Below are 144,179 nucleotides of genomic sequence, written 5' to 3'. Positions count from 1 at the left end.
AGCCCGGCCGATACGAGGAGCTGGGATGTACCGCACCGGGCTATGCACACGTACAGGAGACACCGTGCTCTCTTCCGCATAACACGGTGTCTGCCCGTACTCTCGCTCTCCACGGTAAGCACGGGGAGTTGGCGCAGGTCTCCTACCTGACTTCACCACACTCCCCGAGGGCCCCCCCCCCAAGACATTTTTGGGGCTGCCTCTCTGGCTTCCAGCCGCGCTTCCGTGCTGCCTCCTCATACCACCGCCTCTCGGCTTTAGCTGCCTCCAGCTCTTCACGAGGACGGCGATATTCTCCAGCTTGAACCCAGTGTCCCTTATCGTCCAGAATTTCTTCCCATGTCCAGGATTCCTGTGTATTTTGCCGCTGCTGCTGCTGTCCTTTACCACGCTGCTTGGTCCTTGTTTGGTGGGTGATTCTGTAACGGCAGATTTCCTCCTCTTCGTCTGAAGAGGAGGTTTAGCAGGGATCGGACCAAGACGCAGCGTAGTAAGTGTCCATGGTTTTAATATAATAAACTTAACAAGACACAATACAAAATAACAAAAGTAAATCTAACCAAAACAGTCCCGTGTGGCACAAACACTGACACAGGAAACAATCACCCACAAACCAACAGTGAAAAACAGGCTACCTAAATATGGTTCCCATTCAGAGACAACGCAAAACACCTGCCTCTGATTGAGAACCATATCAGGCCAATATGACAAACCTAAACATAGAAACACAGAACATAGACTATACCCACCCAGCTCACGTCCTGACCAACTAAATAAAGACTAAACAAAGGAAAATAAGGTCAGGAACGTGACAATAGACATACCTGTCAGATTTTCTTCATAGGAATTGTCTTCCTCTGATGACCCTGATGGCCCTGGGACATAATCATCTGCACTGTTGTCAATGCTGGTTATTGAGTCATCAGTCTTGTATCCAAGCAGAGCTTTGGTCAACTGTATTGAAGAAAACAAGTATCTTGGATAACTAGACAGATGACACAGAAAGTATTTGGACACCGGCACATTTTGATTAGTTATGGCTCTGTGCTCCTCTACTTTACATTTTGTTATAGTACAATCAATATGGGATGAAAGTGTAGACTTGCCTGTCTTTGATTTACAAAGCTGATTCACAAGAACTTACAGTATGTGCTGGTGTTGAATGACACTAACTTATGTATATACTGTCTGTTGTGATCAACGGAGGTGCATCATCCAACACATGGACTATCGACCCAGAGGTACTGGCAGCCTCAGAGGTACTGGCAGCCTCATAGGTACTGGCAGCCTCAGAGGTACTGGCAGCCTCAGAGGGACTGGCAGCCTCAGAGGGACTGGCAGCCTCAGAGGGACTGGGAGCCTCAGAGGGACTGGCAGCCTCAGAGGGACTGGGAGCCTCAGAGGGACTGGGAGCCTCAGAGGGACTGGGAGCCTCAGAGGGACTGGGAGCCTCGGTGTCTGACATCTAAGGATACAATAAAATTATATTAGTTATGTGCAAATTAGGCAATAGGATATGATAACGATTCAACCTTCCCCAGTATACTCATTCAAAACAGTCCTACCAAATTTTACACTTTCCACAATCCTTATTCCTGTTGTGGTGTTTCACTCTTGTACGTGCACAACGGAGCAAAACCTAGCCAAAATAACTACAAACCGCAACCCCACAAACAAAACAAACGTCCGTGGTTTTCAAAAAAAAGAAATAGTCTAATTTATTTCACATTTTTCTTATTTTTCGCCCGGAAAATGGTATTTGGGTAAGAAAGGGCGATAAAAAACTGCGCAACTTAAATACATTCATTTAATGAGGGGATTTAATTAAATATTTCAGCACATATGCATGCTTATGACTTGAAAAAACAGCTGAAAACAAACAGACTTTTCTAGCTAGCTTGTAAACCATTTATAGTTACACTTAAGAAAGTCAATCATGTGAGAACCCCTGACAACATCCCCCTGAAAGATAAACTCTCCCTTGTCATTCCAAGTAGAGGCCCCCATTGAGTCTTTAATGTTGTTCATAACGTATCTAACATATCATGCAGAACATTATCTTCAACATGCATTTGATCTTCAACCGTTAAGATCTCCGGTCCAGGCATTACCGAGGCAAGGCTCTCTCTCTCTGATCTTCAACCGTTAAGATCTCCAGTTCAGGCATTACCAAGGCAGGGCTCTGTCTCTCTATGATCTTCAACCTGTAAGGTCTCTGGTCCAGGTATTACAGGGTCAGGGCTCTCTCTCTGATCTTCAACCTGTAAGGTCTCTGGCCCAGACATTACCGGGGCAGGGCTCTCTCTCTGATTTTCAACCTGTAAGGTCTCTGGTCCAGGCATTACAGGGGGCAGGGCTCTCTCTCTGATCTTCAACCTGTAAGGTCTCTGGTCCAGGCATTACAGGGGCAGGGCTCTCTCTCTATGATCTTCAACCTGTAAGGTCTCTGGTCCAGACATTACAGGGGCAGGTCTCTCTCTCTTTGATCTTCAACCTGTAAGACATTACAGGGGCAGGCCTCTCCATATGCTCTTCATCCTTTAAGGGTTCCAGTAAGGAAAGCGATAAATGGTTGGTCTCTCTCTCTGATCTTCATCCTTTAAGGGTTCCGGTAAGGAAAGCGATAAATGTTTGGTCTCCCTCTCTGATCTTCATCCTTTAAGGGTTCCAGTAAGGAAAACGATAAATGGTTGGTCTCTCTCTCTGATCTTCATCCTTTAAGGGTTCCAGTAAGGAAAACGATAAATGGTTGGTCTCTCTCTCTCTGATCTTCATCCTTTAAGGGTTCCAGTAAGGAAAACGATAAATGGTTGGTCTCTCTCTCGGCTCTTCATCCTTTAAGGGTTCCAGTAAGGAAAGCGATAAATGGTTGGTCTCTCTCTCTGATCTTCATCCTTTAAGGGTTCCAGTAAGGAAAGTGATACATGGTTGGTCTCTCTCTCTGATCTTCATCCTTTAAGGGTTCCAGTAAGGAAAGCGAAAAATGGTTGGTCTCTCTCTCTGATCTTCATCCTTTAAGGGTCCCGGTAAGGAAAGCGATAAATGGTTGGTCTCTCTCTTACCTTGTTTTTACCAATGTGAAATACCTTTGGAAGAGGTTTGTGTATTTTTGGATTCAAACCTTTTTTGTTCAAAATATCCTTCATGGACATAAATAAAACATTTTCCACTTTGTCTGGTATTTGTTTAAGTCTATCCAACTCTTGTTGAGGCACTAAGTACATGTTATTGGCCATCACACTCTGTGTTCAACCCCCACGTCTGGCAGCAATAAGGCTGGTGATGAAGGGCAATATACTGAGTAAAGGTAGAAGAAAACCCCCACGCCTGACAGCAATAAGGCTGGTGATGAAGGGCACTATACTGAGTAAAGGTAGAAGGTAACCCCCACGTCTTGCAGCAATAAGGCTGGTGATGAAGGACACTATACTGAATTAAGATAGAAGATAACCCCCACGTCTGGCAGCAATAAGGCTGGTGAAGAAGGACACGGCTATACTGAGTAAAGGTAGAAGATAACCCCCACGCCTGGCAGCAATAAGGCTGGTGATGAAGGACACTATACTGAGTAAAGGTGGAAGATAACCCCCACGTCTGGCAGCAATAAGGCTGGTGATGAAGGGCACTATACAGAGTAAAGGTAGAAGATAACCCCCACGTCTGGCAGCAATAAGGCTGGTGATGAAGGACACGGCTATACTGAGTAAAGGTAGAAGATAACCCCCACGTCTGGCAGCAATAAGGCTGGTGATGAAGGACACTATACTGAGTAAAGGTAGAAGATAACCCCCACGTCTGGCAGCAATAAGGCTGGTGATGAAGGACACTATACTGAGTCAAGGTAGAAGATAACCCCCACGTCTGGCAGCAATAAGGCTGGTGATGAAGAACCCTATACTGAGTAAAGGTAGAAAATAACCCCCACGTCTGGCAGCAATAAGGCTGGTGATGAAGAACACTATACTGAGTAAAGGTAGAAGATAACCCCCACGTCTGGCAGCAATAAGGCTGGTGATGAAGGACACTATACTGAGTAAAGGTAGAAGATAACCCCCACGTCTGGCAGCAATAAGGCTGGTGATGAAGGACACTATACTGAGTCAAGGTAGAAGATAACCCCCACGTCTGGCAGCAATAAGGCTGGTGATGAAGAACCCTATACTGAGTAAAGGTAGAAGATAACCCCCACGTCTGGCAGCAATAAGGCTGGTGATGAAGAACACTATACTGAGTAAAGGTAGAAAATAACCCTCACGTCTGGCAGCAATAAGGCTGGTGATGAAGGACACTATACTGAGTAAAGGTAGAAGATAACCCCCCACGTCTGGCAGCAATAAGGCTGGTGATGAAGGACACTATACTGAGTAAAGGTAGAAGATAACCCCCACGTCTGGCAACAATAAGGCTGGTGATGAAGGACACTATACTGAGTAAAGGTAGAAGATAACCCCCACGTCTGGCAGCAATAAGGCTGGTGATGAAGGACACTATACTGAGTAAAGGTAGAAGATAACCCCCACGTCTGGCAGCAATAAGCCTGGTGATGAAGGACACGGCTATACTGAGTAAAGGTAGAAGATAACCCCCACGTCTGGCAGCAATAAGGCTGGTGATGAAAGACACTATACTGAGTAAAGGTAGAAGATAACCCCCACGTCTGGCAGCAATAAGCCTGGTGATGAAGGACACGGCTATACTGAGTAAAGGTAGAAGATAACCCCCACATCTGGCAGCAATAAGGCTGGTGATGAAGGACACTATACTGAGTAAAGGTAGAAGATAACCCCCACGTCTGGCAGCAATAAGGCTGGTGATGAAGGACACTATACTGAGTAAAGGTAGAAGATAAGCCCCACATCTGGCAGCAATAAGGCTGGTGATGAAGGACACTATACTGAGTAAAGGTAGAAGATAACCCCCACGTCTGGCAGCAATAAGGCTGGTGATGAAGGACACTATACTGAGTAAAGGTAGAAGATAACCCCCACGTCTGGCAGCAATAAGGCTGGTGATGAAGACACTGCTATACTGAGTAAAGGTAGAAGATAACCCCTACGTCTGGCAGCAATAAGGCTGGTGATGAAGAACACTATACTGAGTAAAGGTAGAAGAAAACCCCCAGACTGTTGTATGGTATGTCTTTTCTTTTGAAGACTTGCCCTTTTATTCGCAAAGAGTGATCACTGTCTTTTGCATCTTTATTTTTTTTTAAGTGGGTCGGGGTGAATGGAATGTGTCCTTTGAGAAGTTTCAAATCAATCTCGTATAGTGATAATATGAGATCTGAAGAATATTTACCCAAGATGGCCTTACGTTCTTTATGGTTATCCACAACTAATGTCACGTTCCTGACCTTATTTCCTTTGTTCAGTCTTGTTTAGTTGGTCAGGACGTGAGCTGGGTGGGCATTCTATGTTATGTGTTTCTAGGTTGGGTTTATTGTTTGGCCTAATATGGTTCTCAATCAGAGGCAGGTGTTTGTCATTGTCTCTGATTGGGAACCATATTAAGGTTGACTGTTTTAACTGTTTGTTTGTGGGTGATTGTTGCCGTGTCTGTGTTTGTTCGCCACACGGTACTGTTTTCGTTCGTTTGTTCCTGTTCGTGCGTTCATGTTTTTATGTTCTCAAGTTCAGGACTGTAGCGTCGTTGGTTTCGTTCTGTTTATTGTTTTGTAGTTTGTCAAGTGTTGTTCGTGTTCGTTTATATATATTAAAGTATGTATTCAAAACACGCTGCGCTTTGGTCCTCCTCTCCTTCAACCAACGACGAGAGTCGTTACAACTAATGATCTCAAGAGCGGTAGGTTTCTTTTTAAACACAGAGACATTTTTACTTTTTCAGAATGTAAACTGTCGGCCACTCCCACGGAAACAATCCTGTTCTGAACCTCAGGTGTTCTGGAGTATTCCATTTTAAATCCACGATTAACTTCTTGTCAATAGGGGGAGCTGTTAGCACTATGTAATCTTGACGTTCCCAAATTAAACTGCCTCGTACTCAATTCTTGCTTGTACAATATGCATATTATTATTACTATTGGATAGGAAACACTCTAGTTTCTAAAACCGTTTGAATTATGTCTGTGTGAAACAGAACTGGACTTAGAGCAATTTCCCTATGTGGAGTTGAGAATGCAGAATTTTCCAACCTGTTCTCAGACCTGTGTTTAACTCTGCCTGTCTTCTATTGGTTGAGATGCACTGCATACGCCTTCCCCTGGGTGTCAGCGAATAGAGGGCCTTGAAATGGAGTCTAGGCAGATCCGAAAGTCTATAAATTGATTGGAATCGAAGTGTCCCCTCTTTTGATTCTTCGCTCTGACGCAGGGAGGATCTTGGCATGTCGTTTTAGAAGCTCCTGTTTAAGCTCCTAGATATATCCGGCTCTGTTTTTATTCGATATAGGCTTTAAAGACATCATAATCTTGTTATTTTAAACCGAGTTATATCAGTTTATGTCAGTATATTGCGATTTTCGGGTATTTCATTTTCTGGCGTTGTAGGAAGTTGGGTATCTCTCTCTCGCATGCTATTGTTTACTGCTAATTGCAACGTGGAAGATGACTTTCTCCAACCCAGCAATGATTCTTTTGGACAAAGGACACCTATCCCAAGATTCTGATGAGAGGTCATCAAAAAGTAAGAACTATTTATGCTGATAATTCATTGTTCTGTTGAAAAAAGTCAAATGCATAAGACGCCATTACTTGCAGTGTAGCCTTGCTTTATCGCACGCTGTATTGCGCAGTAACGTTAATTTTAAAAATGTAACCCAGCGATTGCATTAAGAACTAATTTGTCTTTCAATTGCTGTCCAACCTGTATTTTTTTATTCAAGTTTATGAATAGTTTTCGATAAAAATAGGTGCCTTTCCAAGATGGCGCCGGACAGATTGCTTGAGGTTTTGGACACTATTCTCATTGTATAAGCACGATTTGTGCCGCTAAATATGCACATTTTCGAACAAACTCTATATGCATTGTGTAATATGATGTTACAGGACTGTCATCTGAAGAATTCTGAGAAGGTTAGTGAAAAAATTAATATATTTTGGTGGTTTATACGTTATCGCTATTTTTGCCTTGAATCAATGCTGGTGTGATTGCTATTGTGGTAAGCTAATATAACGCTATATTGTGTTTTCGCTGTAAAACACTTAGAAAATCTGAAATATTGGCTGGATTCACACGATCTGTGTCTTTCATCTGCTGTACGCTGTGTATTTTTAAGAAATGTTTTATGATGAGTAATTAGCTAATACACAATGGTCTCTGTAGTTATTCTAGTCGCTTTGGTGAGAGTTGTGATGGTGGCTGCAATGGTAAACTCTGATTTATACCTGAAATATGCACATTTTTCTAACAAAACATATGCTATACAATAAATATGTTATCAGACTGTCATCTGAGGTTGTTTCTTGGTTAGTGGCTATTTATATCTTTATTTGGTCGAATTTGTGATAGCTACTGATGGAGTAAAAAAAATGGTGGAGTAAAGAAGTGGTGTCTTTTGCTAACGTGGTTAGCTAATAGATTTACATATTGTGTCTTCCCTGTAAAACATTTTAAAAATCTGAAATGATGGCTTGATTCACAAGATGTGTATCTTTCATCTGGTGTCTTGGACTTGTGATTTAATGATATTTAGATGCTACTATTTACTTGTGACGCTATGCTAGCCTATGCTAGTCAGCTTTTTTACTGATGGGGGTGCTCCCGGATCCGGGTTTGGGAGGAGTTAGAGGTTAAAGAAGAAAATGGTGCTTGGTAGCGTCCTCATAGCTTTCCATAAAGTAGGATTTCCGGCCAGGGAACATCTGCTGTGCTAGAATGTTTGTTTGTAATTTATCTGTAGGGTTTTTAAACAAAACAATTGGTGTTCATGCTAAAAGTACGGCTATTTTTACCTTGGTGAAACACATTTTGTACCAAGTTAAGCACGGATAGATTTCGATGATGAGTACATTGAGTAAAAACTCAAACTTTTTCAGGATGTTCACTACCGGCAAAAAGCATATCATCCAAAACCAGCAGATTGTTTTCATGAGGAGGTGAGAGTTCATCATCAGACAGGCATGCTGGTATTCCTTCAACAAACTTGATTTTTTTATTTTCCACAACTCATCATACAAAGGTTGATATCATGAATAACACCACACGATATTGTCAGGTTTCTGAAATAATCCATGTTCAGAATTCTCTAAAATACTTTTTACAAAACAAGTTTTAGTGCTATTGGATGGTCCTGCGATCTAGGCTTAATATGGAGGTTGCAACCTGGGATCAAAACCAAACCTTCTACCGCATCCATTATATCTTAATTTCCAGCCAGGTTACATCTGCTGAGCTAGAATGTGTATTTGTAGTTTTTTCTCTAGGGTTTATGAACAAAACAAAGTAATTGGCGTTAAAGCTAATGGTACGGCTATGTTTACCTCGGTGAAACACATTTTGTACCAAGTAAAGCAATGACAAATTTCAGTGGTGAGTATATTGAGTAAAAGCTTGAGCTATTTCAGGATGTTTACTACTGACAAAAAGCACATCATCCAAAACCAGCAGATTGTTTTGTCCTAAAAGCATAGCTTTTGGGTCCACAGGATGACCACTCTATGATATGGTCACCATCTTCGAGTTCACTTTTTAAACCACACAGATATTTGCTAAGCGGAGGGTTCCAATCACCAGGTTTGCTTACACAGACCACAGAGTCTGTGTAATGGTAAAGATCCCTCCTCTGCAGCTGCTCCATGAGGGTGTATAGTCCAAGACACCCATAGGCTGTGGTAAAAGCTACAAGAAACACGTTTACATTACCAGGGGGTAGAACCCACTTCTTGTTACGTCTACATTGCACCAGAGCTGTCTTGACTCAAGAATAAAAAATGTGAAATTTCATATTGGTCTGAAAAAACAAATTCCATAAATTCTTCGGGGTCTTTATAGATCGATGTTGTTAACATATTGCTTCTTTCGGCCATTTTGCCCCAAAGTGAATTCAGAAATAATTTTGATACATTTATTTTGGTTTTGTTGACCTCTATTCTTTCAGGGTCAAGACGTATGCCTTCTTTATCATGAGAGTCCTGAATGTATCTGTCTTTGCTCTCTTGATCTGTGACTGATGCAGGATACCCTGAAGCCATTTGCTTGCATCTCAAGAAGGTATTGATGTACTCGTTAAAAAGAGTGTCTGATTTCCTGGGAAAGTTCCACATAATTGGGTGGATAGCAGCGGGATCCAAGACTTCTGCTTGGCGCAGCCTCCCTCCGACTCTGATCACTCCGAGGATTTGGTCATATTCTGGAGCAAGAGAGAGAAGATGGCTGTCCTTAGCCACTACCCTACCGGCTTTCAGAGCTTTTAGCTCCTCAGGGAAGCTAACTGCTTGTGCATGCTGGAGGAGTAGTGTCTCTGCTGCGAGGGAGGTGGGTATGGAAGCCACCCCACCTTAGGTCGCTTGTTCAAATCCATCTCGAAGGACCACTGAAAGATTAGTGGAATCTGTGTGAGTAGCTGGACAGGTAGGATGACTGACAGTGAAGGTGAACAGGTGGTCACGGGTCAGGTGACAGAGGAATGGATGAGACTGAGGCAGGAATTCCTTTAACCATAAAGTGTTATATCTACTGGGTAGTCTGTGCTGCATAACAAAGGAAACAGAATAACATGTATCCAATCAAATTCATAATCACAAAGATCAAATCATAACAATCATTCATTAATAACATAATTAGGTAATTCAGCAATTCAGTTCAATAAGAAGTCAATAGGAATCATCCTTGTGTCATTTAGGCTCGTAACTATTCATCATAATCATGAGAAAAATTATACAAATAATTCAATCAGTGATCGGTTATTCAATCTATAATCCCCATTAGTTTGATATCAGAAATTATCCGTTTATCAAACAATTATGTTTCATATTTCAGCCTTTCAAGTTTGTCTTCATATGTAATTTCATTACATATTAACCATATATCAATGGCATAATTGGCCTGTGATGATCTGTAGGGCCGTGATCATTGACCTTTTACATTACACAATAGGTTTGAACAGTGCACTCCAAGCCGCGCTCCGCGGTAATAACTATAAACAATAACTGATGTCCCGCTCTCCCAATCGCAACAGATAGTTCAGATGAAAAGGTAACAGATTCGGTGGACTTACGTGGATTTATGGATGCACAGAACCTCTGGATTAGACGGAGTTAAGGAAGAAAAAGCAGCGAGATCGGGCGATGGCGATTTCTTCCTTTTAATGAGTTGAAATCTGTCGGACATTTCCGCCTGACCTAATTAAAGCACCCCTGGCCCAGCTGAGCAAGTGGCCATGAGTTAAAGGATTCTTCCACGAACTCCATGGGCCTTTTCTACAGCCACATTATTATCACAATATAATTCCATCTCTTTATGGAAATCAAAGGCATTATGGCTTTCTGTCTCATACCAAGTCATGAATCTCTCTCTCGCTCTTTGGGAGATATTTGATCACACCCGTACATTTCGGGACTGGGAAAAGATCCAATATAATGTAGATTCTCCTCAAATGTGAAGAAATTAGGAAACCATTCTTTCACAGAGTTTTCAAAACCTAATGCCTCTGGCATTTGAGCCAATCTCATGGGTAAGAAACCTAAACTGTCAAAGTATCTCTGGTTGAAGACTGAGTCTACAAAACACAAGATTTTACTACCTTGGGCTATGACACTGGGTGCAACACCTTGTTGTATCAAGGGGTTCAACAGAAGATAGGAATCATAGGCTCTAGGAATGTGAGCTACAAAAGTGAAGTTTTAGTACTGGGGTTTTATGAATGTTTTAGAAAGAGTAGTGCACAGTGTTTTAGTACCAGGGTTTTATAAATGTTTTAGAAAGAGTAGGGCACAGTGTTTTAGTACCGGGGTTTTAAAAAATGTTTTAGAAAGAGCAGGGCACAGTGTTTTAGTACCGGGGTTTTATAAATGTTTTAGAAAGAGTAGGGCACAGTGTTTTAGTACCGGGGTTTAATAAATGTTCTAGAAAGAGTAGAGCACAGTGTTTTTGTACTGGGGTTTTATAAATGTTTTAGAAAGAGTAGTGCACAGTTGAGGCCGTCTGTCGACCACTTTTCACCCTTGAAAGTCACGGTAGATACAACAATAGGCAGATGAACCCCTGATTGCTGATTACTCTCAAAGTCATAACACACATATTTCTCTGAATGTTCCTCTCCATCCAATGGCTGAAGGTAGCACTCATGTTCCACTTCTTGAGCCACTTCGGGGTCTCTGCTTTTCAAAGGCCCTTTACAGACAGGGCAGTGTAGGATACCACATACCTTTACAGACAGGACAGTGTAGGATACCACATACCTTTACAGACAGGGCAGTGTAGGATACCACATACCTTTACAGACAGGACAGTGTAGGATACCACATACCTTTACAGACAGGGCAGTGTAGAGTGCCCCCCCCCCCCTGTCTGGTGTAGCCTGACACACTGAACAGTTATACTGACAAGAGTGCCCCCCCCCCCCCGTGTCTGGTGTAGCCTGACACACTGAACAGTTATACTGACAAGAGTGTCCCCCCCCCTGTCTGGTGTAGCCTGACACACTGAACAGTTATACTGACAAGAGTGCCCTGTCTGGTGTAGCCTGACACACTGAACAGTTATACTGACAAGTGTCCCCCCCTGTCTGGTGTAGCCTGAATAACATGATGGACAAACATAGGGAGCTCCTTAGAAAGCTTTGATGTTGGTAATAACATACAAATGGTTGTTTTGCACATAAAAGTACAGAATATGAGGATGAGGTCGAGGGTTGTTCTGGAATTTCAAGAGAGCTGAATTATCCCTACTATGGTATAAAACCACAATCTTAATGTTCATCAAATGTTCTAATGTGACTCTGTCAGAGAAAGCCACAGGCTTCTGTTTACATAGACCTACAGCATTTTGGAGGTCACTAGCCTTTTGTAAAGCTACTAGATCAGTACATCCAGGAAGGAGTAAATGTGACAGACCTACAGCCTTTTGGAGGTCACTAGCCTTTTGTAAAGCTACTAGATCAGTACATCCAGGAAGGAGTAAATGTGACAGACCTACAGCCTTTTGGAGATCACTAGCCTTTTGTAAAGCTACTAGATCAGTACATCCAGGAAGGAGTAAATGTGATAGAACTGCAGCCTTTTGGAGATCACTAGGCTATTGTAAAGCTTCTAGGTCAGTACATCCAGGAAGGAGTAAATGTGATAGAACTACAGCCTTTTGGAGATCACTAGGCTTTTGTAAAGCTTCTAGGTCAGTACATCCAGGAAGGAGTAAATGTGATAGAACTACAGCCTTTTGGAGATCACTAGGCTTTTGTAAAGCTTCTAGGTCAGTACATCCAGGAAGGAGTAAATGTGATAGACATATTGCAAAACATAACTGATTACCAGGATTGTTAACATTTATGAGATATGCCTTCCTATTTGTTATGATCTCTGACTGCATGAGACTATCAAGTTTCCTTCTTTGACCCCCTCCACCTAGGGGTTGGAGGATTATTTGTACAACAAGTTCTAAGGTCCTATCAGCTATGATGGATAAATTAGATCTAACAAGACGTTCCAGCAGGGCTAGAAATTGTTCAAGATCTGCTTCGTAGATCACAAGATATACTGTGTTTTGCATACTGTCTCCACATATTTCAAGCTGTAAGACATCACGACGTTCGGCAAAATCTGTAGCCCTTTCTAAAAGTTATCCTAGAGTATACAAAATCATCACATAAAAAACTGCATAATCATGGCTCTGATTCATACATGTGAAATAAAAAAACGGACGAATCTCTGTATTGTTAAATTTATTGCGATACAAAACATGGACACATCTATCAAGACCGTCCCCCATCTGATTTATTATACAATTTTCCAATTCATCAAAATCAACGTGTGGTTGGTCATTGTCTTCATGTATAGGAGTTATAGGAGGTGTGTGTGGTTGGTCATTGTCTTCATGTATAGGAGTTATAGGAGGTGTGTGTGGTTGGTCATTGTCTTCATGTATAGGAGTTATAGGAGGTGTGTGTGGTTGGTCATTGTCTTCATGTATAGGAGCCCTGTATAAGGCTGTGAGAAACCTATCTAGTAGCTGTACCTCTCTGTCTTTTAGAGTCCTGTAAAAGGCTGTGAGAAACCCATCTAGTAACTGGACCTCTGTCTTTTAGAGCTCTGTAAAAGGCTGTGAGAAACCTATCTAGTAACTGGACCTCTCTGTCGTTTAGAGTCATGTAAAAGGCTGTGAGAAACCTATCTAGTAACTAGACCTCTCTGTCTTTTAGGTTTCTCACAGCCTTTTACATGACTCTAAAAGACAGAGGTCCAGTTACTAGATAGGTTTCTCACAGCCTTTTACAAGACTCTAAAAGACAGAGGTACAGCTACTAAGATAGGTTTCTCACAGCCTTTTACAGAGCTCTATCTAGTAACTAGACCTCTCTGTCTTTTAGAGCTCTGTAAAAGGCTGTGAGAAACCCATCTCGTAACTGTACCTACCTCTCTTTCTTTTAGAGCTCTGTAAAAGATTGTGAGAAACCTATCTAGTAACTGGACCTCTCTGTCTTTTAGAGTCCTGTAAAAGGCTGTGAGAAACCCATCTACTAACTGGACCTCTCTGTCTTTTAGAGCTCTGTAAAAGGCTGTGAGAAACCTATCTAGCCCTTTCACACGTACCATCACACGGGTGTGATCGTTCTACAGTGGTCCCTGAAGCGTACGATCACACCCGTGTGATTAGAACACTCATTTAGAACGCTCGTTTAGAACGGCCAGTTTCGAATGACGCAACAATCAGCGTTTGAGCTGGCCACACTTTTTTTCAGAAACTATTTACACAAACACAGTCCTTACAAAGTTATGTCCAGAATGTGAGCAGTTTATTTTTGGATTCAATGTTCAGATATTCACAGAAGAATATATAGCATAACACAATCATCCTAACCGGAAAAATGTAGGCTACATTTGTCCTAGCGCTAACTGAGGAAAGATTGACCCAACACACGCAGTCATATTTTCTAACTCTCGGCTGACAAACTACAATATGAATTAGCTAATAGCAATTACTATGTATAATTAATCACATCACGGGTGAGCTCACCATTGATCGAAATAATTAGGTAAAGCACTTTTTAGAAATCGAAAGTAATCCGACGATTAGTTTCAGCGCGCACCCATGCATTTTTTCCTCACAGAAACCGAAGACAATAAGAGAAGACGAGATGAGTTTGGTCTGTTTATAGTATGCATGTTGAAGGGGTGTGTCATCTACCGTCGTTCACATCCCACCATTCATTTCCGGAAGTCCTCAAAAAATTAGTGAACTCTTACTCACCTCATTTTGTTATAACATCTTTGGTCAAACAGACGATTACGTGAACCCAGAATGCATTGAATGTCAACAAACATGGCTACACAGCTGGAATTAGCTTAGCTCATCATAATCAGTACAACCTTCAAAAAAGTATTTTACACACATAACATTACAATCTGTGCAAGAATCGGAATGCATGATTTGTCACCTAGATTTGAAAACATGTGAATAAAACCGTAAATACACAAATAATTGCCACACAACATTTTCTGATAGTGATTTATTGATACAAGTGGCGCGTGCCGGCAGTCAACCACGTACCCTCTCACTGTAAACCATTCAGTGTTGTTGTTTATGTATGTAGCTAGTGAGCTAAGCTGAAGCATTAGCAATGTCTTTCAAAAGGAGACAACAAACAAATGTGGAAATTCTGGAGATTTTTTTAAAATTCTGACAATGAGTCAGAGTATGAAAGTCAGGAATCAGATTCTGACTGAGTGAGGAGCTGCCCCCCAACCTTGTAGCCATTGAGAACCCTGAATCTGAATTTCCCTTGTCCACTGACGAAGTCCCAGGTCCCTTTGAAGATGCTGGTGGTGATGGAGGCATACCAACAGTGGATGAAGTACAGGAGTTCTGTGGTAGCTGGAAGGCCACCAGTCATTTCACCCCTCCTGGCCCTGCTGATTGTGTTGAGTCCCAGTCTGGAGTGCAACGCCCCTTGCCATTTCCAACTGAGGCAGAGTGCTTCAAGTTGTTTCTGACAGAGGAGCTGGTGGGAGACATAGTAGAGACCAATCGCTATGCCTTGGAGCTACAGGATAAGAGAGAGCCAGGAGTGGGGGACAACCACAATTAGTGAAATGTATACATTCCTGGTGACAGTAAAGACTGCTTTCTAGTTCTGCTGCTATGACTGCATTTCATCAACGCTACTACCATCCTAAATGACCCGTTATACAAAATAAGAAATGTTAACAGCTGGTAGTAAAGTGGCATGACAAACGAGACGTCCATGTCCTCTCCACTGTCCATACAGCAACCATGTCGGCCACAGGGAAGGTGGACCACCTGACGGGAGAGAGAAACAAACGTCCATGTCCTCTCCACTGTCCATACAGCAACCATGTCGGCCACAGGGAAGGTGGACCACCTGACGGGAGAGAGAAACAAACCAGACAGAGAACCATCAAACCAGACTGCGTGCTTGACTATTACCTCAAAATGGGGGCAGTGGATAAGGCTGACATGATAAACAGCTTTGTGGAATGCACTCAGAAAACGACCAAGTGGTATAAGATATTTTTCCAGGGTAGCGTCAAAATACAACATGCCAATACTTCTGACGCATTTAGCATTGTTTTACAGAACTAATAGAATAGTGTAACTAGCTACATAAGCACGATTGAATATAACACCATAAAAGGTGAGTAACATGAGTAACGTTACCTAGCGTGTCCGCGGTTATAAGGAATATACACAAATATATTATGCTCCATTCACACAGTGAGCTACAGTAGAAACGGTATAACACGACACAATAACGTAATTAGGCACTTACTTTGATAGAAACGCAGTCTTGATTTGAAGATGGGTCTCTGTAGTGACGCTTCTAGCACTGAGACGCTGTGCCACTTGGGAGTCATAAGGCCAGGGTAGCTTCGAAATACAACACATGCTAATACTTCCCTGACGCAATTAGCATTGTTTTCCAGAGCTAATAGGAGAATGTAGCTAGATACCTAAGCATTGAGTATAACACCATAAATGTTATGAAATGAGTAACGTTACATCGCGTGTCCGCGGTTATAAGGAATATACACAAAAACATGACGTTACAGTAGAAACGACATAACACGACATGCAGAAACTATTATAACGTATTAAGGCACTTTGATAGAAACGCACACATTTCCAAAGGTATTATTGGTAACGAAAACAACTTTGATTTCGATGCAGGCGACAGGTGGAAAATATGAACACGTGTATGCAGGACGGCAGATGAGTAAATGTCCTGCACAAACAATTGAGAAGTGTTTGGGGAATTTTGTCCGGGTCAGAAATGTCAAAAAAATTAATTGGTCCGCAAAAGTAAAAATGACTACTTTTATGTGAATGAATGAGGCGGAACACACCTCATTTCAAACTGTTATTAGAAAATAAAAAACTTGTTAGAAAATAATTTAAAATTGACAAATAAAACAGGCTGCGTGCTTTGGTTTGAGGGCAGCGCAGATTAAATGTACTGTTACATAACAATCACATTCTTGAATGGAGAGAACGTTCTAACATCACGTGCATAAAAAAACTCACGCTGGGGCGACCGTTAGAAATATTTGGAACTCACGCATGAAAGGGCTAGTAACTGGACCTCTCTGTCTTTTAGAGCTCTGTAAAAGATTGTGAGAAACCTATCTAGTAACTGGACCTCTCTGTCTTTTAGAGTCATGTAAAAGGCTGTGAGAAACCTATCTAGTAACTGGACCTCTCTGTCTTTTAGAGCTCTGTAAAAGGCTGTGAGAAACCTATCTAGTAACTGGACCTCTCTGTCTTTTAGAGTCCTGTAAAAGGCTGTGAGAAACCCATCTAGTAACTGGACCTATGTCTTTTAGAGTCCTGTAAAAGGCTGTGAGAAACCCATCTAGTAACTGGACCTATGTCTTTTAGAACTCTGTAAAAGGCTGTGAGAAACCTATCTAGTAACTGGACCTCTCTGTCTTTTAGAGTCCTGTAAAAGGCTGTGAGAAACCCATCTAGTAACTGGACCTCTGTCTTTTAGAGTCCTGTAAAAGGCTGTGAGAAACCCATCTAGTAACTGGACCTCTGTCTTTTAGAGTCCTGTAAAAGGCTGTGAGAGACCTATCTCGTAACTGTACCTACCTCTCTTTCTTTTAGAGCTCTGTAAAAGATTATGAGAAACCTATCTAGTAACTAGACCTCTCTGTCTTTTAGAGCTCTGTAAAAGATTGTGAGAAACCTATCTAGTAACTGGACCTCTCTGTCTTTTAGAGTCCTGTAAAAGGCTGTGAGAAACCTATCTAGAAACTGGACCTCTCTGTCTTTTAGAGCTCTGTAAAAGATTGTGAGAAACCTATCTAGTAACTGTACCTACCTCTCTTTCTTTTAGAGCTCTGTAAAAGATTGTGAGAAACCTATCTAGTAACTGGACCTCTCTGTCTTTTAGAGTCCTGTTAAAGGCTTTGAGAAACCTATCTAGTAACTGGACCTCTCTGTCTTTTAGAGTCCTGTAAAAGGCTGTGAGAAACCTATCTCGTAACTGTACCTACCTCTCTTTCTTTTAGAGCTCTGTAAAAGATTGTGAGAAACCTATCTAGTAACTGTACCTACCTCTCTGTCTTTTAGAGCTCTGTAAAAGGCTGTGAGAAACCTATCTACTAACTGGACCTCTCTGTCTTTTAGAGCTCTGTAAAAGGCTGTGAGAAACCTATCTAGTAACTGGACCTCTCTGTCTTTTAGGTTTCTCACAGCCTTTTACAGAGCTCTAAAAGACAGAGAGGTCCAGTTACTAGATAGAGCTCTGTAAAAGGCTGTGAGAAACCTATCTAGTAACTGGACCTCTCTGTCTTTTAGAGTCCTGTAAAAGGCTGTGAGAAACCTAAAAGACAGAGAGGTCCAGTTACTAGATAGGTTTCTCACAGCCTTTTACAGAGCTCTAAAAGACAGAGAGGTCCAGTTACTAGATAGGTTTCTCACAGCCTTTTACAGAGCTCTATCTAGTAACTGGACCTATGTCTTTTAGAACTCTGTAAAAGGCTGTGAGAAACCTATCTAGTAACTGGACCTCTCTGTCTTTTAGAGTCCTGTAAAAGGCTGTGAGAAACCCATCTAGTAACTAGACCTCTGTCTTTTAGAGTCCTGTAAAAGGCTGTGAGAAACCTATCTCGTAACTGTACCTACCTCTCTTTCTTTTAGAGTCATGTAAAAGGCTGTGAAACCTATCTAGTAACTGGACCTCTCTGTCTTTTAGAGCTCTGTAAAAGGCTGTGAGAAACCTATCTAGTAACTGGACCTCTCTGTCTTTTAGAGCTCTGTAAAAGGCTGTGAGAAACCTATCTCGTAACTGTACCTACCTCTCTTTCTTTTAGAGCTCTGTAAAAGATTGTGAGAAACCTATCTAGTAACTGGACCTCTGTCTTTTAGAGTCCTGTAAAAGGCTGTGAGAAACCTATATCATAACTGTACCTACCTCTCTTTCTTTTAGAGCTCTGTAAAAGATTATGAGAAACCTATATAGTAACTGGACCTCTCTGTCTTTTAGAGTCCTGTAAAAGGCTGTGAGAAACCTATCTAGTAACTGGACCTCTCTGTCTTTTAGAGTCCTGTAAAAGGCTGTGAGAAACCTATATCATAACTGTACCTACCTCTCTTTCTTTTAGAGCTCTGTAAAAGATTATGAGAAACCTATATAGTAACTGGACCTCTCTGTCTTTTAGAGTCGTGTAAAAGGCTGTGAGAAACCCATCTAGTAACTGGACCTCTGTCTTTTAGAACTCTGTAAAAGGCTGTGAGAAACCTATCTAGTAACTGGACCTCTCTGTCTTTTAGAGCTCTGTAAAAGATTGTGAGAAACCTATCTAGTAACTGGACCTCTCTGTCTTTTAGAGTCCTGTAAAAGGCTGTGAGAAACCTATCTACTAACTGGACCTCTCTGTCTTTTAGAGTCCTGTAAAAGACTGTGAGAAACCTATCTAGTAACTGTCAGGACCCGGTGTGAGAAACAGTCACTAATAGTCGGCAGAACCCAGAAGATGAGGCAGACACAGCAGTACTAGAGATGGTGGATTTAATAAAGGAAAAATAAAAAGATCTTCAGGCAAAAAATATAAATCCACAACGTCAAAAGTAATGCCAAGAGAAAAAAATGAATATCCTCCAAGATACAATGAAAATCCACAAAGTGGTAAGAACAGCAGGGAAAAAACAAACCTCAAAAGAAAAATCAAAAAAATAAACAAGAACAAAACCAGAGTACCTCAATAAACTCCAACTAGAGAAACAAATGTTCACAGCATGGCTGGGGCTGGGTGCTAACATACAAACACAGAGCAAAGAACTGAGGCACACTAAGGGTTTAAATACATACAAGGAAATGAGGCACAGGTGCAAATAATAATAATAATAGAACAAGGGAAAAACAAAAGGTTCAAAAAGGCGCAATGGGTGCATCTAGTGACCAAAACCTGAACAATCCTGGCCAAATCCTGACAGAATCCCCCTCCTAGGAACGGCTCCTGACGTTCCTACCAGCCTTCTCAGGGTGGAGGACCCTGAACCGACAAATGAGGTCAGGGTCCAGTATGTCTTTGGCAGGAACCCAGGAGCGCTCCTCGGGACCGTAGCCTTCCCAGTCCACCAGATACTGCCAGGACCGCTGCACCCGGCGGGAATCCAGTATCCGATGGACGGTATAAGCCGACTGGCCTCCGATGACAGGGGGCGGAGGGGGAGGTCTGCCTGCCGGGATAAGGGGAGAAAAAACAACAGGTTTTAATAAAGAAATGTGAAACGTGGGATTAATCTTAAGGGATCTGGGTAAGTGCATGCGATAAGTAACGGGATTCACTCTCCTGGCAACCTTAAAGGGACCGATGTATTTCTGGGACAGCTTGCGAGACTCCACCCGTAGCGGTAAGTTCTTTGTTGCGAGCCATACTCTCTGGCCGAGGCGCAGGGTAGGCCCGGGACGGCGACGTCTGTTGGCTTGTCGTTGGTACCGCTGTGAGGAACGCAGAAGATTAAGACGGGCCTTCTTCCATGTAAGCCGACAGCGTCTGATGAACCTCAAGGCTGAAGGCACTCTGACTTCTGCCTCCTGGTCCGGGAACAATGGAGGAGCATAGCCAAACTGACACTCGTGCGGGGACATACCAGTGGAGGAGGAGCGCAAGGTGTTGTGCGCGTACTCGGCCCAAACAATGAAGGACGACCATGTGGACGGGTTGTTGGAGACCATACATCTGAGGGTGGTTTCCAGCTCTTGATTCATCCTCTCGGTTTGGCCGTTGGACTCCGGATGGTACCCTGAAGATAGACTGGCAGTGGCCCCTATGAGTTGGCAGAAGGCCTTCCAAAACCTTGAGGCGAACTGGGGACCTCTGTCGAAAACCATATCTTGCGGAATAACGAAGACTCGGAACACATGGTTAATCACCAACTCAGCCGTTTCCTTGGCAGAAGGTAATTTAGTCAAGGGGACGAACCTGGCCGCCTTAGAAAACCTGTCGATGATGACTAGGATAGTAGTATTACCATGGGACGGAGGAAGGCCAGTAATAAAGTCCAACGAGATATGGGACCAGGGTCGGTGGGGAATAGATAAAGGGTGAAGGAGTCCTTGAGGGCGGAGGTGAGAAGATTTGCCCTGGCAGCACATGGGACAGGCCTTGACGAAAGTGGCAACGTCTTCTTTTATGGTGGGCCACCAGAACTTTCGCTGGATGAACTCCAAGGTGCGACCTACGCCCGGGTGACAGGTGAGGCGAGAGGAGTGCCCCCACAGAAGGACCTGGGTCCTCGCTGCCTTGGGAACAAACAACCGATTGGCAGGACCTCCTTTAGGACCCGGTTCGATGGCTTGAGTTCGTTTCACGGTATCCTCAACTTGCCACGAGATCGGAGCCACGATCTTAGCGGCAGGAAGGACAGGCATGTCAGTATCTTCTCGAATGGCAGGAGCGTAGACTCGTGACAAGGCGTCCGGTTTGAGATTCTTCGACCCGGGTCTATAGGTGTGGATAAACTGGAATCGATTGAAGAAAAGAGACCATCGAGCTTGTCTGGAGTTCAACCACTTCGCCTGCTGGATATACTCCAGATTTTTGTGGTCCGTAAGCACTTGAAACGGTTGAGAAGCCCCCTCGAGCCAGTGTCTCCATTCCTTCAAAGACATCTTAACCGCTAGGAGTTCACGATCCCCCACATCGTAGTTCCTCTCGGCCGGGGTAAGCCGGTGAGAGAAGAAGGCGCAAGGGTGAAGCCTCTTGTCTTCACCCCTCTGAGACAGGACAGCTCCAACACCAACCTCTGATGCGTCTACCTCCACCACAAAAGGTTCATCCACCGTCGGTAGTGTCAGGATGGGAGCAGAGAGGATGCGCTGCTTGAGTCCTTGGAAGGCCGTCTCAGCTTCTTTTCCCCACAGAAACCTTGCGTTGCCACCCTTGGTTAAAGCTGAGAGAGGGGCTGCGACCAAGCTGAAGTTCTTGATGAACTTGCGGTAAAAGTTAGTGAAGCCCAGGAAACGCTGAACTTCCTTAACGGACTTGGGGATGGGCCAATCCGCTACCGCCCCTACCTTCCTGGGGTCCATCTGGACTCGAGTCCATCTGGACTCCCAGGAATTGTACTCAGGAGGAATGGAATTCACATTTTTCCGGCTTAACTTCTTTGGGCTGCAAGCCTGAAGCCAGGCACAATATGACAACAGCCACTTCAAGTGCAGGGCGCGAAATTCAAAATATATTTTTTAGAAATATTTAACTTTCACACATTAACAAGTCCAATACAGCATATGAAAGATAAACATCTTGTGAATCCAGCCAACATGTCCGATTTTTAAAATGTTTTACAGCGAAAACACCACGTATATTTATGTTAGCTCACCACCAAATACAAAAAAGGACAGACATTTTTCACAGCACAGGTAGCATGCACAAAACCAACCTAACTAACCAAGAACCAACCAAACTAACCAAGAAACAACTTCATCAGATGACAGTCTTATAACATGTTATTCAATAAATCTATGTTTTGTTCGAAAAATGTGCATATTTGAGCTATAAATCAGTTTTACATTGCAGCTACCATCACAGCTACCGTCAGAAATAGCACCGAAGCAGCCAGAGTAATTACAGACACCAACGTCAAATACCTAAATACTCATCATAAAACATTTCTGAAAAATACATGGTGTACAGCAAATGAAAGACAGGCATCTTGTGATTCCAGCCAATATTTCCGATTTCTTAAGTGTTTTACAGCGAAAACACAATATAGCATTATATTAGCTTACCACAATAGCCAGAAACACAAGCCATTCCCCAGCAGCAAAAGTTAGCGATCGTAACAAACCAGCAAAGGATATATAATTTTTGACTAACCTTGATAAGCTTCATCAGATGACAGTCCTATAACATCAGGTTATACATACACTTATGTTTTGTTCGAAAATGTGCATATTTAGAGCTGAAATCAGTGGTTATACATTGTGCTAACGTAGCATCTTTTTCCCACAACGTCCGGATATTTTTCTGACACTCACATATTCTGACCAAATAACTATTCATAAACATAACAAAAAAATACATGTTGTATAGGAAATGATAGATACACTAGTTCTTAATGCAATTGCCGTGTTAGAATTCTAAAAATAACTTCATTACGATATGCAGTTTACGTTATGGCGAGAGCGTGCCCAAAACCTGGCCGCAAACTACTAGTACACATGTACGACAGATATATGAAATAACATCATAAAATGGGTCCTACTTTTGATGATCTTCCATCAGAATGTTGTACAAGGGGTCCTTTGTCCAGAACAATCGTTGTTTGGATTTAGAATGTCCTCTTCTCCAGTCAATTAGCACGGAAAGCTAGCAAAGTGGCGCGAAGCTCTCCTTCATGAACAAACGCAGACAAAGCAACACGCCTAACGTCCCGAAAAAATTTCAATAATCTAATAAAACTATATTGAAAAAACATACTTTACGATGATATTGTCACATGTATCAAATAAAATCAAAGCCGGAGATATTAGTCGTCTATAACGACAGCTTATCAGAAGGCAATACCAGGTCCCTTCTCGCACTCTCCAGAAAACAGGAAACTGGTGACACGTCATACAAAGAGCTTTTATTCGACCCCAGATCAAGTTATACACTCCATTTCTTCTCTCACTGCCTGTCGACATCTAGTGGAAGACGTATGAAGTGCATGTATTCTCATAAATATCAAGGACATTTATAGGCAGGCCCTAGAACAGAGCATCGATTTCAGATTTTCCACTTCCTGTCAGGAAGTTTGCTGCAAAAGGAGTTCTGTTTTACTCACAGATATAATTCAAACGGTTTTAGAAACTAGAGTGTTTTCTATCCAATAGTAATAATAATATGCATATTGTACGAGCAAGAATTGAGTACGAGGCCGTTTGAAATGGGCACCTTTTATCCGGCTACTCAATACTACCCCTGCAGCCATAAGAAGTTAACGTACAAATGGCTGTCTAGGAGGCATTTGAGTACTTGTCTGACATGCTTAGTGTGTTCTTGAAGGGAGCTCGAAAAGATGAGGATGTCATCCAAGTAAACAAACACGAAGATGTTAAGCATATCCCTAAGCACATCGTTTATGAGCGCTTGGAACACAGCCGGGGCGTTGGTCAGGCCGAAGGGCATCACCAAGTATTCGTAGTGACCAGTAGGCGTGTTGAAAGCGGTCTTCCACTCGTCACCGGGTCTGATCCGCACAAGATGGTATGCGTTCCGCAGGTCAAGCTTAGTGAAGACAACTGCTTCCTGGAGCAGCTCAAAGGCTGTGGCCATAAGGGGTAGCGGGTAGCGGTTACGAACGGTTATGGCATTGAGTCCCCGGTAGTCGATGCAAGGACGTAATCCACCGTCTTTTTTGGCCACAAAGAAAAACCCTGCTCCCGCCGGCGAGGTGGATGGACACATGAGGCCTGCTGCCAGAGCGTCCTTGATGTAGGTATCCATAGCAGCTCGTTCAGGAGGAGATAGGGAAAAGATCCGACCCCTGGGGGGGCAGGTGCCCGGAAACAGGTCAATGGGGCAATCGTAAGGTCTATGGGGTGGTAGTCTGGTGGCCCTCTGTTTGCTAAATACCGGTTTGAGGTCATGGTAACACTCGGGAACTCGGGACAGGTCGATGGATTCTAGAGACTCGGGAGGAGAACTCGGGGAACTCGGGAAGATACAAGTGGCTTGGCACGTAGGACCCCACTGTTTGATAGTGCCCACAGACCAGTCGATGTGAGGGTTATGGCTGTGAAGCCAGGGGTATCCAAGGACGTGAGGGAACTCGGAACAGGAGATCAGATGAAAGTTCATCACTTCCTGGTGTTGGGAAACTGAAAGTCGCAAGGGGGTAGTGACACGAGTGACAAGTCCAGATCCCAAAGGGCTTCCATCCAACGTAGTAACCCTCATGGGGTCACTTAGAGGTTCAGAGGGAACGCCATTCTCCTTCGCCCAGACACCATCCATGAAGTTACCTGCGGCTCCAGAGTCTACCAAGGCTTGAAGGGGAAGCTCGTGGTTGTCCCAGGAAAGGGTGACTGGAATGAGCAGGCGGGAGTTGGATGGATGGGAGGAGGTTATGTTTCCCGTTACAGTCCTCCCAGGCCTGCACGGGAGAGTGCGTTTCCCTGGAGCCCGGGACACGTGGAGCGGAAATGGCCCGGTTTGCCGCAATATAGACAGCATCGCTCCCTCATCCGGCGGTCTCTCTCAGCCTGGGAGATGCGTCCAACCTGCATGGGTTCCGGTGGAGCCAGCGAGGATAAAGGTGGAGACTCAGAGCTGGGACTAGGGTGAGAGGTCTACGGTTGAGTTCTCTCTCTCTCAGACGCTGGTCTATGCGCGAGGCCAACTTGATCAGGGACTCGAGGTTGTCCGGTGGTTCCCGAGTGGCCAGTTCATCTTGGATGGTGTCGGAAAGACCCTTCAAAAAGCACACTGCGAGCGCCTCGTCGTTCCAACCACTCGCTGATGCCACCGTGCGGAACTGGATGGCATAGTCCGTCACGCTGCGCCGACCTTGGCGGAGAGTCAGGAGCTGTTTGGCTGAGTCAGGGCCGCTGGTAGGACCTTGAAACACTCGCTTGAATTCTTCAGCAAAGGTAGAGTAGCTGGCACAGCAGGGACTTTGGGCATCCCACACAGCAGTAGCCCAGGCTAGGGCTTTTTCCGACAGCAGGGTGATGATATATGCTATCTTGGACCGGTCGGTGGGAAACGACGAGGGTTGCAGCTCGAAGGAGAGAGAACATTGGGTGAAAAACCCCTTACAAACACTCGGATCACCTGAGAACCGTTGGGGAGGCGGCAGACGAGGTTCAGCTAGGGGTTAACTGCCACGGGCACTTGAATCTGATGTACTGGGGCAGAAGCGGTTGCCGGGGAAAGTCGATCAGAAATCTGCTTTATGGAAGTCAGCATCTCCGACAGAAGTTGAGAATGTCTAGCCATTAACCTCTAATTCCTCCCAATCCCGGATCCGGGAGCACCCCCATCAGTAAAAAAGCTGACTAACATAGCCTAGCATAGCGTCACAAGTAAATACTAGCATCTAAATATCATTAAATCACAAGTCCAAGACACCAGATGAAAGATATACATCTTGTGAATCCAGCCATCATTTCGGATTTTTAAAATGTTTTACAGGGAAGACACAATATGTAAATCTATTAGCTAACCACGTTAGCAAAAGACACCACTTTTTTTACTCGACCATTTTTTTCCTGCATAGGTAGCTATCACAAATTCGACCAAATAAAGATATAAATAGCCACTAACCAAGAAACAACTTCATCAGATGACAGTCTGATAACATATTTATTGTATAGCATATGTTTTGTTAGAAAAATGTGCATATTTCAGGTATAAATCATAGTTTACCATTGCAGCCACCATCACAACTCTCACCAAAGCAACTAGAATAACTACAGAGACCATCGTGTATTACCTAAATACTCATCATAAAACATTTCTGAAAAATACACAGCGTACAGCAAATGAAAGACACAGATCTTGTGAATCCAGCCAATATTTCAGATTTTCTAAGTGTTTTACAGCGAAAACACAATATAGCGTTATATTAGCTTACCACAATAGCAAATCACACAACAGCATTGATTCAAGCCAAAAATAGCGATAACGTATAAACCACCAAAATATATTCATTTTTTCACTGACCTGCTCAGAATTCTTCAGATGACAGTCCTATAACATCATATTACACAATACATATAGAGTTTGTTCGAAAATGTGCATATTTAGCGGCACAAATCGTGGTTATACAATGAGAAAAGTAGCCAAGCTCATTTTTTCACTGACCTGCTCAGAATTCTTCAGATGACAGTCCTATAACATCATATTACACAATACATATAGAGTTTGTTCGAAAATGTGCATATTTAGCGGCACAAATCGTGGTTATACAATGAGAAAAGTAGCCAAGCTGCCAACAAAATGTTGGGAGAAATCTTGGGAGAGGCACCTATTCTAATCGATAACTAATCATAAACTTGACAAAAAAATACAGGTTGGACAGCAAATGAAAGATACATTAGTTCTTAATGCAATCGCTGTGTTACATTTTTAAAATTAACGTTACTACAACATACAGCGTGCGTTAAAGCGAGACCGCACTGAAATTAATGGCGGCTTATGCATTTTGAATTTTTTTACACATCAAAATTGTGTATACATTGAAACTGAAATAGGATACTTTTTATTTGGCCATTGGCCCAGGTTTAGTGCAAGGAATTCTAATTGGTCAACCACAGAGCTGAGTTGTAAAACTACATCCTTCCTTCCTCACCATCTTAAATAAGCATGCTCCTTTCAAAAAATGTTGAACTAAGAACAGATATAGCCCTTGGTTCACTCCAGACTTGACTGCCCTTGACCAGCACAAAAACATCCTGTGGCGCGTTGCACTAGATTTGAATAGACCCACCGATATGCACATTTTCAGGGAAGTCAGGAACCAATATACACAGTCAGTTAGGAAAGCAAAAGCTAGCTTTTTCAAACAGAAATGTGCATCCTGCAGCACTAATTCCAAAAAGTTTTGGGACACTGTAAAGTCCATGGAGAAAAAGAGCACCGCCTCTCAGCTGCCCACTGCACTGGGGCTAGGAAACACTGTCACCACTGATAAATCCACCATAATTGAGAATTTCAATAAGCATTTCTCTACGGCTGGCCACGCTTTCCACCTGGCTACCCCAACCCCGGCCAACAGCTCTAGACCACCCGCAGCAACTGGCCCAAGCCCCCCCGCTTCTCCTTCACCAAAATCCAGACAGCTGATGTTCTGAAAGAGCTGCAGTATCTGGATCCTTACAAATCAGCTGGGCTAGACAATCTGGACCCTCTCTTCCTAAAATTATAAGCCGCCATTGTCGCAACCCCTATTACTAGTCTGTTCAACCTCTCTTTTGTATCATCTAAGATTCCTAAAGATTGGGGGGAGACACTATAGGTTAAAACTGTTACAGACCTATATCCATCCTGCCCTAACTTTCTAAAGCCAAGTGAACAAACAGATCATCGACCATCTCAAATCCCACCGTACCTTCTCCGCTATGCAATCCAGTTTCCGAGCTGGTCACGGGTGCACCTCAGCCACGCCAAGGTCCTAAACGATATCATAACCACCATCGGTAAAATACAGTACTGTGCAACCGTCTTCATTGACCTGGCCAAGGCTTTCGACTGTCAATCACCATATTCTTATCGGCAGACTCACCAGCCTTGGTTTCTCTAATGACTGCCTTGCCTGGTTCACTAACTACTTCTCAGATAGAGTTCAGTGTGTCAAATCGGAGGGCCTGTTGTCCGGACCTCTGTCAGTCTCTGTGGGGGTGCCACAGGGTTCAATTCTCAGGCCGACTCTTTTCGCTGTAGACATCAATGATGTCGCTCTTGCTGCTGGTGATTCTTTGATCCACCTCTACGCAGATGACACAATTCTGTATACATCTGGCCCTTGTTTGGACACTGAGTTAACAAACCTTCAAACGAGCTTCAATGCCATACAACACTACATCCGTGGCCTCCAACTGCTCTTAAATGCTAGTAAAACTAATTGCATGCTCTTCTAAATGCATGCTCTTCTTCCGATTGCTGCCCACACCCGCCCGCCCGTCTAGCATCACAACTCTTGACGGTTCTGACTTAGAATATGTGGACAACTACAAATACCTAGGTGTCTGGCTAGACTGTAAACTCTCCTTCCAGTCTCATTTTAAGCATCTCCAATCCAAAATTAAATCTCGAATCGTCTTCCTAATTCGCAACAAAGCATCCTTCACTCATGCTGCCAAACATACCCTCGTAAAACTTACTATCCTGCCGATCCTTGACTTCAGCATGTAATTTACAAAATAGCCTTCAGCACTCAGACTGCATCCAATTTGCTGAGTAATCACAGTGCCATCCGTTTTGTCACCAAAGCCCCATACACTACCCACCATTGAGACGTGTATGCTCTTGATGGCTGGTCCTCACTACATATTCGTCGCTAAACCCACTGGCTCCAGGTCATCTAAGTTTTTGCCAGGTAAAGCTGCGCCTTATCTCAGCTCACTGGTCACGCGCTCCAGCAGGTATATTTCACTGGTCATCCCCAAAGCCAACACTTCCTTTGGCCGCCTTTCTCCAGTTCTCTGCTGCCAATGACTGGAACTAATTGCAAAAATCACTAAGGTTGGAGACTTACAGTTGAAGTCGGGAGTTTACATACACCTTAGCCAAGTACATTTAAACTCAGTTTTTCACAATTCCTGACATTTAATCCTAGTAAAAATTCCCTTTCTTAGGTCAGTTAGGATCACCACTTTATTTTAAGAATGTGAAATGTCAGAATAATAGTAGAGATAATTATTTATTTAAGCTTTTATTTCTTTCATCGCATTCCCAGTGGGTAAGAAGTTTACATACACTCAATTAGTATTTGGTAGCATTGCCTTTAAATTGTTTAACTTGGGTCAAACGTTTTGGGTAGCCTTCCACAAGCTTCCCACAATAAGTTGGGTGAATTTTGGCCCATTCCTCCTGACAGAGCTGGTGTAACTGAGTCAGGTTTGTAGGCCTCCTTGCTCGCACACGCTTTTTTAGTACTGCCCACAAATTTTCTATGGGATTGAGGTAAGGGATTTGTGATGGCCACTCCAATACCTTGACTTTGCTATCCTTAAACCATTTTACCACAACTTTGGAAGTATGCTTGGGGTCATTGTCCATTTGGAAGACCCATTTGCGACCAAGCTTTAACTTCCTGACGGATGTCTTGAGATGTTGCTTCAATATATCCATATCATTTTCCCTCCTCATGATGCCATCTATTTTGTGAAGCGCACCAGTTCCTCCTGCAGCAAAGCACCCCCACAACATGATGCTGCCACCCCCATGCTTCACGGTTGGGATGGTGTTCTTCGGCTTGCAATCTTTGTCCCCAGTTGCACATGCAAAATATTTTCTTTTGCGGTTTTGGAGCAGTGGCTTCTTCCTTGCTGAGCGGCCTTTCAGGTTATGTCGATATAGGACTCATTTTACTGTGGATATAGATACTTTTGTACCTGTTTCCTCCAGCATCTTCACAAGTTCCTTTGCTGTTCTGGGATTGATTTGCACTTTTCGCACCAAAGTACGTTCATCTCTGGGAGACAGAACACGTCTTCTTCCTGAGCGGTATGACGGCTGCATGGTCTCGTGCTCTTTATATTTGCATACTATTGTTTGTACAGATGAACGTGGTACCTTCAGGCATTTGGAAATTGCTCCCAAGGATGAACCAGACTAATGGAGGTCCAAAAAAAAATCTGAGGTTTTGGCTGATTTCTTTTGATTTTCCCATGATGTCAAGCCTTTGAGGCACTGAGTTTGAAGGAATGACATTTTCATACATCCACAGGTACACCTCCAATTGACTCAAATGATGTCAATTAGCCTATCAGAATCTTCTAAAACCATGACATCATTTTCTGGAATTTTTCAAGCTGTTTAAAGGCACAGTCAACTTAGTGTATTTCTGACCCACTAAAATTGTGATACAGTGAATCATTAGTGAAGTAATCTGTCTGTAAACAATTGTTGGAAAAATTACTTGTGTCATGCACAAAGTAGATGTCCTAACCGGCTTGCCAAAACTACAGTTTGTTTCCAAGAAATTTGATTGCGTGGTTGAAAAACGAGTTTTAATGACTCCAACCTAAGTGTATGTAAACTTCCGACTTCAACTGTATATCTCCCTCACTTTTTTCAAGCATGGGCTTTCAGAGCAGCTTACTGAACGCTGCAGCTGTACACAGCCCATTTTTAAATAGCCAGTCCAACCAACTACCTACCTCATCCCCATATTTGTTTTTTGTTTTTTTCTGCTCTTTTGCACACCAGTATTTCTACTTGCACATCCTCATCTGCACATCTATCACTCCAGTGGTAATTGCTAAATTGTAATTGCTTCGCCACTATGGCCTATTTATTGCGTTACCTCCTTACTTCATTTGCACACACTATATTCAGATTTTCTATAGTGTTATTGACTATACGTTTGTTTATCCCGTGTGTAACTCTGTTTTGTTGTTTTCGACGCACTGCTTTGCTTTATCTTGGCCAGGTCGCAGTTGTAAACGAGAACTTGTTCTCAACTGGCCAGCTGGTTAAATAAAGATGGAATTAAAAATAAATAAAAATTGTTCTGTTGAGAGAATCACTGAGAACAGGGAAGAAATGACCATCTACCCTCTACTTCCAAGTATGATTTGTTCTCTTTGAATTAACCTATTTTCCTCCCCTTGATTTGCTTTGGGGTCTGTGTTATTGAAGAATAACATCAACTGCTAACACAAGTAACCATTTGGCTGTACCATTTACACCTTCTGTAGAGACCCATCCACTTTGCAAGATGTGGCCAGTGGTGTAATGTACTTAGGTAAAAATACTTTCAAGTACTAAATTATTTTTTAGGTATCTGTACTTTACTTTACTATTTATATTCCTGGAAACTTTTACTTCACTACATTCTAAAATAAAAGAATGTACATTTTCCCTGACAACCAAAAGTACTCGTTACATTTTGAAAGGAAAATTGTCCAATTCACACACTTATCATGAGAACATCCCTGGTCATCCCTACTGCATCTGATCTGGCAGACTCACTAACCACAAATGCTTCTTTGTAAATTATGTCTGAGTGTTAGTATGCCCCTAGCTATCTGTCAATTAAAAATGTTTTTAACAATTGTGCCGTCTGGTTTGCTTAATACATGGAATTTGAAAATATTGAATCTTTTACTTTTACTTATGATTCTTAAGTATTTTTAAAACCAAATACTTTTAGAGTTTTACTCAAGTAGTATTTTACTGAGTGACTTACTTTTACTTGAGTCATTTTATACTAAGGTATCCTTACTTTTACTCAAGTATGACAATTTGGTGCTTTTTCCACCACTGGATGTGGCTGGGACTTATTGCACTTCTTTCACATGACCCATCAATTTAGACAAGTGTGTCTTGGTAAGCGTCATCTAATATTTATAAAATATTTTTATCTGGAAATGTTCTGTTCGCCTGGATTTTTTCCTTATTGTAGGCTACTACTTTTACCACTTTTAGTCTTAATCTTTACTACACTACTCAATGTTTAGCACATGACCTCACATGTGAATCCTTAAAGAGAAACTTCTTAGGGCTAGACATGTGTGATGTGAATCCTCCCTGCAAAGTAACTGAGTACCAAACCATATTGAGCTGTTTGTGTTTGTGTGTGTGCGTGTGTATGTGTGTGCGTGAGAGAGAAAGAGTGAGGGCTGAGAGTAAAACGAGAGGGCTGATGTTATTTACACAGGAAAACCAGGGGCTCATGTCTGGCCTGGGGCGGGAGTGAGGGATCCATGCTCTCTGTAGAATGAGAGAAATGTAGACGTGTGTGTGTGTGTGTGTGTGTGTGTGTGTGTGTGTGTGTGTCTTCACTCATTGCAGCCTGGGCATGCTTCTCTAATTAAGGCTAATGCAAGGGAAAAACAGAAGAGAGGTGGCAGAACAGACACAGAGTTATACATAAGATAATACTGGCAAACAAATGAGGGGTGAGGCTTCCACAAGATTGAGCTTTTATTTTATTTATTTATTTTACCCCTTTTTCTCCCCAATTAGTAGTTAAAGTCCTGTCCCATCGCTGCAACTCCCGTACAGACTCGGGAGAGGTGAAGGTCGAGAGCCGTGCGTCCTCAAACACAACACAGCCAAGCCGCACTGCTTCTTGACACAACGCCCGCTTAAAATTTTAAGAGGGTGTGAAGAATGCTGAATGGGTGTAGACAAAGGAGAGCTCTACAGTAGGTACCAAAACATTCAAAGGCCATTTTCTCAAAGGTGAGTTTACAGGTTTATCAACTTTTACAGCGGAATTACTTTCTCATGTTTCTCAGAAACGCAGTATATGATATACAATCCGAAGTAAAAAACACAATTTCAGATTTTGCTACATAAGACTGTTTTGAGTCGGTTTCCACAAGTGGAAAAAGTCAAGGGGTCTGAATACTTTCCGAATGCAGTGTGTGTGTGTGTATTAGTTTGTATGTACAATGCCTTGCAAAAGTATTCATCCCCCTTGGCGTTGTTCCTATTTTATTGCATTACAACCTGTAATTTAAATGGATGTTCATTTGGATTTCATGTAATAGACATACACAAAATAGTCCAAATTGGTGAAGTGAAAGGCAAAAAATTACTTGTTTCAAAAAAAAAAAAAAAAAATTAAAACGTAAAAGTGGTGCATTCATATGCATTCACCGCCTTTGCTATGAAACCCCTAAATAAGATCTGGTGCAACCATTTACCTTCGGAAGTCACATAATTAGTTAAATAAAGTCCACCTGTGTGCAATCTAAGTGTCACATGATCTCAGTATATATACACCTGTTCTGAAAGGCCCCATAGTCTGCAATACCACTAAGCAAGGGGCACCACCAAGCAAGCTGCACCATTAAGTCCAATCCAAACAGGTCAGGGACAAAGTTGTGGAGAAGTACAGATCAGGGTTGGGTTATAAAAAATATATAAAAAACTTTGAACATCCTATGGGGCACCATTAAATCTGTTATAAAAAAATGGAAAGAATATGGCAGCACAACAAACCTGCCAAGAGAGGGCCGCCCACCAAAACTCACGGACCAGGCATGGAGGACATTAATTAATCAGAGAGGCAACAAAGAGACCAAAGATAACCCAGAAGGAGCTGCAAAGCTCCACAGCGGAGATTGGAGTATATGTCCACAGGACTGCTTTAAGCCGTACACTCCACAGAGCTGGGCTTTACGGAAGAGTGGTCAGAAAAAAGCCATTGCCTCAAGAAAAAAATAGGCAAACACGTTTGGTGTTCGCTAAAAGGCATGTGGGAGACTCCCCAAATATATGGAAGAAGGTAGTCTGGTCAGATGAGACTAAAAATGAGCTTTTTGGCCATCAAGGAAAACGCTATGTCTGCTGCGAACCCAACACTTCTCATCTTCCCGAGAACACCACCCCACAGTGAAGCATGGTGGTGACAGCATCATCTGTGGGTATGTTTTTCATCGGCAGGGACTGGGAAACTAGTCAGAATTGAAGGAATGATGGATGGCGCTAAATACAGGGAAATTCTTGAGAGAAAACTGTTTCAGTCTTCCAGAGATTTGAGACTGGGACGGAAGTTCACCTTCCAGCAAGACAATGACCCTAAGCTTACTGCTAAAGCAACACTTGAGTGGTTTAAGGGGAAACATTTAAATGTCTTGGAATGGCCTAGTCAAAGCCCAGACCTCAGTCCAATTGAGAATCTGTGGTATGACTTAAATATTACTGTTCACCAGCAGAACCCATCCAACTTGAAGGAGCTGGAGCAGTTTTGCCTTGAAGAATGTGCAAAAATCCGTGGCTAGATGTGCCAAGCTTATAGAGACATACCCCAAGAGACTTACAGCTGTAATTGCTGCAAAAGGTGACTCTACAAAGTATTGACTTTTGGGGGGGGTGAATAGTTATGCACACTCAAGTTCAAGCTCTGTTTTTTTGTCTTATTTCTTGTTTGTTTCACAATAAAATATATTTTGCATCTTCAAAGTGGTAGGCATGTTGGGTAAATCAAATGATACAAACCCCCCCAAAATCCATTTTAATTCCATGTTGTAAGGCAACAAAATAGGAAAAATTCCAAGGGGGGTGAATACCTTCGCAAGTCACTGTATGTGTTGGGCTTTATGGATTGATTATTTGTATGTGTTGGGCTTTAGCTGAGATTATTCTTTATAGAGTCTAACACCATTCATTCTCACTGTCAATAATTCTAATGTTATAACTTTTAATAGTAACTATCCACTGGCGAATTTCCAGAGAGTGAGGTGATAGCCTTTCAAGAGTGGCAGTGCTTCCTGCCAGCAGTAATCATCTCTTATTGATTGAGAGATTCAAGAAACTATCATTGTTAAATAACATAATAGATGCAAAGTGTTGAATATTTACATTCATTCACTTCGAAATAAATGTAACTTTGCCCCAGAAGCATTTAACTGCAGGGCACTCCCACATCATATGGAGGAATGTGCCTACCTGATTTGGGGGAAATTTAGGGGAGTTGGGGCTTATTTCATTGTAAAACATTTCCTTGCTGTTCAATACAGTCTGAACAAACTTCAAATGTATAAATTGTTGGTTTGGATTACGGGATGCCAAGGTCAAATTTTTCCATATTGTTACACGTGGTCTGCCACTGCGAGGACGATCAGCTGTCCGTCCTGTCTCCCTGTAGCGCTGTCTTAGGCGTCTCACAGTACGGACATTGCAATTTGTTGTCCTGGCCACATCTTCAGTCCTCGTGCCTCCTTGCAGCATGCCTAAGGCACATTCACGCAGATGAGCAGGGACCCTGGGCATCTTTCTTTTGGTGCTTTTCAAAGCCGGTAGAAAGATCTCTTTAGTGTCCTGTTTTCATAACTGTGATCTTAATTACCTACCGTCTGTAAGCTGTTATTGTCTTTACGACCGTTCCACGGGTGCATGTTCATTAATTGTTTATGGTTCATTGAGCAAGTATGGGAAACAGTGTTTAAACCCTTTACAATGAAGATCTGTGAAATTATTTGGATTTTTACGAATTATCTTTGAAAGACAGGGTCCTGAAATAGGTACGTTTCTTTTTTTGCTGAGTTTACGTGTTTGTTTTGGGCTTTGTCCCTGTCGTTTTCATGACGTACTTTATTTTGGGTGGAGAAATAAAAAAAACTATTACGTATTCCTGCGCCATTATGCAGCGTGACCAACGTTAATTCTCTTGAGAGGAATTATGGTGCGTTATTTCATTGTCAATTGGGTGTAGAGATTGTTGACATTACTGTTTAATGTAATATTGTATATTGGATTTAAATTGTAGTAATTTTCTATTTATTTTATCCTGTTTCCCTCTGTACACAGACCACATGTATACTCTGTTTCATCATTAAACTCCTAGACTGGGTTTCTGTGTCTGTCATCACTCTTTGACCAGAGTGCAGTCCGGTATCTGTTTACTCCCAGTGGCCTTTCCACACATTAGAGAGCACAAGACTCCGTTTTAATAATATAACCTATTTTGAATTGAAGTCAGGAATGAGTGAGTCAGTCAGCCCATTGCTGTTCCTGCTTATGTTGCCTATTTGAGTGTTAGTTTAATATCCTACTGATTCTGTGATCACCAAGCCTCATGCAACTGCAAAATGTTGGACAAAGCAACTTCACACAAAAAAAAGACACTTTTTTTCCTACTTTCTCAGAAGAAGCTGTAACTGGACCATGTATCACACATATAGATGCATATACAGTATTTGTTCATCAACGTCTTTATATTTTCGTTAATAAAATACTATTTCAAAATGCAGATGTTTATTTCAACTACATCTCAACTACATTGTACAGTGCCATATTTTCCTAACGGAAACCCTGAGGCTGCTGTAAAATGCATTTTCATTTTTCTTGGAATAGAAACACCATAACATTAATCAATTTAATTAAGCAAAATTTCTAACAGTATAAACAGCACAACAAATACTGTAAATGTTGACCAAACAAATACTATATACATTTTAAAACAAATTATAATCAATCCAATTGTCTGTTCTAACAAAAAAAAGTTTTAAAGTCTCTAGTACAGCCAATAAAAAAACTGTCATTCAATCGCTTTTGCCAACACGTTGCGGTTTATTCATTGTTTAATTATTTAAGGCTCCCTTTTATCTAATTTTATAACTAAAATGCTTGACTGTATCTAAAAACATGGATGAGTTGTATGATTTATGTAGACCTATAAATTAAGCCTTTATGCCAATAAGTACAGTAAGTTACGCTAAAACAGCTACAGCAAACAGGACTCTTCGGCTTACAACTCCATGTCATTTCAATAACTTGTCAAAGATGCCCTCTGGTGGTCAAACTAGTATTAATGGCAACAATGGCTGACAGTAAAATAATATGTCATTCATTCTAATATGCCATAGAATTCTGCAGCACCCCGCAAGCTGTGCTGCAGTATGATGCAACTTTTAAAGGAAGAACCATCGGAAGGGAAAAGAGTTAGGGAGTGAACTGGGACCGGCTGAATCACTATGAGTAAAGCCTTTTTTATACGTGCGTAAATGAGCATGTCTATGCTTGAAATAGAATGCATGGGAGTCAATAAGAGAAAACCGACCTGCTGTGAGCGTCAACGGCATCACAAATATATAGAACGCCAAATTGGAATACAAATGTTCTCACGGCTCAATGCTGATAAATTCTCTGGAAATAGACTATATGTGCATTGTTACCAAGTCTGGAATTGTGAAGTGCAATGTTTTTCATCATGAATCTTGTTCTGCAGGCAGTTCTGCAGAGTAGTCACTAGCTGGCACAGCCACAAAGTTATAAAATCTGATTTTAAACCTAACCTTAACCCTAACCTTAAAATAAGGCCAATACATTTTTACAATATAGCCAGCAGGCCTGTCTAAGGGGAAATCACTCAGTTCTGCCTCCAGGACAAGACTGATGACAATAAATGTCAACATGCTTGTGAAGTTCAGTTAAAAAGTGTCAATTTAGTGTAAATACATGTAACTGCAAGCCAATATATATAGACTAGATCTTATGAAAACAATTTAGCAATGTATGAATGCAATGTTATTCTACATTTATAAACTGGATTGTGTTTTGAATGATATATCACATTGCCAATGTCATTTTCTTGACCTCATCACCGTTGTTGCTTATAGCCGAGTTGATTGCACAGTTCAAACAAAGTGGTTCAAATTAATCACATCTGGTTTAGAGACTGAGTGGGTTGTTTGTGGAAAGAGAATTCAAGGAATTGTTATGATTTTCCCTACATTGCTAAGTAAAGGTTAACAAATACATTTGAGCTCTGGGCAATGGTTTATCAGACATAGGCTACCTATTTCTGAAAAAACCTACACTCGATCCCTCTGATGTCAATAACTACAGACCAGTATCCCTTCTTTCTTTTCTCTCAAACTCTTGAACGTGCCGTCCTTGGCCAGCTCTCCTGCTATCTCTCTCAGAATGACCTTCTTGATCCAAATCAGTCAGGTTTCAAGACTAGTCATTCAACTGAGACTGCTCTTCTCTGTGTCACGGAGGCGCTCCGCACTGCTAAAGCTAACTCTCTCTCCTCTGCTCTCATCCTTCTAGACCTATCGGCTGCCTTTGATACTGTGAACCATCAGATCCTCCTCTCCACCCTCTCCGAGCTGGGCATCTCCGGCAAGGTCCACGCTTGGATTGCGTCCTACCTGACAGGTCGCTCCTACCAGGTGGCGTGGCGAGAATCTGTCTCCGCACCACGTGCTCTCACCACTGGTGTCCCCCAGGGCTCTGTTCTAGGCCCTCTCCTATTCTCGCTATACACCAAGTCACTTGGCTCTGTCATATCCTCACATGGTCTCTCCTATCATTGCTATGCAGACGACACACAATTAATCTTCTCCTTTCCCCCCTCTGATAACCAGGTGGTGAATCGCATCTCTGCATGTCTGGCAGACATATCAGTGTGGATGACGGATCACCACCTCAAGCTGAACCTCGGCAAGACGGAGCTGCTCTTCCTCCCGGGGAAGGACTGCCCGTTCCATGATCTCGCCATCACGGTTGACAACTCCATTGTGTCCTCCTCCCAGAGTGCTAAGAACCTTGGCGTGATCCTGGACAACACCCTGTCGTTCTCAACTAACATCAAGGCGGTGACCCGTTCCTGTAGGTTCATGCTCTACAACATTCGCAGAGTACGACCCTGCCTCACGCAGGAAGCGGCGCAGGTCCTAATCCAGGCACTTGTCATCTCCCGTCTGGATTACTGCAACTCGCTGTTGGCTGGGCTCCCTGCCTGTGCCATTAAACCCCTACAACTCATCCAGAACGCCGCAGCCCGTCTGGTGTTCAACTTTCCCAAGTTCTCTCACGTCACCCCGCTCCTCCGCTCTCTCCACTGGCTTCCAGTTGAAGCTCGCATTCGCTACAAGACCATGGTGCTTGCCTACGGAGCTGTGAGGGGAACGGCACCTCCGTACCTTCAGGCTCTGATCAGGCCCTACACCCAAACAAGGGCACTGCGTTCATCCACCTCTGGCCTGCTCGCCTCCCTACCTCTGAGGAAGTACAGTTCCCGCTCAGCCCAGTCAAAACTGTTCGCTGCTCTGGCACCCCAATGGTGGAACAAACTCCCTCACGACGCCAGGTCAGCGGAGTCAATCACCACCTTCCGGAGACACCTGAAACCCCACCTCTTTAAGGAATACCTAGGATAGGATAAAGTAATCCTTCTAACCCCCCCCTCCCCCCCTTAAAAGAGTTAGATGCACTATTGTAAAGTGGTTGTTCCACTGGATATCATAAGGTGAATGCACCAATTTGTAAGTCGCTCTGGATAAGAGCGTCTGCTAAATGACTTAAATGTTAAATGTATTTGAAAAAAATCCACCAGTTACTACTGATATTTAGATCATGGGCATGTAGCCTAGGTTACGGCTGGAAAACTTAAGGAATGAGGTAACTCAGATTTCAAAAGAGAATACAACTCCTTATAATAGCTTTTCCTGACAATTACACCGGCATACACTACGCTGTCTATGTGAATGAACGCTTACTGCTGTCACACGTGGATCACAGAGTCCCCTGTGTTATTTCTGCTTAATACTCAGCTTTCTGGCTTACCTGCCCTGATTGGGATCAGTTCCCTCCTCCATGGTGACTACGGGCCCCTCCTCAACTGCCTCCTCCATGGTGACCACGGCCACCTGCTCCGCCTCCTCCATTACCACGGGCCCCTCAACTGCCTCCTCCATGGTGACCACGATCACCTGCTCTGCCTCCTCCATTACCACGGGCCCCTCAACTGCCTCCTCCATGGTGACCACGGTCACCTGCTCCGCCTCCTCCATTACCACGGGCCCCTCCTTAACTGCCTCCTCCAAGGTGACCACGGCCACCTGCTCCGCCTCCTCCATTACCACGGGCCCCTCAACTGCCTCCTCCATGGTGACCACGGCCACCTGCTCCGCCTCATCCATTACCACGGGCCCCTCCTCAACTGCCTCCTCCATGGTGACCACGGTCACCTGCTCCGCCTCCTCCATTACCACGGGGCCCTCCTCAACTGCCTCCTCCATGGTGACCACATTCACCTGGTTGGCTGGCTCACAAGCCGATACTGAAAAGCATGCATTTAATACACTTTGTGGTGGAAACAAGTGTCATATTTAATTTACCAAAAGAATTGAAATGACATGTACAACTGTATTATGAATGGTTCAAATGATTTGGTTCCAAATGTGACTGGGGACATGGAGAGACTTATTAGGCTACAAATTTTCATTAACCACGTATGACCACAAAAGTCTGTGTACAACCAGTTACAGTAAAATAATGTGGTTGTAAATGTGATTGGCTACATGCCTACATCATAGAAAATATACATACATCGTAAGAATTATAATTACTAGTCATGCCACTGTGGGAATCTGGGAAAAATAAAAAGCCGAAAATGACAAACACAGGTCGATAAATGTAGATGGAGATTCCGGCACTCTCCTGGTGCTTACAGTATTATTATTCATTTTTTCATATATATTGCAGATAGATTGTAGCTTCCATTAAAGTACTTGTCTGCATAATTTCCAATCCCCCATATATATTTTTGTGAATATATATTTATATACAGTACCAGTCAAAAGTTTGGACTCACCTACTCATTCAAGGTTTTTTCTTTATTTTTACTATTTTCTAAGACATCAAAGAATACATCAAAACTATGAAATAGCACATAAGATAATCATGTAGTAACCAAAAAAGTGTTAAACAAATCAAAATATATTTTAGATTTTAGATTCTTCAAAGTACTCACCCTTTGCCTTGGTGACAGATTTGCACACTCTTGGCATTCTCTCAACCAGCTTCACCTGGAATGCTTTTCCAACATCTTCAAGGAGTTCCCACATATGCTGAGCACTTGTTGGCTGTTTATCCTTCACTCTGCGGTCCAACTCATCCCAAACCATCTCAATTGGATTGAGGTCGGGTGATTATGGAGGCCAGGTCATCTGATGAAGCATTCCATCCCTCTCCTTCTTGGTCAAATAGCCCTTACACAGCCTGGATGTGTGTTGGGTCATTGTCCTTTTGAAAAACAAACGATAGTCCCACTACGCGGGAACCAGATGGGATGGCGTACTGCTGCAGAATGCTGTGGTAGCCATGCAAGTTAAGTGTGCCTTGAATTCTAAATAAATCACTGACAGTGTCACCAACAAAGCACCCCCACATCATCACACCTCCTCCTCCATGCTTCACAGTGGGTAACACATATGTGGAGATCATCTGTCCACTTACTCTGCGTCTCACAAAGACACAGTGATTGGAAATAAAAATCTAAAATTTGGACTCGACAGACCAAAGGACAGATTTCCACCGGTCTAATGTCCATTACTCATGTTTCTTGGACCAATCAATGGTGTCCTTTAGTAGTGGTTTCTTTGCAGCAATTCGACCATGAAGGCCTGATTCACACAGTCTCCTCTGAACAGTTGATGTTGAGATGTGTCTGTTACTTGAACCCTGTGAAAAAATGTTGGGGGCTGCAATTTCTGAGGCTAGTAACTCTAAAGAACTCATCCTCTGCAGCAGAGGTAACTCTGGGTCTTCCATTCCTGTGGCAGTCCTCATGAGAGCCAGTTTCATCACAGCGCTTGATGGTTTTTGTGACTGCACTTGAAGAAACTTTCAAAGTTCTTGAAATTTTCCGTATTGACTGGCCTTCATGTCTTAAAGTAATGATGGACTGTTGTTACTCTTTGCTTATTTGAGCTGTTCTTGCCATAATATGGACTTGGTCTTACCAAATAGGGCTATCTTCTGTATACCCCCCTACCTTGTCACAACACAACTTATTGACTCAAATGCATTAAGAAGGAAAGAAATTCCACAAATTAACTTTTAAGAAGGCACACACCCCCACACTCGGGACTCTGACTCTCTATTGGTTACACTGACTTTTGGCCTCCCATCCTATTCTAACCACCTTTGTATTCATGTTACATGATGAAGTTGCTGTACAATATGATCTTGTTGCATCTGATGCACATTCAGATGTCATAAATCAGCACTGCAGAGCTCTCTCTGTCCTATCCCGTGCCTTGATTGTATTACTGTTGATGATATCTGGAAATGTACATGTACACCCTGGCCCATCTGTCCCCAAACAACTTGATTTGCTGGTTTTAAGCATTAAACTTTCAAATAGCTCTTTGTTGACTGTTGCTGGGTGCTATCGTCCTCCATCAGCACCGGCCTGTACCCTACCTGCCTTAAGCTCTCTCCTGGCCCCTTACACTAAGTCTGAAGTTGTCCTGCTAGGTGACCTAAACTGGGACATGCTTAAACCACCTGACCAAGTCCTAAAGCAATGGGACTCCCTAAATCTTTCTCAGATTATTACCAATTACACAAGGTATGACCCCAAACATCCAGAAAAGGCTACTCTCCTCAATGTTATCCTCATAAATAATCCTGATAGGTATCAGTTTGGTGCTTTCTGTTATGACCTTAGTGATCACTGTTTTACAGCCTGTGTTCGTAATGGCTGCTCAATGAAACAACCTGTCCTGATTTGTCATAGACGCTTGCTAAAAAACTTTAATGAGCAAGCCTTCCTTCATGAACTGGCCTATGTAAAACAGTACATAGGCCAGATCCCCTCTGTCAAAGATGCTTGTACCTTCTTTTTTTATATTTTCAGTGGTATTGTTAACAAACACTCCCCCATAAAGAAAATGAGAATTAAAAACAGGTTCAGCCCCTGGTTCGACTGATCTTGCAGAATTACTCCACCTCAAGAATTGCATTTGAGGATCGTGGCAGCTAGAGCCTCTCGGTGGATGCTGCAGTGTACCCAAGTGGCTTCGGGAGCAACTGCTTGCATGCGCGTTATCACTCCACTATGTCTCCCTGTCATGGCTTTTGACCATCAGTACAGATACCAACACATCTTGACCACCAAAGTCCATTTGATGTCACAAAGCTGTCCAGTACTTAAAAAATATCCTCTCCTCTCCTCTCCTGGTTTCCAGCGGTTTGCAGAAGAGCATGTATTCCTTAATTGACCCCCCCATAGACGTAACGGACATATACCAGGAGCTGTGCCAGGCCCGCCACGTCTGACTCATCCAGCTGTAACGCATAGAATTCACGGGCTTGTATGCGAAGCAGTAATTGTTTCAGAACATCTCCTGCCATGTCACTGATGCGTTGTCAAACAGTGTTGTTTGATGAAGGCATTGTCTGTATAGTTTTTTGGGCCTTTTCCCCCAGCACTGTCCCAGCCTTATCCGCGGCAGCAGGAAGAAATAAGTCCCCCACAGCTCATCATATAAGAAGCTTCTAGCCCCTCAAATCTTCTGCGGCTTATTTTTCAAATTGGCATGTTTCGTTTCTAAATGTCTGAGCAAGAGTGAAGGTTTTATCGAGTTGTGAGATAGTACTTTTGCACATTTAAAATGTATACGTGAATCACATTTTTATTTGGCGTGACGGCTTTGCGCGTACCCCAGTTTGGGAATGTGTTAGTGTTATTGGTTGCACTATTGTCTGGTCACATCCCTGTTGCCCCTGTAGACTTGGACAGTAAGCCTTCACAGTCTAGTCCACTGATGCTGCCGTCGATGCTGTCCCAGTGCACATACTTAGGCTACAACAGTCGTTCTGCGTTTTACCTGACCATCAATAAAGACAGTGAGCTGTGGGACAGTGAACAACCAACACTCTCAGAAAGAGTTTTATCTGATCTTAACCGGTTCAATCTGGAACCTATTTTTAGAGGGTTCCACTACAGGCACAAATGGTGCTCCAAAGCACTCTTTTTTTCTGAGTCTACTGTGACTAACATCGCAATATACTGTCAGCAAGGTTTCCTTGAGCAACTACTAAGGCTAAAATATTCTCATTTTTTCTCTCTAAACACTTTAATGGTTATGCAGACAGGACATACCAGTAATATTTCAGGACATACCAGTAAACTAGCTACACTATCACAGATCTAAATAAAATGCTAAATACAATTGTTACTTCTATTATTATACATTATATGCAGAGTAATTATATTACAAATGACAACACGGTCAATTCCGGTACTACGGAATCAAGGGAGATTGAGATTCACAGTCCATCAATCACAGCCTGCCACTTAAGTCATGAGTCTGAAATAAATAAATAAATTGCTAAAAAGTATTTCCATGTGCTTACACGATTGATATTATTGATTGTCTTTTTACATAAATGATAACAACAGCGAGTAGATTTTTAAACAGCTAGCTAAAAGGCCTACACTCTCACAGGAACCAACAAGCTAAGGTTAATGTTAGTATACAACAACAACAACGTTGGCCAGAGCGAATAAAAATCACTTCCAGCATACAATATGATAAAGCAATACACAAAACTGATTAAGATAAAATAATAGTCTAGAATTATGCGGGTCGAAATACATCAAATACTAGATTATTGTTAATTTCTTATCCAATAATTTACCTCACTTTTACAGTAAAATAGCTAGCTATGTCCAAATAAGCAGTTATGTTTATTTGTACTAATAGCACAAACTCCGAGAGCATTGAGTTAAGGGATTCAGAAAGGGCTGAATGTGGAATGTGGAAGTGCAACATAGGCGGATGCAGCGGATTGAGACTCATCCAATGCAAAAAAACATATCTCTAGCTCAAACTGACACATTCTTATTGGTATTTTTGTATTATGCTTATTCGATTTCGATTTCTACATACTACATAATAACATAATTACATAATAATAGTATGTAGTCTATGCGATACGTTATTAACCTGCCTTGGGCAATCTGATTTTTAGCCTTGACAAGTTTTAGGAAATACATCTGTTAATTCATAGTAATTTGCAAAAGAAAGCAACGAAAAGGCCACGCAATGCATGTGTAACGGATGTGAAATGGCTAGCTAGTTAGCGGGGACGCGCTACTAGCGTTTCAATCAGTTACGTCACTTGCTCTGAAACCAACAAGTAGTGTTGCCCCTTGCTCTGCAAGGGCCGTGGCTTTTGTGGAGCGATGGGTAACGATGCTTCGTGGGTGACCGTTGTTGATGTGTGCAGAGGGTCCCTGGTTCGCGCCCGAGGTCGGGACGAGGGGACGTACTAAAGTTATGCTGTTACACATGCCACCAAAACCGGTGGCATGTGTAACAGTATGGATTGTTTCAGCATGAAAGAGCATGAAAGAGGGATGAAAGAGGGAACGTTTGAAGAGGTTGGGGGGGTTGGAATGGTTTTGGGGATAAGGGACAGTTTGTTAGACGTTAGTAGGGATTTATATGTTTATTATTATTAAACGTTTTCTTTATAGTACAGAATTAGGCAAATCATGATTGATCACAAACTCCAGCACAGTAGGTGGCTGCATGCACCTTAAACGTTTGTTGGTGGACCACCATTATAACGTAGAAGAAGAAGAACCTCCAAATGTTGTCTATTATATTGATAAGATATTCGACTGGCCATTCTAACAATGGAAATGCACGTCCTCAAAGATGGAAGGCAGGCGGGAGGAGGCGAGATCAAGTGTAACCATTCTGGTCAATGAAAGGGCAGATACATGTGCGAACAACCGGCCATAGAGATAGATAGAGGACTCATTTTTGTATCTGTGCCTTTATAGCGTCTGTGACAGCCTCAGTGGTGCTGCCCATGCTATCTTAAATGTAAATTAGTCAATTTTCTTCTTCATTGGCTGATTGCTTCCAACTCATAGGACTCACCACCCAGTTAACTAATTTCAAATGGTGGAAGCCCTCAATGGCAATGTCGATACTAAAAGGCGTTATATCCATGAGAAGTCCTCTATCTATTTTTATGACAACAGGCACTCCGATATAAAGTCGTTTTTCGGTAAGTTGCCGAAATGCCAGTACGTCCACTTCTATCAGTGCATTCAGAACTAACAATCTAACCATTACGAAATTTTAATTCTATCAAATAAGCCTAATGTGCAAATGATCAATTACATGTTTTGCTGACCAAATTCGACACTTTCTCTTTCGTGGACCGATTTTGGTCGGAGTGAAACTTCTCGCTTCACCTCTTCCTCTTGGTAGCTCTGCTTTTACGGCCGCGTAGTGCTTGAGTGACGTTGTACGCATGTCTTCTGCAGTGCGCGCACAGCCTGGCAATGCAGAGAGCGTAGTGCATTCGGTGAGGTCATGTTTGTAGCTGGACAACATAATAGCGAAATTTGTATTATCCTTATAAATAAACTGAATTAATCGTCAAGAACGCGGACTATTGTGGAGAATCGAGGAGTGATCATTCTGTATTTTGTTGACTGAGGTAAGTGCTTACGTTTTTGCGCCGCTGTCCATGGTATTGTTTAGCTGTGGGGGAGGGTCGTTAGCGGCGAATTGCACGCAACTACAGATGCGGTTTGTTGTCAATATATTATAATGGGTCAATGTATTCTATCATATTCACCTAATAGCCTACTTGTCCATGATTCAATGTAACAGGGAAGGCTACCACAATATATTCGATTGTTGGATTGGCATAGGATAGTGCTCAAAATAGGCTATCCCGCTATGTGTAGGTTAATAACGTATCGCATAGACTACATACAGGCTGTAAAAAGCAGGCTATTACCAAAATGCCTGCTTGGGAATTATAGACATATTTGCTACATTTTTAGCGAGGTTGGTTATCGTCATATCATCATCATATTGTCAAGGCGCCGGTGTTTTGTTTTACCTGGCAGCCACAGCCACCGTAAGGGGCGTATAACGGTGAAAGGTCGGCTGGCCAAGGTTATTATGACGGTATTAAAACACTGTGGCTTGTCAGGGCCATTTATAGCAATTGATCACTATTGGTTTTAAACAATCTGAATGGTCAACATCTGAATGGTCAATGTATAGCCTAAGCCTTAGAATCTTCCCTCTGCCACTCTTGAAGTCTTGACAACACCATGACTACAACATTGTTCATTCAGTGTACAGTCAATTAGGTGATAAAGACAGCTATGCCTGGGATATATTTAGGGTACAATAACCGTTGCATAGTGTAGGACTAGTATTTACATATCAAATCAAATGTATTTATAAAGCCCTTCTTACATCAGCTGATATCTCAAAGTGCTGTACAGAAACCCAGCCTAAAACCCCAAACAGCAAGCAATGCAGGGGTAGAAGCACGGTGGCTAGGAAAAACTCCCTAGAAAGGCCAGAACCTAGGAAGAAACCTAGAGAGGAACCAGGCTATGAGGTGTGGCGAGTCCTCTTCTGGCTGTGCCGGGTGGAGATTATAACAGAACATGGCCAAGATGTTCAAATGTTCATAGATGACCAGCAGGGTAAAAAAATAAAAATAATAATCACATTGGTTGTCAAGGGTGCAACAGGTCAGCACCTCAGAAGTAAATGTCAGTTGGCTTTTCATAGCCGATCATTCAGAGCATCTCTACCGCTCCTGCTGTCTCTAGAGAGTTGAAAACAGCAGGTCTGGGACAGGGAGCATGTCCGGTGAACAGGTCAGGGTTCCATAGCCGCAGGCAGAACAGTTGAAACTGGAGCAGCAGCATGGCCAGGTGGACTGGGGACAGCAAGGAGTCATCAGGCCAGGTAGTCCTGAGGCATGGTGCTAGGGCTCAGGTCCTCCGAGAGAGAGAAAGAGAGAAAGAGAGAGCGAATTAGAGAGAGCATACTTAAATTCACACAAGACACAGGAGAAATACTCCAGATATAACAGACTAACCCTAGCCCCCCGACACATAAAGTACTGCAGCATAAATACTGGAGGCTGAGACAGGAGGGGCCAGGAGACACTGTGGCCCCATCCGACGATACCCACGGACAGGGCCATAGAGGCAGGATATAACCCCACCCACTTTGCCAAAGCACAGCCCACACCACTATAGGGATATCTTCAACCACCAACTTACCATCCTGAGACAAGGCCGAGTATAGCCCACAAAGATCTCCGCCACGGCACAACCCAAGGGGGGGGCCAACCCAGACAGGAAGATCACGTCAGTGACTCAACCCACTCAAGTGACGTACCCCTCCTAGGGACGGCATGGAAGAGCACCAGTAAGCCAGTGACTCAGCCCCTGTAATAGGGTTAGAGGCAGAGAATCCCCGTGGAGAGAGGGGAACCGTCCAGGCAGAGACAGCAAGGGCGGTTCGTTGCTCCAGTGCCTTTCCGTTCACCTTCACACTCCTGGGCTAGACTACACTCAATCATAGGATCTACTGAAGAGATTAGTCTTCAATAAAGACTTAAAGGTTGAGACCGAGTCTGCGTCTCTCACATGGGTAGGCAGACCTTTCCATAAAAATGGAGCTCTATAGGAGAAAGCCCTGCCTCCAGCTGTTTGCTTAGAAATTCTAGGGACTGTTAGGAGGCCTGCGTCTTGTGACCGTAGCGTACGTGTAGGTATGTACGGCAGGACCAAATCGGAAAGATAGGTAGGAGCAAGCCCATGTAATGTTTTGTAGGTTAGGAGTAAAACCTTGAAATCAGCCCTTGCCTTAACAGGAAGCCAGTGTAGAGAGGCTAGCACTGGAGTAATATGATCAAATGTTTTGGTTCTAGTCAAGATTCTAGCAGCCATGTTTAGCACTAACTGGAGCCAAAATATAGCCAAAATAGGCACATAGCATTTTATGATCTATTCCATGTATAATATTAACATTTCAAGAACATTTTTAATACTTAGCCCTATATACAGTTAAAGTCAGAATTTTACATATACATAGGTTGGAGTCATTAAAACTCATTTTTCAACCACTCCACAAATCTCTTGTGATCAAACTATAGATTTTGCAAGTCGGTTAGGACATCTACTTTGTGCATAATTTTTCCAACAATTGTTTACAGACAGATTATTTCACTTATAATTCACTGTATCACAATTCCAGTGGGTCAGAAGTTTACATACACTAAGTTTACTGTGCCTTTATACAGCTTGGAAAATTTCAGAAAATTATGTAATGGCTTTAGAATCTTCTGATAGGCTAATTGACAGTCATTTTAGTCAATTGGAGGTGTACCTGTGATGTATTTCAAGGCCTACCTTCAAACGCAGTGCCTCTTTGCTTGACATCATGGGAAAATCAAAAGAAATCAGCCAAGACCTCAGAAAAAAAATTCTAGACCTCCACAAGTCTGGTTCATCCTTGGGAGAAATTTCCTAACGCCTGAAGGTACCACGTTCATCTGTACAAACAATAGTACGCAAGTATAAACACCATGGGACCACGCAGCTGTCATACCGCTCAGGAAGGAGACGCGTTCTGTCTCCTAGAGATGAACGTACTTAGGTGTGAAAAAAGCAAAACAATACCAGAACAACAGCAAAGGACCTTGTGAAGATGCTAGAGGAAACAGGTACAAAAGCATCTATATCCACAGTAAAACGAGTCCTATATCGACATAACCTGAAAGGCCGCTCAGCAAGGAAGAAGCCACTGCTCCAAAACCGCCATAAAAAAGCCAGACTACTGTTTGCAATTGCACATGGGGACGAAGATCGTACTTTTTGGAGAAATGTCCTCTGGTCTGATGAAACAAAAACAGAACTGTTTGGCCATAATGACCATTGTTATGTTAGGAGGAAAAAGGGGGACGCTTGCAAGCCGAAGAACACCATCCCAACCGTGAAGCACGGGGGTGGCAGCATCATGTTGTGGGGGTGCTTTGCTGCAGGAGGGACTGGTGCACTTCACAAAATACATGGCATCATGATGAGGGAAAATTATGTTGATATATTGAAGCAACATCTCAAGACATCAGTCAGGAAGTTAAAGCTTGGTCGCAAATGGGTCTTCCAAAGGGTCAATGACCCTAAGCATACTTCCAAAGTTGTGGCAAAATGGCTTAAGGACAACAAAGTCAAGGTATTGGAGTGGCCATCACAAAGCCCTGACCTCAATCCCATAGAACATTTGTGGACAGAAATGAAAAAGCGTGTGCGAGCAAGAGGCCTACAAACCTGACTCAGTTACACCAGCTCTGTCAGGAGGAATGGGCCAAAATTCACCCAATTTATTGTGGAAAGCTTTTGGAAGGCTACGTGAAACGTTTGACCCAAGTTAAACAATTTAAAGGCAATGCTACCAAATATTAATTGAGTGTATGTAAACTTCTGACCCACTGGGAATGTGATGAAAGAAATAAAAGCTGAAATATTTCATTCTCTCTACTATTATTCTGACATTTCACATTCTTAAAATAAAGTGGTGATCCTTACTGACCTAAAACAGGGTATTTTTACTAGGATTAAATGTCAGGAATTGTGAAAAACTGAGTTTAAATGTATTTGGCTAAGGTAAACGTCCGACTTCAACTGTTGGTCATGCCACTTGTAAACAATGTATTATTCTATATTAAATGCAGAAGGAATTTTCTATTTAGGAATTAAATCAGATGCTTACTGTGTAAGTTCCATTGTTATTCAATGCTCAGTTATACTGTATTAATAGTTTCAGATGAGATTAATGATTGTGGATGTTTTGCCAGATGTAAGCTATAGTCAGTTCATATGGGTGGGACTCAGGATTGACTGCCAGTGTTGAGGAGCTGTTTATCATGTTCATTATGAACACAGTTCATCAGTCATTACAATGGAGTGGAGGCTGAAATGGAGGGTCGCTTACTGTAATTGCAGGGCTGTAGAAGTGTATCAGCTGTCCTAACTCACAGGCCCCTTGATAGACTACCCAAGCCTTCTGACTGCAGAGTGGAGATGGAGAGAGAGGGAGAGCGCAAGAGAGCTGTTCTTGGTGCAGCCAGTCACTGACTGAAATGGAAAGCTAAGATACTGCAGTTATAGCCAGTATTCATCCTTTTGTCTCATACTGATTACTCACAATAAACAGTCACTGTAAAACATTAGCAGGGGTTACTGCTTACTGGTGACTGCAACTCACAGTAACTGACAACACCCAAGAACTAAGCACTTTAGCTCCATTGTTATAGCATAATGTTGGCTACACAAGGTTATGCTTCATTCATTAACCATTGTGTGTTTGTAAATCATTATACAGCAATTGTTCATTTATTCATTCAGACTTACACTATATATGCATGTTAGTAACTGTATTTGACCCATGCAGGCATATAACCTACAACTAAAAGCAGTAAAGCTAAGCACCACACTCCATCCACCCAGCTAATCCATCTGAACAATGATCTTATGACTGCCTGGCTTCTGTCTGATGATTGATATGAGGAATGGTGTGATTATACTGTGACACAGTGTGTGTGTGTGTGTGTGTGTGTGTGTGTGTGTGTGTGTGTGTGTGTAGTTTATTGTTTTTTTTCGGATCCCCGTTAGCTTTTGCCAAAGCAGCAGCTATTCTTCCTGGGGTCCACAAAAAACACAAAACATGACAAATAAAAAAACACTGATAGACAAGGACAATCACACACATGTAAAATACCGCAATATACAGACAATAAAACAATTTAATAATAATAATACAATACAACAACAAAAATAATGTGTATGTTATTGTGTCTGTGTGCATGTGTTTGTGTGTGTCCCCCTTACAGTCCCTGCCGTTCTATGAAATGTTGTTTAATCATTTTGAAGGTCATTTTGCTGTTTGCTTGAGTAATTGGAGATGGAAGGGAGTTCCATGCGATTATGGCTCTGTATAATACTGTGCGTTGCCGTGAATTCATTTTGGACTTGGGGACTGTGAAGAGACTCCTTGTGGTATATCTTGTGGGGTATGTATGCGTATGTCTTGTGGGGTATGTATGGGTGTCCGAGATTAATGTTATTTGATTACGTAGAAAATCGGACATTTTCATGACAGTAATACTTCTCATTAAAACAAGAAGAGAAGCACACAGCTAGTCTCTCGTCAACCCTCAACTAGGAAAGACTGGCACGCATGTTGTTGATGTTAGTTCTGTATGTGCAGTTAAGGGCCTGCTGCTCTGTTTTGAGCCAGCTGCAGCTTTTCTAGGTCTTCCTTTGCTGCACTTGACCATATGACCACACAGTAATCAATATGGGACAAGACCAGAGCCTGAGCAACTGGTACAGTTGATTTTTGTTTTTATAACAGACATACCCCTTCCCATCTTCACAACAACTTCGTCATCCAATGTTATACCTAGGCGTTTAGCTTCCTCAACTTGCTCAAGGGTCACCCCCTTTATACAATCCTCCAGCTGAGGTTTAGGTCTTAGAGAATGTTTCGAACCAAATACAATGCTTTTAGTTTTAGATGTATTTAAGACCAATGGGTGAGTGGGTGTGCATTTTGAGTGTGTTTACTTTGCACAAATGAGACTTTAGCGAGACAGACGGGATGTCAGAGGAAACCTAACGGGCTGAATCATATTTAGCCCTTTTAATGATGGACTAATCACAATGCATGTTTCCGTCTTACCTTCCTTGGGGAAATCACAGTTTTGACAAGATAGGTGAAAGCTAGTGGAACCCTTAATGGCTGTTACCTTCAATGGTAAGGAAGGATGTATTTCAAAATGGATGGAAATCGCTGATTTGACATGATACAATAGGTGAAAGATATATAGTGGACCCCTGCTGTTAACTATCCATTGAAATACGTATTTTCAATGTAGTCAAATCGGGCCAATGTTTCTGGGATTTAGTCCACTCCAGACTGGGCTTTAAAGACAGGAATGAATACTTAGATCAGAGACAGGACGGGAGAGGGGGAAATGAGAGAAAGAAAGACAATAAGCGAGAAGGAGAAAGAGACTGCAGAGGGAAAATATACAGCATATCTCTCTCTAATTACTCAAGGAGATGGAAAGAAGAGAAGATTGCATGTCACCCGTCTGACATCTCATAACATTTCCCCCCATGAGAAGTAACAAAATACAGAAATCACCACAGGGTGAAGATCATAAACACCCATTGGGAGGTCAGTATCAGTGTGACCTCATCCGATTGGACCCTGAGCCCTGAAAAATATATTCCTAGGCTGATGGTTCATATACTAATGTGGTGAGAGATGTAAACCACCTACACTCTTAGAAAAAAGGGTGTCAAACGGGTTATTTGGCTGTCCCTATAGGAGAACCCTTTTGTGTTCAGGTAGAAAGAACCCTTTTGGGTTCCAGGTAGAAAGAACCCTTTTGGGTTCCATGTACAACCCTCTGTGGAAATGGTTTTACATGGAACCCAAAAGGGTTCTACCTACAACCAAAAGGGTTGTACTTGGAACCAAAAAAGGTTATTCAAAGGGTTCTCCTAAAGGACAGCCAAAGAACCCTTTTACATTCTAGATAGCACTTTTTTTTCTGAGTGTATGGTTCACACTCAGTCCAGTAGCTTCTGATTATATTATATTCTCCCACCTCATGTTTGTATAGTTAAGGGGACATTACACTCAAAATTCACATTTTGTCAGGCGTTTCAGACCACAAAAGTACTCTTATGTCAAGACGAATCTACATCCCATGCCATCCGTTTAAATCCAGCTACAGTGCCTAGTAAGTTTTCACACCCCTTGCATAGGTGTCACATTTTGCTGCCTCATTATACTTACAGTTGAAGTCGGAAGTTTACATACACCGTAAACATTTAAACTCAGTTTTTCAAATACATTTAAACTCAGTTTTTCACAATTCCTGACATTTAATCCAAGTAAAAATTCCCTGTCTTAGGTCAGTTACGATCACCACGTTGTTTTAAGAATGTGAAATGTCAGAATAATATGAGAGAATTATTTTTTTCAGCTTTTATTTCTTCATCACATTCCCAGTGGGTCAGTTTACATACACCCAATTAGTATTTGGTAGCATTGCCTTTAAATTGTTTAACTTTGGAAGCCTTCCACAAGCTTCCCACAATAAGTTGGGTGAATTTTGGCCCATTCCTCCTGACAGAGCTGGTGTAACTGAGTCAGGTTTGTAGGCCTCCTTGCTCGCACACGCTTATTCAGTTCTGCTCACAAGTGTTCTATGGGATTTAGGTCAGGGCTTTGTGATGGCCACTCCAATACCTTGACTTTGTTGTCCTTAAGCCATTTTGCCACAACTTTGGAAGTATGCTTGGGGTCATTGTCCATTTGGAAGACCCGTTTGCGACCAAGCTTTAACTTCCTGACTGATGTCTTGAGATGTTGCTTCAATATATCCACATACTTTTCTTCCCTCATGATGCCATGTATTTTGTGAAGTGCACCAGTCCCTCCTGCAGCAAAGCACCCCTACAACATGATGCTGCCACCCCCGTGCTTCACGGATGGGATGGTGTTCTTCGGCTTGCAAGCATCCCACTTTTTGCTCCAAACATAACGATGGTCATTATGGCCAACAGTTCTATTTTTGTTTCATCAGACCAGAGGACATTTCTCCACAAAGTACGATCTTTGTCCCCATATACAGTTGCAAACCGTAGTCTGGCTTTTTTTATGGCGGGTTTGGAGCAGTGGCTTCTTCCTTGCTGCCTTTCGGGTTATGTCGATATAGGACTCGTTTTACTGTGGATATAGATACTTTTGTACCTGTTTCCTCCAGTATCTTCACAAATTCCTTTGCTGTTGCTCAGGGATTGATTTGCACTTTTCGCACCAAAGTACGTTAATCTCTAGGAGACAGAACGTGTGTCCTTCCTGAGCGGTATGACAGCTGCGTGGTCCCATGGTGTTTATACTTGCGTACTATTGTTTGTACAGATGAACGTGGTACCTTCAGACGTTTTTAAATTGCTCCCAAGGATGAACCAGACTTGTGGAGGTCCACAATTTTCTTTCTGAGGTCTTGGCTGATTTCTTTTGATTTTCCCATGATGTCAAGCAAAGAGGCACTGAGCTTGAAGGTAGACCTTGCAATACATCCACAGGTACACCTCCAATTGACTCAAATTATGTATATTAGCCTATCAGAAGATTCTAAAGCCATGACATAATTTTCTGGATTTTTCCAAGCTGTTTAAAGGCACAGTCAACTTAGTGTATGTAAACTTCTGACCCACTGGGATTCTGATACAGTGAATAATAAGTGAAATAATCTGTCTGTAAACAATTGTTGGAAAAATTACTTGTGTCATGCACAAAGCAGATGTCCTGTCCAACTTGCAAAAACTACAGTTTGTTAACAAGAAATTTGTGGAGTGGTTGAAAAACGAGTTTTAATGACTCCAACCTTAGTGTATGTAAACTTCTGATTTCAACTGTAAATTTAAAAAGGGATGAAAAGATTTTTCCCCCTACTGATTTACACAACCTACTCCACATTTTCAAAGTGAAAGAAAAATGTGAGATTTTCTAAAATATTAAAATGAAGATGTCTTGATTGCGTATGTCTTCACACCCCAGAGTTACTTGTTTGAGTCACCTTTGGCAGCAATAATTAAAGCTGTGAATCATGTTGAATAAGATTTCACTAACTTTGCACATATCTTGTAGCAATACATATCTTTTGTGTTTGGAAAAATTGCTGAAGCGGTCAATTTGGTTGGGGATCATTGACGGACAGCAATATTCAAGTCTTTTCTCAGATTTTCAAACAGATTTATGTCAGGACTAAGACTGGACCGCTCAGGAACACTCAACATCTATTAGAAAGTCATTCTGATGTGTCCTAAGTGTTAAAATGTGTGTAATCGTCCCACTGATAAATAAAACTACCACCGTGTTGGGTCTTCAAAAGACTGAGGCAGGTTTTCCTCAAAGTTTTTACATGAGCTTTGCCCCTTTCATATTTATTTTGGGCCTGACAAAACTCCCCAGTCCCTGCCTGTGACAGGCATACCTATAACTTGATGCTGGCACCACAATTCTTGAAAATAAACTCAGCAAAAAAAGAAATGTCCCTTTTTCAGGACCCTGTCGTTCAAAGATAATTCGTAAAAATCCTAATAACTTCACAGATCTTCATTGTAAAGGGTTTAACCACTGTTTCCCATGCTTATTCAATGAACCATAAACAATTAATGAACATGCACCTGTGGAACGGTCGTTAAGACACTAACAGCTGACAGATGGTAGCCAATTAAGGTCACAGTTATGAAAATTTAGGACACTAAAGAGGCCTTTCTACTGACTCTGAAATACACCAAAAGAAAGATAGCCAGGGTCCCTGCTCATCTGCGTGAACGTGCCTTAGGCATGTTGCAAGGAGGCATGAGGACTGCAGATGTGGCCAGGGCAATAAATTGCAATGTCCGTACTGTGAGATGACTAAGACAGCACTACAGGGAGACAGGGCGGACAGCCGATCGTCCTCACAGTGGCAGACCATGTGTAACAACAGATGCACAGGATCGGTACATCCGAACATCCCACCTGCTGGACAGGTACAGAATTACAACAACAACTGCCTGAGTTACACCAGGAACGCACAATCCTTCCATCAGTGCTCAGACTGTCCGCAATAGGCTGAATAGGCTGCCTCTCGTTCTTGCCTCGTTGCTCCAACTCCTCGTAACGTCGCCGTTACGCTTTTGCTGCTTCTATCTCCTCCTTCGGACGGCGATACTCCCCGACCTGCGTCCAGGGTCCTTTTCCGTCCAGGATCTCCTCCCATGTCCACTCGTCCTTTTTACCACGCTGCTTGGTCCTTTGGTGGTGGGTAGTTCTGTAACGTCTCTCGTCGGAAGGCATGGACCAAAGCGCAGCGTGGTAAGTGTTCATTATATTTTATTTCTCAAAAACACTTGAACAAAATAACAAAGTGAAAAACTGAAACAGTTCTGTCAGGTGCAGACACTAAACAGAAACTAACTACCCACAAACACAGGTGGGAAAAAGGATGCCTAAGTATGATTCCCAATCAGAGACAACGATAGACAGCTGCCTCTGATTGGGAACCACACTCGGCCAAAAACAAAGAAATAGAAAACATAGAATTAAAGAAACTAGAATGCCCACCCTAGTCACACCCTGGCCTAACCAAAATAGAGAATAAAAGCCTCTCTATGGCCAGGGCGTGACATCACCCAACAAATGAATGGTAAAGATTAGCACCGCAGATCTGTAAATTGCATTATGCGTATCTTCTCTATTCATTTTGGATTGTGGCATTTACACTGTAGCTCCTTCTACAAAACAGAATGCCTGGGATGTGGACTTATCTGAAGAGAAGATCGCTTTTGAGGTTTGAAAATATCATCTGATTTTGGAGTGTAATGACCCGTGAGCAGTAATTTTGATAGGACTGAGTGGTTTGAGTGGGGAGGAGAAAACTGGAAATGATCTGTTATTGGCATAGAGGTTTGGAACTCTCTTATTGGTCTATTAACTAATTTACTGCCTGGTGATGTCACCAGCAGGGTTGGATAGGTTAAATTTGAAATATAATCCATTACAGTTACTAGTTATCTGTCCAACTTTTTTTATCAGTAACGGAACTTTTGGATTACACAAACTCAGTTACTTTTAGATTACTTTCACATTAGAAGAATACATAAATTAATTTTACCATTTGAACGACTTCTATTGCAGGATAAATCAATGGTAGATTTTACATAGCTGGCCATAAATGGTTTACTTGGGTTGGTTAACTAGGCTTATTCTAACCCATTGCTTTCTACTTTAATACAGATAATAATATGATTAGGCTATATCTTTACAAAATCAAAGTCTGTCAGATTTCCAGTCAGTCATTCCAATGAATTTAATACCCCTTGATATTCAAGAATAGGACTTGAAAATATAGATAAGGCCCAAAAATCCTTTTTGAATTTAAAGGTAATCCTACAAGTAATCATACATTTGTTTTCCAAAGTATCTGCAATATGATTACCATAACAAAACAAAGGCACTGGGGCGAACAGTGGCTCTGTTTCCCCTAATGCAGATTTGATCTTTAAAGCTAAAAACATATGCACTTCAGAACATACCGTAGCTACCTGTGTTCTGTATCCTAAAAATATGTTATTCTCTTTCTCTTTCTGTGTGTATGTGTGTGTGTGTGTGTGTGCATGCGTTTGTGCATTTGTGTGTGTGTGCGTGAGTGCGTGCATGTGGGTCAATAGTCCAGAGAGCATAGTTTGGATGCCCAGAAAGCAGCTCCTCAAGGTTTCATCATGAATAAAAACGAGCGAGGAGAAGAGAGGGAGCTCTACAGTTTAGATGTCGGAGATTCCACCTTCACTGTTCTGAAATGCTACCAGAATCTAAGGCCCATCGGCTCAGGAGCACAGGGAATCGTCTGGTAAGTGTAATCACTATGCAATTACTAGTTACTGAGAAGAAAAAACAATGTGCTGGTTAAAAAAAAACTATAAGGCCATAGAGACTTGGTACAAGGTACTTTTTGAAAAGGGTAGTCTATGACTGGCAGAAGAGGTCACCTCTTAGTAAATCAAAATTGTTGGATTGGCATAGTCATTTGTGTCTATATATTTTTTATTGTTTATGCTATCTTTTACATTTATGTTGCTACTTTTATTATTCATAAATAATTTACTCTAGGTTCACATCCCTGTTTCATTTTCATATGTTGTTATTTTGTTTATGTGACATGTTTTCTTATTGGTTATCCAAAGGTGATTTATAGAGCTCCCATGTGGACACTCAAATCTTTATGCCTTGATGAAGGCTGACACAATGCCAAAATGCGTTGGAGTTTGTTTGTCATGTTTTTAACTATTTATTTTTTGATTTTGTTGTGAATTTTACCCCAATTTCGTGATATCCATTTGCGAATCAATTATGATCTTGTCTCATTGCTGCGGGAAAGCCAAAGGTCAAGTCATGCGTCCTTTGAAACATGACCCGCCAAACTGCGCTCCTTAAGCCAGCCACACCAATGTGTCAGAGGAAACACTGTTCAACTGACGACCAAGTCGTTCAACAGGCACCCGGCCCAACATAAGGAGTCGATAAGACGCGATGAGCCAAGTAAAGCCCCCCCAGCCAAACCTTCCCCTAACCCGGACGACGCTGGGCCGGTCCCATTCTGATGGGACTCCCGGTCATGGCCGGTTGTGACACAGCCCGGGATTGAACCCGGGTCTGTAGTGACACCTAAAGCACTGTGATGCAGTGCCTTAGACCACAGTGCTACTCAAGAGGCCGTTTTTAACTATTTCTAACGAAATGCCCCAGAAAATAAATGCCCAGAAAATAAGTTCATCCCTCCGTTTGCCTTGATGGGCAAAAGTCAACCCCACGATAAATGTTTCTACATTTTTCATTAACTAAGTGGTGTCCTTCATACCCTTTTAGTTTTTTCTGCCTGTCATATACTAGTTAATTACTGTTTTAACAGCGGGTTGTACTAGGTAATTACCAGTAAACAACAGGATACAAAACAAAGTATCACCATGTATTGTTTTCAAATCCTTTTTGCTTGAGGTTTTCGTCTTTTTTTTTTTGCCCCATGAGATAACATTTTTTTCAGATTCAATTAGTTTACAAGGCAACATTAAATTAAAAGCTACATACCAAAGTACCCCAGTTTGAATTTGTCTAAATACTGTGGTGCTTAATCAATGGAGGGAGGTTGATGCCAAAGCTGGTCCATCAATGGCACAATGGACCATGGAATGTTTCAAGGTCACATGCTGTAAAACATCCAATGGAAAGAAACACAAATTAGATATCCATTTAAATTCCTATTTCCTACAGTCTGTATCACCCTGTTGTTAGGGATGTGTTCATGTATTGCCATGCTCTTGGTCTTGCTTTTTCAGTTCAGCGTATGACCACAACCTTGAGAGAAATGTGGCTATTAAGAAGTTAAGTCGGCCGTTCCAGAACCAGACGCATGCCAAGAGAGCGTACAGAGAACTGGTGTTAATGAAATGTGTCAATCACAAAAATGTAAGTCTGCCTACCAACACTGGTCAATGACTTCTTCCTGCTGTTTTATTATATTTTAGGTATGACTCTGACAATTATCCTCAATTATGGTTATGAATGGCCTGGCTGGACATAGAGAGAAACTCTAAGAATATTATTGTATGAATGCATAATGGTACTTTAGAAGGAACAGTAAACAGGCATTTACTTTGGTAGCCCATATAGTTAATATACACACAGCTAAAATGCAGATTCATTCAACCAGCATCCAGAACTGCAGTTACCCGTTTTTATATTTTTTTATTGTTATATTGCATAATACATTTGAAAATTACTTGATTACAAACGTGTTATGATGAAGGACTGTTTTCCTTATATTGAGGAAACTAATTTAGCAAGCATTGTGTATGACTCATGTGTGTTCATGTTGTTACAGATCATTGGCCTATTAAACGTATTCAGCCCACAAAAATCATTAGAAGAATTTGCAGATGTGTAAGTACATTATAAGAAAAGTCTTGAGCCTTTTGCGTAAAACACCGGGGGAAAATCCTCAGTCGAAATGCACCTTCATTTGATGTATAATAACATGATAAACCTTTGACAGTGTAAAATGATTACATGCTGTTAGGAATTAAGACATAGAAGGATCATAGAATTATATTTTAATAGGGCCTGTCTGTCATCAATTAAACAATTACTCAGCTATTACCAGAATAACTGTCTGAAATCTCTCTGCATACTGTATCCCTCTCAGTTTAAGCCTTCCAGCTGGCTCCACAGATGTGGGGTGTGCGCCTCCTCGGTTTGTGTGTGTGTCTGTGTCTGTGTGTACGCTTATGTGTACACACAAGTGTGTGTGTGTGTATTTTCATCTCACTTCCTACCTGTGTAGATACATTGTGATGGAGCTGATGGATGCCAACTTGTGCCAGGTGATTCAGATGGAGCTGGATCATGAGAGGTTGTCTTACCTGCTCTACCAGATGCTGTGTGGCATCAAACACCTCCACGCTGCCGGCATCATACACAGGGTACGGCTCATACTTGCTCATACACACTAATGCTAAGCTAACAGGTAGACACTGGGTATGGCTCATGCATGCTAACTCTAAGCTAACAGGTAGACACAGGGTATAGTTCACACCAATAACAATAAGCTAACAGGTAGACACAGGGTATGGCTCATACTGGGTAACACTAAACTAATAATGGGGGATTGTTGTATTTCCAAAGATTATACTAAGCTAAAAGCCCAGATTTACAGTAACTCCTCCATGTCAGAGCTGTGATGTTGGCTATATCCACAGGAGAGCAGGAGGAACATGCTAATGATCTAAATACTCATTCAGAGTATTGCGTCTGAAATGTCACCCTATTCCTGGGCTCTGGTCAAATAAATGTAATGTATAGGGAGTGATAGAGGGCCATTTGGGATACATGCTTGGCCCAATGGAGCATGTAAAGTTGATTCAAGGATGGGAAAAAACAAATAACTACCGAGATCATTCTGAGATGAATCTAGATTCTAGAATAATGTAACTGGTTTGTATGTCATACTACCATGCCGTTTACCTACATGCAAATCTGTGAAAGATGACTCACTACTCAGTAACTGTAGTTAAAATGGAGTGACTCATTACTGTTGTTAAGATGGTGATGATTATGAATGCTGCCCTGTTTTATAATATTATGATGACAACATTCCTATACTCCTACATAGCTTCACTGATGTCCCCCATCTGCCTCTCTCGTTGTTTGGGGAGCATGTTGTTCCCTTACTATAATAGCTAAAACAATCTGCCAAGGCGGCAAATAGTGCTCTCTGACGGGATTGTCTGCCATAATCTTTTAGTAAAAAATGCTCTGGGACACATTGCGCAGGGTATAGACAATTTTCGCTGTGTCTGGGCTTTAAAATATGCTGCTGCTATTGATGATGATGACGATGATGACGACGACAAAGATCATGACAATGATGATGTTCTCTCCTTGTCCCTTCTCTAGGATCTAAAGCCCAGTAACGTTGTGGTGAAGTCAGACTGTACGTTGAAGATCTTGGACTTTGGCTTAGCTCGGACGGCGGCTACAGGTCTGCTGATGACCCCCTACGTAGTGACCAGATACTACAGAGCACCAGAGGTCATACTGGGGATGGGCTACCAGGCCAACGGTCAGTACCTGTCAATCAATCAAGCAAATATTCATTCACCATACTGATTTTATGCCTTAACCACCACTGCAGATTCTTTCATGACATTGTTTTAATGTTGTTTTACTCTTGTAAATATGAATTATGTTTATAATGACACATTGCAAATCACAGCTATAATCAAGTTTCCATCCAACCTTTTTGGGGCGGCAGGTAGCCTAGTGGTTAGAGCGTTGGGCCAGTAACCGAAAGGTTGCTAGATCGATATCCCTGAGCTGGCAAGGTAAAAATCTGCAGTTCTGCCACTGTTCCTAGGCTGTCATTGTAAATAAGAATGTGTTCTTAACTGACTTGCCTGGTTAAATAAAAATATTTAAAAAATGTCAGTAAAGTACATCGGAAATAAAATGTCAAGAAAGGCCTGTTGGAAACAGCACATTTTTCAGTAAACTTTCCAAATGTTGACACAACAAAATATACTAGACAAGGTGGGATATTTTTGTGTCTGTAACATTAATTATGTGAGAAGTGTGTAAGGTTCTGCTATTATTTTCTTAGTCAACCAAGGGGTTCTGGAACGTAGCCCTGTCTTTCATTTTTGATAATTGATTTCACCTGTGATCGATTCCCACCTGGTCTCATCAGCTCCCTATTTAGTTCAGTTCTTTCTGTTTGTATGGTTGTGATGTATTGTTTGACCATTGCCTGCCTGTGACCACGATTCCTGCCTTCTGCGATGGCTTAATAAACATCTGCTGCGCTTTGCACGTGACTCTACAACTTGTTCACCCTGAGTATTCAGTACAAAGTGGAAGTGGAAATGCCTTTATGCACAAATATATATGGAATACCATTAGCTTGTATGTTTTATTTGGTACATGGGAATTTAACCGGTAAAAGTTATTTTTATGTGCACTACGTCATCACTCTTATCCGCAACAAGTCAATTTGATGGAAACATCTCTGGTGGGAAAATGCTCATATTGTTTTAATGCGGATTATTTTCTAACCTACCTAATGCCAACAGCACTGTTTTCATTACATTTATGTTTTTATAAATCATGGAAATTAAATCAATAACAACACTGTTTTTTTTTTTTGCCAGCTTGTACATTAGCCATCCACTTCTCTTCAAGCCTCTGGGAAAGTTGTTCACAATGAGAAACAATGGTCTCTTTACTAACTACTAAAAGCTAACCCCCCCCCCCCTCTCCTGCCCATGTTGTAACAGTGGACATATGGTCTGTGGGGTGTATTCTGGCAGAAATGATCCGCCACAAAATCCTGTTCCCAGGAAGGGACTGTATCCTTGGTGCTTCTGGATGTAAATTGTCTCCTGCCGAAATGAAACAGTTTGCATCCTTCCTCTTCAGTCTCTCGGTTTATGAGATGGCCATTTATTTCACGTCCTGATTTCCTTCCTTTCCCTTCCTGTGCCTGGAGACTGGCAGACCCTGAATGCTGCATCCATTTTCACTCTTGTTCACCCAATTTAATCGTTCATGCTTTCCTTTTTCTCCTTCATTCACCAGATTTATCCCTCTTTCCAATTTCAGTTTCATGTGTCTGATTTTTTTGTGTTGTACATTTTTTGTAATTCATTCACATTCCTCTCTCATTTCCTTAATCTTTTCTTCATTTTTTTCTCTCTGTGTTTGCATGTCATCCCTCCATTCATCCTGCAGTGGACGTGTGGTCAGTGGGTTGTATTGTGGCTGAGATGGTCAGAGGTAGTGTGTTGTTCCCAGGCTCTGACCGTATCCTTTCCTATTTTCCTGTGTTATCATTTCACCATGTCTGTGTTTTTACCTTCTTTTTACCACCGACCACCACCCCATGGAGCATTCCTTTTGCACTATTCCCATCACCATATCCACCATATCCAAGTACACCCATACTCCCATCCTCCCTCCCCATAACCACTTAAGCTTCTGCCAATACACAGAGATAGTTCTAGAAAACAGGAATAGTTCTGGAACAGTACTTCTCTAGCATAGTTATGTGTGTCTGTGGAGAAGGCTATGTCTGTGTGTAGTGTTTCCCTAACTCCCCCTGCTCAGACATTGACCAGTGGAACAAGGTGATAGAGCAGCTTGGGACTCCGCCCCAGGAGTTCCTGATGAAGCTCAACCAATCAGTGAGGACGTACGTAGAGAACAGGCCGCGTTACGCAGGATACAGCTTTGACAAACTCTTCCCTGACGTCCTCTTCCCTGCAGACTCAGAGCACAACAAACTGAAAGGTACTGGAAATGGAGTGTGTGTGTTTGTATGTGGGTAGGGTGAGTGTGTGGTGTGCGTGTGTGTGCATGCTGGTATGAATTATATTCACTTTCCACTTCCAGCGAGCCAGGCCAGAGACCTGCTGTCTAAGATGTTGGTGATCGACTCGTCTAAGAGGATCTCTGTGGACGAGGCCCTGAAACACCCCTATATCAACGTGTGGTACGACCCAGCAGAAGTGGAGGCGGTAAGTGTTTAACAAATGGTACAATCTATTGGAGGGGGAACTTGGAAATTGGACCGACACGGTTGACACTTTTAGTCAGAAGAGTGAACTACGGTTGATGGTTCGATGTAGGGATCAACCTTTCTTCCCTCTTTTCTCCTTTTCCTGTGCTCTCTTCTGCTCTTTTCCTCTCTTTCTTTTGCTTTCTTTCTCGTCTCAGCCCCCTCCGAAGATCACAGACAAGCAGCTGGATGAGCGAGAGCATACGGTGGAGGAGTGGAAAGGTTAAAGATGTTACTACAGCTATCACTTTTCAGTGAGCAGTGAGCTCCAAAAGTATTGGCACAGTGACATATGTTTTGTTGTTTTGGCTCTGCACTTTGGATTTGAAATACAATGACTATGAGGTTGAAGTGCAGACTGTCAGCTTTCATTTTAGGGTCCATATCGGGTGAACCGTTTAGAAATTACAGCACTATTTGTACACCTACAGGCCCACCCAATCAAATTGTGCAATTTTTATATATATATATATATATATATACACATTTTTAGTTTTTGGCCAACCAACCCATGAAAGTGAATGTCATTCCAGTTGATCTGAATGTCATTCCAGTGCATTGCTTGCTATGAATTATATCTGATGGTGTTTGCATGTTTAGGTAAAAATACAAATAATGTCACGTTTGGAACACTGACCAGTAGAGAGCATAATTGTGTGTGTGTGTGTGTGTGTGTGTGTGTGTGTGTGTGTGTGTGTGTGTGTGTGTGTGTGTGTGTGTGTGTGTGTGTGTGTGTGTGTGTGTGTGTGTGTGTGTGTGTGTGTGTGTGTGTGTGTGTATATTCCACCTCATGGCTTGGTTTTTGCTCTGATATGCACTGTCAACTGTGGGACCTTATATAGACAGGTGTGTGCCTTTCCAAATCATGTACAATCAATTGAATTTACCACAGGTGGACTCCAATCAAGTTGTAGAAACATCTCAAGGTTGATCAATTGAAACAGGATACAGATGTGCTCAATTTCGAGTCTCATAGCGAAGGGTCTGAATACATATGTAAATAAGGCATTTCTGTTTTTTGTTTTTGTATACATTTGCAAAAAAAAATTATAAACCTGTTTGCGCTTTGTCATTATGGGGTATTGTGAGTAGATTGATGAGGATTTTATTTAATCAATTTTAGAATAAGGCTGTAACGTAACAAAATGTGGAAAAAGTCAAGGGGTCTGAATACTTTCCGAATGCACTGTATTATGCTCTCTACTTGTCAGTGTTCCAAAAGGGGTATTATTTGTATTTTTACCTAAACTTCCAAACACCATCAGCTAGAATTCTTAGCAAGCAGTGCACTGGAATGACATTCAGATGAACTGGAATAACATTCACTTTCATGGGATGGTTGGCCAAAAATAACAAACTAAAAGCCACAACGCCAATAAGCCACAAATATGGTCACATTGAGGCATATGTCCCTGTGCTTCTATTGCTGTATGCACCATGTCACTGCATACTTAATTTGTTCATTTAGCAAACAAAACAGCTCATAATCCAGTGCCTTTATAACAGTCAACACACCTATAGTTGTTTGCATTAATTAGCTTTAAAAATGCAACATTTTCTCTCAGCCTCATGGCAAAATGTGTAGAAAAGCATCCAGAGGTGGTGCTCCTAGTAGCCGGTGATTTTAATGCAAGGAAACTGAAATCTGTTTTACATCATTTCTACCAGCATGTCAACTGTACAACTAGAGACAAAACTAGATCACCTTTATTCCACAAACAGAAATGCATACAAAGTTCTCCCTCGCCCTCTATTTGGCAAATCTGACTACAACGCCATCCTCCTGATTCCTGGTTAAAAGTAAAAACTCAAACAGGAAGTACCAGTGAAGTACTCAAAACAGGAAAAACTCAAAACAGGAAGGTCTGACAAAGTGGATGCTAAGCTACAGGACTGTTTTGGTAACATAGACTGGAATATGTTCCGGAATTTATCCAATGGCATTGAGGAGTAACCACATGTACATATCCCAACCAGAAGCCATGGATTACAGGCAACATCCGCACTGAGCTAAAGGCTAGAGCTGACGCTTTCAAGGAGCAGGACACTAATCAGGACGCTTATAAGAAATCCTGCTACGACCTCTGACAAGCCATCAAACAGGAAAAGCGTCAATACAGGACTAAGATTGAATCCTACTATGCCGGCTCTGATGCTTGTGGCGTGGCTTGCGAACTATCACGGATTACAAAGGGAGACCCAGTCGCGAGTTGCCCTGTGACGCAAGCCTCCAGACGAGCTAAATGCCTTATATGCTCGCTTCGAGGCAAGCAACACTGAACCATGCATGAGAGCACCAGCTGTTCCGGATGACTGTGTGATCATGCTCTCCATAGCTGATATGAGTAAGACCTTTAAACAGGTTAACATTCACAGACGGATTACCAGAATGCGTACAGAGCATGTGCTGACCAGCTGGCATTTTAACCTCCCTGACCATGTCTGTAATACCTACATGTTTCAAGCAGACCACCATAGTCCCTGTGCCCAACAATGCCAACGTAACCTGTCTAATTGATTATCGCCCTGTAGCCCTCACATCTGTAGCCATGAAATGCTTAGAAAGGTTTGTCCTGGCTCCCAGCACAACCATCATCCCAGACACCCTGGACCCACTCCAATTCACATACCACCCCAACAGATCCACAGATGACACAATCTCCATTACACTCCACACTGCCCTCTCCCACCTAGACAAAATGAACACCTATGTGAGAATGCTGTTCATTGACTACAGCTCAGTATTCAATACCATAGTGCCCTCCAAGCTCATCACTAAGCGAAGGACCCTGGGACTGAACACCTGCCTCTGCAACTGGATCTTGCACATCCTGACGGGCCACCCCGAGATGGTGAAGGTAGGCAACAATCTGCCACGCGTACCCTCAATACGGGGGCCCCTCAGGGGTGCGTGCTTAGTTCCCTCCTGCACTCGCTGTTCACTCATAACTGCGTGGCCGCACATGACTCCTACATCATCATTAGGTTTGCTGACGACACGACGGTGGTAGGCCTGAGGAAAGATGACGATGAGACAGTATAAAGGGAGGAGGTCAGAGACCTGGCAGTGTGGTGCCAGGACAACAACCACTCCCTCAACGTCATCAAGACTGAGGATCTATCATGGTCCACACACACCAACACAGCCGTGAAGAGGGCATGATAACATCTCTTCCCCCTCAGGAGGCTGAAAAGATTTGGCATGGGCCCTCAGATCCTCAAAAGGTTCTACAGCTGCACCATTGAGAGCCTGTTGACTGGCTGCATCGCCGCTTGGTATGGCAACTGCTTGGCATCCGACCACAAGGTTCTACAGAGGGTAGTGTGTACGGCCCTGTACATCACTGCGGCCGAGCTCCCTGCCATACATGACCTCTGTTTCAGGCGGTGTCAGAGGAAGGCCCTAAAAATTGTCAGTCTCCAGCCACCCAAGTCAGACTGTTCTCTCTGCTACCAGATGTTTGTTATGTTTGTTAATGAATGCGCACATTTTAGGATTGAGCATTTACATTTTTATTTCTATAGTGAATGAAAATTGCTACTTGGTTCAGAAATAGGCTACATTTTCTTAGCTAAAATGCATATTATTCCATTATAATGTTGAAACGACAATTAATAAGTTAAATATGTATGTTGATAATGTCCTTAAAACATGTCATATTTTTTCTCTCTCCTTCTTTCCCTCCTCTCTGAACTGTCTCTTTCCCCTCCTTTATGTCTCTCTCTCCACCTTTCTTCTTTTCTCTCCTTGTCCTTGTCTTTTCTCTCATTTCACCCTTTATCTCCCCCTCTTTCCCTCTTGCTCTCTCTGTGTCTCTGTCTTTGTGTTTCTGTGTCTCCGTCTCTGTCTCTCTCGCTCTCTCTCTCTCTCTCTCGCTCCCTGTATTCACCCTGTTGTAGACCTGATCTGGAAGGAGGTGTATGAGTGGGACGAGTGGACCAAGCAGAATGGCGTGATCAAAGGACAACCTCTTTTAGGTTAGTTTATTTTGCTTATGTGAGCTGGTGTCTGCTGTTATTGTGTTAATGTTGACTAAATCTGTATATTTCACTCTGAAAAAACATGGATTAAAACATTGCTAATGGTATGTTTATGGTACCGTACAAAAATTACTGGGGAGGGTCCAACTTGAGGTGTCATTTTAAAAAATGCACCCCCCTCCCCATCGTAAAACATATTTTCACGTGACCCTCCCCTTGTACATGCTTTTCCCTTCCTCGTCATTTAATTAACTTGAAATAATATAATAATAATTTGTATTTTTTTCTGATTTCAATAGGCAAGCAAGCTTCACTTGGGAGAATAGTAATACCATGTCAACTCACCATTATTGGATCCCTGATGCTAGCTGGCTAAAGAAACAAGAGGCTTATTTTTTTGCTTACAGTAGCTATTTGACCATAGGCTATTTACTCGCCTGTTCAAATATCTCATGTAAATCCTGGTTAGTCAATGTGCTAAAATGGCAATTACTCAATGACTCGTGTGTCACATTCATGTTTTTGGAAATTGCATATCATGTCTATGTAGGCTAGCCCCCGACTGTAACTACAATGCTCTGGCAGTCACGCTGAAAGTTTTAGGAGGCTACTGTCAGAATATTCACGTCAAGTCCATCGAATCAGCTCGTGTTGTGGGTGTGATTTTTTTTAAATCACATTTTATACAAAGATGCTTCAGGGAGTCAGAGATGCGCGACAGGCTCGCAGACTGGTCTGTGCTGAGTTTATTGATTACCCATCCCGTGTGCTAAGGGGGGAAATATATATATTTATGCCATGGCCCGCCGGGCCGGTAGCAAGCCAGGGAAAAAACACACTACTGTCCCCTGTGCCCAATAAAAAAAACATGCAACCCCCCCAGAAAGCAAAGAAAATGACAAGTAACAGTAACTAACGCACTTTTGTACATTGTGCTATTCTGTACAATTTACCTTATTTTAGTGCCCCAAAAACGTAATACTTCCAGGTCAACTGTAATATGAATACCATTGTAAAGCGCAATTTCTCCCCTTTCCAGAAAAATCAATGACGAGACCTTCATGTTACCCGTCTCTGCATGATTGAAGAAGGCAATGAGCTCCGTCGGGTCTTTTTAAAAATGCCGGTTGGGGAAGGGAATCCTACTGGGAGATATGTTGTGTGGGGAAATGGCTTTTTTCACCCGATCTGTCCAACTTATCACATCTAAAATGTAAATAAAACACTATAAAGTGTTTATATAATGTGTCATTACATACCTATTTGAAGGTTTGTGTCGAATTTGAATTGGGTTTTTAGGGCGTCGCTAAAGTTATCTTCAGAAGTAAACAGCGGCTGCGGCTTTTGAGAGTCTTGATAACTTGCAGTATTGACGCAAAAAATGTATGCATTCAGTTGGACAATTGACTAGGTATACCCCTTACCCCTTACCCTGTCCCTTTCTTGTTTTTAATCTTCGAGAGAAGGGCTACCCGTGGTGGAAAGAGGCTGTACGGCACAAAATTAGTTGCAAATGCGTGCCGTATGTTACGTAGTGACACGTCGCGATGTAACGTACCGCATCAGAGGGAGTCCATATTTAGATATTTTCTCGAATACTATTGGACCATTACCATGTCAGTCAACGCTGAATCAAAACGTATTTCACAGCCCGGATTGTGATGCCAACACAGAACGCTACAGTCCCATTAGTTTTCATTGCAGCCTCGTTTGAATGCTGCGGTTGCAAATACAATGTGTTAGTTATGTTGACCTATTTTGGGGTGGTTTGTAGGTGTGGCGTAATTATAGTGGGTTATACTGGGCTAGTATAGTAGGTCAGTACTATATCATCATAAGCCATATGCATTTTTAAGATCACAAAATTTTGTAGTTTGAACATTCTGAAAGATTTGTGGCACTGTTTAGAATGGTTAAGCCTGCAATCCGCCATTGAATTTTTATTTTATTTTTGTACCTTTATTTAACTAGGCAAGTCAGTTAAGAACAAATTCTTATTTACAATGACGGCCTACCCCGGCCAAACCCTATCCCGGACGATGCTGGGCAAATTGTTCGCCACTCTATGGAACTCCCAATCACGGCCGGTTGTGATACAGCCTGGAATCGAATCAGGGTCTGTAGTGACGCCTCTAGCACTGAGATGCAGTGCCTTAGACCGCTGCGCCACTCGGGAGCCAAATTAATGGGGATACAACAAGCTGTATAGTTTATAGTTTAAGAATGATAGCAAAAAGCTGTGTTGAAGCCATTTAAGTTGAGTCCTTCTGCACATGCCAATGTTGGGGTGGTGTTTGTAGCTGAAACTGACCAAGAGCATTGGTGAATCAAAACTTTCTTTATGTAGCCCTTCACCGTCGTATCCATATACAGGTTGAAAATGGCAGATTTGGACACTGATAAGCACCTAAATTGGAACAGAGTGACTGTACAGTAACATGCTATACATGATGTCAGAGCTCAATGTCTCTCCTTCACAGCTCTGTATGGGTTTTGACTGAGAGACGTTCTGAACTTGAGCACTGCACGCGACAAGAAGTTACCCCCATTCCTCCCAGAAATTGGGCAACTTTAGCAAATGTTCTGTTGTCTGAGCGAGGCAAATACTGTGAATTAAGAGGACTCATAGTATTTTGAAAGATGAGACGTTGCGGATTACAATAAATACCGCTTTGATGTCATACAAGCAGCCACACACCCTTGAGTCCAAATGTGCACTTCACATTTCCATATCATAAAACTCATGTCATATACAGTGTCAGTGTTTATGATCATTATGTGTGATGTACAGTTACAAGATGACATTGCGTCATACCCTGGGTTGTCCTGAACAGAGTGAGCCTATGTTTGTTGTATTGTGAGGAAAATTTGCCACGGAACACGCATCTGAATGCGCTCATGACGCCATTCTATGCGCACCAATATTACGATCTGCTTTTCTGAATTGCCTTGTGAAAAGCCTAACACTGAAAGATCATATTTTATCATTTAGCTAGTAATGTTGGCAATATAACAAGCTTTCAAATGATGACGACCTGACCCAGATTTAGATTTATAATGGACCGTTTTTGGATTGCGTTAAACAACAACAATAATTGTGTGATGGCGCGGATGCAGGGCTGTGTTCCAAACAAAACAACTACAAGTGTGCTTGCTCTAGTTCGTTGATGGCACAGACTCTTCTTTGAGTCATAAAAGTGCATTGAAGTTACTTCTGAAGTAAATTCAAGTCACACTTTGAAGACACCAATTAGACCTTTCACTCAAACCATTGTCATTTTTTTGTCTTACGTTGCACCTACTCCAAATGTTCTAAAAATATGTTTATCATGTTACTGAATTCATCCAGAGTATTTTCAGATTTCGTTATCAACAGAATGTGGTGAAAGTACAGTAAATACATAATCCACATAAAATCAACAGTGCAATGTTTGGATTCAGTCTGTGTCAGGTGTACTGTTGTGTACTTACCTTTGGTCTAATAATTTTCCCATAATCTCCAAACGGTTCCCATTGTAACCATGGTTCATTTCAATTTATCCCTATCCATATAGCTCAATTACCACGAGTGTAAAAGGTTAAGCTTTTATGCAAATTTTAAACCGTTATAGTTCAAAGAGTACAAATAGCATCAACAATCTTTTGACAATCAATCGAAGTTGAGTCCGTCTGTACATTTCAATGTTGGTCTAGTTCAAAAAGTATAAATGATATCAAAAAGTTGTATACAAGCACATTATTCCAGACTGGTCTGCACAATTTAGTTTGAATGGCATTTCAAGCTTAAACAGTTGAAGACTCGTAGCGACCAGAAATTTTCCCATTCAAATCTATGGCCCCAGAAATGCATAGGTATTTATGCAAATATGGTTGTAGTGTGAAAAGCATAAGTAGTGTATATAAAAACAAAATCACGCAACAGTACAAGTCACAGTCTGCATGTTTTAAAGTTGTTATATAGTTGGTAGCTTTAACAGTTCAAGAGCAGTGGCGAATCCAAATACTTCCCATTCAAGCCTATGGAGATTTTATGCACAATTAAAACGTTTATAGTTCAAAAAATATATAAAAAATCGGTATGCAAGGCAAGCACACTATTCAATTCAAATTTCTTTATATAGCCCTTCGTACATCAGCTGATATCTCAAAGTGCTGTACAGAAACCAAGCCTAAAACCCCAAACAGCAAGTAATGCAGGTGTAGAAGCACATAAACACGTTTTATAGTTTGAGTGGTGTTTCTAGATTAAAGAGGTTCCAGTGGAATAATCATAAGAATGAACAGTTTCTAAAGTTGCTGTTGCTGAAAGAGAGCATGCACAGCTGACTCATAGGAGGGAGGTGAATAATGTAGTAGGTTGCTCTATTGGGGGGGTCGTTGCACCCCTCAGACTCAGAGGTGTTCTTCCAGCTCCCTATGGTGTGTGTGAGTTATTATGTGTGTATGTCGCAGGACTGTGTGTGTTTGTTTGTTTGCGCATGTGCATGCTAGGTCCTAGTACAGGTGTATCAGTCATCCTGTGTGTTTTTCGCAGCACAGGTGCAGCAGTGATTGACAGCTCCCCTCAGCACCCCTCGTCCTCCCCCTCAGCCAATGACGTATTCTCCATGTCGACTGACCCCAGTGACCCTAGTGAACCCACCATGACCTCTGACACGGACAGCAGCCTGGACAGCCACACCTCTCTGGGAGCACTGGCCTGCTGCAGATAACACACACACACACCCCTGTCACGGTATATAGTTTAAAACACTTAAAGGGGCAATCTGCGATGGCTACATATTTTCTTTTTTGCCTTTTCATTGAATGATATATACCAATTGATTCTTGAAGAATATAATATATAAATGCTTTTACTCCATTGTTTGTAAACAAACACTGTATAGCCTCAAAACATGATTACATTGTGTTTACACCATTGTTTGTAAACAATGTAATTGTAAACAAACACTGTGTATAACCTCAAAACATGGTTAAAATTATACTTTTGATACTGTATCATGGATGGTCAGTCCTTGCATCCATAGCTTTGTCTATGAATTTCAGAGCAATTACATTTCTCTAGCCCCACCCTAAGCTGCTTACCAAAAACAGTGGTGGGGTGGCTGCTTTACTGTGGTTTGAACTGCAGATTGCCCCTTTAAGGGTCCGTAGTAAAATAAAAACGTTTTTATTTATTTTTTAAATGTACAGCTTCTTTTATTTGCTATGTCCCTTATATCAGGCATTGCCGATCGTGTACATGCTGTAAATTACTATATTTATTTATTTTCTTGTGTCAGCTTCTGTCCCTCCAAGCTGTGTATGTCTATGCTGTAAATGATAGTGGTTCAAATCTCACAGTGGTTGGAACTTTTTCCCCTTTTCCCTATTAGAAAGTGTTTTCTTACAAACACATATTTATTTTCTATTATAAACTGGGTGGTTCGAGCCCTGAATGCTGATTGGCTGACAGCTTTGGTATATGAGACCGTATACCACGGGATTGACAAAACATTTATTTTGCATTAAATCAAAGGATTAAATCACCTGGCCCAAATACCTTTGTCACTTAGCCATCTTTGTTGCTTTATTTCTTCAACCAGTGGCCCATCCCACTTGGCTCTAACCCTTCAATGTTTGCAGATCTTTAGGTTTTGGATAGGTATAAACACCTGTGCAGGTCTGCAAACATCAAAGGGTTGGGGCCAAGGGGAAGGCGACGAAGGCTGCTTATGTTTTATTGGCGGGGCCAGGAGTCTTTCCTCAGGTCACAGGACCAGGAAAAACTCCCAGCCCCATTGATTTGATTTAAGTGCTCTTACAGTTCAGGGATTCTTGTAAGTTGGGACAATCCTTGACCGGCAGATAAACTTTATTTTTATTGTTTATTTTGTTACATTATTTGATCCTAAAAATTACATTTAGGGGAATTTTATAAGGGGAAAGATTTGCTTTTGGAATTTTCTAAATATTTTCAATATTACACATTTCCATGTTGGCTCTATGCCTGGAAATGTCCTTGTCCGGAGCCAAGGTGGGCAATTTCAAACTCTCCAAAAGTGTTTAAAATTCTTAAAACGGCAATAATGAATATTAACTGAAAATGGATCTTAGGTAGTTTCTTGCATTAGACCTCTGACTTAAAATAATATTTCTCAAACTGTGATTCCTAAAAAAATTGTCAGGAGATTTGATGAACTCTGTCAGATTTGTCTACAATCATAAATTAATCAAGAATGATCCTCATGGACCTTTTCTTAATGTCCTCATTACATATAGTGCAACAAAACCACTCATGGTCTGCAAAGTGATCTACTTTTGATAGATTTAAAGAAACAATATTGAACGTCAACTCCGTCAGAGTGCTGAAATATATGATAGAATGGTTATATTTTTATTGGGAATTTTCAAATAAATCATTTTCTATATTTTACAAATGTTTGTATTGAAGTTTTATTTTTAGAAGCAAAAATATGTCTGTTTTGTTGTCAACTCCGTCAGTGGCTTGTCATCTCCGTCACTGATGGCTAACCCCCTTAAGGTCAATATTTTGTCAATATTCTGAAAATATATACAGCTGAAGTCGGAAGTTTACATACACCTTGGCCAAATACATTTAAACTCAGTTTTTCACAATTCCTGACATTTAATCCTAGTAAAAATACCCTGTTTTAGGTCAGTAAGGATCACCACTTTATTTTAAGAATGTCAGAATAATAATAGTATAGAGAATTATTTATTTCAGCTTTTATTTCTTTCATCACATTCCCAGTGGGTCAGAAGTTTTACATACACTCAATTAGTATTTGGTAGCATTGCTTTTAAATTGTTTAACATGATCAAACATTTTGGGTAGCCTTCCACAAGCTTCCCATAATAAGTTGGGTGCATTTTGGCCCATTTCTCCTGACAGAGCTGGTGTAACTGAGTCAGGTTTGTAGGCCTCCTTGCTCGCGCACACTTTTTCAGTTCTGCCCACACATTTTATATAGGATTGAGGTCAGGGATTTGTGATGGCCATTCCAATACCTTGACTTTGTTGTCCTTTAGCCATTTTGCCATAACTTTGGAAGTATGCTTGGGGTCATTGTCCATTTGGAAGACCAAGCTTTAACTTCCTGAATGATGTCTTGAGATGTTGCTTCAATATATCCACACAATTTTCCTCCCTCATGATGTCATCTGTTTTGTGAAGTGCACCAGTCCCTCCTGCAGCAAAGGGACCCCCACAACATGATGCTGCCACGTGCTTCACGGGGGATGGTGGTCTTCGACTTGCAAGCGTCCCACTTTTTCCTCCAAACATAACGATGGTCATTATGGCCAAACAGTTCTATTTTTGTTTCATCAGACCAGAGGACATTTCTCCAAAAAGTACGATATTTGTCCCCATGTGCAGTTCCAAACCGTTGTCTGGCTTTTTCATGGCGGTTTTGGAGCAGTGGCTTCTTCTTTGCTGAGCGGCCTTTCAGGTTATGTCGAAATAGGACTCGTTTTACTGTGGATATAGATACTTTTGTGGATAGAGATACTTTTTTCCTCCAGCATCATCACAGGGTCTTTTGCTGTTGCTCTGGGATTGATTTGCACTTTTCGCACCAAAGTACCTTCATCTCTAGGAGACAGAACACATCTCCTTCCTGAGCGGTATGACGGCTGCGTGGTCCCATGGTGTTTAAACTTGCTTACTATTGTTTGTACAGATGAACGTGGTACCTTCAGGCATTTGGAAATTGCTCCCAAGGATGAATCAGACTTGTGGAGGTCTACAAATGTTTTTGCTGATTTCTTTTGATTTTCCCATGATGTCAAGCAAAGAGGCACTGAGTTTGAAGGTAGGCCTTGAAATACATCCATAGGTACACCTCCAATTGACTCAAATTATGTCAATTAGAAGCTTCTAAAGCCATAACATAATTTTCTGGATTTTTCCAAGCTGTATAAAGGCACAGTCAACTTAGTGTATTTAAACTTTTGACCCACTGGGATTGTGATACAGGGAATTATAATTGAAATAATCTGTCTGTAAACAATTGTTGGAAAATAACTTGTGTCATGCACAAAGTAGATGTCCTAACCGACTTGCCAAAACTATAGTTTGTTAACAAGAAATTTGTGGAGTGGTTGTAAAACGAGTTTTAATGACTCCAACCTAAGTGTATGTAAACCTCCGACTTCAACTGTATATATCACTGTTCTGCAACATATGGTTAAACTATTGAGATATTTGTTGTGCTAGATCTAAGGGACAATGTTTACTTTTTAAATGTTGTTTTATATTCTGAATCTAGAAAAACATGCTAACAAAATTTTCCTTGGAGCATTATACAGTATAGTGCTATAAAATAAGTAAGAAATAAGTTTAAATGACATATTTCTATACTCTACTGTTAGAATTAAACAATCAATACTTTTAAACACTTGTTGGACAATACGTGTAAAAATGAAATGGTTTTTATGGTGTCTGACGGGGTTGACAATCCAGTTAGTTGCATTTTATGATTTTGCTTTTGTTGAATTATGAGGTTTTTCCTTTTCATGGTGTGATAGCTGATACTTTAAAGTTTTATTAGCCATATGTACAGGATACACATGGTATACACCATCCAATGAAAGGCTTAGTTTTTTTCTTTACAATGCAACAACAATTAGAAATAATAAAATATTAGAATACGAACACAAAGTAAATGTCTCAGTAGAGTACAATAAACATTTGAGCATAAGTATAAAACAGGATGGCACAATTTATAGTCCAATATTTAAATTTGTTATGCGGGATCAAGTGTTTAAATTGTGAAGTATTTACTAATCATATTAAGTCTGGTAGCAGTGTGTGTGGTGTGTGTGTGTGTGTGTGTGTGTGTGTGTGTGTGTGTGTGTGTGTGTGTGTGTGCACGAATGAGTGCATGTGTGCTGAAATGCGAAGAGTCAGTGAAGGTGGTCAGTCCAGTTCAAGTGTTCAGCAGTCAGCAGATGGCTTGTAGATAGAAACTGTCTCTGAGCCTTTTGGTATTAAACATCATGCTCCGATACCATCTGCCCGACGGTAAGGGAGTGAACAGCTCGTGGCTGGGGTGTGTGGGGTCCTTGAGGATGATGCTGCAGGCCTTCCTCAGGCACCGTTTTGAGTAGATGTCCTGGATGGGTGGCAGCACCGTCCCAGTAATGTACTGGGTCGCCCTCACCACCCGCTGGAGAGCCTTGCAGTCGTGGACGGCGCAATTCCCATACCAGGCCTTGATGCAACCAGTCAGGACGGTATTTGAAAATATATATTTCAAATGTTGTTAATATTAAGAAAAATATTTGTGAAAAGAAATTTGAGATTGTCCCATCTCATAAGAATCCCTGAGTTCTGTTTTTAACCCCTTTATATTTGTCTCTAGAGTAGAGGCACTCAGTGTTTAGTTAGCTTAGTTAGCGTCAGCTCCTCTCTCTGTGATGTCTCTGTTAGAGGACTTGGTTTTTATTAACTACCTCACCGATATGAGTTTCTGAATGACATAACAGTCCACAGCATATGGTCTAAAAAAAACAATGTGAAATTTTTTGTTTTTTTTATTTATTTGAAAATGTACCATTGTCAATGTTAGAAGACTGCTAGAGTTGTATGTAATGTATATTTAATTCAAAAGTACTATGTCTATTCATTTATCTATTTTTTGTAATATGATTTGTAGGTGAAGAGTGGTTGATATGTATCTTAGATGGATGCTCTCCAGGGGATTGAAAAAGGTTTGCTGCTCGACATTTTTTCCTTTTTCTAGATTAAAATGTATTTGATGGCTTCTCGCCGTTCAATCCCTATAGGCCCTGTTTATGTTTGGAACTGGACCCATTCCCTGGCTGTGGTCAGGCCTATCGCACACCAGAAACAAGGCTGCATCCAGGAGGGTACAACATTGTGGAACGTGCAAATAGATATGGAAGCATCTCAGTTCTTATTCATGCAATCAATGTAGTACGTTTCACACTCTTGAACGCAACCCAGGTTTCGTGGTGTTTTCCAAAAGGCCGGTTGTGTAAATGTTAGCCTTTTGATCTGGACAAGGCCTTACTACAGACCTACAGTAATGTACACACTGGAAACGGCCGGTCAATGTCAACCTTCAACTTCTGCAAATAAAGGGTTGAATTTGATTCTGTTTGAATTGTTTTTATTCTCAACGCATACTTCTCGTAAGGACATTAGTTTATAATGACAAATGCTCAGAGGCTTTCACTAGAGTCTGGTCAGTTTGAGTCTGTACAAAAGTCTGGACCTGATGTCGCTATGATAAACAAGGCCTGTTTCTTAAATCAGAAACAAGTCAGCAAAATGTTCTGTAGTGTGGTGAAACCGTGGCGTGATAAAAGTCGTCTATTTCAGAAGAGTATTCAAGTACAGGAATAGAGATACCATCATCTCTCAGACCAGAATATTTAGAAATACCTGAGAGTTTTTTTTTTTTAACAGTACGGTGTTAGCTCAGTAAGTATCACATTTAACCATTTAGAGGTTCATCTTTAAAGAGATCAATAACAGTCTAGTACACACAAAGGTGGTTTCCCAGACAAAGATTAAGTCAGGGATTCAAACCTATCAGCAGGAGATCCGTTTTATAATGCGCTTGACATTTAAAGGTAATTTCCGATTTAGCCAACACATGTAGCATTTACCATGAATGCGGTCTCCACAAACGCAGGAAAATTACCTTTAAGAGGTGCATAGCCAACAAAGCGCGATCTGACTGAATCCTGGCGTAAGCCTAGTCCTGAAATAAACTCAATGGGCCATCTCCATTGAAAGTGCTTAATATTCCAGGACTAGGCATAATCTGTTTCTGTGAAACTGGCCCACAGTTACCAAGAATGACGATGCATACAGAGTAATAGACAGCAGTAGACTTCAGATAAGAAAAACCCCTTCTGTATCACAACAGTCTAGAGCAACCTCTGAATGAATACTCCAGGGTCCGGTTTCATGGACACATATTAAGCCTAGTCCTAATGCACAGGCGGAGAGACACTTAGGTTGTGTTCATTAGAGCAGACAGTAGCAAAACATTTTGCAATGGAACACAAAATATAGCATTTCTTGTTGAAAAAGCTCAGATAGTACTTTCCTGTTTAAAACCTCTTGGCAATAGGGGGTGCTATTTGCACTTTGTAATAATTTCGTTCCCAAATTAAACTGCCTCGTACTCAATTCTTGCTCGTACAATATGCATATTATTATTACTATTGGATAGAAAACACTCTCTAGTTTCTAAAACCGTTTGAATTATTTCTCTGAGTGAAACAGAACTCATTCTGCAGCACATTTCCTGTCAGGAAGTGAGATTTCTGAAATCGAGGTCCCTGTTCTAGGGTCAGTTTATAAGTCCCCATGTAAGCTATGGGGCTACATGCACTGCATACGCCTTCCTCTAGATGTCAGTAAGCGGTGAGAATTTGAATGGAGTGGATTGCACCATCTGGGGCCCTATATAAGCTCATGGAACGGAAGTACCGTTCTTTTCAACGGGGCGCCTGGCGCAAGAGGGACATCACAATGGCGTCCTGCAAAGCTTTCGTTTTAGCAGTTCTATATCTCCGGTCATGTTTTTATTCGTTATAGTTGTTAAAGACATCATAAGGTAGTTAATTTAAACCGACTTATAGCAGTTTATATCAGTTTATTGCGATTTTCTGGGATTTCTTTGTGACGCGCTATCAGGAGTTGGACACCTTTCCGGCACATAGCTAACGTTAGCGGCTATTTCGACAGGAGAAGAGGACATCTTTCAACCAAAAGACGATTGTTCTGGAGAAAGGACACCTTGCCCAAGATTCTGATGGAAGCTCAGCAAATAGTAAGCAGTCTTTATGCTGTTAATTCGTATTTATGTTGACAAATGTCAAATAATAATTCCGCCATGAATTTCGGTGCGGTCTCGCTTTAGCGCACGCTGTATTGCGCAGTAACGTTAATTTAAAAAATCTAACACAGCGGTTGCATTAAGAACTAATGTATCTTTCATTTGCTGTCCAACATGTATTTTTTTAGTCAAGTTTATGATTACTTATCGATTAGAATAGGTGCCTCTCCAAGATGGCGCCGGACAGATTGCTTGAAGTTTTGGCCACTAATCACATTGTATAACCACGATTTGTGCCGCTAAATATGCACATTTTCGAACAAACCCTATATGCATTGTGTAATATGATGTTACAGGACTGTCATCTGATGAAGAATATCAAGGTTAGTCAAAAATTATATATCTTTTGCCTGTTTGTTACGATCGCTAACCTTTGCTGCTGGTAAATGGTGTTGTGTTTCTGGCTATTGTGGTAAGCTAATATAATGCTATATTGTGTTTTCGCTGTAAAACACTTAAAAAATCTGAAATATTGGCTGGATTCACAAGATCTGTGTCTTTCATTTGCTGTACGCTGTGTATTTTTAAGAAATGTTTTATGATGAGTAATTAGGTAATACACGTTGCTCTCTGTAGTTATTCTAGTCGCTTTGGTGAGAGTTGTGATGGTGGCTGCAATGGTAAACTATGATTTATACCTGAAATATGCAAATTTTTCTAACAAAACATATGCTATACAATAAATATGTTATCAGACTGTCATCTGATGAAGTTGTTTCTTGGTTAGTGGCTATTTATATCTTTATTTGGTCGAATTTGTGATAGCTACTGATGGAGTAAAAAAATGGTGGAGTAAAAAAGTGGTGTCTTTTGCTAACGTGGTTAGCTAATAGATTTACATATTGTGTCTTCCCTGTAAAACATTTTAAAAATCAGAAATGATGGCTGGATTCACAAGATGTGTATCTTTCATCTGGTGTCTTGGACTTGTGATTTAATGATATTTAGATGCTAGTATTTACTTGTGACGCTATGCTAGGCTATGCTAGTCAGCTTTTTTACTGATGGGGGTGCTCCCGGATCCGGGTTTGGGAGGAATTAGAGGTTAATTCAAGACTTTTGTTATTTTTCTTACATTTTGTTCTGAGTGTAGCAGAATTAAACTCATTTGATGGCTAACCTCACCTGAGACCTGACCTGTGTTCGCTCCCATAGTGAATGCCTAGGCTTTAGCTCAGTGGGCTGACACTGTCAGCTCAGGTCTAGCTGGTTTGTGTGCCAGTGGTCAGGTCTCCCAGAACTTGAAAGAGATTTCTGCAGAAGAACATTCCAAGTCTCTGCATCCTGCCTTGCACGTTTAGAGTTCCCCAGTTGGATCTCCAGCATGCGAAACCTCTTCTTCTCCTGGTTAAGATCCTCTTCTAAACGACCAGACTGGAGACGAAGACCTGAACATGACTCCTCCAATCTGAGAGCAGAGAGAGAGGGTTAGAGAGTACAGCAGACACACATGGATGTGTACACACACACATAAGTCCTCTGTAGTTCAGTTGGTAGAGCATCGCTAGGATAGTGGGTTTGATTCATGGGACCACCTAAATGTAAAATGTTTGCATGCATGACTGTAAGTCGCTTTGGATAAAAGTGTCTGCTAAATGACATATATTATATTATGTGCACACATGCACACATAACACAACATACTGTACCATTACCATTGCAACAAGAAGTTCGTTTTTACTTGCGTATTTGTGTCTCATATCTGAACCTCTGCGCCCTCAGCTCCTCCTTCAGATCTGTCACCAGGCTAAACAGACCCTCACTGACCCCTGACCTCAGACCTGTGATGTCATCTCCAGGGTCACCCTTGCTGCAGTCAGCACTGCTCACACACAGCTCCAGAGCAGAGCTTCTGAACCCAGCCACCGAGGACCCCGTCACAGCCTTGCCAGACCCTAACCCAGAGTTCAGTGTAGTGCGGTCAGTTCCTGTAGATTCAGCCAATGAGATTTCACAGGAGGTCCAGGGGGAGGGGCTTCCACCGGGCAAGCTCAGACTGCAGGAAGTGATGGTAACGTTGTCATAGGTCGAGAGCCTGTTGGAATGGGAGGAGTTTTTGACAGAGATGGAGGGCTTTATATTGGGAAAGGAGGAGTCTATACTAAAATTGGAAGAGTCTATATGTAAAGGAGATGAGTCTTTTAGCGAGCTTCTTTGGGAGTGTGAAGAGTATTTTATCGACAAAGAGGACCTAGTATAGGAGTCTGGCAGAGAGTCTTTATGTGTCTCTGTCAGGGAAAGCGAGGACTCTTTGAGTCGTTTGCCGGTCAAAGCGGTCCGTCGGTGACTGTGGAAGGGTGACAAGCCGTTCATCCCCCAGTTGCCCCCGGTGACAGTTGACATGTCAACCGCTGACCCTCCTATCTTCCCCCTCACCCCTATTGACCCAGACCCGCCCTTCAAGGAGGACCTCCATGAAGACAGGCTTTTGGACTGTTTACTGGGACCGAAGGCTGCACCACTACCACCCGAAAGCTTTCTTTCGTTCTTTCCTTCACTCTTTCTCTTCATCTTTCCTTCTGTTCTGCCGTCACTCTTTCCCTCAGAATACCCCTCTTTTCTTCCCTGGGTGGTTGATACAGTGTGGTCAGTATCGAGAGAGGAGCCACTGGAGGTTGGGATGGGTTGAAGTGGTTCCTGACTTGGGTTGTTAGGGGTCTGTCCCAGGGAGGGATAGGGCTGGGTGGGGTTGGTGGGGCTCTGCTGTGAGAGCCACTCCACCATGCAGTGGTGAATTGAGGGGGCCTGGGGATAGGGAGTTGGAGGGTCAAATTGGTCCTCCCTGGGAGTCTCTGCCTTTCCCTGGTACAGACGAGAGTGTTCACTGATCAATATGGTTATCAGGTGCTGCACCTGGGAACTACCTGCAGGGTAGAAAAAAAGAAAATCGTTATTGATAGGATTTATACATAGCGCTTTTACAGATTCTGAAAATGCTTTCTCCAGCCCAATGCTTCAGATTATCAAAAAAAAAGTGACAGGGTTGCCGATTAGCTGAGAAATAAATTACGTATACTGGCTTTAAACTCTGGTTAAACAATTCCTCCTTTTCATTGACATTGTAAAAGAAAAGATAGAACTTAAATTTTGCTTCCTCTTATCATTTTACAAATCCCCACATTAAATGTTATGGTTAGTTTGCTCTGGTTAGGGATTATTGTCTTATTTCACTGTAGAGCCTCTAGCCCTGCTCAATATACATTATCCAACCCTTTAGTTCCACCTCCCACACACGCGATGACATCACCTGGTTTAAATTATGTTTTTAGAGACAATATCTCTCTCATCACTCAATGCCTAGGTTTACCTCCATTGTATCCACATCCTACCATACCTTTGTCTGTACATTATGCCTTGAATCTATTCAATCGTGCCCAGAAACCTGTTCCTTTTACTCTTTGTTCCGGACGTACTAGACGACCAGTTCTTATAGCGTTTAGCCTTTAGCCGTACCCTTATCCTACTCCTCCTCTGTTCCTCTGGTGATGTAGAGGTTAATCCAGACCCTGCAGTGCCTAGCTCCACTCCTATTCCCCAGGTGCTCTCATTTGTTGACTTCTGTAACCGTAAAAGCCTTGGTTTCATGCATGTTAACATTAGAAGCCTCCTCCCTAAGTTTATTTTATTCACTGCTTTAGCACACTCTGCCAACCCGGATGTCCTAGCCATGTCTGAATCCTGGCTTAGAAAGACCACCAAAAACCCTGAAATTTCCATCCCTAACTATAACATTTCCCGACAAGATAGAAATGCCAAGGGGGGCGGTGTTGCAATCTACTGCAGAGATAGCCTGCAGAGTTCTGTCTTAATATCCAGGTCTGTACCTAAACAATTCGAGCTTCTACTTTTAAAAATACACCTTTCCAGAAACAAGTCTCTCACCGTTGCCGCTTGGTATAGACCACCCTCTGCCCCCAGTTGTGCTCTGGACACCATATGTGAACCATCTATCTTTGCCCCCCATCTAGCTCGTGCTGCTAGGTGACCTAAACTGGGACATGCTTAACACCCCGGCCATCCTACAATCTAAGCTTGATGCCCTCAATTTCACACAAATTATCAACCAAGATCTCAGCGATCACTGCCTCATTGCCTGCATCAGAAATTTGCATCCTGTAGCACAAACTCAAAAAGGTTCTGGGACACTGTAAAGTCCATGGAGAATAAGAGCACCTCCTCCCAGCTGCCCACTGCACTGAGGCTAGGAAACACTGTCACCACCAATGAATAATTGAGAATTTCAATAAGCATTTTTCTACGGCTGGCCATGCTTTCCACCTGGCTACCCCTACCCCGGTCAACAGCCCTGCACTCCCCACAGCAACTCACCCAAGCCTCCCCAATTTCTCCTTCACCCAAATCCAGATAGCTGATGTTCTGAAAGAGCTGCAAAATCTGGACCCCTACAAATCAGCCGGGCTAGACAATCTGGACCCTCTCTTTCTAAAATGATCTGCTGAAATTGTTGCAACCCCTATTACTAGCCTGTTCAACCTCCTTTCGTATGTCTGATATTTCCAAAGATTGGAAAGCTGCCACGGTCATCCTCCTCTTCAAAGGGGGAGACACTCTAGACCCAAACTGCTACAGACCTATATCTACCCTACCCTGCCTTTCTAAGGTCTTCGAAAGCCAAGTTAACAAACAGATTACCGACCATTTCGAATCCCACCGTACCTTCTCCGCTATGCAATCTGGTTTCAGAGCTGGTCAGGGGTGCACCTCAGCCCCGCTCAAGGTCCTAAATGATATCATAACCGCCCATCAATAAGAGACAATACTGTGCAGCCGTATTCATTCAGGCTTTCGATTCACCACATTCTTATCGGCAGACTCAATAGCCTTGGTTTCTCAAATGACGGCCTCGCCTGGTTCACCAACTACTTCTCTGATAGAGTTCAGTCTGTCAAATCGGAGGGTCTGTTGTCGGGACCTCTGGCAGTCTCTATGGGGGTGCCACAGGGTTCAATTCTCGGGAAGACTCTTTTCTCTGTATACATCAATGATGTCACTCTTGCTGCTGGTGATTCTCTGATCCACCTCTATGCAGATGACACCATTCTGTATACTTCTGGCCCTTCTTTGGACACTGTGTTAACTAACCTCCAGACGAGCTTCAATGCCATACAACTCTCCTCCCGTGGCCTCCAACTGCTCTTAAATGCAAGTAAAACTAAATGCATGCTCTTCAACCGATCACTGCCCGCACCTGCCCGCCCGTCCAGCATCACTACTCTGGGCGGTACTGACGTAGAATATGTGGACAACTACAAATACCTACGTGTCTGGTTAGACTGTAAACTCTCATTCCAGACTCACATTAAACATCTCCAATCCAAAATTAAATTTAGAATTGGCTTCCTATTTCGCAACAAAGAATCCTTCACTCATGCTGCCAAACATACCCTCGTAAAACTGACCATCCTTCCGATCCTCGACTTCGGCTATGTCATTTACAAAATAGCCTCCAACACTCTACTCAAATTGGATGCAGTCTATCACAGTGCCATCTGTTTTGTCTCCAAAGCCCCATATACTACCCACCACTGCGACCTGTACACTCTCGTTGGCTGGCCCTCACGTCATACTCGTCGCCAAAACCACTGGCTCCAGGTCATCAACAAGTCTTTGCTAGGTAAAGCCCCGCCTTATCTCAGCTCACTGGTCACCATAGCAGCACCCACCCGTAGCACGCGCTCCAACAGGTATATCTCACTGGTCACCCCCAAAGCCAATTCCTCCTTTGGCCGCCTTTCCTTCCAGTTCTCTACTGCCAATGACTGGAACGAACTGGAAAAATCACTGAAGCTGGAGACACATATCTCCCTCACTAGCTTTAAGCACCAGCTGTCAGATCAGCTCACAGATCACTGCACCTGTACATAGCCCATCTGTAAATAGCCCATCCAACTACCTCATCCCCATACTGTATTTTTTTTCTTTTTTCTCCTTTGCATCCCAGTATCTCTACTTCCACATTCATCTTCTGCACATCTACCATTCCAGTGTTTAATTGCTATATTGTAATTACTTCGCCACTGTCGTGTCTTTGGCTATGCTGGATTAAGTGATATGACATGCTATTCTATAAAATCCTTTCTCTGTAATTAATATTACCTGATTGAGCTAATCAGGTAAATGTAATTAACTAGAAAGTCGGGGCACCACGAAATAATATTTATAGAGCTGTTATCTTCCGAATAAACTCTTAAAGACCTAGTAATATTTTATATCAATAGCAGTCAATATTAATCGTCACCTTATTTCAGTCTCATCTGAAAGTTGTAAATTCTTTGTTATCTTCACGAACCCTGGCTAACAAGTTGAATCAGCAATACAAAATTGGGTTCAATGATTTATTTACTAACTAATCACACAGAATTACATATACACAGAATGAATCATACCTTGATTACAAATTAGGTCCTAAAGGAAAACGTCCCTGGCGGACGGAACAGATGACAGCTGGTTACACAAAGAAAAGGTGGTTGGGTTTGAGTGAAAGAGCGGGAAGACTGAAGAACAAAGGGAGAAGCGATGTCTCTATCAGGCCGTAGGCAGCTACTCTATCGTAAATACAGAATCTTATGCATTCTAAATTACCGCTCATTTGGAAAAGGAAAATGCAATAAATATTTACTCTGAGCTGCGCTTCGGTAGGTTGGTCGTAGATGGAAGGCCATGTTGCCCAACAGAGTCCTTTGAAGAATGTCTCTGGTGATAAATTGGATACGTTGTAGTAACGTCGTTGTGTGGTAGACGGGATACTCTGTCTGTTCTTTCCTAGCCCACGTTTGCAGCTGCTGTTGCTAACTCAACGGCTAGGAGGTATCACTTCTGTAGTGAATAAGAGTTCAAACCAACGTCTCTTCACGTGGGCTGGCCACTGAGTCGGGCCTAATTCACTCATGAAATCCCAATTCTCACATTTTAGAAGCTAAAATCACATTTCATCCCCTCCCAAATAATTTTATATTCAAACATTTAAATTGCACAACAATTCCATGTGAATCTGATAACTATAATGTGTAGACTTTCCACGGTACCGTTTATGTCATCCTATCATTGATGAGAATGTCTCAGATGACAACCGAACTGACATCATATTCATTAAGTACCAACGCATATGTTCAACTGGTTGGATTACCAAAATATGATTAATTTCCCCCCACCTTCTGATGTTCCCAGAATCTCTGTTTAACCTGTTTTGGCTGCAGCCCGACGTCGGTACACTTATGACAACATCCAGCTCAAGTGCAGGGCGCGAAATTCAAAATATATTTTTTTTAAATATTTAACTTTCACACATTAACAAGTCCAATACAGCATATGAAAGGTACACATCTTGTGAATCAAGCCAACATGTCCGATTTTTAAAATGTTTTACAGGGAAGACACAATATGTAAATCTATTAGCTAACCACGTTAGCAAAAGACACCACTTTTCTTACTCCATCAGTTTTTTACTCCATCAGTAGCTATCACAAATTCGACCAAATAAAGATATAAATAGCCACTAACCAAGAAACAACTTCATCAGATGACAGTCTGATAACATATTTATTGTATAGCATATGTTTTGTTAGAAAAATGTGCATATTTCAGGTATAAATCATAGTTTACATTGCAGCTACAATCAGAAATTGCACCGAAAGCAGACAGAAAAATTACAGACACCAACGCCAAATAACTAAATACTCATCATAAAACATTTCTGAAAAATACATAGTGTACAGCAATTGAAAGACAGGCATCTTGTGATTCCAGACAATATTTCCGATTTATCAAGTGTTTTACAGCGAAAACACAATATAGCGTTATATTAGCGTAGCCACAATAGCCAGAAACACTTGGGCGCCGACGACCAGTTCACATGCACGACAGATATTAGAAATAGCATCATAAAATGTTTCTTACTTTTGGTGATCTTCCGTCAGAATGTTGGACAAGGTGTCCTCTGTCCAGAACAGTCGTTGTTTGGATCTGGAACGGCAAATTTCCCTCTTGATTTAGCATGGGCACTTGCCAAGTGGCACAGATCTCTCCAACGTCAACAAAGTCAGAGAACGGAACACGGCAAAACTCCCGAAAAAAATTCAATAATCTGATTAAACTATATTGAAAAAACATACTTTACGATGATATGGTCACATGTATCAAATAAAATCTAAACCGGAGATGTTAGTCGTCCATAACGACAGCTAAACAGAAGGCAAATCCATGTCCCCTTTCGCGCGCTCCAGAAACAGGAAATGGACGGTCACGTCATACAAAGAGCTTTAATTCCACCTCAGACCAAGATAAACACGAAATTTCTTCTCTCACCGCCTCTTGACAACCAGGGGAAGGTGTATGAAGTGTACGTAGACTCTTACGTATCATTCCCATGTATAGGCAGGAAGTTGAACAGAGCATCGATTTCTGACATTCCACTTCCTGGTCAGGAAATGTGCTGCAGAATGAGTTCTGTTTCACTCAGAGAAATAATTCAAACGGTTTTAGAAACTAGAGAGTGTTTTCTATCCAATAGTAATAATAATATGCATATTGTACGAGCAAGAATTGAGTACGAGGCCGTTTGAAATGGGCACGATTTAACTGGCTACTCAATACTGCCCCTTGCAGCCATAAGAAGTTTAACAAAGGCTATTCAAGAGTCCCTCTGTAGAGTCAAGAGAGAGGGACGGGAGAAAGGTATTTATGGGGGGTTCATAAACCTTACCCACAGGCCAACGTCATGACACCACCATGGCCTATTTATTGCCTTACCTCCCTTATCTTACCTCATTTGCACACAATGTATGTAGAGTTTTTTTTCTACTGTATTATTGACTGTATGTTTGTTTATTCCATGTGTAACTTTGTGTTGTTGTATGTGTCGAACTGCTTTGCTTTATCTTGGCCAGGTCGCAGTTGTAAATGAGAACTTTTTCTCAACTAGCCTACCTGGTTAATAAAAAATAAAAATAGCGCGTGTCATTCGAGTGGAAAACGCGTTGGTATCTACCCTCCATCATGGTTTCTGCATCCTCCATCTTGGGTCGGAGGATGTTGGGTCCGAACACAGTGGCCAGGTTCTGAACACTCATCTTGTTCTGACTGGAGTGAGACTGGACCTCATCTAGGAATCTATAGTGCAAATACACAGAAACACACACACACGCACGCAGGTTCGCACACACACACACACACACACACACACACACACACACACACACACACACACACACACACACACACACACACACACACACACACACACACACACACACACACACACACACACACACACACACACACACACACACACACACACACACACACACATATATATATAAAGGCTGGTAAGCGTAAAACACATAGGAAAAAAAAAACATGAAGGACATTTTATTTCATCCAAGATTGTCTGAATATCACATTTCTTGTATGTTCAGTATGATACATACTGAGACAGATTTAGTATGAGAGGTGGTGGTGAGTCATGCTGTTTGCACCGTCTGTGTGATCTGCCTTGTTCTGCTGCCTCAGCTGCCTTCTGATGTCATTAAACACCTATTTATAGTATTAGGTGATGTCATTAAAGATTTATATCTAGAATGATGATGTCATTGAAGATGTATTGATAGTAATCATAGAGATGGAAGCCAGACATGTATTTACATCAGTATCTATAGAGATGATGTCATTATCTATTAATAATATTTACAGAGATGGAGGAGACCAGAGAGAGATACTGTAGGCGAGACTCTGCAATACTCAGTTCTCATAGATGACATAATTATAATCTGTTTACCTGCAGATGTATTTCAGGAGGTTGTAGTTGACCTGAGGAAGAGTCCTCACCTGCCTGCCCAGCTCAAAGATCCCCTTCAAAAGAACAAATGTCGCTATCATTATTCATTAGGGTTTAAATGAGAGCATTACTACTTGAGGCGCGTGTGTCACTCACACACACACACACACACACACACACACACACACACACACACACACACACACACACACACACACACACACACACACACACACACACACACACACACACACACACACACACACACACACACACACACACACACACACACACACACACACACACACACACACACACACCTCCTCCTTGTCCTTGGTCAGTAGCTGAGCGGTGGAGAGGAACTCTGTGTATTTGTTGAAAGGCACCACAGGCTCCGGCAGCTCTCTGAGGTAAAGCTTCAGCAGGGATGCCACCGTGTGGACATCAGTGTTACTTTCAAATCAGGACAGGTCAGGGTGAGAGGTCGGTACAGTTCACGGTCATACATTGTGTTTTCCTCTTTACATAATAATATTTAAATATTATATCCAAGCACACACACACACACACACACACACACACACACACACACACACACACACACACACACACACATATATATATAAAGGCTGGTAAGCGTAAAACACATAGGAAAAAAAAAACATGAAGGACATTTTATTTCATCCAAGATTGTCTGAATATCACATTTCTTGTATGTTCAGTATGATACATACTGAGACAGATTTAGTATGAGAGGTGGTGGTGAGTCATGCTGTTTGCACCGTCTGTGTGATCTGCCTTGTTCTGCTGCCTCAGCTGCCTTCTGATGTCATTAAACACCTATTTATAGTATTAGGTGATGTCATTAAAGATTTATATCTAGAATGATGATGTCATTGAAGATGTATTGATAGTAATCATAGAGATGGAAGCCAGACATGTATTTACATCAGTATCTATAGAGATGATGTCATTATCTATTAATAATATTTACAGAGATGGAGGAGACCAGAGAGAGATACTGTAGGCGAGACTCTGCAATACTCAGTTCTCATAGATGACATAATTATAATCTGTTTACCTGCAGATGTATTTCAGGAGGTTGTAGTTGACCTGAGGAAGAGTCCTCACCTGCCTGCCCAGCTCAAAGATCCCCTTCAAAAGAACAAATGTCGCTATCATTATTCATTAGGGTTTAAATGAGAGCATTACTACTTGAGGCGCGTGTGTCACTCACACACACACACACACACACACACACACACACACACACACACACACACACACACACACACACACACACACACACACACACACACACACACACACACACACACACACACACACACACACACACACACACACACACACCTCCTCCTTGTCCTTGGTCAGTAGCTGAGCGGTGGAGAGGAACTCTGTGTATTTGTTGAAAGGCACCACAGGCTCCGGCAGCTCTCTGAGGTAAAGCTTCAGCAGGGATGCCACCGTGTGGACATCAGTGTTACTTTCAAATCAGGACAGGTCAGGGTGAGAGGTCGGTACAGTTCACGGTCATACATTGTGTTTTCCTCTTTACATAATAATATTTAAATATTATATCCAAACACACACACACACACACACACACACACACACACACACACACACACACACACACACACACACACACACACACACACACACACACACACACACACACACACACACACACACACACACACACACACACACACACAATAAACTGGCTGTTACAGTATGTTACATGTTGGTGTGTGTGTGTATGTGTGTTTTGTGAGGGTATGTGTGCATGTACAGTGGCAAGACAAAGTATGTGAAAACTTTAGAAATACCTGGATTTCTGCATAAATTGGTCATACAATTTGATCTGATCTTCATCTAGGTCACAACAATAGACAAATACAGTCTGCTTAAACTAATAACACACAAACAATTAAACGTTTTCATGTCTTTATTGAACACACCGTGTAAACATTCACAGTGCAGGGTGGGAAAAGTATGTGAACCCTTGAATTTAATAACTGGTTGACCCTCCTTTGGCAGCAATAACCTCAAACAAACGTTTTCTGTAGTTGCGGATCAGACCTGCACAAAGGTCAGGAGGAATTTTGGACCATTCCTCTTTACAAAACTGTTTCAGTTCAGCAATCATCTTGGGATGTCTGGTGTGAACTGCTCTCTTGATGTCATACCACAGCATCTAAATCAGGTTGAGGTCAGGACTCTGACTGGGCCACTCCAGAAGGCGTTTTTTCTTCTGTTGAAGCCCTTCTGTTGTTGATTTACTTCTGTGTTTTGGCTTGTTGTCTTGTTGCATCACCCAACTTCTGTCGAGCTTCAATTGGCAGACAGATAGCCTAACATTCTCCTGCAAAATGTCTTGATAAACTTGGGAAATAATTTTCCCGTCGATGATAGCAAGCTGTCCAGGCCCTGAGGCAGCAAAGCAGCCCCAAACCATGATGCTCCCTCCACCATACTTTACAGTTGGGATGAGGTTTTGATGTGCCTTTTTCTTTCCAAACATAGTGTTGTGTGTTCCTTCCAAACAACTCAACTGTTGTCTGTCCACAGAATATTTTGCCAATAGCACTGTGGAATATCCAGGTGCCCTTTTGCAAACTTCAGACGTGCAGCAATGTTTTTTTTTGGACAGCAGTGGCTTCTTCCATGGTGTCCTCCAATGAACATCATTCTTGTTTAGTGTTTTATGTGTCGTAGACTTGTCAACAGAGATGTTAGCATGTTCCAGAGATTTCTGTAAGTCTTTAGCTGACACTCTAGGATTCTTCTAAACTCATTGAGCATTCTGCGCTGTGCTCTTGCAGCCATCTTTGCAGGACGGCCACTCCTAGGTAGAGTAGCAACAGTGCTGAACTTTCTCAGTTTATAGACAATTTGTCTTACTGTGGACTGATGAACATCAGGGCTTTTAGAGACTCTTTCCAGCTTTATGTAAGTCAACAGTTCTTAATCTTAGGTATTCTGAGATCTCTTTTGTTCGAGGCATGGTTCACATCAGGCAATGCTTCTTGTGAATAGCAAACTCACATTTTGTGAGTGTTTTGTATAACCAACATCTCCAATTTCGTCTCATTGATTGGACTCCAGATTAGCTGACTCCTGACTCCAATTAGCTTTTGGAGAAGTCATTAGCCTAGGGGTTCACATACTTTTTCCAACCTACAATGTGAACGTTTAAATTATGTATTCAATATAGTCAAGAAAATACAACAATGTGTGTTATTAGTTTAAGCACTAAGCTTAAGCACTTGTATTTTGTTGTGACTTAGATGAAGATCAGATCAAATTTGATGACTTATTTATGAGTGTGTGTGTATGTCTGTGTGTGTGAGTATGTGCATGATTGTGTGTGTGTGTGTGTGTGTGTGTGTGTGTGTGTGTGTGTGTGTGTGTGTGTGTGTGTGTGTGTGTGTGTGTGTGTGTGTGTGTGTGTGTGTGTGTGTGTGTGTGTGTGCGTGTGAGAGAGAGTGCTACCTCCTCCTAGCGGGCCCCATATAGCTCTTCGTATGGCTCTGACCCACTCCTCCATGTCTCTCTGAGAGTTAGCCATGAACAGGAAAGACTCGCTCAGACCTGAACGATCCTTCTTTCCACTGCCTCCTGCAAACAAACACACACACACATCAGTGGAGGCTCCTCAGGAGGAAAGGGAGGACCATCCAACTCAGTGAATTTCTGAAAAATAAAAATAGTGAAACATTAAAAAGTTATTTTTTTTTTGAGATAAAACTATACTAAATATATTCACGTCACCAAATAACTTATTAAAACACACTGTTTTGCAATAAATGTCTACAGTAGCCTCAACAGCACCCTCTAGGGTAGCACTGTGGTGTAGCCGGAGGATAGCTATTTTATGTCCTCTGGGTACATTGATTTCAATACAAAACCTAAAAGGCTCATGGTTCTCACTCCCTTCCATAGATTACACAATTACTTTGACGACCTCTAGAGGACGTCCTCCATGTTGTACAACCAATCATAGAATTAGAGAATGAATCTACTACTGAAAGCATGAGCTACAGCTATCTGACACTGCAGTGCATAAAGTATGGTGAGTAGTTGACTCAAAGAGAGAGAAAGAATAGTTGAACAGTTTTGAACAAATCAATTTCTTAAAAAAGTAAGGAGAAGCACCAGAGACAGAGAGAGATAGATATGTTTTGTATTTTTTCCCCCCTTTTAGTTTACCTTAGAGATAAATGCAGCTAATTTAGTCTACTCAACAACCTGACTCAAACGGACAAGAATGCTATTTATGTTAGCTACCTGGTCCAAGTCAAGGTAAGCTGTCGGTTTTATTAATTTATTGCCACCGGGGCCCACCGGTGTAACTGCTTGTCACGACTCCTACCGAAGGTGGCTCCCCTTCCTGTTCGGGTGCGCCCGGCGGTCGTCGTCACCGGCCTACTAGCTGCCACTGACTTTTTCCTCCCCCTCCTTATTTGTTTATTGGTTACACCTGTTTGTGGTTAGGGTGATTAGTGGGGCTTTATTACCCAGCAGCCCCGCCTGCTGGGTGTGCGGGATTGTTTTGTGTACTGTTTGTACATGCCTGTATGTCACGGTTCGTGTACGTTGTATTTTCGGAACTATTTTGTTCCCCTTGTGTGTTGGGGCATTTGGTTGGAGTGGCGTCGTGTTCACCTCTGTGGTGATTAAAAGTTACGCTACTCTGAACTCTCTGTCTTCTGAGTCTGACTCCTTCCTCCACTACACCCCGGGCATTACACTGCTAAACTGTTGCTGTACACTGTACTAAGTCATTGTACTCGTGGATTGTATTGTGGGTTTACTAGTTCTACACTAAACAACAATATAAACGTGATGCAACAATTTCAAAGATTTTACTGAGTTAGTTCATAAAATAAAATCTGGTCTGCGGTAGTGAGGCCGGTTCGACGTACTGTCAAATCCTCTAACACAATGTTATGGTAGAGAAATTAACATTAATTTCTCTGGCAACAGCTCTGGGAGACATTCCTTACAGTCAGCATGCCTATTGCACATACCCTCAAAATTTGAGACCATTTGACAAAACTGCATCTGTGTAATGATCATGCTGTTTAATCAGCTTCTTGATGTGCCACACCTGTCAGATGGATGGATTATCTTGGCAAAGGAGAAATGCTCATTAACAGGGATGTAAACACATTTGTGCACAAAATTTGAGAGAAATAAGCTTTTTGTGCATATGGAAAGGGGATATTAGGGATATTTAATTAAAGCTCATGAAATATGGGACCAACACTTTATATGTTGCGTTTATATTTTTGATCAGTGTAGTTTGTTGACTATAACGTTAATATGTTGACAATGATGTGGGCTGTGTTGCGGTTAGCGGTTATGGTATGAAGGTTTGGCTTGGAGAAGCTTTTGCTACTGGTCACAGAGAGCAATTGTGTTGTGCACTGAAGTCCACAAAATGTGAGAAGGAATTATACAATGAGCAAAGTGATGAATCTGTATGTGGCTGTTATGAACGTGAACTGTGAGTGATCAGGGGTGTATTCATTCCACCAATTCTGTTGCAAAATGTTTGTTAAACTGATGAAATGAAATGGCAAGGGACCTACCTGAATTTGTCCAATAGAAACTCTTGTTTTAGTTGAAAAATGGAACGTTTTGCAACTGCTTGGACTAATGATTACACCCCAGATCAGATAGATGCAGGCAAGAGTGTGCAAGGCGGTATTTAATGTGTCGCTGTCTGTCACCTTGATTATTCCAATTTGTCTCTCGACCTGTGCACCTACGTTATAAACTTTAATTTGTAGCTAGGTTATAGCAACCTCATGATGGGTATAAGGCAAATTTCAATATCATGTAGTAGGTTAAACCTATCAATGTTGGGTGAATGGAATCTGAATGACAGTCATCCAATATGCTGTAATCATTCAGATTCTCTCTCTCTCTCGCTCTCTCTCTCTCTCTCGCTCTCTCTCTCTCTCTCTCTCCAGCATGACGCAGTCACAAGCGCAGTCGTCTAGCAACCAGTGGGTGTTGACGTTATTGACATTCATGTGATTTATATAGGCTGCCAGTGGCTGTTCATGAATGCCGGTCAACAGGGTTAGCACTTTCCCTTCTCTGAACAGAGGGACAGACAGACACACACTTTCTCTTTCAGATTTATCACCTGAGTCAGAGGAACAGACAGACAGACAGACGGACGGAGGGAGGGAGGGAAGAAGGGAGTGTCAGCTAGAGTACATACATACACCAAAGCCAAATGTCTGTGTAAATACAGTAGCAGAGAAGGTTGAAAGAGCCCAAATTAAAGTGATTGATTTGGATATTCTGTCATGTATTAATTGTGATGATACTGCATTCTTGAATGTTCTGTCAGAGTGTGTGTGTGTGTGTGTGTGTGTGTGTGTGTGTGTGTGTGTGTGTGTGTGTGTGTGTGTGTGTGTGTGTGTGTGTGTGTGTGTGTGTGTGTCCGGCTGTTTGGTGTGTGCATTTGTGAGTGTCTGAACACATACGAGCAGTTTAGAGTTCCGTTGCTTCTCTTCTGGTTGCCCCGCTGCTTCACACAGTGATTTACAACTGAGATAGCCACACATTGCATGATCGTCGCTGAACATATACATAACCCTCAATAACCTGTTCACCACCAAGGTGTTTACACCTAAACACTGCACAGACACAGCACACAGAGGCAGGCAGGCAGGCAGGCAGGCAGGCAGGCAGGCAGGCAGGCAGGCAGGCAGGCAGGCAGGCAGGCAGGCAGGCAGGCAGGCAGGCAGGCAGGCAGGCAGGCAGGCAGGCAGGCAGGCAGGCAGGCAGGCAGGCAGGCAGGCAGGCAGGCAGGCAGGCAGGCAGGCAGGCAGAAAGACAAACAGACACGCACGCACAAGGTGCCCTTACCCACAGTGTAGACCATCTGGGGTTTGTGGAGCTTGCAACAGTCTTGCCCCATACTAGCTCTGGAGAAGCAGGGCCAGACAGGCAGGCGACAGTGTAACAACGGGGCAACCGAGCAAGGAAAGAGGGCGAGGGTAGCCAACAAGAGAGTGCACACCCAGCCGGGTGACAGTCACAGAGCAGCGAGAGCAGAGCAAGTGGAGAGGTTTGACGGGGAGAGAGGACGAGGGGAGAGGGGCTACAGCTGTGCCATGTCAGTTATCAGCTGGCTGGCTTTGCAGGGGGTAGAGTCCACAGTCCACACGCAGCCAGGGTGTGTGTGCCAAGCAGGGCTGGTCCTGTGTGCCAGCAGGGCATGACAGGACAGAGAGAGTTAGCAGCCCAGTGTAGCACAGTACACAAGCCCACAAAGTCCTTATGTGTCCTCTTACAAGTCATGTTTCAAATCTCCTTACAAGTCCACTTACAAGTCATACAAAAAGTATTCGTAATTGATTCAATTCATGCATTCATTGATTCATTCAGAAAAAGAGAGTTGTTGGTTTTTTCCCTTCTTTTCTTCCAAATGGCCCCTCCTCCCCCCTTCTATCTCCTTCCTCTCTCTTTCTCTCTATTACACTGTTGTTCCTTTCTCACAGACAAAATAGCTTGCACAAAATAGCTAATCTTTATCAAACAACAACCACAGATTGTGTGTGTGTGTGTGTGTGTGTGTGTGTGTGTGTGTGTGTGTGTGTGTGTGTGTGTGTGTGTGTGTGTGTGTGTGTGTGTGTGTGTGTGTGTGTGTGTGTGTGTGTGTGTGTGTGTGTGTGTATTTCCACAATACCACCATGCCTACGCTGCCATGTTTAGAACCAAATTAAATAGATCCCTTGTTGGAATGTCTGACATCTTGTTTATGTTATGCAAGTTATGTTTCATTCAAAGTATTGAGTGTATTATGCACTGCACAATATTAACCAAGACCGATAACTTTCTAGTCTATGAACTGCTTTGCTACCCAGAGTTCCCTGAGAAACTCTATCATTTCATAATTTAGGCTTTACATGGGTCTTGTTCAGCATAGGGCACACAGTAGCAATATATTTTGAAACGGCAAACAAAAATGAGTGCTTCTTGATGGATAAGTTCAAGTAATACCTCATCAGAGGGAAGGGTTAGATACCACTATGGTGACTTACCTGGAACAATCTCAAACAGGTGGCAACCAGCTTCATCCTGATTGGCCGACAGCTTGCTGACCTGACTGCCCTGGAGAAGGATGCATCCCTGAGAGAGAGACAGAGACAGAAAGACAGAGGACAGGAAGGAGAGAACAAAATATTAATGGTGGAGCATTGTGTGGTTTGGTAAAACAAAATAGAAACATTACTTATGTCTCGGTTTGAAATTGAAATAGTTTAAAGCACAGAGGGAGACGTGTTGTGCATGACAAACATTACAGAAACTTCCCCAAACATGACAGACTCCATTATCTGCTTAAGTCTTGGCAGGTGTCCAACTGAAGGAGTATTGAAGGCAGAGAGATGGATGACTCAGGAAAACATCTCTACGTCCATTTATCCCTTCCATCTCTTCTGCATTACCATGCCCTCCAGTATAGGCAGGTCTGGGGTCAGATACTAAAGTCTCTGACTTATAACCCAACCTAGCCAGAGGCCAACCAGTTACCACATCAGCAGTCAAACAGCCAGCAACTATACAGCCTGCAGAGCTGGAATGGAGGAGCCAGTTACCACATTAAAAGTTAGCCTACATAACTAACCAGTGTGGCCGGGTAACTAGGCACACAGAAGCCAGACTGGAGGAGCCAGAGATACAGAGAGGGATAACAGATCGACTGGCCCGAGGAGACACTTACATGGAGATACAACAGAGTCAGTGTCCTGTTTCTGATATTAGAGAACATATTATTAACTCTTTTAGAGAGTATAATACAGTCCTAATATATGTAGAATGACCTGAAAATGTGCATTAAACTAGTGTATTATACCTGAGGTTAAGTCTCATCCTGGTCCTTATAGAAGTACAGTGCTTCAGTCCTTAGAACGAACCACCGTAGCTGCCAGTTCCTCATGATGCTCCTCTGTCTCTTCAGCCAGCCAGCCATCAGCGCCAACTCCTGGCCTAGAGGAGGACTGCGGTGGCCCAACACCATGCTCATAGAGCAGGCTGGAGAGAGAGAGAGAGAGGGAGAGAGAGAGAGAGAGAGAGAGAGAGAGAGAGAGAGAGAGAGAGAGAGAGAGATGAACATTAACACATATAACCTATATCCAGCCACAAATAACCACTGATCATAATCATTTTCAAGTAAAATATTATTTAAATAGCAGTTATCTGGAAAATCAGGGACACAAAAAAATTATTTTGAACCGGAATAAATGCTACACTTTTTAACAATGGCCAACACAATTCCAGTCAAAATAGAAGATTGTAAGAAATACTGAAATACCTACGATTAGGCCTACTATATCCAACCCAACTCCATTTGTTGCCACTATCATGTATCCCAGTGGTTTTCAAACTTTTTGATCCGTGACCCCAAAAAGGAGTGGTAGGTCTACAAAAATTTGTGCAATTTCGAAATTTGGATGTGCAGCCGCAGTTTTTCTCATGTTATGTCAGTCACTGACAGTCACTCAATTAGCCCATGTCAGCTAACATGTTTTAGATTGTAAGTTAGTCTTGAGGCCAGCTATCTAAACTAGATAGAGGCCCCCATTAATTTTTGTTAGTCACTCGGAGTCAGATACCATATTAAAAACAGCAAAGATTTCTTTCCACCCTATGGCAAAATGTGTAGATTTGCAGAAAATGAACTCTAAAAATTTGAATTTTGTTTACGGCCCCCAAAAGGCCCAAAAGGGCCGCCTTTGACTGCATGTGTGGGTATGGATGTGTGTATGCAGACCTGCGTAAGCATATACAGTCTAGTTGATTTGATGATGTTAAAATTGAAACTGTGCTGGAATAGCAGTTCTCCTGTTGTCTTTGTGTTAACTTACAGTGTGCTTCTAAATCAGTAGTTTAGTAAATTTGCTTGACCATGCTGTAAGTCATGTAATTGTTTGTTATAAAGAAGGTTAAACCAAGGCCTTATACTTTTAAAGGGTTAATAAATTATATAAACGGTAAGGTCTCCTCTTTAGGAGACCTCTGTGTGTGTGTTAAAACCTGTGTTGAGTGTTGTGACCTTCAGACACTATCAGAAGCGTCTACATTCAGACTCCTCCTGTCTGGATCCCACCGTGGTTATCTGGTTTTCTGAGAACACAAAGCTGCCACAGACCTGGTGAAACCAGCCCCCTGTCAGAAGATGCTTACACTCGTTCACCTTGTCATGACTAATGTATGTTTGATAATTATATAGACATGATCATTTGTTGAAGAAATTGACCAACATTTTGGAGAGCTTGCCAGGAGCGAGTGACCACTTCGCTGGACTGACCATTGATCCACGTGCAAGCGAGACAAAATTACAGGGTAAGCAGACGCCTGTTATATCTAAAGTCTGTAATTTGTATATCACGCTGTGGTTAATGAGTCATTCTGGCAAGTAAGTGGCGCCTCGCTGTTAAATTTATATGAACCTACATTTCTTTGTAATAGTGGAATAATTGAAAGTGTGAAATTATTGTTACACAACCCGTGGGAGGAAGCACAGACCACCTAGGTGGAAATAGGTTATACATTCCTGGTTTAAATGTTTATTATTGTGAGACTTGGTGATAGGTTTAGGGCGAAATTCCATGTATAAACGCCGATTGTAATGATTATTGTGTGACTTGGTGATAGGACTTAGGGCAAAATTCCAAGTATAAACGCTGATTGTTATTATTGTGATAAGGTATTCTGTAATTGTTCTATAAATTTTGTCATTGTTCTATGTATCATGTCTTCTGTGTGGTATGACTGGATGGTGGGACATTAAATCAGGAGTTAGTTATAAACATTATAATGCCCGTGTATTTGAATTTACTGTGTGGACATTCGGATCAGATGCTCAAAGAGTTGCCTGTAGGGGTATAAACCTTAAAGCATACACCATTGCTGTATTAAGAAATAGACCTACCCGTGTGTTACTGACCCATGTTATTTTAAAAAGAAATAGTTTTGAAGTAAAAGTTTCTCCCTTGGAAGGAGAAGATTATCACAGAGATACCAGGATTGTTGTGGAGGTTACACCAACATTTTGTGCAACACGGTTGCAATGAAACCCGCCACTCCTCTACAGTTTTTAATTGGGAAATACCCCACTATGGAAAAGGACTTAACTTGGGTTTTCAAGAAATGGCATGATTGGACGAAGGAAGCCACTGAATATAGATGGCCTACGGACGGGTCATTTAATAAAACCAAGTATCATTTGATTGTGAAAAGAAGACATGAAGATAAGACAAAGGGAAAGAAGAAATCCACTCTGTTCTCTGTCACTGCTTTGGCAATTCTAAAAACTGAGGGTGATCTATTCTGGTCCAAACAGAAAGCCACCTGTTTGAATAAAGAATTAGCAATGACTAAAGACCCTGTCTCTCTTAAGAAAGGGAAGCTTCATCTGGAGTGTAGCGCCCCACCATATGCTCCACCGCCCCCTCCCTACTGCTGAGATAGGTTTAAATTATTGATCCACTACTCCCAAACAAACTAGTAGCTCCAGGCGATAATTCTTCTCCACCTCCGGGTAGAATGGCACCGGGTAGAATGTATCAAGAACTTGGAGAAATATGGAATGATGCCAACACACAATCAACACCTCTCTATCCTAGCGTTACCATGGCAAAGGACCTCATGGCAGCTCAAGAAATGAAGGTGCACAGAGAAATGGATAATGCTGTTGAGGTTATTAGACGAGGTCGTAATAATGAAGATAAAGAGCAAAGTCTAAGTGGTAGTCACGCAGTGAATGAAGAGAACAGAAGAGAGGAAAAATAAATACGAATGAAAACTGAACAACACAGGAGACAGTGGGAGGAGAAGAAGAGAGAGGAGAGAGAACGTGAATAATTCACTGAACACAAGAGTGGAACTGCCCTTCACCCATTTCAGACAAGCACTCTACCGACAGTTGAGGGAAATGTTTCCCACCACCAGAGATGTTGTAAGACAGGGTGAACTGCTCTTCGCTGGAGATGATGATATCCTCGACTGGATGGATAAGATGAAGACGGAATGGCAAGGAGAAACCAATGAGAGGTTTGATTTCACTTTCACCACTGAAAACCTATTTTATGATAGACTGCAGAAATCTGCCCAAGTGGGTCAGAGATAAACTGATGAATGTTGTGGGATGGGACAGGTTTGAAGGCCCTAATAAGGAGGACCACATTAGACACCACTGCAGAGCCTGGAAAAATATGAAGACTGAAGAAAAAGAGAGGAAGACTGGACTTGACACACAGCTCAAGAAGGCCCAGCTGGCCCAGCTGGACAAAGGGAAAACCAACAATCTAATGGTGGCTGTAACCACAGCTGCTATACAGCAGCAGCCTCCACCACCACCTTCTCCACAGTTTACCCAAACACCTGCTACTCAGTTCCCTCCTCAACCATATGGGAACCCACAACCATACCTACCAACACTGAGACAACCGCTGGTGTGCTGGTGTGGCAGGAAATATGAGAAACATGTGACCTCACCAACCACAGCAGCAGCAGCAACCCCGGCAGCAGAGAGGGAGAGGTCATTGGAGAGGGAATGCTGGCAGAGGGAACTTCCAAGGTGGACGAGGCGGGAGATCGGCCTTTACAGGACAGCCTCAACCTGTTTTTTTGCCCAGACTCAACCAATGAATGGTCGACAATATGGATGGCCTCAACAACCTCCTGCGACAAACCAGGCGTGGTTCCCACCGCAGAATTATCAACAATAGGGATGCCCTGACCCCCTTCTCCAGTGTCACCAGTACATATTTCCGGATGGTACCAAAGAACCAATCATTACTCTGAAGGTCAACAATCAAGAGGTACTATTTTTAATATACACTGGAGCTCACACCTCCTGCATTGGTTCCACAGGCCAACACCTCGGTCTGGGACTCACATCTAAGTCAGTGAGGATGATGGGAGTCGCTGGGATACCTCAAAAGCTGTACTGGACTGAAGATACAACAATTGACCTGGGGGTAATACTAATAAGGTAATACTATTAAGGTTCCCTTTCTGAACTCTCCAGCCACTCCTGTTAGCCTACTGGGTAGAGACATTTTCCTGACCAAGTCCAACGCGATTCAAAGGCCCGACCTGACCTTTATGATGAACCTCTTGAGCTCCCTGATGTTACTCTCTTTGTTGACGGCTCTGCCTTTATTGATAGGGAGACTGGTAGGAAACATGGAGGGTTTGGTATAGTCTCACTGCATAGGTCATTGTTGATTGAACAGCCCTTGCCTGAACATTGCTCAGCACAACAAACTGAGCTTCTAGCACTTACTGAAGCATGTAAATTAGGTAGTGGTTTGAAGGTTAACATTTATTCTGATTCTGCATATGCATTGGCGTTTGCTTGTCTTGGATAGGGGTTTGGAAAGGTAGGAACTTTGTTAACGCATCTGGTACCCGTATTAAACACTGTTTACAGATAGAAGCCCTGCTTGAAGCTATGTTGCTTCCTGCCAAGTTGGCTATTCTTAATGTCCGTGCCCACACAGGCAACACTGACAGCGTTAGTTTAGGTAATGCAGCTGCTGATGCTGCTGCTAAGAATGCTGCTTCTCGCTGCCATACTCATGCTGTTATGCTTTCCTCCCCGTATACGCCTGAAATCACTGATCTGGACCAACACCAGGTTGCGGATGCCCTTAATCACCCCTTATGGGAATCTAGAGGCTGCTCCAGAGGCCCTGATGGCCTGTGGAGGCCATCACTCTCTGGCAAACCAGTTCTGCCTCTGCCTCTTGTCTCCTCTGTGTGTCGCCTGGCCCACGGACTAATATCTGACACCTGGTTATGCCCAAATCTGAAATTTGCAAAACACACATGTATAAATGTACTACATGCATGCAATACAACATTGGTAAGGGTACTCCCCTGAAACCAGGGAAACATCCAGCGCAGGCCGGCCCGTTCACCCAGTTAGCTATGGATTTCATAGACATGGCTGAACAAAAGGAAAGAAAGAGATACTGCCTGGTAATAATTGACCGCTTTACTAGGTGGGTTGAAGCATTTATTATAATTATTATATATTATTATTATTATATTATTATTCAAATTTGTTTTATCCAGTCGGATAAACACTCCAAACAGCCTACCCAACTGCTCGGAGGCATCTGCATGGTCCTAAAGCACACCGATGCCTCATTTTGTATCACATTCCAATGATAAAACTGGGCAGGACAGTTGCACCCCTGAGTTCAATTAAATTAAATTCAATTCAAGGGGCTCTATTGGCATGGGAAACATGTGTTAACATTGCCAAAGCAAGTGAGGTAGACAACACACAAAAGTGAAATAAACAATAAAAATTAACAGCAAACATTACACATACACATACAAGCTTCAAAACAATAAAGACATTACAAATGTCATATTATATATATATACAGTGTTGTAACAATGTACAAATGGCTAAAGTACACAAGGGAAAATAAATAAGCATAAATATGGGTTGTATTTACAATGGTGTTTGTTCTTCACTGGTTGCCCTTTTCTTGTGGCAACAGGTCACAAATCTTGCTGCTGTGATGGCACACTGTGGAATTTCACCCAGTAGATATGGGAGTTTATCAAAATTGGATTTGTTTTCGAATTCTTTGTGGATCTGTGTGATCTGAGGGAAATATGTTTCTCTAATATGGTCATACATTGGGCAGGAGGTTAGGAAGTGCAGCTCAGTTTCCACCTCATTTTGTGGGCAGTGAGCACATAGCCTGTCTTCTCTTGAGAGCCATGTCTGCCTACGGCGGCCTTTCTCAATAGCAAGGCTATGCTCACTGAGTCTGTACATAGTCAAAGCTTTCCTTAAGTTTGGGTCAGTCACAGTGGTCAGGTATTCTGCCACTGTGTACTCTCTGTTTAGGAACAAATAGCATTCTAGTTTGCTCTGTTTTTTTGTTAATTCTTTCCAATGTGTCAAGTAATTATCTTTTTGTTTTCTCATGATTTGGTTGGGTCTAATTGTGCTGTTGTCCAGGACCAGCTTGCTTAGGGGACTCTTCTCCAGGTTCATCTCTCTGTAGGTGATGGCTTTGTTATGGAAGGTTTGGAAATCGCTTCCTTTTAGGTGGTTGTAGAATTTAACGGCTCTTTTCTGGATTTTGATAATTAGTGGGTATCGGCCTAATTCTGCTCTGCATGCATTATTTGGTGTTCTACGTTGTACATGGAGGATATTTTTGCAGAATTCTGCATGCAGTCTCAATTTGGTGTTGGTCCCATTTTGTGAAGTCTTGGTTGGTGAGCGGACCCCAGACCTCACAACCATAAAGGGCGATGGGCTCTATGACTGATTCAAGTATTTTTAGCCAGATCCTAATTGGTATGTTGAAATTTATGTTCCTTTTGATGGCATAGAATGCCCTTCTTGCCTTGTCTCTCAGATCGTTCACAGCTTTGTGGAAGTTACCTGTGGCGCTGATGTTTAGGCCGAGGTATGTATAGTTTTTTGTGTGCTCTAGCGCAACAGTGTCTAGATGGAATTTGTGGTCCTGGCGACTGGACCTTTTTTGGAACACCATTATTTTGGTCTTACTGAGATTTACTGTCAGGGCCCAGGTCTGACAGAATCTGTGCAGAAGATCTAGGTGCTGCTGTAGGCCCTCCTTGATTGGTGACAGAAGCACCAGATCATCAGCAAACAGTAGATATTTGACTTCGGATTCTAGTAGGGTGAGACCAGGTGCTGCAGACTGTTCTAGTGCCCGCGCCAATTCCTTGATATATATGTTGAAGAGGGTGGGGCTTAAGCTGCATCCCTGTCTCACCCCACGACCCTGTGTGAAGAAATGTGTGTGTTTTTTGCCAATTTTAACCGCACACTTGTTGTTTGTGTACATGGATTTTATAATGTCGTATGTTTTACTCCCAACACCACTTTCCATCAATTTGAAAAGCAGACCCTCATGCCAAATTGAGTCGAAGGCTTTTTTGAAATCAACAAAGCATGAGAAGACTTTACCTTTGTTTTGGTTTGTTTGGTTGTCAATTAGGGTGTGTAGGGTGGATACATGGTCTGTTGTACGGTAATTTGGTAAAAAGCCAATTTGACATTTGCTCAGTACATTGTTTTCATTGAGGAAATGTACGAGTCTGCTGTTAATGATAATGCAGAGTATTTTCCCCATGTTGACGCATATTCCACGGTAGTTATTGGGGTCAAATTTGTCTCCACTTTTGTGGATTGGGGTGATCAGTCCTTGGTTCCAAATATTGGGGAAGATGCCAGAGCTAAGGACGATGTTATAGCCCATTGGAATTTGTTGTCTGTATATTTGATCATTTCATTAAGGATACCATCAACACCACAGGCCTTTTTGGGTTGGAGGGTTTTTATTTTGTCCTGTAACTCATTCAAGGTAATTGGAGAATCAAGTGGGTTCTGGTAGTCTTTAATAGGTGATTCTAGGATTTGTATTTGGTCATGTATATGTTTTTGCTCTTTATTCTTTGTTATAGAGCCAAAAAGATTGGAGAAGTGGTTTACCCATACATCTCCATTTTGGATAGATAATTCTTCGTGTTGTTGTTTGTTTAGTGTTTTCCAATTTTCCCAGAATTGGTTAGAGTCTATGGATTCTTCAATTACATTGAGCTGATTCCTGACGTGCTGTTCCTTCTTTTTCCGTAGTGTATTTCTGTATTGTTTTAGTGATTCACCATAGTGAAGGCGTAGACTCAGGTTTTCCGGGTCTCTATGTTTTTGGTTGGACAGGTTTCTCAATTTCTTTCTTAGATTTTTGCATTCTTCATCAAACCATTTGTCATTGTTGTTCATTTTCTTCGGTTTTCTATTTGAGATTTTTAGATTTGACAGGGAAGCTGAGAGGTCAAATACACTGTTAAGATTTTCTACTGCCAAGTTTACACCTTCACTATTGCAGTGGAACGTTTTACCCAGGAAATTGTCTAAAAGGGATTGGATTTGTTGTTGCCTAATTGTTTTTTGGTAGGTTTCCAAACTGCCTTCCTTCCATCCAGTTCTCTGCAAACTCAATATTTTTTATTGAACCAGGCAAGTCAGTTTAGAATTAACAAATTCTTATTTTCAATGACGGCCTAGGAACAGTGCCTTGCCTTGTTCAGGAGCAGAACAACAGAGTTTTACATTGTCAGCTCAGAGATTTGATCTTGCAACCTTTTGGTTACTAGTCCAACACTCTAACCACTAGGCCAGCCTGCCACAGCCTGATCTCCTCTTTCAACAGATTCCCTTTTAATTCTCTCAGTTTGGAGTATTGGTGTTGAATGTTGTACATGTGTTTCCACAACTTATCTTTCAATCCTTTGGATAAGACACCTTTTCTTTTACTGTCAAATGTACTGTGAACTTCTCCATGTTTCCTTCTTTGTTTTTCTTTCTCTCTCTCTTCAGCTTTGTTTTTCCACTCAAACCACCATATCTGCTCACCAGCATCAAAGTCAGATGTTTTAAGCTCTTTTGCTTGGGAAAGGGAGCACTCTTTGTGCATGCACTCTTTCTTCATTGTTGCTGCAGCTGATCACTTTGTGATACTGTAGTTTGTCGGCCATGGACTGGAGGTTGGCGTGGGTTTTGCAGAGACATGTGTCCCTATCCTGGACTGTTGGCTTGACAACCCAAAAAGGACGTCTTTTGCAGAATTCATAGTAGGACATTTTAATCTCTAAATATTCCCTCTTAAAATTCTGATAAAGGTTCGTAATTGTGCCATTCAAGAAGCCCTTCTACTTTTCTTTCTTGTTCCTCATTAGTGTGTCCTTTTTCCCGGTTGTTGCTCTACTGTTGACATCGCTTTCATATAATCTATTGATTCTCTCTTCTTCTTGTTAACAAACTATAGTTTGGGCAAGTCGGTTAGGACATCTACGTTGTGCATGACATAAGTTATATTTCCAACAATTGTTTACAGACAGATTATTTCACTTATAATTCACTGTATCACAATTCCAGTGGGTGAGAAGTTGACATACACTAAGTTGACTGTGCCTTGAAACAGCTTGGAAAATTCCAGAAAATTATGTCATGACTTTAGAAGCTTCTGATAGGCTAATTAACTATGTACTTCAAGACCTACCTTCAAACGCAGTGCCTCTTTGTTTGACATCATGGGAAAATCAAAAGAAATCAGCCAAGACCTCAGAAAAAAATTGTAGACCTCCACAAGTCTGGTTCATCCTTGGGAGCAATATCGGAACACCTGAAGGTACCACGTTCACCTGTACGAACAATAGTACACAAGTGTAAACACCATGGGACCACGCAGCTGTCATACCGCTCAGGAAGTAGACGCATTCTGTCTCCTAGAGATGAATGTACTTTGGTGCGAAAAGTGCAAATCAATCCCAGAACAACAGCAAAGGACCTTGTGAAGATGCTGGAGGATACAGGTACAAAAGTATCTATATCCACAGTAAAACGAGTCCTATATGGACATAACCTAAAAGGCCGCTCAGCAAGGAAGAAGCCACTGCTCCAAAACCGCCATAGAAAAGCCAGACTACAGTTTGCAACTGCACATGGATACAAAGATCGTACTTTTTGGAGAAATGTCCTCTGGTCTGATGAAACAAAAATAGAACTGTTTGGCCATAATAACCATCGTTATGTTTGGAGGAAAGAAGGGGGAGGCTTGCAAGCCGAAGAACACCATCCCAACCATGACGCAAGGGGGTGGCAGCATCATGTTGTGGGGGTGCTTTGCTGCAGGAGGGACTGGTGCACTTCACAAAATAGATGGCATCATGAGGAGGGGAAATTATGTGGATATATTGAAGCAACATCTCAAGATATCAGTCAGGAAGTTAAAGCTTGGTCGCAAATGGGTCTTCCAAATGGACAATGACCCCAAGCATACTTCCAAAGTTGTGGCAAAATGGCTTAAGGACAACAAAGTCAAGGTATTGGAGTGGCAATCACAAAGCCCTGACCTCAATCCTATATAAAATGTGTGGGCAGAACTGAAAAAGCGTGTGCGAGCAAGGACGCCTGCAAACCTGACTCAGTTACGCCAGCTCTGTCAGGAGGAATGGGCCAAAATTCACCCAACTTATTGTGGGAAGCTTGTGGAAGGCTACCTGAAAGGTTTGACCCAAGTTAAACAATTTAAATGTATTTGGCTGTATGTAAACTTCCGACTTCAACTGTATTAACACCACTAACAAATATTCATAACAAGTGTGTTGTGAGTGGGTATTTGCAAACCATATGGCAAAAACAAACAAAAATGTCCAGGCCTTATTTAATTTGCTAGATCCTCTTATGGCCCAGTCCGGATACCCTTATACTAACAACAATGCAGAATTTCACTCACTGCTCTCCAAACACCATAGCCTCGGGAAACATTCCAAAGGGGAGATAATGAAACCCCTTCTCCTGGAAAATAAAGTGTCAATTTCTTTAGCATTCACTATACTAATATCTTAATCAGCAATGCAAAGGTTTTAACTACAAACAAACCATGATAATGATAAGTTCACTATACTCCCTCAAATCATGAATCGTTTGTTTTAATCTTCCCCAACATTTATGTGCCCTTAATTTAGCATGCGCTACCCTTAGACATGGCAACATGTATCTCGCCACAGAGTCTAACGATTCACTCCCATATTATATTATATGACTGGTCTCTCTTTTCCATAACCATGTAAAATTATCCTGGTATTGTTACTGGACCAATGTCCAACGACATAGGTAATAGCTGTTTCACCTTAGATTATTCCTGTTACCCCTCTAAATGTAATACTTTTTCTGTCGCAAATGTAGTCAATTTCTCAGCGTAAAGAATCAGTGATATTTGATCCCAGGCATCTATTAAAAAGTTGTTTGAGACGTGGTCTCCTACGTCTCCCTTAACTTAGGGATAGGCGTCCCGTCAACGGGACAGTTGTAAATCATGCACCGCCTTGTGTCAACTGGACTGCACTGTCCAATTTACAGTTGCTATTACAGTGAAAAAAATGCCATGCTATTGATTGAGGGGAGCTCCTAACCTGAAAACACTTTTTTTCACCACGATAGGTTTGATAAATTCACCTCTGAAGGTGAAATGTGTACTTACATTCTGAAATCTTGCTCTGATTTATCATCCAAAGGGTCCCACATGAAGTGTCGTTTTGTTAGATAAAATCCTTTTTCATGTACTAAAAAGGTCCATATAGCATGCACGATCGATTTAGTATTTCCACTCATTCAATTTGCAAAGAAAGGAATCTGTGAAAATCTAACCCTAAACGTTATTTCAACCAGTCAAATCATGTTTGTATTTATTCCTCGGAGATCCTAGAAGGTAACCAGACTTCACTATATCATTAGGGGTGTAGTATATCCTATAGGACACCAAATTTGGTCAGAGAGGGACGCCTTCATGGCACGCCAATGACGCGGGCGGTCTTCACTTCATCGACTGTATCTTTGTCAAATAAGCACCAATCAGGGTCAAACAAAGCTAGCTAGATAGCCAATGAGCTGGGCTTTACGGGAGTATGCGGAAACCCTGTGTCTGTTGCAAAATGTAGCTGCTAACCTTGTGCGACATCATGCCTTTTCCATTTGGACAAATATTATTAGAATATGGAGAGTTATGAAGTTGTGAAAACTGGGTGTTTTGCATATGTTGAACTTATAATATGGCTACTAATACTGGAAAAGCTAAATCAGAGTCCAAGTACACAGATTTGCCGATATTCTTGCAGAAAAATGTAATGTGAATGCAAATGTCTCCTTTGCACACTGACAGTCATAGCATTTACATGCACATTTTCACATTTTAGTCTACGCCAGGGATGGCCAACCTCTCTCCCTGGGAGAGTTACAGGGTTGGCAGGATTTAGATCCAAGCCCAATCCTGCTCTTACACCTAATTCGAATCACCTTCTCATCAGGATGAGCTGAATCAGGTGTGTTAAAGCAGGATTGGAGAAAAACTTGCACACACCGTCACTCTCCAGGAGGAGGATTGACTTTATTAAGATCATTAAGTTATCATTCAGATCACTGTGTACAGACTACAGAGGACGAAAGTATCATAAACAAACATTCAATAATGATTAGGCTAAACTTGAGACGTTTTATCCTACAGTAGAATAGCTGCCTATTTATTTCAAGACAATAAATTCACATCATGACACATCAAATTTTCTAATCCCCTCTGATCCTGGAAACTCAAATAAAATAACATAAAATGTTATTGGTTACATACACGTGATTAGCAGATGTTATTGCGGGTGTAGCGAAATGCTTGTGCTTCTTGCTCCGACAGTGCAGTAATATCTAACAAATTACACAACATATACCCAGTACACACAAATCTATGTAGGAATGAATTGAGACTATATACACGGAGCGATATGGACGAGCGATGTCAGAGTGGAACGGACTAAGATATAGTAGAATAGTATAGAATACAGTATATAAATATGAGATGAGTAATGCCAGATATGTAAACATTAAATGACTAAGATATCGTAGAATAGTATAGAATACAGTATATACATATGAAATGAGAAATGCAAGATATGTAAACATTATTAAGTGACTAAGATACCGTAGAATAGTATAGAATACAGTATATAGTACATATGAGATTAGTAATGCCAGATATGTAAACATTGTTAAAGTGACTAGTGTTCCATTCCTTAAAGTGGCCAGTGATTTCTAGTCTATGCCTATAGGCAGCAGCCTCTAATGTGCTAGTGATGGCTGTTTAACAGTCTGATGGCCTTGAGATAGAAGCTGTTTTTCAGTCTCTCGGTCCCAGCTTTGATGCACCTGTACTGACCTCGCCTTCTGGATGATAACGGGGTGAACAGGCAGTGGCTCAGGTGTTGATATCCTTGATGATCTTTTAGGTCTTACTGTGATATCGGGTGCTGTAGGTGTCCTTACGGGCGGTGCATTTGCTGTAACAGGCAGTGATACAGCCCGACAGGATGCATTCAATTGTGCATCTATAAACGTTTGTGAGGGTTTTAGGTGACAAGCCAAATGTCTTTAGCCTCCTGAGGTTGAAGAGGCTCTGTTGCGCCTTCTTTGACACACTGTCTGTGTGGGTGGTCCATTTCAGTTTGTCAGTTATGTGTATGCCAAGGAACTTGAAGCTTTCCACCTTCTCCACTGCGGTCCCGTCGATGTAGATATGGGGGTCCACCCTCTGCTGTTTCCTGAAGTCCACGATCATCTCCTTTGTTTTGTTGACGATGAGTGAGAGGTTGTTTTCCAGGCAACACACTCCCAGACCAGCTCACCAATTAACACAGAGGTAATTAACATTACATGATTTGATTTGCTAATGGACAAGGACCAGCTGGAATGGAATGCTAGGAACACTAAGGGACTGTGTGTGTATGCAAGAGAGGGACAGAGAGAGGAGATAGAGAGTGCGTGTAAGTAAGAGACTCATATCTCCCTCACTAGCTTTAAGCACACATATCATTGCACCTGTACATAGCCAATCTGTAAATAGCCCATTCAACTACCTCATCACCATATTGTTATTTATTTTATTTTGCTCCTTTGCACCCCAGTACCGCTATTTGCACACTCATCTTCTGCACATCTATCACCCCAATGTTTAATTTGCCATACTGTAATAATTTCACCACTATGGCCTATTTATTGCCTCACCCCCTTATCCTACCTCATTTGCACACACTGTATATTAACTCTCTCGATTGTATTATTGACTGTATGTTTGTTTATTCCATGTGTAACGCTGTGTTGTTGTTTGTGTCGCACTGCTTTGCTTTATCTTGGCCAGGTCGCAGTTGCAAATGAGAACTAGTTCTCAACTAGCCTACCTGGTTAAATAAAGGTGAAATAAATAAATAAAAAAAGAGAAAAAAAAGAGCGCATGAGAAATAAAGAGGGAGAGAGATCGATACAGCAATAGAAAGGGACATGTCTTGTCAGAGGCAGGATGGATGTTATGGAGAGTTAGAGGTCTTCTGGCCTCCTCAACCTGTACAGACTGCTTTCTCCCATCGTAAACACCCTGTATATAGAGCAGGCCATAGAGGACATTCAATAACATGATGTGACATAAAAGGCTAAACCGCTCAGATACATACATTACCCAACCATACCAGGCTTAGATGACTACTGAATCATCATCCTCTGTAAACTAGTAGTAATATGGTATGTCCCTGTGGGATATTGAGGAAATCAGTGATAGTAATGGAAGATGACTAGATGTGGTTCTGCTATAAAGGAGCAGGTCAGAGAGGTAACGAGAGGTAGCTAATGATAACACGTGTCACGAAGGATGTTTCACACAGTGAACCCCTCTCGCCTAATAAGTAATGTTGCCCGAGACCTGAAGACTTGTGTTAGTGCCTAGTGCTAATGCCTTTTTAGCTCAAAGGGCATGCAATTATCCAAATGACATTGCGGTTATAAGCTAACACTAGTCACTTACCAATGTTTTACACCACCAATAACAAAGGCAAGCATCATCATTTCATCATATTGAACTTTTATTTAAAACAACAATGACACCTAGGTTAAAAATAAATGTTCTAGTGGGAGGTATTAAAAAAACTGAGGTAACAATTCAAGTGAACAGTTATCTCCAATGAAACAGTTTAAAATACATCCGTGCATTAAAATGTGAAACAGAGAATGAACGCCACAGGATATACTAGTTAAATAGTGGGATCCTTCACAGGCCAGACAAAATCAGTCAGTTATTCATAAACTAGCTATATCGTTTTAGAAGTACTGTCGGCTTTAAAATAGTTCAGAGCATCACATAAAACAGAGAACTAGCTCCAAATGCATACATAGGAAATGCTTACCAAGACAGACAGGGTTTAAGTCAGTGCATTATGTGAGGAGTTTGATGTTGGTTTGTTCGCTGGCAAGATTTCCACATTCATTCTACTATAGTCTATATATTAAAAGTGTACATTTTTAATACCTACACTACCTTTCAAAAGCTTGGGATCACTTAGAAATGTCCTTCTTTTTGAAAGAAAAGCATTTTTTTTTGTCCATTAATATAACATCAAATTGATCAGAAATACAGTGTAGAGATTGTTAATGTTGTAAATGATTATTGTAGCTGGAAAAGGCAGATTCTTTATATGGAATATCTACATAGGCCCATTATCAGAAGGCCAAAATCCCGGAGTCGCCTCTTCACTGTTGACGTTGAGACTGGTGTTTTGTGGGTACTATTTAATGAAGCTGTCAGTTGAGGACTTGTGAGGCGTCTGTTTCTCAAACTAGACACACGAATGTACTTGTTCTCTTGCTCAGTTGTACACCGGGGCCTCCCACTCCTCTTTCTATTCTAGTTAGAGCCAGTTTAAGCTGTTCTGTGAAGGGAGTAGTACACAGCGTTGTACAAGATCTTCAGTTTCTTGGCAATTTCTCGTATGGAATAGCCTTCATTTTGCAGAACAAGAATAGACTGACGAGTTTCAGAAGAAAGATCTTTGTTTCTGGTCATTTTGAGCCTGTAACTGAACCCACAAATGCTGATGCTCCACATACTCAACTAGTCTATAGGACAGTTTTATTGCTTCTTTATAAAATCAGGACAACAGTTTTCAGCTGTGCTAACATAATTGCAAAAGGGTTTTCTAATGATCAATTAGACCTTTTAAAATGCTCAACTTGGATTAGCTAACACAACGTGTCATGGGAACACAGGAGTGATGTTTGCTGATAATGGGCCTCTGCACGCCTATATAGATATTCCATTCCAGCTACAATAGTCATTTACAACATTAACAATGTCTACACTGTACTTCTGATCAATTTGATGTTATTTAAATTGATTTTTTTTTTTGCTTTTCTTTCAAAAACAAGGACATTTCTAAGTGACCCCAAACTTTTGAACGGCAGGAATGTTCCAGTATAATGTTTAACAGACATGTTTACGGCCGCACTCTCAAAAGACAATCTAAGTAACATGTTATCTCTAATGTTAAGATCTCTTAGAACTCATTCTGGTCTACACACCACTTGTTATATGTTTAATAGCGGTATTTGCTTCCCGAGGTAATGCCTAGGCTTTAGCTCAACAGGCTAGAAGATCCAGCTGGTTTTAAGAATGGAAAACTGACAAAATATACATTGTTCTTCATTTCACCATAGGTTTTAGAGTCCATATTATCTAAATGTCTATGGAGATCTTGTCCCCCGTGAGTCCATAATCTAACCGTCTCCTCCCCTCCAATAGGAAGGTAAGCACCGTTGTCCAGCGTTGTCCTAGCGACCGTGGCCGAGTCTCGCAGGTAGGTTTGAAGTAGGTGGTAGTCCCAATGGCGATGGCGTCAAACTGTTCCGTCAACAACCACACCTCCCAAAGGATTGTCAGAACGTTCATTATCGTCAAGGAGACCACCCAGAACTGTGCAGCTACTGCCCTAACCAATGACTGGTCCTCAAGGGACACCACGACCACATACAGGTGGTAAGTTGCCACGGCAATGAAAAGGAGGTGTGCTGTGGCCATGGAGAGGATAAAGATGATGAAGAGGCGGTGGTTGCCACCGCCAACACAGCGGTTCAGGAACAGGCAGTGGTGGTCGTAATCCCTCACACACACATCACACAATTTACAGTGTTTAGTATGGTCTGGCTGGAACAACTAGATGGAGAGAGAGGGAATAGCAGTGACAAACACTTACCTTTTCTATAATCATATCATATATAAAAACGATATGTTTTAAGTGACATAGTGTTGGCAATTCCCAAAAAATTAAGGAAATTTAAATAAGCAAGCCTACCCTAAATTTGACATATGAACAATAGCTACTGCTATTGATGTGCATACACTGTACAATTTGAGTTGAGTCAACTTTTTAAAAATCAAGGCAACCAGCTGCAACACGATTTCTAGTTTACTTTGGGGCAGGAAAGGTCTGCTTACATACACTTCTGAGTTGCCTCAACACATTTGCCAAAGTTGAGTCAACTAGAAATGGCAGAATGCCAAAAACCTATCTTTGTAAAAGAAAACTGCTGAATGGATCGAGGCGTTGTTTAATGAGCATTTAGGGAATGTAGTTCTCTGTGGATGTGCACAGTTTCGTTCAAGAATATTGAGGATTGACGAGTCAACTTAACATGCATTGCCCAATCAACACTTACTATAGTGGGGACTATAGTCACCACTATAATACCATGACAAAAGGAGGGCAGGATAAACTGGCCACAACTCAATTCTCAGCTGCAACACTAACTTAAACTTGCTCTCCTCATGTTACAGTAGATACAGAACCTCTGTCTGTTTCAACTCATAATAAAGATTGATTGACAGGTTATCCTCACCTCACAGTAGATGCAGAACCTCTGAGGATTCTGGTTGTTCTCCAGCAGGTCTGTTATGGAGGAGTAGCGAGGATCTGCATCTCCCGGTCCCAACTCTCCAGGATCCTGGGTTAGAACCATCCAGAACAAGACCAGAACCACAGAGAACTGGACCAGCGACACATGACCCAGAACACCATCACCCCACAAGCGTCACAGCGGGTTAAGACTCAACCAACATTATAAACTGGGTCGTTCGAGCCCTGAATGCTGATTGGCTGACAGCCGTGGTATATCAGACCATATACCACGAGTATGACAAAACATTTATTTTACTGCTGTAATTACGTTGGTAACCAGTTTATAAGAGCAATAAGGCCCCTCGGATGTTTGTGGTATACCACAGCTAAGGGCTGTATCAAGGCACTCTGCGTTGCGTCATGCATAAGAACAACCCTTAGCCGTGGTATATTGGCCATATACCACACCCCCTTGTGTATTATTGCTTAAATATACTACATGTAGGCTACATACATATGATGTATGATGGATAGTCAGTGTAAAATATATTCATCATAATTCAGCTACAGAATAATTGACCACAACCTCCAGTAACTACGGTCACTAGCAAGGTTTGCAATTTGATGTGGTTAAAGCCACAGTCTTCATCAGGCATTCAATGTATGTGAAAAGTATATACTTTGTAATAGAATTAGGCAGTACACGATATTAGGTAATATACTATCACTGTAATATAAAGGATATTAGGCGGTAGTATTCTGTAGTAGAAGCAGACTAGAGAGTGGAACAATCCAGCTATCACAGTCCCTAGGTAGACGGGGTTGGCCAACCTGCAACACAACATAGGACAGGTAATGGAACAAAGACCAATACAATGGATGAATTTACTGTATAGTGCAGATACACACATAGTTAGCACACACACACAGTGTCTATACCTCTGGTAGGTCGTCATGCGGTGGAACTGGGAAAATATACTCCTGGCCAGCCAGGGGAAGAGGACGGCGCACGTTATCCCTCCGTAGCCCCCCAACATTGTTGCGATAATCAGAATAGCTCCTCCAATCAGACATGGGAAGAATAACGTCCAGTAGTAAAGGACTGGATGCATGCACGCGCAAACACACACACCCAGAGAGAGAGAGACGCACGCATACACGCACACACACAATTATACAGTGAAACACAATTCAATGTCACACAATGTTCATTACAGTTAAACTTATCACAGCCTCAGCACTTACGGTGGGACTCGTCCGGTTTGTTGAATGGTGGCTCCCTCATGTAGCGGGTCAGTAGTTTGGTCAGCTGCAAGTGTCTGTGGAAATACAACCCCAACATAATAGAGATGGTTAAAATGTTAAAGTGATGTTCCAGGTGACGGTATGGCAATGGGACAGTTAGATGTACAGAAGGCGTTGACAGTGTTATATATTCCTGGGTTGTATTCATTAGGTTACACAATGGAAAAGTTTTAAAAATGTTTCACAAGATGAAAATAAAAATGACATTTTGGTCAGTTTTCTTCCGTTTTGTGCCTAATGAACAAAACCAATTTGAAGGTAAATGTTATAGATATTAGGACCCACCTGAATGTCTTTCCCTGCCTGCAGAGGTCCAGAGGCGTGTGTCCGCTATAGGTCTTCAAGTGTAGCATCCTGAAGCCGGATCTCTGTAACAGCGTCCAACACACCTCTACACAGCCCCTCTCAGCTGCCACATGGACCGCTGTCAACCCATCCTCATCCACAGTCTCCACCATACACCTCTGCCACACACACAAACAAAAAATACTTTAAAACAGTGCAGCAACAATCCTAAAAAGATAAAGGATACTACTGCCGAGGGCTCCTTCGGGCTCCAGATCTTTCAGCAAAGAGAGCATGTCACAGAGATTAGAGGTCAACCGATTATGATTTTTCAACGCCGATACCGATTATTGGAGGACCAAAAAAAGCCGATACCAATTAATCGGCCGATTTTTAGAATGTATTTGTAATAATGGCAATTACAACAATACTGAATGAACACTTATTTTAACTTAATATAATACATCAATAAAATCTATTTAGCCTCAAATAAATAATGAAACATGTTCAATTTGGTTTAAATAATGCAAAAACAAAGTGTTGGAGAAGAAAGTAAAAGTGCAATATGTGCCATTTAAGAAAGCTAACGTTTAAGTTCCTTGCTCAGAACATGAGAACATATGAAAGCTGGTGGTTCCTTTTAACATGAGTCTTCAATATTCCCAGGTAAGAAGTTTTAGGTTGTAGTTATTATAGGAATTATAGGACTATTTCTCTCTATACGATTTCTAATTCATATACCTTTGACTATAGGATGTTCTTATAGGCACTTTAGTATTGCCAGTGTAACAGTATAGCTTCCGTCCCTCTCCTCGCTCCTACCTGGGCTCGAACCAGGAACACATCGACAACAACCACCCTCGAAGCAGCGTTACCCATGCAGAGCAAGGGGAACAACTACTCCAAGTCTCAGAGCGAGTGACGCGCACCCCGCTAACTAGCTAGCCATTTCCCATCGGTTACACCAGCCTAAACTCGGGAGTTAATAGGCTTGAAGTCATAAACAGCGCAATGCTTGAAGCACAGCGACGAGCTCCTGGCAAAATGCACGAAAGTGCTGTTTGAATGAATGCTTACGAGCCTGCTGGTGCCTACCATCGCTCAGTCAGACTGCTCTATCAAATCATAGACTTAATTATAACATAATAACACACGGAAATACGAGCCTAAGGTCATTAATATGGTCGAATCCGGAAACTATTATCTCAAAAACAAAACGTTTATTCTTTCAGTGAAATACGGAACCGTTCCGTATTTTATCTAACGGGTGGCATCCATAAGTCTAAATATTCCTGTTACATTGCAAACCTTCAATGTTATGTCATAATTACGTAAAATTCTGGCAAATTAGTTCGCAACGAGCCAGGTGGCCCAAACTGTTGCATATACCCTGACTCTGCGTGCAATAAACGCAAGAGAAGTGACACAATTTCACCTGGTTAATATTACCTGCTAACCTGGATTTCTTTTAGCTAAATATGCAGGTTTAAAAATATATACCTCTGTTTATTGATTTTAAGAAAGGCATTGATGTTTATGGTTAGGTACAGTCGTGCAACGATTGTGGTTTTTTCGCAAATGCGCTGTTGTTAAATCATCCCCCGTTTGGCGAAGTTGGCTGTCTTTGTTAGGAAGAAATAGTCTTCACACAGTTTGCAATGAGCTAGGCGGCCCAAACTGCTGCATATACCCTGACTCTGTTGCAAGAGAAGTGACACCATTTTTCCTAGTTAAAAGAAATTCATGTTAGCAGGCAATATTAATTAAATATGCAGGTTTAAAAATATATACTTGTGTATTGATTTTAAGAAAGGCATTGATGTTTATGGTTAGGTACACGTTGGAGCAACGACAGTCCTTTTTCGCGAATGCCACCGCATCGATTATATGCAACGCAGGACACACTAGATAAACTAGTAATATCATCAACCATGTGTAGATAACTAGTGATTATGATTGATTGATTGATTGTTTTTTATAAGATAAGTTTAATGCTAGCTAGCAACTTACCTTGGCTTCTTACTGCATTCGCGTAACAGGCAGGCTCCTCGTGGAGTGCAATGTAATCAGGTGGTTAGAGTGTTGGACTAGTTAACCGTAAGGTTGCAAGATTGAATACCCGAGCTGACAAGGTAAAAATCTGTCGTTCTGCCTCTGAACAAGGCAGTTAACCCACCGTTACTAGGCCGTCATTGAAAATAAGAATATGTTCTTAACTGACTTGCCTAGTTAAATAAAGGTGTCCAAAAATACAGATTTCTGATTGTTATGAAAACTTGAAATCGGCCATTCCGATTAATCGGTCGACCTCTAACAGAGATTCAGCACCATTCTACTGGTCAGCGACGTCCACTAGAAAGTCAGCACCACATAACCGAGGACAGTGACCATCTCAGGTGCAGTCAGTCGTCACCAAGAGAGGACACAATTGAGATTCTCCATCCCTTCACTGATTTGAATAATAAATATGGTATAATAAATATGGTGGAAACTCCCAATTGCCCATGCCTCCACAAATCCAATGCTTTTAGGAGAAAGGAGATATTATTGGTACACGACCCACAACCTTACATTTCCTGTTCGTGAGAGATAATGTGATTTGAGGAACGGAACTCTAAGGGAAACTCCATAGCAAAACTCCCCAATAGAAGTGAAACATGAAAGTCATCATCGGACTTCCTTACCAAGCGTGTACGTCTCACCTTTCCTCGGAGCAGGTAACGGACCACCTCAGTGTTGCCAGTATCAGCAGCCAGGTGTAGAGGTGTAACATGGTATATGTCTCCATCACACCACCGAAACATTCCTGTCTCCCACAGGTACTGCATCGCTACACTGGGAGACACAACTCGGAGTTAGAGTGTGTGTGTTTTGATGTGTGTCCATGCGTGTGTATAATAAAAAGCATGAGCTGGAGCACACCCAGAGAAAATTATTTTACGTAGAGGTGCTGACTCTGCGAATTAACAGTAAGCTATAAAAATAAATGAGTCGCACACTCTATATACAGTCCCAGTTAAACGTTTGGACACACCTACTCATTCAAAGGTTTTTCTTTATTTTTTAAAACTATTTTCTACATTGTAGAATAATAGTAAAGACATCAAAACTATGAAATAACACATAAGGAATCATGTAGTAATCAAAAAAAGTGTTAAACAAATCAAAATATATTTTAAATTTGAGATTCTTCAAAGTTTGCCTTGATGAGAGCTTTGCACACTCTTGGCATTCTCAACCATCCTCATGAGGTAGTCACCTGGAATGCATTTCAGTTAAAAGTTCATTTGTAGAATTTCTTTCCTTCTTAATGCGTTTGAGCCAATCAGTTGTGTTGTGACAAGGTAGGGGTGGTAAACAGAAGATAGCCAAAATAAACAAAGACAACGACAGTCCATCATTACTTTAAGACATGAAGGTGAGTCAATCCAGAAAATTTCAAGAACCATCAAGCGCTATGATGAAACTGGGTCTCATGAGGACCGCCACAGGAAAGGAAGAGCCAGAGTTGCCTCTGCTGCAGAGGATATGTTTATTGGAGTGAACTGCACGTCAGATTGCAGCCCAAATAAATGCTTCACAGAGTTCAAGTAACAGACACATCTCAACATCAACTGTTCAGAGGAGACTGCGTGAATCAGGCCTTCATGATCGAATAGCTGCAAAGAAACCATTACTAAAGGACACCAATAATAAAAAGAGACTTGCTTGGTCCAAGAAACATGAGCAATGGACATTAGACCGGTGTAAATCTGTCCTTTGGTGTGAGTCCAAATTTGAGATTTTTGGTTCCAACAGCCGTGTCTTTGTGAGACGCAGAGTACAGTGGTTTCTCCATTCAAAGTTGCATCATACTGCGTTACACCTTGCGGGCTGCTGCAGCATTCTGTGGCACATTATTTATTTGTCAGCCATTTTTCTGTTAACTTCTTATGGCTGCAGGGGCAGTATTGAGTAGCTTGGATGAAAGGTGCTCAGAGGTGCCCATAGTAAACTGCCTGCGCCTCAGTCCCAGTTGCTAATATATGCATATTATTATTAGTATTGGATATAAAACACTCTAAAGTTTCTAAAACTGTTTGAATGATGTCTGTGAGTATAACATAACTCATATGGCAGGCAAAAACCTGAGAAGAAATCCAAACTGGAACTGGGAAATCTGAGGTTGGTCGATTTTCAACCCAGCCCCTATTGAATACACAGTGGGATATGGATCTTTTTGCACTTCCTATGGCTTCCACTAGATGTCAACAGTCTGTAGAAGCTTGTCTGATGCCTCTACTGTGAAGTGGGGCCGAAGGAGACAGGAATTAGTCAGGTCTGCCATGAGGTGACCATGCTCTGACCATGCACGTTCACATGAGAGGGAGCTCTGTTCCATCGCACATCTGACGTCAATGGTATTCTCCGGTTGGAACGTTATTCAAGATTTATGTTAAAAACATTCTAAAGATTGATTCAATACATCGTTTGACATGTTTCTGCTGACTGTTACGGAACTTTTTGACATTGTCTGCTTTTAGTGAACACACTTCCTGACTTTGTTTACCAAACACGCTAACAAAAATAGGTATTTTGACATAATTGATGGACATTACCGAACCAAACAAACATTTCTTGTGGAAGTGGGAGTCCTGGGAGTGCATTCCGACGAAGATCAGCAAAGGTAAGTGAAGATTTATAATACTATTTATGAGTTTTGTTGACTGCACAATTTGGCGGGTAACTGTATGGCTTCCTTTTGTGGCTGAACGCTGTTCTCAGATTATTGAATATTGTGCTTTTGCCGTAAAGCTTTTTGAAATATGACACAGCGGTTGCATTAAGAACAAGTGTATCTTTAATTCTATGTAAAACATGTATCTTTTATCAAAGTTTATGATGAGTATTTATGTTATTTGATGAGGCTCTCTGCAATTTCTCCGGATATTTTGGAGGCATTTCTGAACATGGCGCCAATGTAAACTGAGGTTTTTGGATATAAATATGAACTTTATCGAACAAAACACATATGTATTGTGTAACATGAAGTCCTATGAGTGTCATCTGATGAAGATCATCAAAGGTTAGTGATTAATTTTATCTCTATTTCTGCTTTTTGTGACTCCTGTCTTTGGCTGGAAACATGGCTGTGTTTTTCTGTGATTTTGGTGACCTAACATAATCGTTTGTGGTGCTTTCGCTGTAAAGCCTATTTGAAATCGGACACTTTGGTGGGATTAACAACAAGATTACCTTTAAAATCGTATAAGATACATGTATGTTTGAGGAATTTTAATTATGAGATTTCTGTTGTTTGAATTTGGCCCCCTGCACAACTGGCTGTTGTCATATCATCCCGTTAACGGGATTGCAGCTATAAGAAGTTTTAATGCAAGTTATTGCTAGTTTGACCACCAGAGGGCATCTTTGAGAATCATTTGATAGTCTTCTGTATTGGCATTAACAGAGAATTTAAAACCTTTTTCTAATAACATAGTATATGGGATTGATTTTAAGACATTTGGTTTAATACATTTGTTTAATATTATGGTGTTTCTATTCAGAGAAAAACAAAACCCTCAGGGTTTCCATTTGAATGGAATGGAAATTATGGCGCTGTACAACAGGAGGAAGGAGTAGGCTGTCCTTGTAAATAAGAATTTGTTCTTAACTGACTTGCCTAGTTCAATAAAGGTTCAATTAAAAAAAAAATGCTGGCAACCGCAGTGCAATCAATAGGAGGTGAAGAGTGGCTGGTGCTGAAAATATAACTTGTTTTGCAAGTGTTGCACACCAACAGATGCAGAAAACCTGCACCAGTCGAGCAATTCATTTCAAGAATAATCTTCATGTTGACTGAATATAAGCAGGTGATGTTTGCTAAATAATTAATAAGTTAGGTTTCTCCAGAAATAAATATTTATATATAACAAACTGGCTTTATTTACAAATTAGTGAGAATGTCTCACCCCATGTTCAAGAATTGCCTTTTTCTCACTCACTCTAGGTTAAATGAAAACGAAATCTCCAAAATATAGTTACTTTTTAAACAAAGCGATTTATTATATTTATTGTTATTAATTCATTTAGAATTATATAAAAGCCCCTTAGATATTCTCAGATATTCTCACAGATCCTAACGGAAAATGCCCCTTAGATATTAATATAGAGTCCTTTAATCCTCTAAATGTAATTATTGGCGGAGAGTCACATCATTGAAAAAATATTTTCCAATATACTGTAGGCCTACCATAGGCCATATGAGTCTCACTACTGTTGAGTAATGTGCTGTTAAAATCAGTGTAGGTCTTATTTATTTAAAGAGCATATTGAAGTTAGAAGCAAAAACCTACAACTATTTTAGCACCGTTTCGCTCTGCTCTGAGGCAAGCATGGGGACTAGTCTTGATAAATCAATGAGATTTAAATTTTCACTTTATCTCCGTTTGAGTATTGGTTAGACAAGAATTAGAACATTTGGGTGCAAAAAATGTTATGCTCTTAGTGTAACCTTTATTTAACTAGGCAAGTCAGGTAAGACCAAATTCATATTTACAATGAAGGCCTACGCCGGCCCAACCCGGATGACGCTGGGCCAATTGTGCACCGCCTTATGGCACTACCAATCACGGTCGGATGTGATAGAGCCTGAATTCGAACGAGGGACTGTAGTAAAGCCTCTTGCACCGAGATGCAGTGCCTTAGACCGCTGCGCTACTCGGGAGCCATGACCCCAAAATAATAATAATAATAATATATATATATATATATATATACAGTTTACTTTGGACACGCTTTTCATCCGGAAGTGAAAATGCTGCCCCCTATCCCAAAGAAGTTTTAACATAAACTGAGGTTGGGGTCATTAAAACTAGTTTTTCAACCACTTCACTAATTTCTTGTTAACAAACTATAGTTTTGGCAAGTCGGTTAGGACATCTACTTTGTGAATGACACAAGTCATTTTTCCAAAAATTGTTTAAAGACATTACATTATTTGACTTATAATTCAGTGTATGACAATTCCAGTGGGTCAGAAGTTTACATACACTAAGTTGACTGTGCAGCTTGGAAAACAGCTTGGAAAATTCCAGAAAATGATGTCATGGCTTTAGAAGCTTCTGATAGGCTAATTGACATCATTTGAGTCAATTGGAGGTGTACCTGTGGATGTATTTCAAGGCCTACCTTCAAACTCAGTGCCTCTTTGCTTGACATCATGGGAAAATCAAAAGATCTCAAAAAGACCTCAGAAAAATAATTGTAGACCTCCACAAGTCTCGTTCATCCTTTCCAAACGCTTGAAGGTATCATGTTCATCTGTACAAACAATAGTACGCAAGTATAAACACCATGGGACCACCCAGCCGTCATACTGCTCAGGAAGGAGACCCATTCTGTCTCCTAGAGATGAACGTACTTTGGTGCGAAAAGTGGAAATCAATCCCAGAACAACAGCAAAGGACCTTGTGAAGATGCTGGAGGAAACAGGTACAAAAGTATCTATATCCACAGGAAAACAAGTCCTATATCGACATAACCTGAAAGGCCGCTCAGCAAGGAAGAAGCCACTGCTCCAAAACCGCCATAAAAAAGCCAGACAACGGTTTGGAACTGCACATGGGGACAAAAATTGTACTTTTTGGAGAAATGTCCTCTGGTCTGATGAAATAAAAATACCATAATGTTTGGCCATAATGACCATCGTTATGTTTGGAGGAAAAAGAGGGAGACTTGCAAGCCGAAGAACACCATCCCAACCGTGAAGCATGGGGGTGGCAGCATCATGTTGTGGGGGTGCTTTGCTGCAGGAGGGACTGGTGCACTTCACAAAATAGATGGCTTCATGGGGGAAGAAAATTATGTGGATATATTGAAGCAACATCTCAAGACATCAGTCAGGAAGTTAAAGCTTGGTCGCAAATGGGTCTTCCAAATGGACAATCACCCCAAGCATACTTCCAAAGTTGTGGCAAAATGGCCTAAGGACAACAAAGTCGAGGTACTGGAGTGGCCATCACAAAGTCCTGACCTCAATCCCATAGAAAATGTGTGGGCAGAACTGAAAAAGCGTGTGCGAGCAAGGAGGCCTACAAACCTGACTCAGTTACACCAGCTCTGTCAGGAGGAATGGGCCAAAATTCACCCAACTTATTGTGGGAAGCTTGTGGAAGGCTACCCGAAACGGTTTACCCAAGTTAAACCATTTAAAGGCAATGCTACCAAATACTAATTGAGTGTATGTAAACTTCTGACCCACTGGGAATGTGATGAAAGAAATAAAAGCTGAAATAAATAATTCTCTCTACTATTATTCTGACATTTCGCATTCTTATAATAAAGTGGTGATAATAACTGACCTAAGACAGGGACTTTTTACTAGGATTAAATGTCAAGAATTGTGAAAAAGTGAGTTTAAATGTATTTGGCTAAGGTGTATGTAAACTTCCGACTTCAACTGAATTTACACACACACATTTATTTGTATTTTTTTCCAGAACATTAACCGTGTGTAGGTAGATGTGTGTAGGTAGATGTGGAAAGATAGATACAAATGATTTGTTGCAAGTTGGGGGGGGGGGTTCACACCTAGCCCGGTTATTAACAATTCTTTAGTAAAGGTTGAATAGTCTATTGTTCAGCTAACAGCCCATACTGCTACACTTGTGAAAATAATATTATTATTAGTTTTTCCCTTTCCACATGTTTAAGACTCCAATTGCTAAAGTGTTTTTAGCCACAATCGGCCCCAACCCCAATTAATACATTTGAGCACAGTCGATAGCCTGCTGGACTTCGGGCCAGAATGTTGAGGGTTCGAAACCTGCTCCCTGCTTGTTTCATTACATGATTATGCCAGTCTCAGAGCAAATAGCCTGGATTGTTACTTCCATCTCGTTCCTGCTCTCGTCCACATGTCATTCTCCTCCGGAGTGGCTTGCTTGCGGGCGTGCTGGCAGGATGTTTTTATTCTGTATATATGAATTACAAATCAGCCTTTACTTAAATCATGTTTCTAGTTACAATATGTAATCATTGATGTCCCAGGAGCAGGAGTGGTAAACACTGTTGAAGTGTATAATTATAATACATACATGCAGACACAGCATCATTCAAAGAATGGAGTTTGATACACCTGGTATTGGAAATGACTGAAAAAAACTTAATAGCCATTTTCGTAAATTAACTTTATGACAACAAAAAAATATGCACAATCGTTTGTCTCTACATTAAATAACATATTCCTCTCAATTGTACATTTTTTGCTTGACTCGTTATGACGTTATAATTCCTTAAATTAGCTTTCACCGTAATGTTTTGCCAGCCACCTTTGCTGAAGAACATCACCAGGGATGGGTGGCTCGTGTCAAATTCGTCATTGGAACCACTCGATGTGATTGGTCATATAAAAACCTTGGGACCTGTCAACGATTGGGTGCAGAGATGTAGCGGAGTCAGGCGCAGGACACAGGTTTGAGCAAAACAACTGAGTTTACTCGCAATATTCCAATAAGGAAAATACAGTCCCGTCGTCCCCGAGGCCGGTGTCGGCGCGTGGCTGGAGCCACCCTATACCGTACAAACCCTGTACGGTATACGCCGGGACCCCCTCGATGTCCAGAGGGGGCGGAGGAACCTCCCGCACCTCAGACTGCTGGAGCTGACCAGCCACCACCGGCCTGAGGAGAGACACATGGAACGAGGGGTTAATACGATAATCAGGGGGGAGCTGTAACCTATAACAGACCTCGTTCAGTCTCCTCAGGACTTTAAATGGCCCCACAAACCGTGGACCCAGCTTCCGGCAGGGCAGGTGAAGGGGCAGGTTTCGGGTCGAGAGCCAGACCCGATCCCCCGGTGCATACACCGGGGCCTCACTGCGGTGGCGGTTGGCACTCGCCTTTTGCTGCCTGACGGCCCGTTGTAGCCGCACATGGGCAGCGTTCCATGTCTCCTCCGAGTGCCGAAACCATTCATCCACCGCAGGAGCCTCGATCTGGCTCTGATGCCATGGTGCCAGGACCGGCTGATAACCCAGCACACACTGAAACGGTGATAGGTTGGTAGAGGAGTGGCGGAGGGAGTTTTGGGCCATCTCTGACCAGGGGATGAAAACCGACCACTCCCCCGGCCGGTCCTGGCAATAGGACCGCAGAAACCTACCCACATCCTGGTTGACTCTCTCCACCTGCCCGTTACTCTCGGGGTGGAAACCTGAGGTAAGGCTGACCGAGACCCCCAGGCGTTCCATAAACGCCCTCCAGACGTGTATTGGGGACCCCGAACAGAAACTATATCCTCAGGCACCCCGTAGTGCCGGAATACGTGGGTGAACAGGGCCTCCGCAGTTTGTAGAGCCGTAGGGAGACCGGGCAAAGGAGACGGCAGGACTTAGAAAACCGATCCACAACGACCAGGATCGTGGTGTTACCCCGCGACGGGGGAAGATCCGTCACGAAATCCACCGATAGGTGTGACCACGGTCGTTGTGGAACGGGAAGGGGTTGTAATTTCCCTCTGGGCAGATGTCTAGGTGCCTTGCACTGTGCGCATACCGAACAGGAGGAAACATAAACCCTCACGTCCTTAGCTAAAGTGGGCCACCAGTACTTCCCAGCAAGGCAGCGCACCGTCCGACCGATGCAAGGATGACCAGAGGAGGGTGACGTGTGAGCCCAACAGATCAAACGATCGCGGACATCAAACGGAATGTACAGACGCCCAACTGGACACTGAGGGGGAGTGGGCTCTGCACGTGACACCCGCTCGATGTCCGCGTCCACCTCCCATACCACCGGTGCCACCAGGCAAGAAGCTGGAATTATGGGAGTGGGATCCGTGGACCGCTCCTCTGTATCATACAGCCGGGGCAGTGCGTCTGCCTTAACGTTCTGGGAACCTGGTTTGTAGGATAGGGTGAAAACAAAGCGGGTGAAAAACATGGCCCACCTTGCCTGGCGAGGGTTCATTCTCCTCGCCGCCCAGATGTACTCCAGATTGCGGTGGTCAGTCAAAATGAGGAAAGGGTGTTTAGCCCCCTCAAGCCAATGCCTCCACGCCTTCAGAGCCTTGACAACAGCCAACAGCTCCCGGTCCCCCACATCATAGTTTCGCTCCGCCGGGCTGAGCTTCTTCGAAAAGAAACCACAGGGGCGGAGCTTCGGTGGCGTACCCGAGCGCTGAGACAGCACAGCTCCTATCCCAGCCTCGGACGCGTCCACCTCTACTATGAATGCCAAGGAGGGATCAGGATGAGCCAGTACGGGAGCCGAGGTAAACAGAGCCTTCAGGTGGCCAAAAGCCCTGTCCGCCCCAGCTGACCACTGCAGTCGCACCGGTCCCCCCTTCAGCAAGGAGGTAATGGGAGCCGCTACCTGACCAAAGCCCCGGATAAACCTCCGGTAGTAGTTGGCAAACCCTAAGAACTGCTGCACCTCCTTTACCGTGGTTGGAGTCGGCCAATTACGCACGGCTGAAATGCGGTCATTCTCCATCTCCACCCCTGACGCGGAAAAGTGGTACCCTAGGAAGGAGACGGACTGTTGGAAGAACAGAGATTTCTCCGCCTTGACGTATAGGCCATGTTCCAACAGTCGACCAAGCTCCCTGCGCACAAGGGACACATGCTCGGCGCGGGTAGCGGAGTATATTAGAATGTCATCTATATACACCACTACACCCTGCCTGTGCAGGTCCCTGAAAATCTCATCCACAAAGGATTGGAAGACTGATGGAGCATTCATTAACCCATACGGCATGACGAGGTACTCATAGTGCCCAGAAGTGGTGCTAAATGCTGTCTTCCACTCATCCTCTCCCCGGATACGCACCAGGTTGTAAGCGCTCCTCAGGTCCAATTTTGTGAAGAAGCGCGCCCCGTGCAATGACTCTGTCATACTGGCGATGAGAGGTAGCGGGTAACTGTATTTTACCATAATCTGATTTAACCCTCGATAGTCAATACACGGGCATAAACCTCCATCCTTCTTCTTCACAAAAAAGAAATTCGAGGAGACAGGTGAAGTGGAAGGCCGAATGTATCCCTGTCCCAGAGATTCGGTGACATATGTTTCCATAGCCGCCATCTCCTCCTGTGACAGAGGATACACGTGACTCCTAGGAAGTGCAGCGCCTACCAGGAGATTTATCGCACAATCCCCCTGTCGATGGGGTGATAATTGAGTCAGGCGAGTGCCAAATCGGCATATTCGGGGGGAATGTGCATGGTGGAAACCTGGTTTGGACTTTCCACCGTAGTGGCACCTAAGGAAACACCTACACGAACACTGACAGGACCGTCCCTTGAGAGCCCTCTGTTGCCACGAAATAGTAGGATCATGAGAGGCCAACCAGGGAAGGCCCAACACAACAGGAAACGCAGGAGAGTCGATCAGGAAGAGACTAATTCTCTCCTCGTGACCCCCCTGCGTTATCATAGTAATGGGAGCTGTGACCTCCCTAATTAGCCCCGACCCCAAAGGACAACTATCTAAGGCATGTACAGGGAAGGGAACAACAACAGGAACAATTGGGATCCCTAATCTATGTGCCAAGGAGCGGTCAATAAAGTTCCCAGCTGCGCCTGAATCTACTAACGCCTTATGCTGGGAATGCGGGGAAAACTCAGGAAATTCTATAGGTAACCACGTGTGCAACAGGGGGCTCTGGGTGAGTTGTGTGCCTACTCACCTGGGATGACCCACCAGTGCTCCGCCTGCTACCTCGACTTCCTGGAGAACCACCCCAGCATCGACCAGCAGTGTGCCCTCTGTGGCCACAGCTGGTGCAGGGAATGGTCCCCCCTCCGGCCCCCCTCATAGCAGCCCCTCCCAACTCCATCGGTGTTGGATCCAAGGTGCTGGGGGATGGAACGGACGGACCCCGATCCGGACGTCCGCGGGAGGCCAACAGGTTATCCAGCCGGATAGACAAGTCCACCAGCTGGTCCAGGTTGAGAGTGGTGTCCCTGCAGGCTAGCTCCCTACGAACGTCCTCTCGTAAACTACACCTGTAGTGGTCGATCAGGGCCCGCTCATTCCATCCCGCACCAGCGGCCAGAGTTCTGAAGTCCAGTGCGAACTCTTGGGCGCTCCTCATCCCCTGTCTCAGATGGAGCAATCGCTCTCCCGCCGCTCTCCCTTCAGGTGGATGATCAAAAACTGCCCGGAAGCGGCGGGAGAAGTCCTCGTAGTCATCCAGAGTCGGGCCTTCCCCTCCCCAGATGGCGTTGGCCCAGTCCAGGGCTTTTCCAGTCAGGCAGGAGATGAGGGCGCTCACTCTCTCGCATCCCGAAGGGGCTGGCTGAACAGCTGCAAGGTAGAGCTCCAGCTGGAGTAGGAACCCCTGGCACCCGGCAGCTGTTCCGTCATACGCTCCCGGGAGCGAAAGCCGAATCCCACTGGGTCCTGACGACGGAGGGGTGGACATCGGTGTAGGTTGAGGTGCGGGCGGAGGTGATGTTGTTGGATTTACAGGAAAGCCTCCTCTCTCCCATCTGTCCATTGTTTGCAGCACGCGATCCATGGCTGTCCCAAGACTTTGTAACATGGTCGCGTGCTGCTGGACGCGCTCCTCTACTGGGAGAGAAGGGCTGGCTGCACCTGCTGACTCCATTTGAATGGTCCATGATTCTGTCAACGATTGGGTGCAGAGATGTAGCCGAAGTCAGGCGCAGGACACAGGTTTGAGCAGAACAACTGAGTTTACTCACAAAAAAGGCAAGCAATATTCCAATAAGGAAAATACAGACAGAATAACACCTACACGAACCACTAAGACACCAACAATCATGGACAGAACAGACAGGTATGCCAGAGGGTTAAATAAGGATGATATGGGATGATATGGGAATTGAAACCAGGTGTGTGTAATACAGACAAAACAAAACGAAAATGAAACATGGATCATGGTGACTAGAAAGCCGGTGACGTCGACCGCCGAACGCCACCCGAACAAGGAGAGGGGCCGACTTCGGCGGAAGTCATGACAGGACCCAAATGCATAATGAGTGCTCTAACTCCCCCTTGCAGTGGTCTGGAGCAATGAAGCAGTGACACTGGGTACCTCTAAGTCCCGCAATGTAAGCTCGCAACTTTTAAAGGAGGAACCACTGTAGGTGAACTGATTATCTCTGCATTTGAAGTTCCCACCATGAAGCATGGAGGAGTAGGTGTGATGGTACATTGCTGGTGACACTGTCTGTGATTTATTTAGAATTTAAGGCACACTTAACCAGCATGGCTACCACAGTATTGTGCAGTGATACGCCATCCCAACTGGTTTGGGCCTAGTTGGACTATCATTTGTTTTTCAACAGGACAATGAACCAACACACCTCCATGCTGTGTAAGGGGTATTTGACCAAGAAGCAGAGTGATGGAGTGTTACATCAGATGACCTGGCCTCCACAATCACCCGACCTCAACCCAATTGAAATGGTTTGGGATGAGTTGGACCACAGAGTGAAGGAAAAGCAGCCAACAAGTGCTCAGCATATGTGGGAACTCCTTCAAGACTGTTAGAAAAGCATTCCAGGTGAAGCTGGATGAGAGAATGCCAAGAGTGTTCAAAGCTGTCACCAAGGCAAAGGGTGGCTACTTTGAAGAATCTAAAATCTAAAATATATTTTGATTTGATTAACACTTTTTGGTTACTACATGACTCCATGTGTTATTTCAAAGTTTTGATGTATTCACTATTAATTTACAATGTAGAAAATAGTGAAAATAAAGAAAAACCCTTGAATGAGTAAGTGTGTCCAAACTTTTGACTGGTACTATACAGTATGTATGTGAACCCTTTGGAATGACCTGGATGTCTGCATAAATTGGTCATAAAATGTGATCTGATCTTCATCTAAGTCACAACAATAGACAAACACAGTGTGCTTAAACTAATAACACACAAATTATTGTATTTTTCATGTCTATATTGAATAAATAATTTAAACATTCACAGTGTAGGTTAGAAAAGTATGTGTACCCCTTGGCTAATGACTTTTCCAAAAGCTAATTGGAGTAGGAGTCAGCTAACCTGGAGTCCATTCAATGAGACGAGATTGGAGATGTTGGTTAAAGTTGCTCTGCCCTATTAAAAAAAACTCGCAAAATTTGAGTTTGCTATTCACAACAAGCAGTGCCTGATGTGAACCACACCGCGAACAAAATAGGTCTCAGAAGACCTAAAATTAAGAATTGTTGACATAAAGCTGGAAAGGGTTACAAAAGTATCTCTAAAAGCCTTGATGTTCATCAGTCCACGGTAAGACAAATGGTCTATAAATGGAGAGAGTTCAGCATTGTTGCTACGCTCCCTAGGAGAGGCCATCCTGCAAAGAGGACTGCAAGAGCACAGAGCAGAATGCTCAATGAGGTTAAGAAGAATCCTGGAGTGTCAGCTAAAGATTTACAGAAATCTCTGGAACATGCTAACATCTCTGTTGATGAGTCTACAATACATAAAACACTAAAGAATAATGGTGTTCCATGGGAGGACACCACAGACGAAGCCACTGCTGTCCAAAAGAAACATTGCTGCATGTCTGAAGTTCGCAAAAGAGCACCTGGATGTTCCACAGCGCTACTGGCAAAATATTCTGTGGACAGATTAAACTAAAGTTGAGTTGTTTGGAAGGAACACACAAAACTATGTGAGGAGAAAAGACACTGCACACCAATATCAAAACCTCATTCCAACTGTAAAGTATGGTGGAGGGATTCTCATGGTTTGGGGCTGCTTTGCTGCCTCAGGGCCTGGACAGCTTGCCATCATTGACAGAAAAATTAATTTCCAAGTTTATCAAGACATTTTGCAGGAGAATGTAAGGATATCTGTCCGCCAATTGAAGCTCAACAGAAGTTGGGTGATGCAACAGGAAAACGAGCCAAAACACTGAAGTAAATTAACAACAGAATGGCTTCAACAGAAGAAAATACGCCTTCTGGAGTGGCCCAGTCAGAGTCCTGACCTCAACCCGATTTAGATGATGTGGTATGACCTCAAGAGAGCGGTTCACCCCAGACATCCCAAAAATATTGCTGAACTGAAACAGTTTTCTAAAGAGGAATGGTCCAAAATTCCCCCTGACCATTGTCTGATCCGCAACTACAGAAAACGTTTGGTTGAGGTTCTGCTAAAGGAGGGTCAACCAGTTATTAAATCCAAGGGTTCACATACTTTTCTCACCCTGCACTGTGAATATTTACATGGTGTGTTCAATAAAGGCATTAAAATGTATAATTGTGTTTGTGTTTGTGTATTGTTGTGACTGAGATGAAGATCAGATCTTATGACCAATTTATGCAGAAATCCAGGTAATTCCAAAGGGTTCACATACTTTTTCTTGCGACTGTATTTATATATAAATAAATATATATTAGTGTGTGACTCTTTATGTTTATAGCTCATGAAAATCATATCTCATGACATCATGTCGCTTATGCACTACATATATACAGTATACTGAACAAATACAGTGCATTTGGAAAGTATTCAGACCCCTTGACTTTTTCCACTTTGTTACATTTCTGCCTTATTCTAAAATGGATGAAATATATTTCCCCCCTCATCAATCTACACACAATACACCATAATGGCAAAGCAAAAATGTGACCGACCGGCTCAAATCGGTCTTATGTAACAACATTTGAAATTGTGTTTCTTACATTGGATAAAAGTAGAGACTCCGAGCTAGAAAATGGTATATCATTCACTACATCAGGAACAATGGGAAAGTAATTATACTTTGAAACTTGATAAAACTGACTTTTGAGAAACTGGCCTTTGAATGTTTTGGTACACCTACTGGAGAGCTCTTCTTTGTCTACACCCATTCAGCATCGTTCACGCCCTCTTAAGCTTCAGCCCCGTCCGTAAACTCAGAGCGTTGTCAGATTATCAGTTCGTCAATTCAGAGCGTTTCGCTATCGGAGCATTCAGAGCGCACACTGGACGCTCTGGCCGAGGAGTAGGGTTGATCTGAACATTCTGTACTAATAACAGCAGTCAAGCACCCAAGCTAACTGGCTAACGTTGGCTAGCTACTTCCAGACACAAATGAAAGAACACCTCACTCTGACCATTTTATTTGCCCTAGCAGAGCTGGTTAGGCTGTTTTATGTTATCCAGGGTGTTGGTGACTGCAACTGTGCTGCTGGCAACAATTTAATTACGCTTTTTCATCAGTTATTCTGCGCTTTGGCACACTCAGACGAGAGTGCCCCCGAAATCACTGTCTTTTCAATGATTTTTCTTAGAGACACCAGATTTCTAATGGACTTGCTTGCAGTTCCTACCGCTTCCACTGGATGTCACCAGTCCTTGGAAATCGGTTGAGGTTATTCCTTTGTGTAATGAAGAAGTAGGGCTATCGTAAATGAGGGTCACATGAAGTAATTTTTTTTGAGAGAGGCACGTTACGAAAAAAAGTTGCGTCAGTTTGTTTTCTTTTTGTATTGAACACAGATCATCCCGTCTTCAAATTGATCGATTATTAACGTTTAAATATACCTAACGTTGTATTACAAAAGTAGTTTGAAATGTTTTGGTAAAGTTTACATGTAACTTTTGATATATTTTGTAGTGAAGTGGCGAAAGTTGGAAGCTGTGTTTTTCTGGATGAAACGGTCCAAATAAATTGACATTTTGGATATATATCGACGGAATTAATCGAACAAAAGGACCATTTGTGATGTTTATGGGACATATTGGAGTGCCAACAAAAGAATTTCGTCAAAGGTAAGGCATGATTTATATTTTATTTCTGCGTTTTGTGTCGTGCTTGTAGTGTTGAAATATGCTATTCCCTTTGTTTACTGTTGTGCTATCATCAGATAATAGCATCTATTGCTTTCACCGAAAAGCCTTTTTGAAATCTGACACGTTGGCTGGATTCACAACGAGTGTAGCTTTAATTTGGTATCTTACATGTGTGATTTAATGAAAGTTTGATTTTTATATAATTTTATTTGAATATGGCGCGCTGTATTTTCCCTGGCTATTGGCCGGTGGGACGATTCAACAATAAAGCGATTTAATTCACAAATGCATTTGACAATTTTTAATATTGGCCATCAACCAAAAACACAGCATCTACCGTGGTATTCCATTTCTAGCGAGACTATTCAAGCCATCGACTCACTGATGGTTGAAGATGATGAGCGATCGGCAAAGGCAATCTGGAATCTACTGGCATCACATCAACATCATTCTAATCACAGTCAGACGACAGTTGAAGAAATTGGAATGGACTTATGGAAAGGCTCTGTAAGACATTTCAATTTAAGTATAACTTCTGTATGACTGACGCCTTAGTGAGAGGTCTAATGCCTTAATATTTCATAATTTCTGCCCTCCGAATTCATATTCATTATATAAATAGGCCCATGATTGATTTATCAAGACCAGTCCCCACGCTATGTCATTCAGTGATATTTATTCCCATAGTAATTCGTTATGGATCATTAAGGCAGAGTTGCAAAGAAAAAGCCATATCTCAGACTGGTCAATAAAAAGAAAAGAATAAGATGGGCAAAAGAACACAGACACAGGACAGAGGAACTCTGCCTAGGAGGCCAGCATCCCAGAGTCGCCTCTCATTGTTGACGTTGAGACTGGTGTTTTGCGGGTACTATTTAATGAAGCTGCCAGTCAATTTCTCACAAGGGACCAGGCCCATATTTGATTTTTGATGGTAAGTTTAGCTATTTACAAAGCCAAAGGTACACAAAATACTGTAGCCTACACCTCACGGACTGCTATGTGCTCCACAATAATTCACTGTTGCCTCCTTTTTCAGGTATCATGGCTCGAGATTTCTTTGAGGAAGAAATCATCAAGAAATACGCTGGACCCTACGTCAGAGAGGTGTTTCTGGGTACACATCGTTTCTTTCAAGGTAGGATTATAGCAATATTTTGTTACATTTAGGCCTATTTACATTTATATTTCTATTATTGTACCTAATTTTGGCTGTTAGGCTAAATGTCTTTTTTTATTCTCCAAATACAGACAATGACCCAAAACATACTGCCGCCCAGGTTTGCATTGCAAATGAGGGCATAAACTGGGTCAAGACGCCAGCAGAGTAAGTAGACCTTTATGTAGTAAAATAAAGGTTAAATAAAAATAAATAAACAAATAAATAAAAGACCTACAACACATTACTCAACACTAGTGAGACTCATGTCGCCTACGGTAAGCCTACAATATATCTAAAAATCTACTGAAAACATTCATCCGTAACTCTGCCAAGCCAACAAGCAAAGATGAACTGGTGAAGGCCATCAAGACGTTTTGGCTTGAGAAATTGACGATACAACAAATACATTGATCATCTCAGCAAGGTTTTACCCGTGGTCGTGGAGCTGGGGGAAAGTGCAACTAAAATGTAGTTGAATGTAATACATTGCAGTTGGGGGATTTTCACACCTACAGTAGCCGGGCTATTAAATTACCATTTTGTAAATAAATCGATGTATGAAGAGTCTATTGTCCTGCTAATAACCTATCATGGAATGACTAAATATGTTAAATCAGGGTGATTTTTCCACAAATAGACAGGTATTTTCATGCAGAGTCCACAAACAGGAGGTGGAGTTCCAGAGCTTAGAGGTGTGCCTGGCATGGATTGTGTCGCCATCTTGTTCCCCGCCATCTTCAACGCCTCATTTCCCGCCTTCTATCTTCAATATAATAATTAATTCAGAAGGTTAAACCCATAGGTTTAGGCCTGCAGTAGGTTATAATAAACGGAAAATTGCGTGTCAATTCATAAACCATGTGCCATGGAATCGGTACATCGAAAATCTCTCCCCAACTATTTTGCAATCTATATGGCACAGCTGTCAATTTTTTGGTCCTTAAATTAAACTGGTATATATTTGTAGTCATCACAATTTTCTTTAAACAATTTTGGTCTTTAATGCAGGGCCGACATACAAGTTCTTACTTTTTTATACATTTTTTTTTTACTGAAATTGCAACCAACTTTCTATAGCTTGTTTAAAAAATATAAATCTTTTGGAGAGGATTTTGTTTCAAATAACCGAATGTGAGCGATTGTAATCTGAATAAAGGAAGAAGGCCATTCTTGAACATGGGCTGAGGCATTCTTACTAATTTGTAAATAAAGCCAGTTTCTTATTTAGAATTATTCATTTCTGTTTTTAGAGGGAGAGAAACCAAAAGCCCACCGTGGCTATTTTTCAGAAATCGTCAGTCCAAGTATCAAGTTAAATTCCCCATTGTATTTACCCAAGTTCTCTCTTAACTCCAGGACCACCGACAGTTTTTGTTATTGTTGCCTGATGCAGGACTCTAGTACCAGAGAAGAGACTCTTAGACTGAAAACGGCTCCATTAATTGCCACAGTTTAGACTACCGACAGATCAGTGTTCTAACTCCCCTTGTGATAGTGTGGTGTAATGACAGAATACCACCATCTACCACTAACGGCGTGGCACAAGCTCGTAACCTTTAAAGGAAGAACCACTGTAGCTAGACTATCTGTATGCATGGATGGACGCGTCTCCCTCTCTGTCACGGATGCCATGGTTGCCCTTAGTTTACCTACACATACTGACCAGCTCAAATAGACAGAAGCAAGCTACATGGCAGACCAATCTAAACTCATCTATCAGCATGTCCAGCCCACTCCTTATCTCAGAAAATCATGGCTAGCGGGAAGGTTGCTGACTTTTTCTGTGGCTAAACCAACTAGGCTCATAATTTAACAATTGTATTTGTATTTACAGATGGCATACAAGTTTGTTACTTATGTGAACTTTCATGTGCCTATTACAGAAAGCATTTCTACCCCCCCCCCCCCAAAAAAAGCCTAGGTTCCTGAAACGAGTCACAAACAGGTTTTAGAAATGTTTGCAAATGTATTAAAAATAAACATTTTTACATTTACTTACATTTACATAAGTATTCAGACCCTTTACTCAGTACTTTGTTGAAGCACCTTTGGCAGTGATTACAGCCTCAAGTTTTATTCTGTATGACGCTACAAGCTTGGCACACCTGTATTTGGGGAGTTTCTCCCATTCTTCTCTGTAGACCCTCTCAAGCGCTGTCAGGTTGGATGGGGAGCGTCACTGCACAGCTATTTTCAGGTCTCTCCAGAGATGTTTGATCGGGTTCAAATCCGGGCTCTGGCTGGGCCACTCAAGGACATGCAGAAACTTGTCCCGAAGCCACTCCTGCGTTGTCTTGGCTGTGTGCTGGCTGTGTGTTGTCCAGTTGGAAGGTGAACCTTCGCCCCAGTCTGAGGTCCTGAGCACTCGGAGCAGGTTTTCATCAAGGATCTCTTTATACTTTGCTCCGTTCATCTTTCCCTCAATCTTGACTAGTCTCCCAGTCCCTGCTGCTGAAAAACATCCTCACAGCATGATGCTGCCACCACCATACTTCACTGTTGGGATGGTGCAAGGTTTCCTCCAGACGTGACACTTGGTATTCAGGCCAAATAGTTCAATCTTGGTTTCATTAGACCAGAGAATCTTGATTCTTATGGTCTGAGTCCTTTAGGTGCCTTTTGGCAAACTCCAAGCAGGCTGTCATGTGCCTTTTACAGACAGGTGTGTGCCTTTCCAAATCATGTCCAATCAATTGAAATTTACCACAGGTGGACTCCAAGTTGTAGAAAAATCTCAAGGATGATCAATGGAAACAGAATGCACCGGAGCTCAATTTCGAGCCTCATAGCAAAGGGTCTGAATACTTATGTACATTTCTGTATAATTTTTTTAATTTGCAAACATTTCTAAAAACCTGTTTTCGCTTTGTCATTATTGGGTATTGTGTGTAGATTGATTAGGGAATGTTTTATTTAATCCATTTTAGAATAAGGCTGTAACGTAACAAAATGTGGAAAAAGTCAAAGGGTCTGAATACTTTCCGAATGCACTGTCTATAAACGCAACATGTAAAGTGTTATTCCCATGTTTCATGAGCTCAAATAAAAGATCCCAGAAATTTGCCATATGCACAAAAAGCTTATTTCTCTTAGAATTTTGTCCACAAATTTGTTTACATCCCTGTTGGTGAGCATTTCTCTTTCCTAAGAAGATCCATCCATGTGACAGGTGTGGCATATCAAAAAGCTGATAAAACAGAATGGTCGTTACACAGGTGCACCTTGTGTTGGGGACAATAAAAGGCAACTCTAAAATGTGACATTTTGTCACACAACACCATGCCACAGATGTCTCAAGTTTTGAGGGACTGCAGGACTGTCCACCTGAGCTGTTGCCAGATAATTGATTGTTCATTGTTCCGAATTGAATTGATTGTTCCATCATTTTAGAAGATTTGGCAGTACGTCCAAACGGCCTCACAACCACAGACCACGTGTAAACACGCCACCCCAGGACCTCCACATCCGGCTTCTTCACCTGTGGGATCGTCTGAGGGGAGGGAGGGGGTTTGCTGAGGAGTATTTCTGTCTGTAATAAAGCCCGTTTGTGGCTGGTCCTGGCTCCCCTGTGGGTGGGCCTGGCCACCCATGGCCCATCCATGCCTGCACCCCTGCCCAGTCATGTGTAACCCATAGATTAGGGCCTAATGAATTTATTTAAATGTAATGATTTCCTTATATGAACGGTAACTCAGTAAAATCTTTTAAATTGTTGCATGTTGCGTTTAAATTTTGGTTCAGTATATATACACACATATACTTGTATAGTGCTTTTCAAAGAATTTTAAATTGCATAAAAAGTTAAACAACAAACAAAACATTTTAATGATGGAGATTTAAAATCTGTCGGCTTGGGATGAAGTTGATATATAATATAATATATAACATTATGCAGCTATGTGTGTGTGTGTGTGTGTGTGTGTGTGTGTGTGTGTGTGTGTGTGTGTGTGTGTGTGTGCATTTACATGTTCCCTCCACATACTCCATGGTGTAGGGCAGTTTTGCCCTGATGGTCTACCATGCGCAGGTCAGCTCCATGCTGCATCATCTGGCGCATCACGTATACATTACCATGCCTAGAGAGACAGACACATTACCATCAAAAATATATTAATAGCATTAGGTAGTAGTCCAATTCCATTTCTCCCTGAAGTGTATACTCAGCCACTCCCCCCCCAAGCATTTAAAAGCATTGGATTGATGTAAGTACAGGCTGGAGGGAGGTTCAACCATATTTCTTACACCAGTCCTCTCCATTTACATCCATGAGGGGGACTGTAGGAGTGCACACTTCAGAGAGAAGAAGAGAGGGGCATTTCTAGGAGAGAGCGGCATTTCTGCTCCAGGTGCCTTGGGCTGACACAATTACCATATAACCAACGGTTACGGATGAAGACCGTCATGAAAATAAAATAACCATCATAACCATTTTTTTTTGTGTGGAATGAACAGCCGGGCGTTCGTGCGGTTGAGTCCGTTTCTGCTGTAACATGGACTCTTAACAACGTGATGAAACGTTGTTGCTCCTTGCTGAAACAAGCAAGGTGTTGTAGCAAATGAGTATTTGGTTTCCTAGGCAACGCCCCACTCCCTGCAGCAGCAGCACACATAGAAATAGAATGAACAGAACAGGCTTGGAACCTTTAACCCCGGTAATTTGACTGGTAAACTCATGGGTACACTCGCAATTGCTGCCTGGTGTTGTGATGCAATAATTTCCATGGTAATGTAGAATGTTCATTCAAATGATGATGTGGCTCATGCAATGGAATGTATTTTTTGTAATGTCAGTTGAGTTAAATCAACAAATCAAAGCAAATATTGATTGGTAAATGTTCTGCTTTTACTTCCTACTTTAACTTCCTGCTTTTCTCCTATGGGTACACTCGCAATGGCCACCTGTCCACCCATTACGCCATCATTGACTTGAATGGGGACACCAGTTCTATTCATTCTATGAGAAAATATGTCTTCATTTATTTTTTTGATAATTGAACGGTCATTACCGTGACCGCAGTCATTTGGCTAGCCAATTACCTTCACCCAAAATTCCATGTCCGTCACAGCCCTACAGGGGCCCAACGCTCTTCCCCTAGTCCCTTTCCACAGATTTAATAGGAGTGGATAGTGGGGCCTACCCAGTCCAATCAGTGTTACTGACCTGCAGGCGAAATGGAAGGCCGTCATTCCTGCATCACAGGTCAGGTTGGGGTCAGCTCCGTTGCTTAGCAACATGTCAACCATGGCACGGTTACCATGGAGGGACGCAAAGTGGAGAGGACTAAAACCACCCCAACCTACACACACAAACACATACACACATGACAAGTCTCATCAGCATGAAAAGCCTGTGTTTCGCTGTTAAAAGGAGACAGTCTTGACTGAAGAACTTTAGAGAAGATATTGAACATCTCACAGTAAAATAAATGTTGGTGTTTAAAGATGCTTCAAGTACTATGACTGTAAATGATCACATTTATTCTATTACTTTGAGATAGTGTCACTCCCTAACCACCCAAAGAGCAGTAGGCCTACTATCGTCTCTTTACTACTGTCAGGAGCTGTAAGTGTCTGAGAGAATAGACTGAACAACTACCCATCTCAGATCACTGATAAAACACAGACAGGTTAAGGTATCTCTCTCTCTCTCTCTGACAACATGACAAAATCACAACAGGAGACATCAGCAGTCAGCTTTCAGCTGTCATCTTGAAAAGCGGGTGTTGATGCATTCTGGAACTGTGATGGGACTCTGAAACTTGCTATTTTTAAAACTTGACAGAATTAAAACTAGGCCTTATATGGCCAGTAGTTTTAAGATAGCTAGATTGGTTATAAAACAATACATAAACCATTATCTGCTGCTGGTACCAAAGCAATTTACTCATGCATATTTGATGCAACAAAGTGACTGGGTAAGACATTCTAATGGTAAAGATCTGACGACAGACATCTTTACTGACATCCTTTTTATTCAGCATTTAACTACAGAAAGTAATAACAAATTCCCGAGAATAATGGTATGGTAAGCACCTTTCCCGGAAGTGACATTAGAATAGGCTACAGTCGGGTAGCTAGGCTAGTTGAAAAATAGAATCCATTCCCCAAATGTGTGTGCAGTAAATTATATAGGCTAATGCATACTCCAAACATGCATAGGTAAGCCTTACCTTTCTCTTTGAGGATAGATCGATCATGTTGAATGATATGTGCACAATGTTCAACGTTCCCTCGTTGAACACAGTCAAAAATGTCCCCATCGACACTAGGCATTGGAAGCATTATGCGAATACTGCATACGATCGACCCTGTGCCGCCTGACTATTACTCTGTCAATGTAAACAAAATATCCATACAGAGACGATACATTGTAACAACAATTACACATTCATTTAACAGAGATCCTACGCGACTAAGTAGCTGGATATTTTTTTGTGTGAAAAACGATTGTACTGCAGCAGGCTTGACAGACTCCGCCTAGGGAATCTGATTGGATAGAGACACATGTGACCTGGCTCTGCATTTTCGTAATCTCAACATGGGATCGTCACTAGTTACCACACCCAAAAAGTCATAAACACCGCCTATTTCTACAATGTATCTTCTTAAAATATGATTTAAAACCTAACCACACTGCTAATCTTATGCATAACACTAACCTTAAATTAAGACCAAAAAGCACATTTCTGTTTTAATTTTTACTATAGCCAATTATGACTGTGTGGCTGTGGTAACTTGACAGTATGGACTCGCCGATTATACCCGTGAAACTGAAACATTCAAAATGAATTGTCTTCCATTGAATGCGCCATTTAAACATAACTTAATGTTGCTGGCTGTGGCTGCAAACGTTGCCAGTCGGATAAACGCCTACATCAAGACACGGGACTGTTATAGCCTCACTCAACGCTGAGTAACATTGTATCAATATTGTGTCAACATTCCAACGCTTTGGTCTGGAGCGGCCTGAAAATGAACACAAGAATATGGTGTCATTGAAATCATAAACTCAGAATAAAGACAGTAGGTTGGCAATGTTTAATAACCACTTGCTCAATTTACTGTTCAGCGGTAAGTCAGTGGCAAAATTTAGGGGATAATATACGTTTATTGGTTTAAAGCTCCTCCTATGAAGTTTTTGTTGATACAATAAGACCAACGTTTAGGAAGGTATCGGTTGATTGACACTTCAGGCAAACAAATAGAAGGCATTTATTATGGTAAATATACCTATACATGACTTGCCTATCTATTTAAAACCCTGAACACGTTTAAAACTGTGAAAGACATAGTTTATGAGAATTTAACTGCCCAGTTTGAATCAAATCAAATTTTATTGGTCACATACACATAGTTAGCAGATGTTAATGGGAGTGTAGTGAAATGCTTGTGCTTCTAGTTCCGACAATGCAGTAATATCTAACAAGTAATCTAACAAATTCACAACAACTAACTTATACACACAAATGTAAAGGGGTGAATAAGAATATGTACATATAAATATATGGATGAGCGATGGCCGTGGAGCATAGGCAAGATGCAGTATATGGTATAGAACAGTATATACATGTGAGATGAGTAATGTGGGATATGTAAACATTATTAAAGTGGTGAAAAATTAAAGTCCCTCTGCTGTTTCCTGAAGTC

The 144,179-nt window shown here is 42.1% G+C and overlaps 3 protein-coding genes and 1 pseudogene across 8 annotated transcripts; 1 reads left to right on the top strand and 3 right to left on the bottom strand.

Annotated features, from left to right (window-relative positions):
- Nucleotides 1–45,844: 45,844 nt before the first annotated feature.
- On the top strand, nt 45,845–72,953 carry LOC120046442 (mitogen-activated protein kinase 8-like). Of its 6 annotated transcripts, none has more exons than XM_038991672.1 (12): nt 45,845–46,006; nt 57,633–57,811; nt 59,295–59,424; nt 59,840–59,898; nt 60,299–60,437; nt 61,411–61,576; nt 63,241–63,312; nt 63,616–63,798; nt 63,901–64,025; nt 64,225–64,288; nt 67,967–68,044; nt 72,587–72,953. In XM_038991672.1, the coding sequence occupies exons 2-12, from the start codon at nt 57,684–57,686 to the stop codon at nt 72,757–72,759; spliced, it is 1,317 nt and encodes a 438-aa protein (XP_038847600.1). In that variant the 5' UTR covers nt 45,845–46,006; nt 57,633–57,683; the 3' UTR covers nt 72,760–72,953. The 6 variants fall into 6 exon arrangements, 4 of the variants coding, with proteins under 4 accessions (XP_038847600.1, XP_038847601.1, XP_038847602.1 ...); XM_038991673.1 differs by having other exon boundaries at nt 57,612–57,811; XM_038991674.1 differs by lacking the exons at nt 45,845–46,006; nt 63,241–63,312 and adding an exon at nt 62,787–62,858 and having other exon boundaries at nt 56,526–57,811.
- An 8,167-nt stretch (nt 72,954–81,120) lies between these two features.
- On the bottom strand, nt 81,121–98,789 carry LOC120045835 (annotated as a pseudogene).
- A 15,801-nt stretch (nt 98,790–114,590) lies between these two features.
- On the bottom strand, nt 114,591–116,227 carry LOC120045577 (palmitoyltransferase ZDHHC14-like). The gene is made up of 2 exons (XM_038990480.1): nt 116,043–116,227; nt 114,591–115,359 (listed from the first exon to the last, which is right to left on the bottom strand). The coding sequence occupies exons 1-2, from the start codon at nt 116,160–116,162 to the stop codon at nt 114,883–114,885; spliced, it is 597 nt and encodes a 198-aa protein (XP_038846408.1). The 5' UTR covers nt 116,163–116,227; the 3' UTR covers nt 114,591–114,882.
- A 506-nt stretch (nt 116,228–116,733) lies between these two features.
- Nucleotides 116,734–142,998, bottom strand: si:ch211-223a10.1 (putative ankyrin repeat protein RF_0381). The gene is made up of 8 exons (XM_038990767.1): nt 142,703–142,998; nt 141,694–141,829; nt 140,498–140,608; nt 120,334–120,466; nt 117,632–117,810; nt 117,287–117,360; nt 116,981–117,143; nt 116,734–116,872 (listed from the first exon to the last, which is right to left on the bottom strand). The coding sequence occupies exons 1-8, from the start codon at nt 142,812–142,814 to the stop codon at nt 116,734–116,736; spliced, it is 1,047 nt and encodes a 348-aa protein (XP_038846695.1). The 5' UTR covers nt 142,815–142,998.
- Between the last annotated feature and the right edge of the window lie 1,181 nt (nt 142,999–144,179).

Source organism: Salvelinus namaycush, chromosome 4 (assembly GCF_016432855.1).
Source record: "Salvelinus namaycush isolate Seneca chromosome 4, SaNama_1.0, whole genome shotgun sequence".
In the NCBI taxonomy this organism is placed as follows: Eukaryota; Metazoa; Chordata; class Actinopteri; order Salmoniformes; family Salmonidae; genus Salvelinus; species Salvelinus namaycush.
This window is presented reverse-complemented; position numbering and strand designations above follow the sequence as displayed.

Bases quoted from the DNA above. Each gene is read 5' to 3' on its own strand.
- LOC120046442 (XM_038991672.1), top strand. From the start codon at position 57,684: ATGAATAAAAACGAGCGAGGAGAAGAGAGGGAGCTCTACAGTTTAGAT. The intron at 57,812-59,294 runs GTAAGTGTAATC...TTGCTTTTTCAG, and splicing joins GGAGCACAGGGAATCGTCTG to TTCAGCGTATGACCACAACC. The intron at 63,313-63,615 runs GTATCCTTTCCT...CCCCCTGCTCAG, and splicing joins GTTGTTCCCAGGCTCTGACC to ACATTGACCAGTGGAACAAG.
- si:ch211-223a10.1 (XM_038990767.1), bottom strand. From the start codon at position 142,814: ATGCTTCCAATGCCTAGTGTCGATGGGGACATTTTTGACTGTGTTCAA. The intron at 117,811-120,333 runs GTGAGACGTACA...TGTGTGTGGCAG, and splicing joins GTTACCTGCTCCGAGGAAAG to AGGTGTATGGTGGAGACTGT. The intron at 116,873-116,980 runs GTATAGACACTG...GTTGTGTTGCAG, and splicing joins CGCATGACGACCTACCAGAG to GTTGGCCAACCCCGTCTACC.
- LOC120045577 (XM_038990480.1), bottom strand. From the start codon at position 116,162: ATGGTTCTAACCCAGGATCCTGGAGAGTTGGGACCGGGAGATGCAGAT. The intron at 115,360-116,042 runs GTGAGGATAACC...CTCTCCATCTAG, and splicing joins GGTTCTGCATCTACTGTGAG to TTGTTCCAGCCAGACCATAC.